This window comes from Pristiophorus japonicus, chromosome 15 (genome assembly GCF_044704955.1).
Source record: "Pristiophorus japonicus isolate sPriJap1 chromosome 15, sPriJap1.hap1, whole genome shotgun sequence".
Taxonomy (NCBI): domain Eukaryota; kingdom Metazoa; phylum Chordata; class Chondrichthyes; family Pristiophoridae; genus Pristiophorus; species Pristiophorus japonicus.
Window position 1 is genome coordinate 113,945,531 of NC_091991.1, and position 143,712 is coordinate 114,089,242.

Consider the following 143,712-nt stretch of genomic DNA (forward strand, 5'->3'; position numbering starts at 1 on the left):
ACGATGAGTTGCTAGTCCATGTGCTTGTTTGTTGGGCCAGAGTGAACTGAGCATACTCATACCAAACCATGTGATAAACCATGTGATAAATATATTATAGCAAAGGATCAGCATTGATTGGTCGGGGGAATATTAGTGAGGTGGAGGGGGAGAACAAAAGCTTATAATAGGTTTCAGATTCCAGAACAATCCTACTTAATCATATTACACCTCGCGGAATCAGTTGGTCTTTTATCTTTGTGCTTTGTGTACTACTGCAGAGTTAAGCAGCCGTGTTGTCCAGTAACTAAGATATTGGAAGGTTGGGCGTCTGAGTTTCCGTTTTAGTCTCTATTGATGTTTGTGTTGTGGCTTTTTTAGATAGTAAATTTGCTAGTTTGAATTGTGCGTGAGAGAAAGACAGGGACACAGACACCGAGGAGGAATAACTGGCACAGAGTGGAAGGGAGAAATGCCCTATCTCCTGCCAGATCAACCATAGTGTGGCAAAATGGTCTCTGAAAAGTTTTGCAGGCTGCACCATTCCATCTCTTGATCGAGGCAAATGGGAGAGAGCAAGAGCACGCAACAGTCAAAAGAAGAATACTACTTCCTGAAAATCACAAAAGCTAACCCAGGAGTTAGTTGGTTGATCACTTTACTTATTACTAGTTATTCAGATATTGATTTGTGGCACTGCTAAGATTAGCTAGAGCAGGGAACCAAGTTTATGCCCCAGCTTTGACCATTTTGAACTCTCTCCTCTTTATTTGGCAGTGTAGTTGGTGTTTTGCCATGTTTTCTAAATTGTGCCTCGTATTGGGTTATTTAAGACGGTGTATACTGGCCAAAACTCATCTTCCAGCTCTGCCAATGGAAGACAGATGCCAATAAGACTACCCCTCACCCCCAAACCAAGACCTGCAGTGACTATCAGGATCTATCTCAGCAGCGGGTGTCAGGCCAACCTTTTTTTAAGGGGAATGAGTTACTGAAGTTCACTTTATCCTCACGTTCTAAGTGCAAATGGGATGTGATGCGATATTAGGTGTGGAACAGTTTCATTCCTATAAAGTAACTGCGGACAAACTTTCCTGTTTCTGATTCAGATATTTTTATTTTTAAAGTGCATTGAATTTCCAAGCTAACATTGTGTAAGAAATGCATCGATTCCCTGATCTTGGTTGTTCCTTTCTAATGATAGCTCTACGTTTCTAGGTATTTTTTGTGATCCACTTCCATGCTGGACCCGTGGTGAACACCTTGCCCTCTGTTGTGGACCCCGACTCCTTGCTGAGCTGTGATTTGATGGATGGCCGTGATGCTTTCCTGACGCTGGCTAGGGACAAGCACCTGGAGTTCTCTTCATTGCGCCGTGCGAAGTGGTCCACCATGTGCATGCTGGTGGAGTTGCACAATCAAGGCCAGGACCGATTTGTCTACACATGCAACGAGTGCAAGCACCATGTGGAAACACGGTGGCACTGCACAGTCTGTGAGGTAGGACGGGCTAACTCCTTGAAAATAATTCATGTTCGGTGATCCTCTAAGTTAATCACTTGTGTCGTTTGATAAGAGCTCTTGGAGGGGGGTAAGTGTAGTTAGCAGGTGCATTAACCAGTTCCAGTCAGTGTGCAGCAGGAGTCCCTAGTCTTTGCTGGGTTGAGATCAGCTAACCCAGCACAGCAAGGCCCATTGAGAACAGGAGGGGAAAATTGACCAGGGTTCCTGCCACTGATCACTATTGAGTGGAAAGTGTGTGTTGGTGAGCAGATGGAGGCGGGAGACAGCTTGGCAGTACTGCCCCCAAGGTTCAATTAGTCTGCTGATGATCAGTGGCGAGGCACTGAGGGTGCCCTGAGCCTGTGATCCAGCAAGAATGAGCACCTTCTGGGAAGGAGGGCATAATAAGGGCCAGAAACCTTCCACCTACCCCATGCCTTAAAATGCATACGAATCTCTCTTAAATTCTATTCTATTCCGTGTAAGTTTATTTGTTTTTAATATTGATCTTTTCCTAGAACATCAAAATTATAAATGCTATGAAGTGGAATTGATGCATAATATGAAGAACATGATTAAGAAGGGATATACTTGCATTGGAGTCAGTTTAGAGAAGGTTCATGAGGTTGATTCCTGAGATGACGGGGCTGTCTTAAGACGAAAGGTTGAGCAGGTTGGGCCTGTACTCATTGGAGTTTAGAAGTTTGAGAGGTGATCTTATTGAAACATATAAGATTCTGAGGGGGCTTTACAGGGTAGAAGCAGAGAGGATGTTTCCCTTCGTGGGGGAATCTAGAACTAGGGGGCATAGTTTCAGAATAAGGGGTCGCCCATTTAAAACCGAGATGAGGAGCAATTTCTTCTCTCGGGGTCATAAATCTGTAGAATTCTCTATCCCAGAGAGCTGTGGAGCTGTGAATATATTTAAGGTGTTGATAGATACATTTTTGAATGATAAGGGAGTCAAGAGTTATGGGGAGTGGGCGGGGAAGTGGAGTTGAGGCCAAGATCAGATCAGCCATGATCTTATTGAATGGCAGAGCAGGATCAAGGGGCCAAATGGCCGACTCCTGCTCCTATTTCTTATGTTCTTATGTTCTAAAATACAGTGGTTCTCACTTCATTCTTCCCCCTCTTGTCCAGGACTACGACTTGTGTGTCAACTGCCACAACATCAAAGGCCATGAGCACAAAATGGTTAAATGGGGCTTGGGGCTAGATGACGAGAGCAGTAACCAACCAGATCCGCTTTCCAAGAGCCCGCAAGAGTCTCGTCGCCTCAGCATCCAACGTTGCATCCAGTCTTTGGTCCACGCCTGCCAGTGCCGCAATGCCAACTGCTCGTTGCCGTCCTGCCAGAAGATGAAGCGGGTCGTCCAGCACACCAAGGGCTGCAAACGCAAGACCAACGGAGGCTGTCCTGTCTGCAAGCAGCTTATTGCGCTCTGCTGTTACCATGCAAAACACTGCCAAGAGAACAAATGCCCTGTGCCATTCTGCCTCAACATCAAACATAAGCTACGCCAGCAGCAACTGCAACACCGGCTGCAGCAAGCGCAGATGCTCCGCAGAAGGATGGCCACCATGCAGCGCGGAAATGTGCCTCAGCAAAGTTTGCCTTCTCCTACCTCAGCTGCGCCTGTTACGCCCACTGGACAGCAGCAGCCAGGCACCCCTCAGACGCCGCAGCCTCAGCCCCCGCCTCAGACCCCACCATCCAACAACTTGCCAAGTGGCTTCCCCAATCCACCAAGGACTCAACCCCCCACTACTGTCTCGCAAGGAAAGCCCACGAACCAGGTCGCGCCGCTTCCCCAAGCCCCTCCTGCTCAGCCCCCGCCAGCTGCGGCGTTGGAGGTGGCCAGGCAGATTGAGCTCGAGGCCCAGCAGCAACAACAGCTTTACCAAATGGCAAACATGAACAATGGTCTAGGGATGGCACGGCAAAGCATGATGGCACAGCAGATCGGCCCCGTCAACCAGATGCCGGCCGTGGGTATGAAAGTCGCTCGGCCTTCAATGGGTCAGGTGATGCCTGGCATGCAGCCAGGGCAGTGGCCACAAGGAACGACACTATCACAGTCACAGCCTCTGCAGACTGGCATGCCGAGGAGTAGCATGCAGATGACATCGCCGCAGACATCGGCAGGGCAGAGGATGCCAGGTGTCCAGCAACCTCCGCGAAGCAACATCTCCCCGAATGCTCTCCAGGACCTCTTGCGGACATTGAAATCGCCCAGTTCCCCCCAGCAGCAGCAGCAGGTGCTCAATATTTTGAAGTCCAACCCACAACTCATGGCAGCATTCATAAAGCAACGAACAGCTAAGTACCAGGCTAACCAGCCCGGCATGCAGCCTCAACCCAGCATGCAACCTCAAGCCCAGCCCAGAATGCAGCAAGCAGGCATGCACGCTCAAGCAAGCATGCAGAATCCACTGCAGAACTTGAACCCCATGCAGGCAGGTGCCCAGCGGGCTACCTTGTCCCCACAGCAGCAAGGCTTAGGCGGCATGAACGCCCAAGGCCAAACCATGAACATGATGAATCCTGGGCACAACCCCAACTTGGCGAATATGAACCCGCAGTACAGGGAGCTGCTGATCAGGCGCCAGCAGCTCCTACAGCAGCAGCAGCAACAACAGGGCACTGGCATGGCTGGAGGAATGGCAGGTCACACTCCGTTCCAGCAACCACAAGGACCAGCTTACCCACAAGCCATGTCACAGCAACGCATGCAGCAGCACATGCCCATGCAAGGTGGGCCAATGAGACAGATCACCCAGATGGGGCAGATAAACCAGCTGAGTCAGCCAGGGATGGGAGCTGACGGGACTCCCACCATCCAACAGACGCTACAGCAGCGGATTCTGCAGCAGCAACAGATGAAGCAGCAAATGGGCTCGCCAGGCCAGCCCAACCCCATGAGCCCCCAGCAGCACATGCTCTCAGGACAGCCGCAGTCATCTCACCTTCAGAACCAACAGATCGCCACTTCCCTCAGCAACCAGGTGCGGTCTCCACAGCCGGTGCCCTCGCCGCGACCCCAGTCCCAGCCTCCACATTCCAGCCCTTCACCCAGGATACAGCCACAGCCTTCTCCCCACCACGTCTCTCCCCAGACCGGCTCCCCACACCCAGGACTAGCAGCACCCCAGGCTAACCCCATGGATCAGGGACACTTTAGCACCCCAGAACAGAGTGCAATGCTTCCACAACTGACTAATCCCAGCATTAGTGCTATACATAGTGCCACTGGTGACTTAGGACTGGGTGCTGACAGCTCTAGCCTAACGAGCTCCACTATTACATGTGACACACTAGAAAAGTTTGTGGAAGAAAACTTGTAGCATTTTGGGAGCAATTTTTCCTGAGACTTTTTGTACTGAAAATTTCAGCTGTCTGGGGACGAGCAATCCCTGGAAGGAACTGCAACTTCCTAAGACATTGAGGGGTGACTTGCTGTTAAAATACAAAGAATATATTTTTTGTTCCGACTGGTTGCACATTCTGGTCGTGTTTTGTTTTTTCCTTTTATTTTTGTTTCCTGTTTTCTTTTGTTGCTAATGACTCATCGCCTAATTTTTTTTAAATGGAAAAAAAAGCAAGTTCGTTATATTATTCATATTTTTTATTTTGTATTTTTCAGACTTTAAGCATTTTTTGTGTTTAAAAACTGGGAAAGAAAATTTCCTGAAAAATGCAACATATAATGTATACCAATAATTTTCTGACGTGTTCTGGGAAGGTTTTTCTATAGTGAAGTCTGTGCGGGCGTTTCAAGTATTAAATTTGTATAGATAGGAATAGACCATTGCACACATGTACTGGCAAATGCCAAACCTTGTCTTGCAGATGTAGAAATTGTTGCTTTGTTTCATGATAAACTGGTTTTAGTGAAACTAGGATGATCACTGATAGATTGTGCTGATTTTAATAGAAGAAATATCCTTTCCTTTCCTCCTTTATTCTCTGTGAAACTTGAAATGAGAAGAAAGCAATTATAGTGTAAATCATGCAAGTTATATAATTACTATAAATAAGGAAACAAAACTCTCAATCACTGTATAAACTGGTTAAAAACTCATTTCTTACTTATATACCATATTGTTAAATAAACTGTGTGCAACAGAAAACAGGTTTGTACTTCTTTAGTATTTGAAGAGGTGTTTTTAAAAATAAAAGGGAATATGTGTTTAAAGCCTCCCCAACTCTCCCTTGTTAGAGATGTTGGTGAGTCCCATCAAAACTGTAGGGCTCCAAAATTCAGTTTTCCAGAATTGAAAGAGCTTACTTGTTAAAAATGGTGTTTCAAAATGGAAACTAGTGCAGGCCAGATTCTGAGACTGTGTGTGTTTGTTAAGCCACTACCGTCTGCTGATTGCCCATTCGCTAACCCCCCCCCCCCCCCCCCGACACACAAACAGTTCCCTTCCCTCCCTCCTGTCAGACACAGTACCAGCAGAAAGTGAGAGCAGCGGCCAGAGAACTGCACCCATGATTGGGAGAGTCAGTCCCTGCTGCTGAGCTCTCTCTCCACACACAGTTTTCAGTCAGCCATCTTGCTTTCCTTCTGATGTTTTTAATTTTTTTAAGAAAACAGAAAATTAAATTCTGGAATGCTGCAGTTTTTATATAGTGTATAAAGTTTCAGAAACTTGATTCCTATGCAGCCTCAATCTACTCTCGCCAACTGTGTAACTTATGTGTACTTCAGCTAAGTGTATAGAATGATGGTTGCTGACAGCCGTTTACTGCCTTCGTTGGATCAGCTGGTTATTTCTTGAACTTTGTTGAAGGTTAATCTGAGCTGCCTGCATGCAGGTGTTGGTGTATATGTTTCTGAATTGTACAAAATTGATGAAGTACTCAACTGTGAAAAGTTCAAATGTTCAAACCTGGTGCCCTGACATTGGCGCATTAGATTGCAGACAGTTGGTGTGTGTTTGTTATTTTGGTTATTTTTGCTTTAAGTATGTATTTCTGTTTTGTTTAATTTTGTGTAGCAATGATACTGTGTACACTTAAAAGGAGTGGACAGTACTTGCCTTCTGTGGGATCCTTGCACGCTTATTTTTTTTTTCTTTAAAGAGTTGCAAGAACCCGTTCATCTGACCTACTTAGCCTACAGTTAAAATCGCAAAATAAAATCTGCATTATTGTAAAGTGTATAAAATGCTGCAGCAATTGTGTATTTGTTTCTTCTCCCTCCCGGCCAGCTCAACTTCTGTGACAGTTTCTCTTCTTGAAAAGTTGTTTGTGATCTCTGGTGTCTGTTTAATGGGCATCATTCTCCATTCCCCAGTTCCTTCACCTGAAATGATTTGCCCATATTTCCCTTTACCCTTTTAATTCCTGTTATTTCTTTTTTTGTTCTCTCGTGTATCAATTCTCTGCACATACTTATTTTAGAATGAACATGAAAAAGAATTGCATGTGCTTGGTTAAGTTGAACTCTGCAGAGAGTATCATAGAATCATAGAAATATTACCACACAGAAAGAGGCAATTTGGCCCATTGTGTCTGTGCCGCAGCAACAACAGGCCAGGTGCCCTGTCTGGAGCTGCTGGTTGATGCTGCAGATGTGGTGGTTTCCATGCTTTGCGTAGAATGAGCATGTTAAATCTGATTTTAGATGAATATAAGGAGACTGATGAAAGCGGTTCAGGACTGGCATACCAAAGGTGGCAATTTTTGTCTTCCATTAAACTGGCTGTAACTATTGGCGAATCTTAAGGGATCTGTCTGTATCTTAGAACTAGTTCCAGTCAGTTTTCCCTGAATAATAATCTGCTTCCATTCTTCACCACCGGGAGCTGGATTAAGCCCAGATTGATGGAATAATAGTCTGTCCCAGTAGACTCTCCATAGGAACTAATTGTGAAGTTATTCTAATGAAAAAAGGACATGAGGAAAGGTCATCAGAATTCAGAAGAATGAGGTGTGATCTTATTGAAACGTATAAGATTATGAAGGGGCTTTATGCAGAGAGAATGTTTCCACTGATAGGGGAGACTAGAACTAGGGGATATAATCTTAGAATAAGGGGCCACCCATTTAAAACTGAGATGAGGAGGAATTTCTTCTGAGGGTTATAAATCTGGAAGCCGTGACATTGAATAAATTTAAGACAGAGATGGATAGCTCCTTAACCGATAAGGGGTTATGGGGAGCGGGCAGGGAAGTGGACCTGAGTCCATGATCGGATCAGCCATGATCGTCTTAAATGGCAGAGCAGGCGCAAAGGGCCGTATTACCTATTCCTGCTCCTATTTCTTACGTTCTTAAAGAAAGACTTTCACAACCTTGGGATGTCCCAAAGCACTTTACAGCCAACCAGTTACTTTTGAAGTGTAGTCACTGTTGTAAATGTAGCGATGTAAAGTAGTACAGCAGCAAATCCAGAGTGCAGAACTGGCCATAACTCGTAATTTGGCTTTGAATATTCAGAAAGGTGACAAGGAGGCTGATGTGGAATGGGGCTGTCTAATACTGCTGCAGTGGAAGAAGCCCCAAGATTGAAGGCATGTTGTTGGGACAGTAAAGAGGGTGCTCTGACTGCAGCTGCTGTGGTACCCTTGGATACAAAGCAACTTCCCATCACTGTGACCCCTCGCCTTGATGCGTGTACTCTGACAAAGCTGACAGGTGGGAGGAGGCTTGTGTGGGACATATACACCAGCATGGACCAAATGGCCTGTTTCTGTGCTGTAATGACTATGTTGTGCTGTAAAGACTATATAAAAGCTGTTCCAACCAGTGGGTGGTCAGGAAGGCAGGTATGTTGAAGTGTGAGTATGCAGCCTTCCCTGTAAGTGCCTTGCCAGAATGGCTATTCATGAGAGACTCTGAACATCGAATATCGACTGAAGGAGTCCATCATTTGGAACACTCATCTGTCCTCGCCTAACATCCCCCTTCTGCCCTGGCCCCCGGCCAAGTTTTCTCCACAGCCAATGCGATTGGTTTATAAGCTTGTCGAGATTTTATACAGCATAGCTTTGCCACTTTTATTTCACCTGTGTAAAAACTCCAAGGCAACATAAAAATGGCGAGGCGATAAACACAGCCACTTGCAGATGAACCTCCGCCTCTGGATTGTGGAATAGTATAGAAACAAAACAATATTGCAGTAGTTGGATGGAGAAGGGGGAGGGATATTCAGATAGCTGCACATTCTGCAACCAGGCTGACCGATGTAATCCATTCACATGTACCGGATTAGAAAGCCGAGTTCAAATTCCACCAGGGCAAGGTGTGAAATTCAATTTAGTAAAAATGATCATGAAAGCTGCTGGATTGTGAAAAGACAACTGGTTTGCAAGTGTCCTTCAGGAACCTGCCACCCCTGCCTGATTTGACCTACATGTGACAACCTATCCCACACTGCACAGTTGACACCTAATGCCCTAAACAGAGTGTCGCCAGCATCCCAAGAACAAGTATTACATATATAAATGTGTAAATGTTTCACTGTGTAGTTCAGGGTGCGTCACATACACATTGTAGTGTATTTTACTCCATCTTGTATGGTTAAATAGCGGTTTCTCTCGCCTGATTTTCAGGGTGCAGTTGCTCCCTAGTGCGAGGGGTGTGATTGTTTTATGACCCAGTATTTCCATGTTTTGTGACTTTTTTAATCCCCATAATTTTTTTTAATTCTCCAGCTCCGGTCATAACTTCAGAGTAGGGCATTAAGAGTCAGATCTCCGCATGTAATCAGAACTTTAAAAACTGGCACAAGATTTCTTGTTTTTAACTGGAGAACACTTGCTGCGGCCGAGTCCTTATGCTTAGGACAGTGTGTTCTGAGCGTCGTCCCTTTCCTTGGCAGGGAACTTCAAGCTTCGACAGTCTACTCAGCTTGAGTGCAAATCAAGTGCAAATCTTCGTGTGGTTAACAAAGCTACAGCCCCCATCACCATTAATTCTATCGAAGCCCCTTTTAAAGGGGGGGGATGATATTCTATTGTATTGTACCACAATCTCACATAAAGGGACAAATCACCAACAACTTGGATGTGACGCAGATAAAATGTCGCAAGGCTCTTCACAGGAGTATAGTCAAAAATTGGATGTGCATCACCTTGTTGCAAAGAGTCATGTTAGTTGGGGACAGCTCTGTTACAGGCATTGTATGAGGAAGCCCTGGTGTGAGCACGTCTGGAAACACGGCATCATTTCCAATTCATATAATTAAAGTGGAACCAGGGCAGCTGGATGCAAAACATTGGATCCTAAGGTGCCTCAAACCAACATTGCTGAGGCAAATAATGAAGGAGGGAGTGTACACATCTGAGATGGTGCAACAATTCAATGAAATATACTTACAACTATGCAAACTGTAATTATGAAGACAGATTCCCAATAGCTTAAGTAGCTCTGCTACACTCGGGACTCGCTGCCTGTGACCACTGTGGCCCTGCAATGGCCCTTCTGAAGACTTAGTGAAAGGCTGACACTGCCGAGATGTGGATCCTAACTGTGTCAGCTCCTCATGCAGTCTTGGAATGTCAATGTTTAGAAGAGGTCATTTGTCAGCAAGAACTCCAGTACAATCGGGTCCTTTCCAGACCTAGGTGTCACTAAGTATTGGAGTGCTTACCACTGGAAGCCGAGACACTCCTTGGTGAGACGAGAACTGGAAAGTGAGTCTGATGGAGATGTGCAAATAACCTCTAACTTAAAATGCCTGTGTTAAATGTATTTGCTCAATATGTCTTTCAGATGAGACGTACCGAGGCCCCGTCTGCCCCCTCAGGTGGACGCAAAAGATCCCACGGCACTATTTCGAAGAAGAGCAGGAGTCAGCCATTCGGCCCTTCGAGCCTGCACCACCATTCAATAAGATCATGGCTGATCATTCCCTCAGTACCTCTTTTCCGCTTTCGCTCCATACTCCTTGATCCCTTTAGCCGTAAGGGCCATATCTAACTCCCTCTTGAATATATCTAATGAACTGGCATCAACAACTCTCTGCAGCAGGGAATTCCATAGGTTAACAACTCTCTGGGTGAAGAAGTTTCTCCTCATCTCAGTCCTAAATGGCATATCCCTTATCCTAAGACTGTGTCCCCTGGTTCTGGACTTCCCCAACATTGGGAACATTCTTCCCGTATCTAACCTGTTCAGTCCCGTCAGAATCTTATGTTTCTATGAGATCCCCTCTCATCCTTCTAAACTCCAGTGTATAAAGGCCCAGATGATCCAGTCTCTCCTTATATGTCAGTCCAGCCATCCCTGGAATCAGTCTGGTGAACCTTCGCTGCACTCCCTCAATAGCAAGAACGTCCTTCCTCAGATTAGGAGACCAAAACTGAACACAAATATTCCAGGTGGGGCCTCACCAAGGCCCTGTACAACTGCAGTAAGCCTTCCCTGCTCCTATACTCAAATCCCCTTGCTATGAAGGCCAACATACCATTTGCCATCTTCACCGCCTGCTGTACCTGCATGCCAACTTTCAAGGATTGATGAACCATGACACCCAGGTCTCGCTGCACCTCCCCTTTTCTTAATCTGCTGCCATTCAGATAATCTGCCTTCGTGTTTTTGCCCCCAAAGTGGATAACCTCACATTTATCCACATTATACTGCATCTGCCATGTATTTGTCCACTCACCTAACCTGTCCCAAGTCACCCTGCAGTCTCTTAGCATCCTCCTCACAGCTCATACCGCCATCCAGTTTAGTTTCATCTGCAAACTTGGAGATATTACACTCAATTCCATTTAAATCATTAATAAATATTGTAAAGAGCTGGGGTCCCAGCACCGAGCCCTGCGGCACCCCACTAGTCACTGCCTGCCATTCTGAAAAGGACCCGTTTATCCCGACTCTCTGCTTCCTGTCTGCCAACCAGTTCTCTATCCACGTCAGTACATTACCCCCAGTACCATGTGCTTTGATTTTGCACACCAATCTCTTGTGTGGGACCTTGTCAAAAGTCTTTTGAAAGTCCAAATACACCACATCCACTGATTCTCCCTTGTCCACTCTACTAGTTACATCCTCAAAAAATTCCAGAAGATTTGTCAAGCATGTATCCCCTTTCATAAATCTATGCTGATTTGGACCAATCCTATCACTGCTTTCCAAATGCGCTGCTATTTCATCCGTAATGATTGATTCCAACATTTTCTCCACTACTGATGTCAGGCTAACTGGTCTATAATTACCCGTTTTCTCTCTCCCTCTTTTTAAAAAGTGGTGTTACATTAGCAACTCTCCAGTCCATAGGAACTGATCCAGAGTCGATAGACTGCTGGAAAATTATCACCAATGCATTCACTATTTCTAGGGCCACTTCCTTAAGTACTCTGGGATGTAGCCTATCAGGCCCTGGGGATTTATTGGCTTTCAATCCCGTCATATTCCCTAACACAATTTCCCACCTAATAAAGATATCCTTCAGTTCTTCCTTCTCACTAGACCCTCGGTCCCCTAGTACATCTGGAAGGTTATTTGTGTCTTCCTTTGTGAAGACAGAAACAAAGTAACTTGTTCAATTGGTCTGCCATTTCTTTGTTCCTCATTATAAATTCACCCGAATCCGACTGCAAGGGACCTATGTTTGTCTTCACTAACCTTTTTCTCTCCACATATCTATAGAAGCTTTTGCAGTCAGTTTTCATGTTTCTGGCAAGCTTCCTCTTGTACTCTATTTTCCCCTTCTTAATTAAACCCTTTGTCCTCCTCTGCTGAATTCTAAATTTCTCCCAGTCCTCAGGCTTGCTGCTTTTTCTGGCTAATTTGAATGCTTCTTCCTTGGATTTAACACTATCCTTAATTTCCCGTTAGCCACGGTTGAGCCACCTTCCCCGTTTTATTTTTACTCCAGACCGGGATGTACAATTGATGAAGTTCATCCATATGATCTTTAAAGGTTTGCCATTGCCAATTCACCGTCAACCTTTAAGTATCATTTGCCAGTCTAATCTAGCCAATTCGCGCCTCATATCGTCAAAGTTACCTTTCCTTAAATTCAGGACCCTAGTTTCTGAATTAACTTTGTCACTTTCCATCTTAATAAAGAATTCTACCATATTATGGTCATTCTTCCCCAAGGGGCCTCGCACAACAAGATTGCTAATTAATCCCTTCTCATTACACATCACCCAGTCTAGGATGGCCAGCTCTCTGGTTGGTTCCTCGACATATTGGTCTAGAAAACCATCCCTAATACACTCCATGAAATCCTCCTCCACCGCATTGCTACCAGTTAGGTTAGCCCAATCAATATGTAGATTAAAGTTGCCCATGATAACTGCTGTACCTCTATTGCAAACATCCCTTATTTCTTGTTTGATGCTGTCCCCAACCTCACTACTACTATTTGGTGGCCTGAACACAACTCCCACTAGCGTTTTCTGCCCTTTGGTATTCCGCAGCTCCACCCATACCGATTCCACATCATCCAAGCTAATGTCCTTCCTTACTATTGCATTCATTTCCTCTTTAACCAACAACGCCACCCTGCCTCCTTTTCCTTTCTGTCTATCCTTCCTAAATGCTGAATACCCTTGGATGTTGAGTTCCCAGCCTTGATCACCCTGGAGCCATGTCTCTGTGATATCAATCACATCGTATCCGTTAACTGCTATCTGTGCAGTTAATTCGTCCACCTTATTCTGAATACTCCTCGCTTTGAGGCACAGAGCCTTCAGGCTTGTCTTTTTAACACACTTTCACCCTTTTAGAATTTTGCTGTAAAGTGGCCCTTTTTGTTTTTTGCCTTGGGTTTCTCTGCCCTCCACTTTTACTTTGCTCCTTTCTATCTTTTGCTTCTGTCTCCATTTTGTTTCCCTCTGTCTCCCTGCATAAGTTCCCATCCCCCTGCCATATTAGTTTAACTCCTCCCAAACAGCACTAGCAAACACTCCCCCTAGGACATTGGTTCCGGTCCTGCCTAGGTGCAGACCGTCCGGTTTGTACTGGTCCCACCTCCCCCAGAACCGGTTCCAATGCCCCAGGAATTTGAATCCCTCCCTGCTGCACCACTGCTCAAGCCACGTATTCATCTGAGCTATCCTGTGATTCCTACTCTAACTAGCACGTGGCACTGGTAGCAATCCTGAGATTACTACTTTTGAGGTCCTACTTTTTAATTTAACTCCTCGCTCCCTAAATTCGTCTCGGGTAAAAAACGGGATGAGGTCCTATGTCATTGGTACCTATATGTACCACGACAACTGGCTGTTCACCCTCCCTTTTTAAAATGTCCTGCACCCGCTCCGAGACATCCTTGACCCTTGCACCAGGGAGGCAACATACCATCCTGGAGTCTCGGTTGTGGCCACAGAAACGCCTATCTATTCCCCTTACAATTGAATCCCCTATCACTATCACTCTCCCACTCTTTTTCCTGCCCTCCTGTGCAGCAGATGCCATGAACTTGGCTGCTGCTGCTCTCCCCTGATGAGTCATCCCCTTCAACAGTACCCAAAGTGGTGTATCTGTTTTGCAGGGGGATGACCGCAGGGGACCCCTGCCCTACCTTCCTTACACTGCTCTTCCTGTTGGTCTTCCATTCCCTATCTGGCTGTGTACCCTTTTCCTGCAGTAAGACCAACTCGCTAAACGTGCTATTCACATCATTCTCAGCATCGTGGATGCTCCAGAGTGAGTCCACCCTCAGCTCCAGTGCCGTAATGCGGTCTGTTAGGATCTGCAGGCGGGTACACTTCCCGCACACGTAGTTGTCAGGGACACCAGAAGCGTCCCTAACTTCCCACATAGTACAGGAGGAGCATAACACGTGTCCGAGCTGTCCTGCCATTGACTTAACCCTTAGATAAACTTAATTTGGCAACAACAGTGCTAAAGGTTACTGACTGATAAAGAAAAGAAAAAGAAAAACTACTTACCAATCACTTACCCCCTTGGCTGTGACGTCACCTTTCGATTTCTTTCTACTTCTTTGCCTCCCTGCTGCAGTTGCACCAGCTGGCCTTTATAGGCCTCCCGGCTCTCTGCCCCCGGAACTCCCGCCTCTCCGACAGGTTATCTTTCTCAAAGTCATAAATTTGGAACGTGCGACTATAAATCGCTTTATTTAAAAAAGGAAATTCTGGCAACCACATGATCTGACTTTGGCGAACTCTACTCAATCATTGGACAAACCATAGAAGTGCAAGTTATTTCTTTAATATGAATAAGTTATTCCCACGATTACATTTTTCCTCTTATGATTTCCTACAGTGGTTAAAGCAGTTTCTCAGTCAACAATTAAATGTTCCACTCCCTCAGTCGCTCAATGCTGGAGTCTTGACATCTCCCAGACAGGAGAGCTGAAGTTAGCCTCAACTATTGGTTTAATCTGTCACTTGGATTTCTCAGCAAATGTCAGGAAAGCCTGGGGTCGTGTCTCTAATTAGCTCACTCGAACTTCGGATTGAACTAGACCATGGAGAATATTGGTTGAAGGTTCTGGACAAGTCATGTAATGGATGAGTTCTGTAAATGCCTAAGCAATATATGTAGAATATGAGTGAAATGTAAGATTCATTCATCGATGCCTTAAAGTAACCCTTTTTTTTTTACCGTCAACAGTACTTAACCTTTCAAAAAATTGTGTACTTGGGATCAGGCTATTAATTCATAAATCGTCATGCTTCAATCCTTTTAAGCTGGCAGGTTATCTTAAAGTCATAAATTTGGAACATGTGACTATAAATCGCTTTATTTAAAAAAGGAAATTCTGGCAACCACATGATCTGACTTTGGCGAACTCTACTCAATCATTGGACAAACCATAGAAGTTTACGGCAAAGAAAGAGGCCATTCAGCCCATCATGTTCAGGCCAAACAAAAACCGAGCTATCCAGCCTATTTTCATTTTCCAGTTCTTGGTCCGTAGCCCTGCAGGTTACACTTGAAGTGCATATCCAAGCACATTTAAATGCAATGCGGGTTTCTGTCTCTACCATCCTTTCAGGCAGAAAATTTCAGACCTCCACCACCCTCTGGGTGAAAAAGTTTCTCCTTCACTTCTTTCTAATCCTTCTACTAATTACGTTAAAATCTATGCCCTCTGGAAATAGGTCCTTGCTATCCACTCTCTCGGCCCCTCATAATTCTATACACCTCAATCAAGTCTCCCCTCAGCCTCCTCTGTTCCAAAGAAAACCACCCCAGCCAATCCAATCTTTCCTCAAAGCTAAAATTCTTCATCCTGGCAACATCCTGAGAAATATCCTCTGTACCCTCTCTAGTGCAATCACATTTTTCCTGTAATGTGGTGACCAAAACTCTTAGCTGTGGGCTAACTCGTGCTTTTTAGACAGTTCTAGCATATCCTCCCTGCCCTGTATGCCTTCTCAACCACCTAGTGGGTATGGTAGGATAGTGGTTATATTACTGGGTCTGGCCTAATGATCCAGAGACAGGAATTCAAATCCCACCACAGCAGTTGGAGAATTTAAATTCAGTTGAATAAATCTGGAATAGAAAGTTACAGGATTGTTGTAAAACTCATCTGATTCACTAATGTCATTTAGGGAAGGAAATTTTACCTGGTCTGACCTATATGTGACTCCAGACCCACAGCAATGTGGTTGACTGCCCTCTGAAATGGCCTAGCAAGCCACTCTGTTGTACCATGGAAACCACATGGATTGCAGGGGTTCACCAGCACCTTCTCCAGGGCAATAAATGCTGGCCTTATTACACCCACATCCCGTGAGCGAATAAAAATAAATATCCCTTCAGGGATCCTTCTGTTCCTCGCCATTTCTCTGTATCCTACCCCAAATGAATTACTTCACATTTCTCCGGATTGAATTCCATTTGCCACTTTTCTGCCCAACTGACCAGTCCATCGATATCTTCCTGCAGTCTACAGCTTTCTTCCTCACTATCAACCACACGGCCAATTTTTGTATCATTTGCAAACTTCTTAATTATGCCCCCTACATTGAAGTCTAAATCATTGATATATATCTTTATCCCTGCAGAACCCCACTGGAAACAACTTTCCAGTTACAAAAACACCCATCAACCATTACCCTTTGCTTCCTGTCACTGAGCTAATTTTGGATCCAACTTGCCACTTTCCCTTGGATCCGATCGGCTTTTACTTTTCTGACCAGTCTGCCATGTGGGATCGCGACAAAAGCCTTGCTAAGATCCATATACAGTACATCAAACTTGCTATCCTCATCGATCCTCCTTGTTACCTTAACAAATTCAATCAAGTTATTCAAATATTTCTGAGTACATGGATTGTAATCAAAGCCCTCGTCTGGGAATTTCCAGTCTGATTTCTTCACACTGAAGCCTTCTAAGTCCTGATTTGCTCAGGATCATTTGCCAAAATACCTCAGCAAATATAACCTGCCTCAATGATGGAGGTTTAATGTTATCCTGTATCTGATTCCTCAAACAAAAAAAAGTGGCTATTCATGGTCTGAGTGCTCGTACTGTGAAGGGATATCACAGAGAATCTGTTTCTGTCTGCACTCACATACTCTAATGGGAGGTAGGGTCATTGGCTCAAACCAGGAAAGCTGATGTTAATGGTAACACCCATAACTTCTTCCTTGGCTAAGATTAGCTAACTCAGAGGAATTGAACCGAGGATTTTCCCAAGACATGGGGTGCTACCCTTAGCCACTGAGGGACTTTATACTATTCCAACAGTAGCTCGTGCTGTACCTCGCCTGGGAGTGTTTGATGAGACTGTATAGAGGGAGCTTTATTCCTTAGCTACCCTGTGCTGTACCTGCCCTGGTAGTGTTTGATGAGACAGTGTAGAGGGAGCTTTGCTCTGTATCTAACCCTGTGCTGTACCTGCACTGGGAGTGTTTGATGGGATAGTGTAAAGGGAGCTTTACTCTATCTAACCCCGTGCTGTACCTACATCTGTGAGTGTTTGATGGGACAGTGTAGAGGGAGCTTTACTCTGTATCTAACCTGTGCTGTACCTACCCTGGGAGTGTTTGATGGGATAGTGTTGTAAGGGGTTCTGGGGAGTGTTGTGCTATGGGTGTCTCTCTCTGGGCTTCTGCCCTCACAGCTTATGCCTGGCCTGTGAGGTACCCTGAGTGCTGCAAGAGCATTCCTGGAGAGACTGTGTCCACAGCTTATGAAGGGGGTTTTGAGACTCGTGCGTCCCCACAGCTTATGACTAGCCTGTGAGGCACCTGTAAGTGTCAAACACTCCTAACCCCTTTCTTCCCTAGCCTGTGGCACACAGTTGAGCATTTTCAAGGCGCTCCTGGCTTCCCTTAATCTGTTCTGACACAAGACTCACGATCAGGAGATGTAATACAACAGAACTGAGACGAGGCAATTCCAAGAGGAACTTTAAGCTTCCAATTTATTTGACAAGGTGTATCACAACAAACAGCAATACACCAACAAAACAATCCCCCTAAATCCCACTAAATGGACACAACGAAAACTTTTACACAAGTATTAGCAGTACATTGCCCAACCTCCCACCTTTCCTGACCTAACTGAGTTGGGAGTTCTGGGGACCAGAGGTCGTACTCACTACTGTGCCTTCTGCAGTCTGGTGGTTTGTTTCTTCGGTGTTTTCGGACACTGGTCTTCCTTCTGTGTCGAGAGGCTTGCTGGTTGCTGGATCACGAGAGCAGAACACACACACACACACACACACACACTGGGTCAGAACCCCCTTCTTATATCCAGATATCCAGTCCGCCTCGCGTGCTGAAATCGATCCTTCCCATTGGTGGGCTTTGTGATTTTGAAAAATGCAGCAGTGTTAGATTTCGCGGGTTTTTTCCACTGACCATTCAGATGTTAACCTACTCGAGGGTTGAGTAGGTGTTGATTGGGTTGGCAGGGTGTGGGCCTCCTGTAGCCATTGTGTAGGCCCTTGGTTTGTTTTGGGTTCCCTAGTTTTCTGAAGGTCTGCATAATTTCCCGATAATGGTGTAAACATGGGGAAGACAATAGCCCGGTATCGGTGATGAGTCAGCCCCACAGTATTCAAGCAAGTGCTCTCCCATTGGCGTGAAGCCCCTTGCTTTGGGCTAACTCTGTCCCACCATTGGCCCTCCGGTGTCCTCCCCCATCCAATCACTGCTCTGCCAAGGCCATATCGTCTCGGTCGCAACCCACGCCTGGATCTGGGTTCTCTGTTCCTTCCAGGACACTGGCCTTCTGTTTTATTGCAGCACCGGCAGATCCCACAGCTCTTTTTCTTCTGGGTAAAATGAGGGGGTTTTCGTCCTGCCCTACATAATCCCCCATCTGACACAGTCAGACACCACTCGAGTGTATCAAAGTTCAGGGTGGTGAGAAAACCCTAGGTCTCCCAAATTGCCCAACGTTCCCCAGTTTAACTCTAAACTGATCCCGTCGATATATATCGTAATTCCTTTTAACGCGGTGCAAAACACAGAATCCAACAGGTTACAATATACAACAGCAATATACATATAAGTACTTAAGGTTACAGCAGTAATTGTACATTGAGTCTCATTTCAGTCTTAACCGCAAACCAAACAAACCTGCCCTGCAAACTCCCCAGGGGCCATGTATGAAAACGCAGTCATCCCTGGAAATAACAAAACCACCTAAGTGTCGCGGTCAAGCTTTGTTTACACGCCTTGAGTGTTTAGCAACGGCTCTCCTGTCTGTAGTAGCCTGAGGAACTGCTTGCTTTTCCTTTTTCTCCTGAGCTTGCAGCTAGCAGATATGCTACAATCAGGAGTTGGCCGATTTACCAAGACATGTGATCCCACCCGGCTCCACGCAGGTATGTCTGCCTGTATCCCCAAATCCCACTATGCTGGGGGTTTAATCTGGGCAATCTCCCCTCCGAGAACTTCAGTTTTCTGCTCCATGGTGTAAAAATGTTTTTGAGACAAATCCACTGCCTGGAGGAGGGCTGTAAGTTTCTCAGGTAGTGGGGCAATGGGATAGCTAAAATGGGCGACATATTGTTGTAGGTGACTGAGGTTGTTTTGTACCATGAGGTGAATCGTGGAAGGTTCAGAGATGGTGTGATTCTGGTGTGTGCCACTTGAACATCTGCCCTGGGTTTAAAGCAAAAGTTGCTGTACGGTATTGGACACCACCTTCCCGGTCCGTGTTCATACCGTTGGGCACTTGTGGAGGCATGTGGTTAGGGGCCATTACCTCCATTGTGCAATTGATAGGCTCTGCCCCAGCAGTGCTGAACCCGCATTGTGGCCTTGCAAAAGCGTTCAAGTGCTGGGGGCACAGGATTACCTGTGCTCCCCTACTCCGACAACCCGAGAGGTCTGTACCTGTCACAGTGTGCTCCCACATTGTGACATAAGGTGGGCCCTCTTGGAATCGAACATGCACCCCTCCACGAATGATTCCCACATTCTCCACTCGGCACAGGGGTGCTGGTCGTGGGGATGCCCCCATCACGGGCATCCTGACCACCACACCCATGATGGTATGGTTTGACTTTCCACAGTCCACTGGTACCGGGTAAGCTTCCGACGCTACACGAAGTTGGCAAGGACTTAAAACATTATCATAAGGGTGCAGTGCTGCTAAGTGCTGGTTGCTGATCCAGGAGGGGACCTGTCCCTGTCTCAGATCCTCGAGGTTACTCCGTCCCTCTCCCAGCAACCAGGCCGCATAGAGTTCGCACACCTCATTTTGGGCGGCTTGATCGGAGGCGTTTCTATCCTCCCGAATCAAGGCGTTTACAGCCCTGGCTTGTGCCTCCAATTGAGAGATAATCTCCTGTAAGTGAACTGTCATTGCCACCTCTACGGTATTCTCGTCCCCCAGGATTCTGCGCAGCTGATTCTTTAACCCATTTATCTGGAAGGCCAGCTGCATGTTATCCAAACTGTTTATGGCAGACGCCCTGGTGTTAAACTCCGTGAAAATGTCGTTTAAAGTGCCAAGCCTCTGCCTGCCCGGTTCGGCCCTAACCCACTGTTTATACAAGTCTGTCACTTTGACATCCCGAAAGTCCAGTTCATAGAACTTCCGGAACATCTCCCGCAGCAGAGCCTGGTATAACTGCTCGGTTTCCCGGGGACACCACGTAGGTAGGCGGACTTCTGTCAGATTTAGCACCACTGATGCCACCGCGTAGTGTACCCCCTGATAAAGTAGTTTCTTGGTAGGGACCAACACTAAACCATTCCCCGGCCCCCTGGTTGTTGTCGGGCACCAGTGTGGGACGGTGGGCTTGGCCGTGGGTGGGGGTTTTCTTTTCCGAACTAAAAGTTTGGTGGTGTTTACTGGTACCCGGGGATTGGGGGTCACACATGCCTCCCCGCTGCAATCCCATACCACCCCCATCCCCGACATCCTGCCACCACCTATAGAAAGCAATGGAGACCCCCTCTGAACACACGCGAGTGGATCCCCACATACACAAATAAATTCCTTGGTCATACGCCCACCATTTCTCCCAGCACACCGTGACCCCGCCAGATGACCCCATGATGGTTCGGTAGGTATCATTATCCAGACGTTCCCAGTCCGAGTGTCGGTCTCCCACGTCCCTCTTGAGCTTTCTGAGCCACTACCACCGTCCCAGAGGTATGTCCCCTTGGCAAGTTAGGCATACCTTCCTGCCTTCTGTCACACTCACTCTGGAAGTGACCACAGTGATCTCCGGGCAGGGGATGGAGGCCTCTCCGTAGGTAAAGTCCTTATGGTTGGAGTACTTGGTGGAGTTCGATCCCAACCACCCAGGCCATCTCCTCTCGTGGGAGTAGGTGACCCGGCCATCCGCCGCCGGTGTCCCTTCTCCTGTGGTCACTGTCGGCGTTCTGCCCCCGGAGCATCCGAAAACCAGGGAGTCCTCGGTGTCCCCTCGGTGCCCGGTGCAGATCCTTAGCAATACCAGCATCACTAACGTCCAGTAGGGAGGTGTTGACATCTGAAAGGCAAGAAGAACATGGCCTTGTCTTGAGAGACCTCTCCAGGCTCGGCCCACGTAACATGTTCCAAACATAAAATGCTGTACCCAACCGTCACTGCCTTACCTAAACACATGTACACAATACAAAGTAACAAAACAGGAAGGGAAAATATATACACCGCCACCCGTCCCCAGGTGGCCAGGCTACATCCTTTCACTGTACAGGCGTCATCAACCACTCAGCTGACCGTACCCTGGGGACCAGGATGCCCTCCGCTGAGGGGCTCGTATAGTCCCCCTTAATGAGTCTTGTGCTGCCCTCCAAGGCCCCCCCGAGCCCCGGATAATCGGTGGGAGACCCTTGCTAGCGCAACAGAGCACTCTCCCTGTTGTCTTTCGCCTTCTCGGTCTGGGGCAGGGAGCTAAGTAAACAGGGGATCACGCGCCCTGGGCTGTGGCACTCCGTCACTCCTCCTTACTGTCGGTGCAGAGTCCCACATTATGGGCTGAAATGCTATCTCCTCCACCTCTTGGGCTAGCCCCAGCTGATCCACCATGGGAGGTTCAGCTTCCCCTTGGACCTTGCTAGTTGTAGAGCCTTTCTCCCCACTTCTGTTAGTGGGCTGGGAACCTCTACCCAGTGGTGGGATAGCCTTACTGGAGCAGTGAACCATCCCCAGCTGTAGAGTTTTGGGGCCCGCTGCCTCCTCCGGAGCCTCCAAATCCACCGGGGCCTGTTCTTTTCCCCCAGTGCCTGATTCCCTTCTCTTGCTCGTCCCCTCTGTTTTTTACCTCTTTTGGGGTCAAACAGTTTACACTGATTAATGTGATACCACTTCACCCGGCGAGGCAATTGAACCGCATAGACCATAGGGCTAGCCTTGTCGACTATGCTGCATGGTCCCATATACAGTGGTTCAAATACCCCGACCCGGGCGAAGCTTCTCACCATCACCTGGTCGCCCACCTCCCAATCATGGTGACTGCGGGGTTCCAGCAGCAGCCGATTGGCACGGTGCTGTTTACCCATGTTGTTGGCCGCCTGCCAGTGAATCTGTTGAAGCTGTTCGAACAGATTCCTGATGAAGTGATCCCGGTTTACCTCTCGAAACTGCCCTTTGGTGAGAACTGGCACCAACACATGCACTGGGGTTCTCATGATCCGGCCAGTCATCAGCTCATGGGGTGAGTACCCTGTGCTCTTTGACTGACTGGCCCGGATTCCCACGAGGACCAACGGTAAGACCTCCACCCACTTGTTCGGTGAGTCTCCCGTCTCCTTGCGCAGCCTTTCCTTTAGGGTCCAGTTCAGGCGTTCTACGGGGCCTGTGGACTGAGGGTTACATAAGAATTAGGAACTGGAGTAGGCCATCTAGCCCCTCGAGCCTGCTCCACCATTCAAAAAGATCATGGCTGATCTGGCCATGGACTCAGCTCCACTTACCCGCCCTCTCCCCGTAACCCTTAATTCCCTTATTGGTTAAAAATCTATCTATCTGTGATTTGAATACATTCAGTGAGCTAGCCTCAACTGCTTCCTTGGGCAGAGAATTCCACAGATTCACAACCCTCTGGGAGAAGAAATTCCTTCTCAACTCGGTTTTAAATTGGCTCCCCCGTATTTTGAGGCTGTGCCCCCTAGTTCTAGTCTCCCCGACCAGTGGAAACAACCTCTCTGCCTCTATCTTGTCTATCCCTTTCATTATTTTAAATGTTTCTATAAGATCACCCCTCATCCTTCTGAACTCCAACGAGTAAAGACCCAGTCTACTCAATCTATCATCATAAGGTAAGACCCTCATCTCCGGAATCAGCCTAGTGAATCGTCTCTGTACCCCCTCCAAAGCCAGTATATCCTTCCTTAAGTAAGGTGACCAAAACTGCACGCAGTACTCCAGGTGCGGCCTCACCAATACCCTGTACAGTTGCAGCAGGACCTCCCTGCTTTTGTACTCCATCCCTCTCGCAATGAAGGCCAACATTCCATTTGCCTTCCTGATTACCTGCTGCATCTACAAACTAACTTTTTGGGATTCATGCTCAAGGACCCCCAGGTCCCTCTGCACCGCAACATGTTGTAATTTCTCCCCATTCAAATAATATTCCCTTTTACTGTTTTTTTTTCCAAGGTGGATAACCTCACATTTTCCGACATTGTATTCCATCTGCCAAACCTTAGCACATTCGCTTAACCTATCTAAATCTCTTTGCAGCCTCTCTGTGTCCTCTACACAACCCGCTTTCCCACTAATATTTGTGTCATCTGCAAATTTTGTTACACTACACTCTGTCCCCTCTTCCAGGTCATCTATGTATATTGTAAACAGTTGTGGTCCCAGCACCGATCCCTGTGGCACACCACTAACCACCGATTTCCAACCCGAAAAGGACTCATTTATCCCGACTCTCTGCTTTCTGTTAGCCAGCCAATTCTCTATCCATGCTAATATATTTCCTCTGACTCCGCGTACCTTCATCTTCTGCAGTAACCTTTTGTGTGGCACCTTATCGAATGCCTTTTGGAAATCTAAATACACCACATCCATCGGTACACCTCTATCCACCATGCTCGTTATATCCTCAAAGAATTCCAGTAAATTAGTTAAACATGATTTCCCCTTCATGAATCCATGTTGCGTCTGCTTGATTGCACTATTCCTATCTAGATGTCCCGCTATTTCTTCCTTAATGATAGCTTCAAGCATTTTCCCCACTACAGATGTTAAACTAACCGGCCTATAGTTACCTTACCCCCAACACATCCCTAGGGACAGGGAGTTCCTGCACTGCCTTTCTTCTAGCCTCATCAATGGCCCTTTCTCCTGCCATTATCGTCAGGCCCAGGAATTTTACTTCTCCTAGACCTATCTGGGCTTTCTTGGAGTTAACTTTAAAATCCCCTTCCTTCAGTAAGACCAGCAGTTCGGCCAGCAGTGGACCGTGTTCCTCACTGCTGTCGGTGAACAACAACAGGTCGTTCACATACTGGACCAGCTGGTGTGGTTGGCTGAAGCCATTTAAGCAGTTCGCCATGCATTGGTGAAAGATGCTGGGACTATTATGAAAGCCCTGTGGGAGGCTCCATGTATACTGCTGTTTTCTGAAGGTGAAGGCAAACTTGTACCGGTCTTCCCTCCGTACAGGGATAGACCAGAACCCGTTGGATATGTCCAACACTGTGAACGTGGTTGCGGATGCAGGGATTTCCCCTATCAGATCCGCAACCGCCGCTACTGTGGGAACACAAGCTGGGATGTTTTTATTGAGCACCCTATAATCCACCGTAGCCCTCCAAGAATTGTCCGGTTTCCTAACCGGCCAAAGCGGGGAGTTGACATGGGTGGCTATGGGTCTCAAAACACCCTGCTCGACAAGCGAGCTTAAAGCTGTCTCCAAGTCTGCTTCTGTCTCTCGGGGAAAGCCATACTGCTTTTGTGGGCGGGACATGGGATCCCCATCTATTCTAACCTCCACTCCTGTGACTCTCCCACAATCGTGTTTATGGGTGGCAAATGCTGCAAGATTTGCTTGCACATAGGCCCGGTACTCTGCCGGGGTGTTACCGACCAGAACCTCCAGGTCGTAACCCCCTTTTGGCTCCACTGTACACAGAGTCCCTTTTCCCTGTTTCTTATCAATAACCATGACTTCTCCCTCTGCTCCCATGCCCACTGTGCCCCATAGACAGTGATTCCTCAAGTCTACTAGGATCTGGCGAGCGATGATGAAATCAGCCCCTAAGATCCCTTTTCCCACCTGCTCCCAGTTCATCAGGACGCACTTCCATTGTGTTTGAAGTGCTCCTAAACGATCTGCGAGCGGGACTGAGAAAACCCAGCCTTCTCATGTCCTGTGAACCCAACTAGTTGATACGGCACCCCATTTGATAGAGGTGAGGTTGCGGGGTCCTCCGAATGGCTAAGATCATGCGTAACTGACCTGACGGGAGTAACCACCATAACCCCAAGGTGGTTCTCCCTGGATCAGGAAGGTATATGCTTGCTTTTTTGGAAATAGGAGGTGGGTGGGGTGGCTTGACCCATCCACCTCCACGGAGGTGTGTGGGGGACCTGACCCATCCACCTCCATGGCACGAACCTGGTATTGCAGTACTTCCAGGAACGGTGCAGTGGCTCTAGGCCTTTTGGCTAAGAGCATTGGCGCAGAGTGATCCTTGATGTGTGCAAGGTGACCTCTGGCGTTTGTGATTTGACAAAGAATTGGAACGATTGGCTACGAATTTAAAAAAAAAAAGATAACGCGATCAACGTGCGCATCGCCACCACTCTACCCCCGAAACCCATTTTCACTTTTAAAAAGCCGGACCTTTGCCTGACAGTGCCGCTGCACTGTGGGAGAGCGCCAGCTGGTGTATTGAGAGGCTTTTTGTGGATCAAAATTTCTCGGAGCTTTTTGTGCAACATTTCAAAAATGGCAGCAAGATTCTGAAAACTTTTGCTGTGTAATAAAACTTTTTCCCCGTCTCTCATTAGTCGTGGCCAGTGGGAGTAAATCTCTGCTGCACAAGGGCCGTGCCTCCAGCCACAATCCACGCAAGGGAGTTCAGAAGAATGAGAGGTGATCTCATAGAAACGTTTAAAATTCTGACGGGTTTAGACAGATTAGATGCAGGAAGAATGTTCCCAATGTTGGGGAAGTCCAGAACCAGGGGACACAGTCTAAGGATAAGGGGTAAGCCATTTAGGACCGAGATGAGGAGAAACTTCTTCACCCAGAGAGTGGTGAACCTGTGGAATTCTCTACCACAGAAAGTTGTTGAGGCCAATTCACTAAATATATTCAAAAAGGAGTTCGATGTAGTCCTTACTACTAGGGGGATCAAGGGATATGGCGAGAAAGCAGGAATGGGGTATTGAAGTTGCATGTTCAGCCATGAACTCATTGAATGGTGGTGCAGGCTAGAAGGGCCGAATGGCCTACTCCTGCACCTATTTTCTATGTTTCTATAATGGGCTCAGTGTGGCAGGGAAATGGCTGCTCCAGATTGTCAAAGGCAGGGAGGCACACAGGAAGAGGCATCGCCGTCACCAATCAGTCCTTGGGCAGCGGGCAAGGGAGGCAGCAGCCATGGCTGCCCAACATGTAGAAGGGCCTGCAGATGTCCACAGACGTCAACGTGCAGAGGCTGAACAGCAGAGAGATAACGTGAGGAGGAGGTACGTTGACCTGATAGTGGGCGAGGAGCCATGCCAGCAGCAGCCTGCAGAGGCTCCGCAACATGATGAGGAAGAGGGAGAAGGCACTCAGCTAGCTGGCATGGGAGAGGCCCAGCACATACCTCTGCCAAGGAGGCCCTACAGCCCAAGGGTCTACTAACGTCAGTTCTCCTTCCAACAGGCCAGCAACGAGCAATGTGTGCAGAGGCTGAGATTCACGAAGGACACCGTGACCGAGCTCTGCAATGTCCTGCGGCCAGATTTGGAGCCTCACACAAGGCTGAGGACAGCGCTCAGCGATGGAGACCAAAGTAGCGATAGCTCTGAACCTTTACGCAACTGGCTCGTTCCAGTCTGCAAGTGCAGACATCACGAATATCTCCCAATTCTCCGCCCATTGCTCCATCCGGCAGGTCACCAATACGCTGTACAAGCAAAGAGTGCAATATATCTCCTTCCCCATGACCAGGAAGAAACAGGTGGAGTGCCAGATCGGATTTGTCCGGATTGCAGGGATCCCCAGAGTGCAGGGGGCCATCGACTGCACATACGTTGGCCTGAGGGTGACACAACACCATCCCGAACTGTTTATCAACAGAAAGTGGTACCACTCCCAGAACGTTCAGTTGGTGTGCGACCACTAGCGAAGGATGCCAGGTAGCCAAGCAGCAGCCATGAGTCCTTCATCTTGTGCCAGAGCAGTGTGCCACCCTCTTCACCGGCCTAAACCAGGATTGTGGGTGGCTGCTTGGGGATAAGGGTCCACTTGGCTGCTCACTCCACTTCGTAACCCCAGGACTGCGGCCGAGCATGTCTATAACGACGCTCATTCTGGCACTATCGGCATACTGAAACAAAGCTTCCGTTGCCTGGACCGTTCTGGTGGCGCATTGCAGTACTTGCTTGAATGGGTCTCCATCTCTGTGGTGGTCTGCTGCACGCTGCATATCCTGGCTGTCATGAGTGGACAGCAGCTGGAGGCCGAACCAACAGGACCACCGGAGGAGAAGGAGGAGGAGGACCAGGATGTGCGTCGCGAGCCACCCAAACCTGCACGGGAAGTCCAGACACGTCTGATTGCTGCTCGATTCCAATCATTTCATCCCCACATGACACTTCAACTTCTACTTTCCATGGCCAGCCCAATAAGTGCCTTGATACATCATTGGCCACCGTCATATTATACACCTGGCCAGATATAGGTGCAAAAAATAAAGATTTAATACATCATCAATATCACTCCAAACAACTAACAGAACAATAAACAGTGCAGAAAAGTAACATAAATACATCATTTGCCACCCTTGTGCATTTCCAAATAACCGCTCTTATGCGGGCCTATCATACTACTGCGCCTCACTGTCTCCTCTCTGGCTGCCTCATGGGTCTGGGAAGGCTGCTGTGGTTGTTGTGCCGGAGCTACAGATGTCCTTGTCGGATGCCCTCGACCAGCTTTGGGCCTGGAAGGGCCGGATGCAGATTGGTCAGCATCCTCCTGGGGAGGGTTCAGTCTGGCTTGGCTCAGGCGAGGCCATGCATGGAGGAACTGGCGGAGTGACAGATCTGGGGCCAGGAATGTTGTGAGCCAGAGGGAGCGCATCATCCCTATCCTGGCCCGAGGAGCCTGAATCACTCACCGGGGGCAGCACAATACCACCATCGCCACCAATCTGAGGGAGCTCAGGTCGGTGCTGTGGCACCACACCGGAAGGTCCCACATGGCTTGTGGTGGACCCAGCCACAAACGCAACACTGAGGTGTTGGGTGGCATCGAGCTGGAACTGCATGAGAGCTGCCACATTCTCAAAGTCACAGATATGACAGAACTTCGACACTCCTCGGCCTGTTGCACAGAGTGCATGTGAGCATTCTGAGCTTCCAGGGCTACGGCCAGCCTCTCCAAAGCAGCACCGATTCGCTCGTTCCCTCGCGCATGTGCTGCAATGGCAACTGCCACATTACCTAAAGGTTGCAGCCTCACATCTGGATCCTCCCGGTCTCTCTGGGAGTCCACCATCACCTGTACACTGGCAATGATGGGCTCCATGGAGTGCGCAGAGCTTTTTTTTCGAAAAATATACTTTATTCATATAAAATTTTCACAATACATTGGAAAATAGCTCAGTACCTTGCAGTCAGCAACTCCATACAATTCGTTTGGATGCTGACAGCAGTTCCATACAATGCACTAGTGCGCATTTCATTTCAAGGTACAGTTTAGTACAATCCATAAATCACGTTACACGTAGTACTGTGCAAATGAGGGTATTACATGGAGCAGATGAGAACAGGTTTACATTACATTCCAGGATATATTTCAATACCGATCACGAATCACGTTACATGTAGCACTATGCAGATGAATGCAGTACACGGAACGGATGGGGATATATTTACATTTCTTTACAAGTTATTAAACAGTGCAGAGACTTTCATTATACATGGCACAACACAGGTGTTTTTCAGTACATGTATACAAGCAGATTAACAAGTACAGCCCAAGGGGGGTCTGATCCATCCCCTGGGTTTACCGTGGTGGAAGGGCCTTAAACTGTGGCTCTTCCCCATCGTGCCTTTGCGGCGACTGCACCAATCTTTAGTGCGTCCCTCAGCACGTACTCCTGGACCTTGGATTGCGCCAGTCTGCAACACTCGGCCGTGGACATCTCCTAGCTCTGGAAGACCAGCAAGTTTCGGGAAGACCAAAGTGCTTCTGGACAAGGGGGGAAAGATCCAGCAGCAGATGATGTCTGTCTCGGTGTGTGTCCCTGGGAACAGTCCGCAGAGCACATAGTCCTGTGTTACGGAGCTGCTTGGGAAGAACCTCGACAGCAACCACTGCATCTCCTTCCAGACCTGCCTTGCAAAGGGGCAGTCCTAAAGGAGATGGATGACAGTCTCGTCCGCACCACAACTGACTTGGGGGCAGAGTGCCGTGTCTCTGAAACCCCGGCTGTGCATGAAGTATCTGGCGGGTAGGGCCCTTCTCACCGCCAACCAAGCTACATCTTGGTGCTTGTGTGAAAGCTCTGGTGATGAGACATTCTGCCAAATGAGTTCGACAGTCTCCTCGGGGAACCGTCCGACAGGATCCACCATCTCCTTCTTTTGTAGGGCATAGCATCCAGGACCTTACGTGCCGACCGCTGCTTTATGGCCTTGTGGTCAAAGGTGTTTTTCTTGAAAAAGTTTTCCACGAAGGACAGGTGCTGAGACATGGTCCAACTGCTCGGAGCGTTCCGCGGCAGCCTAGCCAGACCCATCCTTCGCAACATCCTGAGATAGAATCTCAGCACGTACTGACACTTGGTGCTTGCGTACCGGGAGTCGGTGCACAGCTTGGTGCAGCCGCACACAGAGGTGGCCGTCAGGATGAGGCCACGTTCGGAACGTTCTTTCCCCCCTTGTCCAGAGATTTGTACATCGTGTATCTGCGGACACGGTCCATTTTCGATCTCCAGATGAAATGGAAGACGGCTCGGGTGACTACCGTGGCACAGGAGCAGAGTATGGGCCAGACCTGCGCCACGTACAACAACACCGAGAGCACCTCACTCCTGATGACCAGGTTCTTTCCTGCAATGGAAAGTGAGCGCAGCTTCCACCATCCCAGTTTATGTTTGGCTTTAGTGATACGCTCTTCCCAGTTTTTGACGCACGCCCCGTCCGCTCCGAACCATATTTCCAACAGCTTCAGGTAATCTGACTTCACGGTGAAGGGAATAAAGGATCGGTCGGACCAGTTTCCAAAGAACATGGCCTCGCTTTTGCTGCAATTTACCTTTGCCCCCGAGGCCAGTTCAAACTGGTCGACTATGCGGGAAGTGGACTCCTTCACGCTCCTCACCACTTCCGACAGGCTCTCCCACACCCTTGTCGGTGCCCCAACTTCTGGGAATACACGGCCTCCATCCTTCTCTCATAAGCCGCAACATCGATGGGCTCATCTGAGTCCTCCGCAGCAGAACTCCGGTGCGGACTCACCCCCCGGAGAGATGGCACCTGAGGTTGCCTGGCCCCGTCACCATGCTGCAGCCCGCTAGGCTCCAGTGCAACACGCAGTGCAAACTCCTGTACTATCCGAATTAGATTGGACCGCGTGCTCCCAGTATCTGGGTTGGCGCATGTAGGTGAAAGCTGTGACCCGGTGTTGCCAGCAATGTCCTCCTCTTCCTCTTCCTCATTGGAGAGGTCCCCAAACGATGGAGTGAGATCCAGGGTGTTAGCAAAGCTCGAAAACTCCGTCTCCTCAGTGCTGTCAGTATGCTCATCTCACTGGCTCTCATCAAGGGCCTCCTCCAGGCCTAGCGACGGTCCTTCAGGAGGATCCTCTCCCTCGCCTGCCACTCGGCCTCTTACCTGCAAACATCAATGGGTGAAGGGCTGCTGTGAGGGGTGTTACGTCCTTACTATACAGTATAAATGCACACGAGGCCCATGCTTGAGAGAAGGTCAGTCTGTGACCTGCCCTTTATTCCTTAGCACTCAAGTGATGAAGGTGGGTGGAGCTTCCCCTTTTATACCTGAAGGTCCAGGTTAGGAGTGTCTCCCACCTAGTGGTCATTGTTCTCACGGTGTACAACTTAGGTCAGTTTATACATGGGTTACAATGCTGGTTGAATACATGACAAGGGGGAGGTAGGGGATTGACGCATGGAGCCTGCAAATAGCAGACTTTCAGAAGTAAACGCACAGTGTGCTCTGTCGCTTTCAGGGCGAGATAGCATTGAAGGCCTTCACTTACCCATGCTGCCCACATCGGCATCACCAGTACCGGAGGCCACAGGGGGGGGCGCATCTGCAAGCATAAATGGGAGAAGGGCTGCCGTGAGGGGGAAATGAAGCCTACAAGTAGCAGACTTTCAGAGGCAAAGACACAGTAGGTGCTGCAGCATTCAGGGAGAGATAGCTTTAAAAAAGGGCCTTCACTTACCCTCATCAGTATTGCCAGTGCCCTGGGCCACAGGGGAGGACCATGTCTGTTCACTATCGCCTCCACCCTTGCCTCCAAGGATGTGAGGATTTTTATCTCGGCCTTGGCACCACCAGTCCTCCTTTGCTAAATTCAATTAGGAGCAAGTTTGGCAAAACAAAGAATGGTTGGTTTGTAGCACCATGATGATGCATCAGAAATGAAAGCACGTGTGTGTCCCTGACATGCAGCTGTAAATGTGAGATGAGAGGGCCTCCATTGCGAACACACACACACACACACACACATTATATATATTATATATATAGAGGCCTCAGCAATGAAATGCTGTGTCAGTGACTAAAGAGTGAAGGTAGGAAATAAGAGAAGGATGAAGGAGCGGCTCGCAGATGGAAGGTCAGCCATTGGTGGAACAGGCACTCACTTTCATCAAACAAATTATGTCGTTCAGCCTTTTTCTATATTGGGCCACCGTCCTACTGTAGATGGAGGTCCCCGGCACCTCTCCGGCGATCTCCCTCCAGGCATTACTGAACACTTGGCGAGTCTGTCTCCCTACATCTGGGTACAGGGCTCACCTCCTTCCCTCCACACTCTGCATCAGGGTCTCCAGCTCAACGTCAGAAAATCGTGTTGTGCTTCTTCCCGCAGCAGCACCAGCCATCCTTGTCCACCACTCCTTCTCTCCTCAGGGCCTAGCTGCAAACAGGGCCAGGGAGCAGCGGCCTCACTGGCTACAAATCACCCCAAGGGTGAATTTCCCCGGCCCAAACAACCCATGCACACCACTGCAAACTATCAGTTTTGAAGGGCAATTAGCGCTGGAGGATTTTTTGTGGGGAGGAAAAAGCTGAATATGGATCCATTGGCCGCTGTAACCATAGCGGCGCTAATCGCAGGAAAAAGGCAGCAAGTCCGCCAGCGGCGTGCTGTCAGCGCTGAATTTCGGCCCCGGGGTGTTATAACTGAGTTTTGAACGAGCTGGAGTTTATGCAATGTGGACTATGGAAGGCCGGCCAGGACTGTTCCATTGTCAGAGGTGCCATCTTTCAGTTGAGAGATTAAACCAAGGCCCCATCTGCCCTCTCCGGTGATTGTTAAAGATCCCATGATACAATCTGAAGAGGGCTAAGGAGATCTCTCAGTGTCGCAACACCATCAAAAATAACATTACCTGTTCATTCCTGTCAATGTTGGTTGTGGTATCTTGCTGTGTGCACATTGGTTGCCATGTTTGCATTAAAAATAACAATGTCCTGACCAATATTTATCTTTCAGCCAGCATCACTAAGCCTTGCTTATTTGGTCATTATCTCATGGTGCTTTGTGGAACTTTGCTGTTTGCAAGTTGATTGCTGTGTTTCCTACGTTACGACAATGACTACATTCCAAAGTACTTAATCGGCTGTAAAGCATGTTGGGACGTCCTGAGGTTGTGAAAGGTGCTATATAAATGCAAGTTTGTCTTTATTCTGACAATTACTGCACTCCAAAAGGAATTCACTGCCTAAAAAGTAATTTCAAATGTTCCTAAGAGATGTGATAAAACAACTATTTAAGAACATGAGAATTAGGAGCAGGAATCACCCATATGGCCCCTCGAGCCTGCTCCGCCATTCAATAAGATCATAGCTGATCTTCTACCTCAACTCTACTTTACGGCCTTATCACCATATACCTTAATTCTCCTAGAATCCAAAAATCTATCAGTCTTAGCCTTGAATACACTCAATGACTCAGCATTCACAGGTTTTTGGGGTAGAGAGTTCTAAATATTCAGAACCCTCTGAGTGAAGAAATTCCTCCTCAGTCTTAAATGGCCGAACCCTTATCCTGAGACTGTGCCCCCTAATTAATTCTAGACTCTCCAGCCGGAGGGAACAACCTCTCAGCATCTATCCTGTCAATCCCGCTCACAATCTTAAATGTTTCAAAGAGATCACCTCTCATTCTTCTAAACTCCAGAGAGTATGGGCCCATTCTACTCAATCTCTCCTCATTGGACAACTCTCTCATCCCAGGGATCAATTGAGTGAACTTTTGTTACATCGCCTCTAAGACAAGCATGTCTTTTCTCCGATAAGGAGACCAAACTGTGCACAGTACTCCAGGTGCGGTCTCACCAAAGCCCTGTACAATTGCAGTAAGATATCCTTACTAAGAACATAAGAAATAGGAGCAGGAGTAGGCCATTTGGCCCCTCGAGCCTGCTCCGCTATTCAATAAGATCATGGCTGATCTGATCTTGGGCTCAACTCCACTTCCCCGCCCACTCCCCATAACCCTTCACTTCTCTATCATCCAAAAATCTGTCTATCTCTACCTTAAATATATTCAATGACCCAGCCTCCACAGCTCTCTGGGGTAGAGAATTCCAAAGATTCCCGACCCTCAGAGAGAAGAAATTCCTCCTCATCTCCGTTTTAAATGGGCGACTCCTTATTTTGAAACTATTGTGTTCCAAACACAGATGAGACTGCACACAGGGAGGTTAAAGTAACAATGACCTCAGTCTTTATTAAGACACTCCAGAGTGAGTAACAAGCCTTAGGGGCCGGCTTATATACAGTGCTCCCGAGGAATGCTGGGATCCCTTGGGACTTCAGGGGATGCACTCCCTGGTGGCGGAACATGGAAGTGCATGCTTTACAGATACACAACATCACTCCCCCCCCCAAAGTCAAAGTGAAAACTATTTACAAGGTGAGGTGGTCGGGAGCCCTTCTTTCCCTGGTGGACCGCCTTGGTACAAATGTCTGTTCTAGTGTGTTGGCTGTGCCCTCGCTGGGCTGGTGTGTTGTTGGCCCTGCAGGGCTGCTAGGTGAGCCTGGCCTTGCTGAGCTGTTGGGCGTGATGGGTTCGATTTCCTGGTCTGGGGTAGTGTCGTTGATCCTTTGGGTGTGAGTTGTGGGCTCGAAAAAGATGGTGTCTGCTGTGGGTTGTTCAGGGCAGTCTGTGAACCGCAGCCTCGTTTGGTCCAGGTGCTTTCTGCAAATTTGTCCATTGTCTAGTTTGACTACAAGCACCCTATTCCCTTCTTTAGCTGTCACCGTGCCCGCGATCCACTTGGGACCATGTCCATAGTTTAGCACATACACAGGGTGATTCAGATCGATTTCCCGTGACAGTGGCGCGACCATTGTTTACATTTTGTTGCTGCCGCCTGCTCTCTAACTGATCATGCAGGTTGGGGTGAACCAGCGAGAGTCTGGTTTTAAGTGTCCTTTTCATGAGTAGCTCAGCCGGGGGCACCCTTGTGAGCGAGTGAGGTCTCGTGCGGTAGCTGAGCAGTACTCGGGACAGATGGGTTTAGAGTGAGCCTTCTGTGACTCGTTTAAGGCTCTGTTTGATTGTTTGTACTGCCCGCTCTGCCTGCCCATTGGAGGCTCATTTGGGGCCGAGGTGACATGCTTGGTCCCATTGCGGATCATGAATTCTTTAAATTCGGCACTGGTGAAACATGGCCCGTTGTCACGGACCAGTATGTCAGGCAGGCTGTGGGTGGCAAACATGGCCCTCAGGCTTTCAATGGTGGCGGTGGCGGTGCTTCCCGACATTATTTCACATTCAATCCATTTTGAAAAAGCATCCACCATCACCAGGAACATTTTACCGAGAAACGGGCCCGCATAGTCGACATGGATCCTTGACCATGGTCTGGAGGGCCAGGACCACAAACTTAGTGGTGCCTCTCTGGGCGCGTTGCTCAACTGAGCACACACGCTGCATTGCCATACACAGGACTCTAAGTCAGAGTCGATACCAGGCCACCAAATGTGGGATCTGGCTATCGCTTTCATCATTACTATACCCGGGTGTGTGCTGTGGAGATCCGAGATGAACATCTCCCTGCCCTTTTTGGGTAGCACTACGCGGTTACCCCACAACAGGCAGTCTGCCTGAATGGACAGCTCGTCCTTTCGCCGCTGGAACGGCTTGATTAGCTCTTGCATTTCAACGGGGATGCTAGCCCAGCTCACATGCAGTACACAGTTTTTTACTAGGGACAGCAGAGGATTTTGGCTGGTCTAAGTCGTAATCTGGCGGGCCGTGACAGGTGATTTATCATTTTCAAACGCTTCCATGACCATCAACAAGTCTGCGGGCTGCGCCACCATCAACAAGTTTGCAGGCTGCGCCATTTCCACCCCCGTGGTGGGCAATGGTAGCCGACTGAGAGCACCTGCACAGTTCTCGGTGCCTGGCCTGTGGCGGATGGTATAGTTATATGCTGATAGCGCGAGTGCCCACCTTTGTATGCGGGCTGAGGCATTAGTATTTATCCCCTTGTTTTCAGTGAACAGGGATATGAGGGGCTTGTAATCGGTTTCCAGTTCAAATTTGAGGCCAAACAGGTACTAATGCATTTTCTTTACCCCGAACACACACGCTAATGCCTCTTTCTCAATCATGCTGTCGGCCCTCTCAGCCTTAGACAAGCTCCCGGAGGCATAGGCGACAGGTTGCAACTTCCCCGCAATGTTAGCGTGTTGTAATACACACCCAACTCTGTACGACGATGCATCACATGCTAGCACAAGTCTTTTACACGGGTTATCCAATACAAGCAGCTTGTTGGAGCATAAAACGTTTCTGGCTTTCTCAAAAGCAATTACTTGGTTTTTTCCCCATACCCAGTTCTCACCTTTACGCAATAACACATGTAGGGGCTCTAAGAGGGTGCTTAACCCCGATAGGACGTTACCAAAATAGTTGAGGAGTCCCAGGAATGACCGCAGCTCCATGACGTTCTGTGGCCTGGGCGCATTCCTGATAGCCTCGGTCTTGGCGTCTGTAGGCCGAATGCCGTCCGCCGCGATCTTTCTCCCCAAAAACTCCACTTCTGTTGCCATGAAGATGCATTTCGACCTCTTCAGCCGCAGCTCTATGCAATTCAGTCACTGGAGGACCTCCTCCAGGTTTTGTAGGTGCTCGACGGTGTCCCGACCCGTGACCAATATGTCGTCCTGAAAAACCACCGTGCGTGGTACCGACTTGAGTAGGCTCTCCATGTTTCTTTGGAAGATTGCTGCAGCCGACCGAATTCCAAACGGGCATCTGTTGTAAATGAACATTCCCTTATGCGTGTTGATGCAGGTGAGGCTCTTCGAAGACTCCTCCAGCTCCTGTGTCATGTAGGCCGAAGTCAGGTTGAGCTTGGTGAACATCTTGCCTCCTGCCAGTGTCGCAAATAGGTCGTCTGCCTTAGGTAGCGGGTATTGGTCCTGTAGCGAGAAACGATTAATAGTTACTTTATAATCGCCGCAAATCCTGACCGTTCCATCACTTTTGAGTACTGGAACAATCGGGCTGGCCCACTCGCTGAATTCCACTGGGGAGATGATGCCCTCGCGTTGCAGCTTGTCCAGCTCGATTTCCACTCTCTCCCTCATCATGTGAGGTACCGCTTGCGCCTTGTGGTGAATGGGTCGTGCCTCTGGGACCAAGTGGATCTGCACCTTCGCCCCGGAAAAGTTTCCAATGCCTGGCTCAAAAAGGGAAGGAAATTTGTTAAGGACCTTGGTACATGAGACCTCATCAACATGTGATAGCGCTCGGATGTCATCTCAGTTCCAGCGGATTTTGCCCAGCCAGTTCCTTCCAAGCAATGTGGGGCCATTGTCCGGGACAATCCAAAGTGGCAGTTTGTGCACCGTGTCCTCGTAGGTGACCTTGACCATGGCGTTGCCCAGGACAGTGATAAGCTCGTTGGTGTACGTTCTCAGTTTCATGTGGATGGGGCTCAGGACTGGTCTGAGGGCCTTGTTGCACCAAAGTCTTTAAAACATCTTTTTACTCATGATGGATTGGCTAGCGCCAGTGACCAGTTCCATGGCTAGGGGTAAGCCATTCAATTTTACATTTAGCATTATAAGTGGACATTTCGTCGAAAATTTGTGCACCCCGTGTACTTCAGCATCTGCCTCCTCTCTCTGAAGCTCGAAATTGCTTTGATCCACCATGGACCGATCTTCCTCTGCCACGTGGTGGTTAGCAGGTTTTGCAGAGCTTGCAGCTCATTTGCAAGCTCGTTGGAGGTGCCCCATTGTTCTACAGCTCTTGCAAACATACCCTTTGAAGCGGCATTAATAGGCTGAATAGAAGCCTTCACAACACCAACAAGGTGTGAATTACCTTGCATTCATCCTTTGTTGCAGACTCAGTCATCTGGGTCACCTGAGGCCTACTGGCAGTTGCAGACTCGTGGTTTCTGCCCTGTACATTTCTGCTCGCAAACACAGTTCCAGTTAATTTATGAACATTGCTAGCACTTGTGTGCTGAGAGATTTGTTTGGTGTTATCACTGGTGGACATAAACGCCAGTGCTATCACAATGGCCTTACTGAGGATCGGTGTCTCTACAGTCAAAAGTTTTCGTAGGAATGGTCTCGTGGCCAATGCCCAGTACAAAAAAGTCTCTGAGCATTTGCTCCAGGTAGCCATCAAACTCACATTGTCCTGCAAGTCGCCTTAGCTCGGCGACGTAGCTCGCCACTTCCTGACCTTCAGATTGCTGGCACATGTAGAACCGATACCTCGCCATCAGCACGCTCTCCCTTGGTTAAGATGTTCCCGAACCAGTGTACACAGCTCCTCATACGACTTATCTGTGGATTTCACCGGAGCCAGAAGATTCTTCATGAGTCTGTAGGTCGGTGCCCCGTAGACCGTGAGGAGGACCGCTCTCCTTTTTGCAGCGCTTCCTTCTCCGTCCAGCTAGTTGGATACAAAATACTGGTCTAGCCGTTCGACATAGGCTTCCCAGTCCTCACCCTCCGTGAACTTCTCTAGGATGCCCACAGTTTGCTGCCTCTTTGCGTTGGATTCATATACTCGTCGCCAGTTATTGTGTTCCTAGCACAGATGAGACTGCACACAGGGAGGTTAAAGTAACAGTGACCACAGTCTTTATTAAGACACTCCAGAGTGAGGAACAGGCCTTCGGGGCCGGCTTATATACAGTGCTCCCAAGGGATGCTGGGATCCCTTGGGACTTCAGGGGATGCGCTCCCTGGTGGCGGAACATGGGAGTGCATGCTTTACAGATACACAACAGAAACTATGCCCCCCAGTTCTAGATTCCCCACGAGGGGAAATATCCTCTCTGCCTAAACCCTGTCCAGTCCCCTCAGAATCTTATACATTTCAAAAAGATCACCTCCCATTCTTCTAAACTCCAATGAGTATAGGCCCAACCTGCTCAACCTTTCTTCATAAGTCAACCCCTTCATCTCAGGAATCAACCTCGTGAACTTTCTCGGAACTGCCTCCAATGCAAGTATATCTCTCCTTAAATAAGGAGACCAAAACAATGCAGTGCTCCAGGTGTGGCCTCACCAACAGTTGTAGCAAGACTTCCCTACTTTTATACTCCATCCCCCTTGCAATAAAGGCCAACATTCCATTTGCCTTCCTGATTACTTGCTGTACCTGCATGCTAACTTTTTGTGTTTCATGCACAAGGACACACTGGTTCCTCTGTAATGCAGCATTTTGTAATCTCTCTCCATTTAAATAATAATTAGCTTTTTTATTTAACCTATCAAAGTGGATAACCTCACATTTTTCCACATTATACTCCATCTGGAAAATTTTTGCTCACTCACTTCACCTATCTATATCACTTTGCAGATTATTTGTGACCTCTTCACAACTTGCTTTCCCATCTATCTTTGCATCATCAGCAATTTTGGCTACATTACACTCGGTCCCTTCATCCAAGTCATTAATATAGATTGAAAATAGTTGAGGCCCTGGCACTGATCCCTCTGGCACCTCACTAGTTACAGTTTGCCAACCTGAAAATTACCCATTTATCCCCGTTTTCTGTTAGCCAATCCTCTATCCATGCCAATATATTGCCCCAACCCCGTGAGCTCTTATCTTGTGCAGTAACCTTTTATGTGGCATCTTATCAAATGCCTTCTGGAAATCCAAATACACAACATCTACTGGTCCCCCTTTATACACCCTGCTTGTTACATCCTCAAAGAACTCAAGCAAATTTGTCAAACATGATTTCCCTTTCATAAAACCATGCTGACTCTGCTTGATTGTATAATGATTTTCTAAATGTCCTGCTACTTCCTTAATAGTGGACTCCAACATTTTCCCAATGACACATGTTAAGCTAACTGGTCTATAGTTTCCTGCTTTCTGTCTCCCTCCATTCTTAAATAGGGGCGTTACATTTGCGGTTTTGCAATCCGCTGGGACCTCCCCAGGATCCAGGGAATTTTGGTAGATTACAACCAATGCATCCACTATCCCTGCCGCTACTTATATGAACATAAGAACATAAGAAATAGGAACAGGAGTAGGCCATAAGGCCCCTCAAGCTTGCTCCGCCATTCAATAAGATCATGGCTGATCTGATCATGGACTCAGCTCCACTTCCCTGCCTGCTCCCCATAACCCCTTATCGATTAAAAACCGTCTATTTCTGTCATAAATTTATTCAATGTCCCAGCTTCCACAGCTCTCTGAGGCAGCAAATTCCACAGATTCACAACCCTCTGAGAGAAGAAATGTCTCCTCATCTCTGTTTTAAATGGACGGCCCCTTATTCTAAGATCATGCCCTCTAGTTCGAGTCTCCCCCATCAGTGGAAACATCCTCTCTGCAACCACCCTGTCAAGCCCCCTCATAATCTTATACGTCTCGATAAGATTGTTATGTCTCAAATAAAGCAATGTTACTGAGTACTGTAGACATGAGTAAGTGTGACCTTAGTCTCTTTATTATAACTCCAGAGTGTTGGTACAGCATGGGAGGCCTGCTTATATACAGTACTCCCAAGGGTGCTGGGATCCCTTGGGACTCCAACAGATGCACCCACTGGTGGCGGTAGAAGGTTGGTTACATAGTGTTGCATACATAACATCACTCCCTCCCAAAATCAGTAGTATACTTATTTACAGGGTGAGACCATCTGGGGCGTTCCGCTCCCTAGCCGATTGTCTCGGTACAAATGCAGGTGTGGGTGAGTTGGTTGGGCCTTCGCTGGGCTGCTGCGCAGCTAGCCTTGCTGGGCTGCTAGGGATGATGAGTTCAGCTTCGTGGTCAACCATGATGTCGGTTGCCACTAGTATGTGTGTCGGAGGGTCGAAGGTGGTGGTGTCCTCTTCGGGTTGCTCTTGGCAATCTGTGAATCGCAGTTTGATTTGGGCCACATGCTTTCTGCAAGTTAGTCCATTTGCGAGTTTGACCTGAAACACCCTACTCCCTCTTTGGCTATGACAGTGCCAACAAGCCATTTGCGACCATGTCCATAGTTGAGTACAAATACAGGGTCATTGACTTCAATATTGCGTGAAAAATGTACGTGATCATGGTACATGCTTTGTTGATACCGCCTGCCCTCGACATGATCATGGAGATCAAGGTGGACTAGAGAGAGCCTTGTTTTGAGCGCCCTTTTCATGAGCAGCTCGGTTGGGGGAACCCCGGTGAGCGAATGGGATCTGGTGCGGTAGCTGAGCAGGACTCGGGATAGGTGGATCTGCAGGGAGCCTTCCGACACGCATTTCAAGCTTTGCTTGATGGTTTGGACTGCTCTTTCTGCCTGGCTGTTGGATGCGAGCTTGAACGGGGCAGATGTGACGTGCTTGATCCCATTGTGGGTCATGAATTCCTTGAATTCAGCGCTGGTGAAACACGGCCCATTGTCGCTGACAAGCATATCGGGCAGGCTGTGTGTGGCAAATATGGCTTGTAGGTTTTCGATGGTGGCATTGGACCTGCTTATAGACATTATCACACACTTAATCCATTTTGAATAAGCATCCACAACAACCAAGAACATTTTGCCTAGGAATGGGCCAGCGAAATCAACGTGGATCCTAGACCACGGTTTGGAGGGCAATGACCACAAACTTAGCGGTGTCTCTCTGGGTGTATTGCTCAGTTGAGAGCAAGTGTTGCATTGGCGCACACAAGATTCCAAATCTGAGTCGATGCCGGGCCACCACACATGGGATCTGGCTATAGCTGTCATCATTACTATGCCTGGGTGGGTGCTGTGTAGGTCGCGTATGAAAGTTTCCCTGCCTTTCTTGGGCAAAACCACGCGATTACCCCACAAAAGACAGTCCGCCTGTATGGACATTTCGTCTTTACGCTGCTGGAACGGCTTGATCTCTTCATGCATCTCCGCTGGGACGCTGGACCAGCTCCCATGGAGGACACAGTTTTTTTACAAGGGACAGTAAAGGATCCTGGCTGGTCCAGGTCCTGATCTGGCGGGCCCAGGTCCTGATCTGGCGGGCCATAACGGGTGACTTTTGGTTTTCAAATGCATCCATCACCAAGGGCAAGTCTGCAGGCTGTGCCATTTCCACCCCGGTGGTGGGCAATGGTAGCCAACTGAGAGCATCAGCGCAGCTCTCTGTGCCTGGCCTGTGGCGAATTACATAGTTATATGCAGACAGCATGAGCGCCCATCTTTGGATGCGAGCAGAGGCATTGGTATTGATACCTTTGCTCTCTGAGAATAGCGATATGAGCGGCTTATGGCCAGTTTCTAACTCGAACTTAAGCCCAAACAGATACTGATGCATTTTTTTTACCCCGTATATGCATGCCAGAGCTTCTTTTTCAATCATGCTGTAGGCCCTTTTGGCCTTGGATAAGCTCCTGGATGCATAAGCAACCGGTTGCAATGTTCCCAATTTGTTTGCTTGTTGTAACACACACCTGACCCCGTACGAAAATGCATCACAAGCTAGCACTAAACGTTTATATGGATCATACAGAACAAGCAGTTTGTTGGAACATAACAGATTTTGGGCTTTCTCAAAAGCTGTTTCTTGTGATTTCCCCCATACCCAGTCATCTCCCTTGCGTAGCAACATGTGTAGAGGTTCTAGCAAGGTGCTTAACCTGGGTAGGAGATTAGCAAAATAATTGAGGAATCCCAGTAACGACCGCAGCTCCGTCACATTCTGTGGTCTCGGTGCATTCTTGATGGCCTCCGTCTTGGCGTTGGTGGGTCTGATGCCGTGTACCGCGACTCTTCTCCCTAAGAACTCGACCTCTGGCGCCAGGAAAACACATTTTGAGCGTTTCAACCTGAGCCCTACACAATCTAGCCGACTTAGAACTTCTTCCAGGTTCTTCAAGTGTTCGATGGTGTCCCGACCTTCACTCAGGATTCAAAGGCCCTCAATGGCTTTCAGCACAAGATAAAAGCAAATGGTAGCACATACTTGGTGTTCTCAATTGCCCCAACTGTGATCAATATGTCATCCTGGAAAACCACGGTGCGCGAAACCGACTTTAGCAGACTCTCCATGTTCCTTTGAAAAATAGCCGCGACCAGTCGAATCCCAAACGGGCATCTATTGTAGATGAGACCTTTGTGCGTGTTGATGCACGTGAGGCCTTTCAAAAATTCCGCCAGCTCCTGCGTCACATAGGCCGAGGTCAGGTCCAACTTAGTTAACAACTTTCCTCCTGCCAGCATCGCAAATAGTTCGTCTGCCTTGGGTAACGTGTACTGGTCCTGCAGCAAAAAACAGTTAATCGTTACTTTATAATCCCCACAAATTCTGACCGTGCCATTGCCCTTGAGAACCAGAACAATCGGACTGGTTCACTCATTGAACTCCACCGGCGTGATGATGCCCTCTCGTTGCAGCCTGTCCAACTCGATCTCCACATTCTCTCGCATCATGTATGGCACCGCACGTGCCTTGTGGTGGATGGGTTGTGTACCAGGAATCAAGTGGATCTGCACCTTCGCCCCCCCCCCCGCCCCCCCCGAGAAACTTCCAATGCCTGGCTCAAACAACAACAGAAACTTGCTCAGAACCTGGGCACATGAGGCGTCGTCGACGGACCGAAAGCACTCGGATGTCATCCCAGTTCCAGCTGATTTTTCCCAGCCAGCTTCTGCTGAACAGTGTGGGGTCATCTCCTGGTACAATCCATAGTGGTAGTTCGTGCACTGCTCCATCATAGGAGACTTTTACTGCTGCACTGCCAATTACAGGGATCAGCTCTTTAGTGTAAGTTCTCAGTTTGGTGTGAATGGGGCTAAGCTTGGGCCTGTGTGCCTTGTTGCACCACAACCTGTCGAAGGCCTTTTTGCTCATGATGGACTGACTCGCACCCGTGTCCAATTCCATGGATACTGGAATTCCATTCAGTTCAACTTTTAACATGATCGATGGACATTTCGTGGTGAAGGTGTGTACCCCGTAACTTCTGCCTCCTTGGTTTGAGTCTCTAGTTCAGTTTGATCCACCATGGATCGGTCTTCCTCTGCAACGTGGTGGTTTGCAGGGTTTGCAGCTCATTCTCTGGAGGTGTCCCATTGTTCCACAGTCTTTGCACGCATCATGTTTGAAGCGGCATTGATGGGCTCGATGATCACCTCCGCAGCGCCAACAAGGTGTTAATTGCCTCGCATTAACGCTCGATGGCGGACTCTGAGTCATCTGAGGTCGTGCAACTGCAGGCGTGTACATTCTACCATATGCATTACTTTGTGTACAGTACTTGCCGAAACATCTTTATGCTGTGAAATTTGTTTGGTGTTATCTCTGGTGGACATAAATGCCTGGGCTATCGTTATGGCTTTGCTCAGGTTCGGTGTTTCAACAGTCAATAGTTTGCGAAGGATAACCTCATGGCCAATGCCAAGCACAAAAAAGTCCCTTAGCATTTGCTCCAGGAATCCATCGAATTCGCAATGTCCTGCAAGGCGCCTTAGTTCGGCGATGTAGCTCGCAACTTCCTGGCCTTCAGACTGTTGACATGTATAAAATTGATACCTTGCCATCAGACGCTCTCCTTCTGATTTAGGTGCTCCCGGACCAGAATACAATTTGGTTGTTGATTTCACTGGAGCAAGAAGATTCTTCATGAGGCCATAGGTTGTTGCCCCGCAGACGATGAGGAGGATTGCCCTTCATTTGGCAGTGTTCACACTCCCTTCCAGCTCGTTGGCTACGAAGTATTGATTGAGTTGTTCCACGAAGATCTCCCAATCGTCCCCTTCTAAGAATTTCTCGAGGATGCTCACAGTTCACTGCATTTTCACATGATGGTTCGTTATTTCGTCGCCAGTTGTTATGTCTCAAATAAAGCAATGTAACTGAGTACTGTAGACCTTAGTCTCTTTATTCTAACTCCAAAGTGTTGGTACAGCATGGGAGACCTGCTTATATACAGTGCTCCCAAGGCATGCTGGGATCCCTTGGGACTACAACAGGTGTGCCCTATGGTGGTGGTAGAAGGCTGGTTACATAGTGTTGCATACATAACAAAGATCACCTCTCATTCACCTGAATTCCAATGAGTAGAGGCCCAACCTACGCAACCTTTCCTCATAAGTCAACCCACTCATCCCCGGAATCAACCTAGTGAACCTTTTCTGAACTGCCTCCAAAGCAAGTATATCCTTTTGTAAATATGGAAACCAAAACTGCACGCAGTATTCCAGGTGTGGCCTCACCAATACCTTATAGAGCTGTAGTAAGACTTCCCTGCTTTTATACTCCATCCCCTTTGCAATAAAGGCCAAGATACCATTGGCCTTCGTTTAAGACCCTAGGATGCAGACCATCAGGTCCAGGGGATTTATCCACCTTTAGTCCCATTAGTTTGCCTAGTACTTTTTCTCTTGTGATAGTGATTAGTTTAAGTTCCCCCCTCCCTATAGCCCCTTGATTATCTATTATTAATGGGTGCTTTTAGTGTTTTCTACCATGAAGACCGATACAAAATATTTGTTCCAAATCTCTGCCATTTCCCTGTTCCCTATTATTTATTCCCCAGTATCATCCTCTAACGTTTACTTTAGCTACTATCTTCCTTTTTATATATCTGTAGAAGCTCTTACTGTCTTACTATTTCTTGCTAATTTACTCTCATAATCTATCTTCTCTCTCTCATTATTAATTTTTAGTCGTCCTTTGCTGGTGTCTAAAAAATTCCCAATCCTCTGGCCTACCACTAATCTTTGTAACATTATATGCCTTTATTTTCAATTTGATACCATCCTTAACTTCCTTAGTTAGCCACGGATGGTTCGTCCTTCTCTTAGAGGCTTACTCTTGTACTCCAACCCACTTGCAACAAAAATTACAGAGAGGTGAAAGAACTATAGAGTAGTGACAATGGGGAACTTTAATTATCCTAATATAGACTGGGATAGTAAAAGTGTAAAGGACAGAGAGGGGGAATAATTTCTGAAGTGTGTTAAGGAGAATTTTCTTGATCAGTACGTTTCCGGCCCAACAATTGCTGGATCTGGTTCTGGGGACGAGGTGGGTCAAGTATGAGGAACATTTAGGGAGATTAGCTATGGAAAAGGACAGGAAGCATTCTAGAGTAAAAATACTTCATTGAAGAAAGGCAAATTTCAGTGGGTTGAGAACGGATCTGGCCCAGGTTAATTGAAATCAAAGATTAGCAGGCAAAACTGTAATTGAACAATGGGATGCGTTTAAAGAGGAGATAGTTCGGGTACAGTCGAAATACATTCCCACGAGCGGGAAAGGTCAGAGCTCCCTGGATGATGAAGGAGATAGGGAGTAAGATGAAACAGAAAAAGAGCAGATATGACAGATGTCAGGTTGAGAATACAAATGAGAATCAGGCTGAATATAGAAAGTTCAGAGGGGAAAAAGAAAATAAAAAAGACAAAGAGAGAGTATGAGAATAGAATGGCAGCTAACATAAAAGGGAATTCAGAAGTCTTCTATGGGCACATACTTAATAAACGGGTACTAAGAAATGGGGTGGGGCTGATTAGGGACCAGAAAGATCTACGCATGGAGGCCGAGGGCATGGCTGAGGTCCTAAATTAGTACTTTGCATCTGTCTTCACCAAGGAAGAAGATGTTGCTAACGACATAGGGGAAAAAGGAGGTAGTGGAGATACTGAATGAGATAAAAATTGATAAAGAGGTACTAGAAAGGCTGTATTTAAAGCTGATAAGTCTCCAGGACCGGATGGAATGCACCCTAGGATGCTGACGGAGGTTAAGGCGGACATCGCGGAGGTACAAATGATCTTTCAATTCTCCTTGGATATGGAGGTGGTGACAGAGGATTGGAGAATTGCGAATGTTACATTGTTCAAAAAAGGGTGCAGGATAAACTCAGCAACTACAGGCCAGTCAGTTTAAACTCGGTAGTAGGGAAGCTTTTAAAAATGATAATCAGGGACAAAGTTAACAATCACTTGGACAAAAGTGAATTAATTAAGCAAACACTGGTAGGGGATCCTGCATGCTGTTTAACGTCGTGATCAGCTGTGCGAGGTTAGGACAGGGATAGCTTGGAGCGTGGTGGTTGAAAATGGCAGCGCTGGCATCAAACCAGCATTGCACATTAAATTACATCATAATCTGCTTGTTCTGCATGCAGCTGACGGTCGTTAGGTATGCGTGTGGAGACCTTTTTTCCCAAATAGCATCCGGCACACTGCGCGTCGGAAGTGTTCCCGTGCATCTCGGATGCCATTTTGGAGCATTGGGCGGCCGTGCAGTACCTAAAATCGGGTGCTACAGCACTTAATTTCTTCCCCATAGACTCAGAGAGAATCAGATTCAGGTCATTAAAATTATTAAGGGTATAGGATTTACATAGCATCTCAAGTCCCACTCCAGAGACTTGAGCACATAATCTGGGCTGACACTTCAGTGCAGTACTGAGGGAGTGCTGCATTGTTGGAGGTTCCATCTTTCAGATGAGATGTTAAACTGAGGCATGATCTAATATGTCCTTACTATACAGTACAAATGCACACGAGGCCCATACTAGAGAGAAGGTCACTCTGTGACCAGTAACCTTTATTTGCCAGCACTGAAGTGATGAAGGTGGGTGGAGCTTCCCCTTTTATACCTGAAAGTCCAGGTTAGGAATGTCTCCCACAAGTTCACCACCTAGTGGTCAGTGTTCTCAAGATGTACAACTTGGGTCAGCTTATACATGGGTTACAATGACAGTTGAATACATGACATGATCTACCTGCTCAGGTGTATGTAAAAGATCCTATGGCACCAAGTCTTGGCCAATATTTATCCCTCAACCAACATTAAAACACAGATTATCTGGTCATTATCACATTGCTGCTTGTTGTGCGCAAATTGGCTGCCACAATTCCTACATAACGACAGTGACTACACTTTAAAAATGAAACTTAATTGGCTATAAACCACTTTGGGACTACCTGAGGTTATGAAAGGCACAATAGAAATTCAAGACTTTTTTAACATAGAAAAAAGCCTCAAGCACTTGAGGTTTAAGAAAAAATTGAACTCTAAAGAAGATATTAGGAAGGGTGACCAAAATCTTGGCTGAAAAGGTGGGGTTTAGAGAGAGTTTTAAAAAGAAATAGGAATTGGAGTTTCTGGGGAGGTAATTCCAGAACGTGGGGCCTAGGCGGCCTGTGATACAACCACTAATAGTACGGTGAAGGGGGAAAAATTTAGAGAAACAGGCAGTTTAGACAGTGTTACTTAAAGGGATCATGAACTACTTGCAGGTTAGCTGCTGGATTATTTCTTCTGATTGCTGGTGCAATTGTATGTGTTCTTTGAGCTTTCCTATACTTAACTAAAATTTGAATAGTCTACAGGGAGTGGTCTGGCTGGTGCTGAAGTACTTTTTTGTTCATTTATAAGCTTGTACTGAAACAAGTTGCTTCCAGATATGGGTGGCCTGGTAGTCCTTCCTCTTGGAATAGAGCATGATTGGGAGAATGAAGAGAGACCACGCAAGATAAACTGCTAGAAGAACGAGAAGGAAGAGGTGGAGAAGGGTTCTCAGCGGAGGCCATAGCCGCCAAGGGTTATTAGGAAGCAATTCTTTTACCTCAGCTTCAGCGAGGATTAATGCTTGAGATGTCTTCGCTTCACTAAGGAAGTTGTGACTGTCAACTGCTACAGCCACACCTGCAACCTCAAAGCACATTGCCTATGGCTGTGACTGTGGCTCTTTTATCCGTCTGGCTCATTCCAGGCTGCTGCTGAAGATATAAGCCACATCTTGCAGTTTGCAGTACACTGCTGTATAAGGAGGTCACTGAGGCTCACTATACAGTCAGTGGGTGTCAGTTCAATCGGTGGGGCCGAGGTACAGCAGAGATGTGACAAATGACCGGGGCGGAGGAACGGAGAGAGATCGGGGCACATGAGCGACGTGATTGGGGCCCATTGAGGCGAGAGTTCGGGGCCCAGAAGAGGCGAGGGCCCAGGGGCAGCACCGGCCAGTCCACACTGTGATATGTGTGCACACTAGGTCCATGCAGCAGAACTGGTCTCCAGTCGTCTTGGTAAATCCTTGCCACTGGACCAAGACCTAGCTCTGTCAAGCCCGTGTGGTGGCTGGTGTGCAACGGCCAACACGTTAAAAAAATCCATACACAGGCATCTTCCACCTTTCAATATGTAGTTCAGGATTTGGAATATCAGGTCCTCATCGAAACACCTGTGAACTCATCCCTTTTTGGTGTGGAAGCAAGTCATCCTTGATAAGAGGGACTGCCTAAGAAGACGAAGAATTAAGCAAAGCCAGCACGGATTTATTAAAGGCAAATCGTGTTTAACCAACTTGATCAAGGTTTTTGATGAGGTAACGGAGAGGGTTGATGAGTTCAATGTGGTTGATGTGGTGTACATAGATTTCCAAAAGGCGTTTGATAAAGTGCCACATAATAGCCTTGCCAGCAAAGTTGAAGCCCATGGAATAAAAGGGACAGTGGCAGCACGTATACCGAATTGGCGAAGTGACAGGAAACAGAGAGTAGTGGTGAACGGTTGATTTTCGTATACGGACCACTGCTTTTCTTGATATATATTAATGACTTAGACTTGGGTGTACAGGGTACAATTTTAAAATTTGCAGCCAACATAAAACTTGGAAGTATAGTGTATATTGAGGAGGGTAGTGATAGACTTCAGGAAGACATAGACTGGCAGGTGAAATGGGCGGACACGTGGCAGATGAAATTTAATGCTGAAAAGTGCGAAGTGATATATCTTGGTGGGAAGAACGAGGAGAGGCAATATAAACTAAAGGGTACAATCCTAAAGGGGTGCATGAACAGAGAGATCTGGGATATATGTGCACTAGTCATTGAAGGTGGCAGGGCAGGTTGAGAAAGCGGTTAAAAAAATCATATGGGATACTGGGCTTCATAAATAGAGTCATAGAGTATAAAAGCATGGACGTTATTATGAACCTCTGCTCGGAACTCCTACACGGCAGGCGAGCCAAAGGTGGGCAGAGGAAAGATTTCAAGGACACCCTCAAAGCCTCCCTGATAAAGTGCAACATCCCCATCGACACCTGGGAGTCCCTGGCCAAAGACTGCCCTAAGTGGAGGAAGAGCATCCGGGAGGGCACTGAGCATCTCGAGTCTCATCGCAGAGAGCATGGAGAAACCAAGCGCAGACAGCGGAAGGAGCGTGCAGCAAACCAGACTCCCCACCCACCCTTTCCTTCAACCACTGTCTGTCCCACCTGTGACAGAGACTGTAATTCCTGTATTGGACTGTACAGTCGCCAGAGAACTCACTTTTAGAGTGGAAGCAAGTCTTCCTCGATTTCGAGGGACTGCCTATGATGATGATTATGAAACACTAGTATGGCCTCAACTGGAGTACTGTGTCCAATTTTGGGCACCACACTTTAGGAAGGATGTGAAGGCCTTAGAGGGTGCAGAAGAGATTTACGAGAATGATTCCAGGAATGAGAGACTTCAGTTACGTGGGTAGATTGCAGAAGCTGGGGTTATTCTCCTTAGAGCAGAGAAGGTTGAGAGGAGATTTGATAAAAGTACAGGTACTTAAAATCATGAGGGGTCTAGACAGAGTAGATAGAGAGAAACTGTTCCTATTGGTGGAAGAGTCGAGAACCAGAGGACAGATTTAAGGTGATTAGCAAAAGAACCAAAGGCGACATGAGGAAAAACTTTTTTACGCAGCGAGTGGTTAGGATCTGGAATGCACGGCCTGAAAGAGTGGTGGAGGCAGATTCAATCGTGGCTTTCAAAAGGGAATTAGACAAGTACCTGAAGGAAAAAAATTTGCAGGGCTACGGGGAAAGGGAGGGGGAGTGGGACTGGCTGAAGTGCTCTTGCAGAGAGTCGGCACGGGCTCAATGGGCTGAATGGCCTCCTTCTGTGCTGTAACCTTTCTATAATTCTATAAAGGCCAACTTGCCATTTGCCTTTCTAATTGCTTGATGTACCTGCATGCTAACTTTGTGTTTCCTGTACGAGGACACCCAAATCTCTGAACACCAACATTTAATAGTTTCTCACAATTTAAAAAAATATTCTGTTTTTCTATTCTTCCTAACAAAGTTAATAACCTCATATTTCCCCACATTATACTCCATCTGCCACTTTATTGCCCACTTACTTAACCTGTCTATATCCTTCCTCAAAGCTTCCTTTCTCACAGAGCTTTGTATCATCAGCAAACGTGGCTACATTACACTTGGTCCCTTCATCCAAGTCACTAATATAGACTGTGAATAGCTGAGGCCCCAGCACTGATCCTTGCGGCACCCCACTAGTCACAGCCTGACAACCGGAAAATTAGCTGTTTATCCCTACTCTCTGTTTTCTGTCCGTTAACCAATCCTCTTTTCCGCGGGGAGCTTATCAACTGTGAGGTGGAGCATGACAGCGAGGAAGATTGAGAAGAGGGTTGGGGCAATAACACAGCCCTGCTTGACCCCGGTCCGGACATGAATTTGGTCTGCGATGGATCCGTTGGTAAGGATCACAGCCTGCATGTCATCGTGGAGCAGGCGAGGATGGTGAGCAGGTGAGGATGGTGACGTACTTTTGGGGGCATCCGAAATGGAGGAGGACGTTCCATAGACCCTCGCGGTTGACAGTGTCAAAGGCCTTTGTAAGGTCGAAGAAGGCCATCTATAAGGGCTGGCGCTGTTCCCTGCATTTTTCCTGCAGCTGTCGCGCTGCAAAAATCATGTCCATTGTGCCCCGGAGGGTCGAAATCCGCACTGCGACTCCGGGAGGAGCTCCTCGGCCACGGGGAGAAGATGGTTGAGGAGGACTCTAGCGACGACTTTCCCAGTGGCTGATAGCAGGGAGATTCCTCTGTAGTTGCCGCAGTCGGACTTGTCCCCTTTTTAAAAGATAGTCACGATCACTGCATCTCTAAGATCTCCCGGCATGCTCTCTTCCCTCCAGATGAGAGAGATGAGGTCATGTATTCACGCCAGGAGTGCCTTTCCGCCATACTTCAGTGCTTCAGCAGGGATTCCATCCGCTCCCATAGCCTTGTTGTTTTTTTAGCTGTCTTAATGCTGTAGCTAGTTACTGGTTTTCTAACCTTTAACCACCTCAGTTCAAGTTTATGTTTTGTAGAGTTGAGCAGTTTGGTCAAATCTCATTGAAACTGTCTTTTAAAGATAGTTTGACTGCTCCCCCTATTAAAGCAAATTAAATGGGATGATTTGTATTCTATTTTTTTGATGATGTAGTTTTGCTGTGAGTTTACCCCTCAGTGACCTTCACTGTGTACCATGGGTGCGCAGCCAGGCCAATCTGCAGATACACAGCTGTTTTTCTTTAGGTAAATTAAACCTTAAGGAATTAAAAAAAAATATATATATTAAAATGAAAGGTAATTAGTTATAAAATGAGGGCTAAGGGCCTTCAATTAGTCCTCTCTATATATTTGTCTTTAAAATCATTTAGGGCTCTTGCCGCGCTCTACGCCGATTAAATTAACTTTTTCTCTCAGTGAGAATGAGGGAAGATGATTTTTTCCCTCTCTCTGGGTTCCAGTTGCAATCAGGCGTTGAGCGGGCAGCCCGAACGGCGACACCACCCTGGGAGGCCCCCACCCGCCCCTGACGTCACAGGCGCGACTGTCATGGCGCAGAGCGGAGTGACCCGCGGGAGCGCACTCCTCACCGCGCTGCACCGGGCCGCCCGCTCCTCCACCGCGCTGCACCGGGCCGCCCGCTCCTCCACCGCGCTGCACCGGGCCGCCCGCTCCCCCACCGCGCTTTGGGCCACCCGCTCCCCCACCGCGCGGGACCCGCAGGCTGCCAGCCGAGGGCTGTGGAGCAGTGCAGGACCGGGTGAGAGGGGTCAAGGGAAAGTGAGGGTACAGGAGCGGAGGGGCGTCATGGAGGGGTGAGAGAATACCGGGTTGGGTGTTATTGGGCACAGGAGAGTATGAGGGTGAGAGGGGGCACGGGAGGGTGAGAGTATGAGGTGGCATGGGAGGCTGAGGGTATGAGGGGGCACGGGAGGCTGAGGGTATGAGGGTGCACGGGAGGGTGAGAGGGTACGGGAGGGTGAGAGTACGAGGGCGAGGGGGCATGGGAGGGTGAGTGGCTGAGAGGGTACGGGAGGGGTGAGGGGGCACGGAAGGATGCGAGGGTACAAGGGCACGGGGGTTGATGGTAAGGGAGGGGTGAGAGAGCACTGGTGGGATGGTGAGAGGGATGGCAAGGCAGGGAGAGATGGCAAGGAGATGTTTGGAGAGCACAAGGATAGGGAGGGGGAAGAATGGAGAGCAATGAACATTGACAACTTTAATTATTAGAACTGAGTTTAGATGTAGTTGGAACCGATTGGATGAGAGGTGATTCGGATTAGCAGCAATGCAGCATTATTCCTTAATATAGGTCATTGTTGCATACAGCAGCCAAGATTGGGCAGCTAAGCGATCAGACTGGGGGAGGGGAGGGAAAATCAAAGTTAGAATTTGTTCCCTCTATAACAGAGGAACTTAATTGAGATTTCTCAGTCAATAGAAATTCCTTATTTTGCTGACATCTCATTGCTGGTCATTTTTGCAGGAAGAACGACTTTCAAGCTCCAATGTTCGATCTTTTTGAATCACCACCAGGGCCGTGTCCCGACCACTAGTTCTCTCACCTGGCGCCCTTACAGCACGCAGACAGTAGAGAATCAGGAGGAGGAGTCCTTACATAACATCATCACTGACTCCGAAAATGTGGAAGGTAGGTGGAGCAGGCGACATCTCCTCGGAGTTACAAAGCACGCATGCTTTCTTTCTGTGGTTTATAAAGTTATTTAATAGAATGATACTGTACAGAAAGAGGCCATTTGGCCCATCGTGCCTGTGCTGGCACTTTAAAAGAGCTATGCAATTAGTCCTGCTCTTTCCCCACATTTCAAATAAATACTCAATTCCCTTTTGAAAGTTACTATTGAATCTCCTGCGACCACCCTTGCAGGCATTCTAAATCAACATAACTCGCTGCATAAAATGTAATTCTCATTACCTGCCCCCAGCCAGGCTCTTTTTCAATTAGCATAAATCTGTGTCCTCTGGTTACTGACTCACCCTACAGTAGGAACAGTTCCTCCTTATTTACACTCATCAAAGCCCTTCATCATTTCCCCTTAACCTCCTCTGCTCCAAGGAGAACAATCCCAGCTTCTCCACGTGTAGTGGCTTCAAATCTGTTTGCTCCTTGATTTCTTTAATTACTGGCCTCTTTTTGCAGGAATCTTTTCCAAGTATGAGTTTCAGGCAGAGACGAAAAAGCTTCTGGATATTGTTGCACGATCCTTGTACTCTGAGAAGGAGGTAAGAAATGAAGAATCTCCCATAAGATTTTAAAAAGATTCAGTGACGAGCAGTGCCTGACTGGTTTTATCGCTGTACATTCAGATTGTCTCTGTTCTTGGGCCTGCTGTGTGTCTCAGTGCACTGCCTCAGTGTGAATGGTGTTTTATCCCGTTACTTGTTCTCTAATGTTTCCTAGGTATTTATTCGCGAGCTGATATCCAATGGAAGTGATGCCCTTGAGAAGCTCCGTCACAAACGGGTGTGCGATGCCCAGGACCAGGGGCCACTGGAACTTCACCTGCAGAGTGATACGGAGAAGGGAACCCTAACCATCCAGGTGGGGGCAGTCACTGCTTTCTCATACTTAAGTGATCCTTCAGTTGCACAGAGACTTGACCAGACTCCATCTGGAGTACTGTGTTCAGTTCTGGGTGCCACACCTCTGGAGAAATATATTGGTCTTCGAGTGAGTGCAGCTCAGATTCACCAAAATGATACCGGGGCTTAAAAAGTTAAATTAATGAGGAAAGGTTGTATAAACTTGGTTTGTATTCCCTTGAGTTGAGGTTTGATCTAATCGAGGTGTTTCAAATACTAAAAGGATTTGATATGGTAGATATGGAAAAACTATTTCCTCTGGTAGCGAATGGGACTGCTGTATTCGGATCTTTCCCAATGGGTTCTGTCTAACACAATTACTAATACAGAGAAATGCAATTCTGACACCGAGCTCCTGGTGTTAACAGTACCGTTAATGTACCTCCTCTCCTTACAGGACACTGGCATAGGGATGACCAAGGAAGAACTCATTCAGAATCTGGGAACCATTGCACATTCTGGATCTAAGGTAGGAAAATCCTGGAGTCGGTTAATTTTTCTCTCTCTCCCACAAACCATGACCCATCTACCTCCTCCTCTCCCCATTTCTCTTGAAAGTAGTTGTTGACTGGGTATTGTTCCACAGGCGCTGGCCAGCCTCTGTAACCTCTCCCAAGTGGCCACTTGCGAGCCAGCTATTCAATCACTCTCGGGGGTCATCACTGTCTGGCCTGGTCCTGCTTTCACTGATGGCACCTAGGTGCGTGTGCACAGGATAGTGACTGGGAGCAGGAATGCAGGGTGCCTTCTCCCAACCATCCTGGCCCAGGACATTAAAGGCAGTGCAGCACCTCTCCCTGCTGAGAACTGTATGAACAGAGCCCAGCGATTGAACCTGAGGCCTTTCTGGTCATGACTTAAGTTTTTGAACATCAGATTGTACAGAAGCTACAATCAACCATCTAATAGGTTGGGAGGGAGTTTATCTGCTTCTGGTCCTGCTTTACATTGGAATTGAATTAATTATGCTTCATTTTATATTCAATATCCAAAAGAACAAGAGGGAGAGATGAGGCATATTTTGTGAGCTGGAATGCAGTGCCTGAAAGGGTGGTGGAAGCAGATTCAAAGACTTTCAAAAGAGAATTGGATAAATACTTGAAAAGGAGAAATTTGCAGGGCTATGGGCAAAGAACAGGGGAGTGGGACTCATTGAATAGATCCAGCACAGGCACGATGGGCTGAGTGGTCTCCTGTACTGCGTCATTCTAGAAACCATTGAAAATGTGAGCAATGTGCTTGACGGCTTGATTCTGGATGTGAAATTTCGAATATATCTGGTCAATTTCCTCCTTGGCAAGTAAGCCATTTTTTAAAATTAAAAGTTCTCTTTCCTTTCTCGTTGAGCCTAGGCTTTCCTGGAGGCCTTGCAGAACCAGGCGGAGGCCGGCACTGGGATCATCGGGCAGTTTGGGGTTGGATTCTACTCTGTGTTCATGGTGGCTGATAAAGTGGAGGTGTACACACAGGCCATGGAAACGGGCAGCGGTGCATACAGATGGGCTTCTGACGGGTGAGACTGCCCTCCTGTCACCGCGCTTTATACAGTGGGCACCGTCTCCAGCTGGGGTGGGGGGATGTGGGCATTGTTGGCAAGGGCCCATTTATTGCCCATCCCTAATTGCCCTTGAGAAGGTGGTGGGTGAGCCGCCGCCTTGAACCGCTGCAGTATTTGTGGCGAAGGTGCTCCCACAGTGCTGTTAGGGAGGGAGTTCAAGGGGGCGATTCGGAGGGGGGGGGCGGCGGCGAGAGGGCGGTCGGAGGGGGGGCAGTGAGGGGACGGTCGGAGGGGGGGCAGTGAGGGGACGGTCGGAGGGGGGGCAGCGCGGGGACGGGTCGGAGGGGACGGGTCGGAGGGGGCAGCGAGGGGACTGGTCCGAGGGGGCGGGTCGGAGGAGGCAGCGAGGGGACGGTTGGACGGGTCGGAGGGGACGGTTGGACGGGTCGGAGGGGGCAGCGAGGGGACGGGTCGGAGGGGGCAGCGAGGGGACGGTCGGAGGGGGCAGCGAGGGGACGGGTCGGAGGGGGCAGCGAGGAGACGGGTCCGAGGGGACGGGTCGGAGAGGACAGCGAGGGGAGGCCCAGATGTTCTGAAAGCAGTGGTTATGCAGTGTTGCTGTGCTCCTGATTCTGGCCTCTGTACCTCCAGCTCTGGGATGTTTGAAATTGCTGAAGCCACTGGGGTGATACCAGGGACTAAGATCGTGATTCACCTGAAGGAAGATTGCAAGGAGTTTGCAAATGAAGATCGGGTTAAAGGTGAGAGGTGACGACAATACCAGAACTCGGTGAAACCCAAAGCTGCTGCTTTCAGAGTCAGACGATGCCATTCCTGGCCCATGGTTTTGCCTTGTCTCTTCCTGTTGGTTTGGCGGGCAGCACTTGGCTAATATGCGCACGTGGCCATACTTTGTGAGTAAATGTAGACAGAGCATGTCAGGCTGTGAGAAGGTTAAGAGGTGATCACATCGAGTTTTCAAGATGATGAGAGGTTTTGATAAGAGAAAATCTATTCCCTCTGATGATTGGGCAATAACCAGAGGTCATAGATTCAAGATCATTGGCAAAAGATCTACAGGCGAGATGAGAATTTTTTTCCCTGGATTGTCTGGATGCGGAACACTCTCCCTGAAAAGGTGGTGGGAGCTGATTCTATCAATAATTATAAAATGGAGTTGGACGGTACTCGAGGGTGAGAAACTTACAGGGTTACGGACAAAACTCGGGGATGTGTGACTAAGCACGACTGTTCGGCACCCCGGGCCAAATGGCCTCTTTCTGAGCTGTAAGTTTCAATGATATTCTGTCATAGGGGCATCGCAGCTGAGTGTGATCCTGTCACTGCCCAATGTCTGGCCAGGTGGAGTATCCAAAGAAGAGTGGGGAAATGTTTGGGAGTGTGGTTGCGGATTTGGTACCGATCATGAGTATCCTGCCTATATTGTAATGATAGCATGCAATCTGTGTTGGAGCTGTGAACAGGTTTAACTCCGCACTGTCTCGGTGTCGGAGCTGGTGAAAGGGTTTAACTCCGCACTGTCTCGGTGTCGGAGCTGGTGAAGGGGTTTAACTCCGCACTGTCTCGGTGTCGGAGCTGGTGAAAGGGTTTAACTCCGCACTGTCTCGGTGTCGGAGCTGGTGAAGGGGTTTAACTCCGCTCGGTGTCGGAGCTGGTGAAGGGGTTTAACTCCGCACTGTCTCGGTGTCGGAGCTGGTGAAGGGGTTTAACTCCGCTCGGTGTCGGAGCTGGTGAAGGGGTTTAACTCCGCACTGTCTCGGTGTCGGAGCTGGTGAAGGGGTTTAACTCCGCACTGTCTCGTTGTCGGAGCTGGTGAAGAGGTTTAACTCCGCTCGGTGTCGGAGCTGGTGAAGGGGTTTAACTCTGCACTGTCTCGTTGTCGGAGCTGGTGAAGAGGTTTAACTCCGCTCGGTGTCGGAGCTGGTGAAGGGGTTTAACTCCGCACTGTCTCGGTGTCGGAGCTGGTGAAGGGGTTTAACTCTGCACTGTCTCGTTGTCGGAGCTGGTGAAGAGGTTTAACTCCGCTCGGTGTCGGAGCTGGTGAAGGGGTTTAACTCTGCACTGTCTCGTTGTCGGAGCTGGTGAAGAGGTTTAACTCCGCTCGGTGTCGGAGCTGGTGAAGGGGTTTAACTCCGCTCGGTGTCGGAGCTGGTGAAGGGGTTTAACTCTGCACTGTCTCGGTGTCGGAGCTGGTGAGCAAGTTTAACACTGCACTCTATTTATATTGCAGAGGTAGTGAACAAGTACAGCAACTTTGTCAGTTTCCCGATCTACCTGAATGGGCGCCGACTGAACACACTGCAGGTGGGTGGATGAAGTAGCCTCTTCAGCCAAGTGGTAATTGGAATAGAAACCAGACTAAGTTGCTTCAAACACGATGAGGATTTTGTAAAGCAGACTTGGGCTGATGTGCTGGGGAGTGAGTTACATGGTGGCAGTAACCATGATTAGTTTCAGCTGAAACCATTATCTGCAATGGGAATGGGTGATAAAGTAGCTGATGGGTTGGCATCATTGAGTAATTGATGGCGGGGTTAATTTTGGAGGAAGGGGGTGGATGCTGAGTGGATGCCCCAGGCATCAGTGTCAGGGCTAGGGTGGGAAGCTTGATGGAACGGGATTGTGATGTGGAATTTATTGCCGGCTGGGTCAACTTGCCTGACAGATTTAGCCATTGAGACGGAGCAGTGAAGTAATTTAACGCGGAGTTTCTTTCTGTTTCAGGCTCTGTGGATGATGGATCCGAAAGAGATCAGCGAGTGGCAGCACGAGGAATTCTACCGCTATGTTGCAAAGGCTTATGACAAACCGCGTTACACGCTCCATTACCGGACCGACGCCCCGCTCAACATTCGCAGCATCTTCTACGTGCCAGACATGGTGAGTGTGGCTGGTCAGGGCCAGATCAGATCAATTCCACTTCTAAACGGGCCAGTAGTTCCCTCCCCTGGATGGAAAATGCCTCTCGCAGTCTGCAACCCTTCACTTCTGTTAGTTTTCTTTTCATTTAACGACAGTACAGAGCTGGTTAGCCAAGAAACAACTCTGCACCTCCCAGTCTCTTGGAAACATATAGGGAAAGAAAGGCCTTGCATTTACATAGCGCCTTTCATGACGTCCCAATGCGCTTTATTTACCCCAATGAAGTACTTTTGGAGTGTAGTCACTATTGTAATTATGGAAACACTGCATCCAATGTACGCACAGCAAGCTCCCACAAACAGCAATGAGACAATGACCAGATTATCTGTTTTAGTGATGTTGATTGAGGGATAAATATTGGGCAGGATGCTGGGGCTAATGCTCCTGTTCTTCCTCAAAATAGTGTCATGTGGGTGAGGGTCGGGGGGGGGGGGCGGTGGGTGAGGGTCGGGGGGGGGGGCGGTGGGTGAGGGTCGGTGGGGGGGGGGCGGTGGGTGAGGGTCGGGGGGGGGTGGTGGGTGAGGGTCGGGGGGGTGGTGGGTGAGGGTCGGGGGGGCGGTGGGTGAGGGTTGGAGGGTGTGGGGGGAGGGGTAGGGGTGGGTGGGGGGTGTGCAGGTTGGGGGGTGGGGGGGGCGGTGGGTGAGGGTCGGGGGGGGGCGGTGGGTGAGGGTTCGAGGGTGTGGGGGTAGGGGTGGGTGGGGGGTGTGCAGGTTGAGGGGTGGGGGGGGCAGGGGGTGAGGGTTGGGGGGGGGCGCAGTGTGAACCTTCTACTCTTTGCTGAGTTTTTTTTCCCTTTGGCTGTGCAGAAGCCGAGTATGTTTGACGTGAGCAGAGAGATGGGGTCTAATGTGGTGTTGTACAGCCGGAAAGTGTTGATCCAAACTAAAGCCAGTGACATCTTGCCCAAGTGGCTCCGATTTCTACGTGGTGAGTGTCTGGCTTCAGATTCCTCGTCAACCCATTGCCAGGGTTGTTGCATTCCGAGCTTCTAGTACTGTTCCTCGAATACACCTGTCGGGCCAACAGCTCAGTAATGCTTGTCCCCATCCTCCCTTTCCCCATCATTGCGTTTTCTCCCTGTGTCCCCATGAGGCTGGGCCTCAAATGTCAGATCTTGTGTTGGCCTTTGGAGAGCAGGCTATTGTACGATGGGAGGAATCACAGCAGAGCGTCCAGACAGGTAGACATTTCATTGGATCAACTTTGGGTTCCAGGGGCCTTTCCCCGTCCCCGGGGCCCCTCACTGGGGCCTTTCCCCCTGAGCCGGGACCCCACACTGGGGTCTTTCCCCGTCCCCGGGGCCCCTCACTGGGGTCTTTCCCCTTGAGCTGGGGCCTTACCCCCTGAGCCGGGGCCCCACACTGGGGCCTTTCCCCGTCCCTGGGGCCCCACACTGGGGCCTTTCCCCGTCCCTGGGGCCCCTCACTGGGGCCTTTCCCCGTCCCCGGAGCCCCTCACTGGGGCCTTTCCCCCTGAGCCGGGACCTCTCACTGGGGTCTTTCCCCGTCCCCGGGGCCCCACACTGGGGCCTTTCCCCGTCCCCGGGGCCCCTCATAACATAAGAAATAGGAGCAGGATTAGGCCATACGGCCCCTCGAGCCTGCTCTGCCATTTAATAAGATCATGGCTGATTCGATCACGGACTTGGGTCCACTTCCCCATCTGCTCCCCATAACCCCCTATTCCCTTATCAGTTAAGAAACTGTCTATTTCTGTCTTAAATTTATTCAGTGACCCAGCTGCCACAGCTCTCTGAAGCAGTGAATTCCACAGATTCACAACCCTCTGAGAGAAGAAATTTCTCCTCATCTCAGTTTTAAATGGGTGGCTCCTTAGTCTAAGATTATGTCCCCTAGTTCTAGTCTCCCCCATCAGTGGAAACATCCTCTCTGCATCTACCTTGTCAAGCCCCCTCATAATCTTATACGTTTCGATAAGATCACCTCTCATTCTTCTGAATTCTAATGAGTAGAGGCCCAACCTACTCAACCTTTCCTCATAAGTCAACCCCCTCATCCCCAGAATCAACCTAGTGAACCTTCTCTGAACTGCCTCCAAAGCAAGCATATCCTTTCTTAAATATGGAAACCAAAACTGCACGCAATATTCCAGGTGTGGCCTCACCAATACCCTCTATAGCTGTAGTAAGACTTCCCTACTTTTATACTCTATCCCCTTTGCAATAAAGACCAAGGTACCATTGGCCTTTCTGATCACTTGCTGTATCTGCATATTAAACTTTTGTGTTTCATGCACAAGTACCTCCAGGTCTCGCTGTACTGCAGCACTTTGCAATCTTCATTTAAATAATAACTTGCTCTTTGATTTTTTAATCTGCCAAAGTGCATGACCTCACACTTTCCAACATTATACTCCATCTGCCAAATTTCTGCCCACTCACTTAGCCTGTCTATGTCCTTTTGCAGATTTTTTTATGTCCACCTCACACATTGCTTTTCCTCCCATCTTTGTATCATCAGCAAACTTGGCTACGTTACACTCAGTCCCTTCCTCCAAATCACTGGGGCCTTTTCCCCCTGTCCCCGGCCCCCCTCTGGGGCCTTTCCCGTCCTGGAACCTCTCGATAAGATTTTAGTTGTGTTTTGGGAAGAGTCACAGGGCCGCTCGCGATTACTTTCCTTCCTTCTGATGATTCCACTGGGCGGATTTAGCTTCTCTCCTAGTTTATTTTGTTTAACAATCCTGTCCCCAGCCTGTGGTATCAAACCAGCGGATGGAAAGTATCGAGTGTTTTGCAGTGCCCTAAATCCCCACTGCCTGCATGGTACCGACTGCAGGGATTAAACTTTCATTCCACTCTGTGCTGTCCGATGATCAGTGATATTAAATGTGTCTTTCATACAACTTCCTCCATTTGTTTTGTGCTCGGTGCAGGTGTTGTTGACAGTGAGGATATTCCGCTGAACCTCAGCAGGGAGCTGCTTCAGGAGAGTGCCCTCATCAGGTACATCGCATTAGAGAGTTAGACCGAACCTAGAGCGAGAACACAGCGCTGAGAGACAGAAATCCCGAACTCTTCGATTCGATTCCAGCCTGTAACTCACTCCCGGGTATCTGGTATTCTATATATAAACTCCCCGAACCCCCCGATTAGATTCCAGCCTGTAACTCCCGGGTATCTGGTATTCTATATATAAACTCCCCGAACCCCCCGATTAGATTCCAGCCTGTAACTGACTCCCGGGTGTCTGGTATTCTATATATAGGGACCAGGACAGGGTACGGTAGCATAGTAGTTATGTTACTGGACTAATGATCCAGAGACGTGAGTTCAAACCGCACCACTGAAGCTATCACTGTTTCCAGTCAGGTATTCAGTGTCCTACAACACTCAAAAAAGATTAATTTTCCTGGCCCCTCTCTTTTTGCTGACACATCAAGCAGTGAAAATAGTTTTTCCAATTGACCTTATCAAAGCCCTTCATAATTTTTAACACTTTGATTGATCCTTTTGTTCCAATTGAAAAGAACCGTTGTTTTTCTACTTTCATAAAACATTTCATCCGTGGCATCAACTGCACTGTCTCCACTGTCTGGATATCCTGCCCAAAGTAGGATTCCTCAAACTGGACACAATATTCTAACTGTGGCCTAATCAATGATATGTACAGCCTGAGCATAACCTCTTTGGTTTGCTACTCCCCGTCTCGCTATTTATAAAACATACGATCCAATATGCTTTTTAAAAATAGAAACAATCCATCAACCTATCTTCCTATTTTTAAGGATCTATGTACCTCCGAACAGAAAACACATATTTACAGCTATATTTGTTTTCAAGCAACGATGGGGGGGAGCTCTTTAAATAGAGAGCCCCCCCCCCCTCTAACTGATAGTGCTACTCTCTAAGGATGAACATTCTGTATTCAAATCTTCTCATGATCAAGAGAATAAGATAATGATAGGGAACGAGCTGGATAGCTCTTGGTCGGTCGGCGCGGACACAATGGGCCGAAATGGCCTCCTTCCGTGCTGTAAATTCCTATGATTCTATGACAGCATAGTGATTGTTACTAGAATAGCAACCCAGAGGCCTGGACTAATAATTCAAAATTTAAATTCAGTTGATTAAATAAATCTGGAATAAAAAGCTAGTATCACTACCGTATTGTCGTAAAAACCCAAAGATCTTCTCACTAACTGCTAGGGACTTGTACCAAAATCAGGAGAGCTGTCCCACAGACTAGTCAAGCAACAGCCTGACATAGTCATACAGAATCATAGCTTTCAGCCCATGTCCTAGACTCCTCTATTACCATCCCTAGGTATGCTCTTTCCCAGTGACAGGACAGACCCATCTGGCACAGTGGTATACAGTTGGGAGGGAGTGGCCCTGGGAGTCCTCATTGATTCTGAACCCCATGAGGTCTCGTGGCTTCAGGTCAACTATGGGCAAGGAAAACTCCTGCTGATTACCACCAACCGCCCTCCCTCAGCTGATCAATCAGCACGCCTCCATGTTGTACACCACTTGGAAGAAGCACTGAGGGTAGCAAGGGCACAGAATGTACTCTGGATTGGGGACTTCAATATCCACCTCCAAGACTGGCTCAGTAATGCTGGCCGAGTTCTGAAGGACATAGCTGCAAGACTGGACCTGCAGCAGCTGGTGAGAGAACCAACACAAAGGAAAAACATACTTTACCTCGTCCTCACCAATCTACCTATCGCAGATGCATATGTCCATGACCGCATTGGTAGCAGTGATTGTGGAGACAAAGTCCCATCTTCACACTGAGGACACCATCCATCGTGTTGTGTGGCACTACCACCGGGCTAAATGGGATAGATTCAGAACAGATCTAGCAGCTCAAAACTGGGCATTCATGAGACGCTGTGGGACATCAGCAGCAGCAGAATTATATTCCACCACGTATCAGATCAAAGCTCTGCAGTCCTGCCACATCCAGTTGTGAATGGTGGTAAACCATTAAACTGACAGGAGACCCCATGATGGCGCAGTCCAGCTCGTGAGTGCAAAAGACAAGGCTGAAACATTTGCAACCATCTTCAGCCAGACGTGCCGAGTGGATGATCCATCTCGGCCTCATCCTGAGGTCTCCACCATCAAAGATGCCAGTTTTTAGCCAATTTGATTCACTTCACGTGATATCAAAAAATGGCTGAGCTCACTGGATACAGCAAAGGCTACGAGCCCCGACAATACCCTGGCTATCGTGTTGAAGACTTGTGCTCCAGAACTAGCTGCGCTTCTAACCAAGCTGTTCCAGTACAGCTACAACACTGGCATCTAACCGATAATGTGGAAAACTGCCCAAGTATGTCCTGTCCATAAAAAGCAGAACAAATCCAATCCTGCCAATTACCGCCCCATCAGTCCACTCTCAATCATCAGCTCAGTGATGGAAGGTGTAGTCGACAGTGCTATCAAGTGGCACTTACTTAGCAATAACCAGCTCATTGATGCGCAGTTTGGGTTCCACCAAGACCACTCGGCTTCAGGCCTCATTACAGTCTTGGTCCAAACATGGACAAAAGAGCTGAGTCCCAGAGGTGAGGTGAGAGTGACTGCCCTTGACATCAAGGCAGCATTTGACAGAGTGTGGCATCAAGGAGCCCGAGTAAAATTGAAGTCAATGGGAATCGGGGGAAACTTTCCACGGGCTGGAGTCATACCGAGCACAAAGGAAGGTGGTTGTTGGTCAATCATCCCAGCCCCAGGACATCGCTGCAGGAGTTCCTCGGGGCAGTGTCCTAGGCCCAACTATCTTCAGCTGCTTCATCAATGACCTTCCCTCCATCATAAGGCCAGAGTGGGGATGTTCGCTGATGATTGCACAGTGTTCAGTTCCATTCGCAACACCTCAGAAAATGAAACAGTCCATGCCCGCATGCAGCAAGATGTCATTGAGGATTGAGCTGATAAGTAGCAAGTAACATTCACGCCACACAAATGCCAGGCAATGACTACCTCCAAAAAGAGATAATCTAACCACTGCCCCATGACATTCAACGGCTTTACCATCCCCGAATCCCCCACCATCAAAATGCCCATTGATGAGAAACTTAACTGGACCAGCAACCCAAATACTGTGGCTACAAAAGTAGGTCAGAGGCTGGGTATTCTGTGGCGAGTGTCTCATCTCCTGACTCCCCAAAGCCTTTCCACCATCTACAAGGCACCAGTCAGGAGTGTGATGGAATACTCTCCACTTGCCTGGATGAGTGCAGCTCCAACAACACTCAAGAAGCTCGACACCATCCAGGACAAAGCAGCCGCTTGATTGGCCCCCCCATCCACCACCTTCAACATTCACTCCCTCCACCACCGGTGCACTGTTGCTGCAGTGTGTACCATCTACAAGATGCACTGCAGCAACTCGCCAAGGCTTCTTCGGCAGCACCTCCTAAACCCGTGACCTCTACCACCTAGAAGGACAAGGGTAGCAGGCGAATGGGAACACCATCACCTCCACGTTCCCCTCCAAGTCATGCACCATCTTGACTTGGAAATATATCGCCGTTCCTTCATTGTCGCTGGGTCAAAATCCTGGAACTCCCTAACAGCATTGTGGGAGCACCTTCAGCACATGGACTGCAGCGGTTCAAGAAGGTGACTCACCACCACCTTCTCGAGCAATTAGAGATGGGCAATAAATGCTGGCATGCTAGTGACACCCACATCCACGGAACGAATAAAAAAATATATAAACTCCCCGAACCCCTCCATTAGATCCCAGCCTGTAATTCATTCCCGGGTATTTGTTGTTCTAAATATAAGGTTATAACAATGCTACAGATACTGGCACTCCTTCAACCCCCTGTCTAAGTCATCATTCTTGTGAGTTGAGAGATCGGTTAGAGAAAGACATCGCAGCCAAACATCACCCTGTTCTCACCTGATATCCCCCATGCACTTTCCAGCAGAAAGGACTGAGTAGTGGTTACAATCAGTATAATTGTAGAACCTCACTGCTGCCCCCTGCTGGGATCAACTGCCTCATTACGGGCTGGAGGTCAGACTGAGGACTTTCCTTCACTGCCCAACACAGTACCCCACTGGTCTGCATTTGCCCGGGGAGGGACAACAGCTCACTGAACGTCCTGGGCCTCCAGCCTGCCTCACTCTGTATAACTCACGGCATGTGTTCCTGTCTGTGTCTGTATAACTCTCGGCATGTGTTCCTGTCTGTGTCTGTATAATCACGGGCGTGTGTTCCTGTCTGGGTCTGTATAACTCACGGCGTGCGTCTGGGTCTGTATAGCTCACGCCGTGTGCCTGTGTCTGTATAGCTCACGCCGTGTGCTCTGGGTCTGTATAACTCACGCCGTGTGCTCCTGTCTGCAGGAAGCTGAGAGATGTTCTGCAGCAAAGACTGATCAAATTCTTCCTGGACCAGGGAAAGAAAGAGCCTGAGAAGTTCATCAAGTTCTATGAGGATTATGGATTGTTCATGCGTGAGGGGATTGTGACGACGACTGAGCAGGATGTGAAGGTGTGCTGGTGTGGGAGTTCTAAATGGGGCTTTGCTGCGATTTTCAGCCTTCTGTCTCCGAACACCTCGCATCCGTGTGTACAGCTGATTTGGACTTGGCTGCAGGGGCTGAAATCTCAAAGTTTGCTGGTGATGTAGAATTATGGGGTTTGTCAAACAGTGAGAAGGGCTGTAAAAGTCTTCAGGAAAATGCACAGGTTCGTGGGATGGGCAGACAGATAGTTAAGTGTGAGAAAAAACGAAGGATGGAAGCAGACACTCAATGAGAACGTGCTGAAGGCTGTGGATGAGCAGAGGGACCTGGGGGTTCAAATACATAATTTCCTGAAAATGTGAGGTGGATAAAGGTGAAAGAGAGCTGAAAGGGTTTTGAGTTTTATAATGGGGTGTACAAAGTGTGAAAGTAAAGGGAGAGTTGTTGTGATCTGGAACGCGCTGCCTGAAAAGGAGGTGGGAGCAGATTCATTAATAACGTTCAAAAGGTATTTGATAAATACTTGAAACTGAGAAAGTTACAGGGCTGTGGGGAAAGAGCGGGGAGTGGGACTAATTGGATTGCTCTTTCAAAGAGTCGGCACAGACATGATGTGCCGAATGACGGCCTCCTGTGCTGTAAGATTCTATGAAATGATAAATTTGTACAAAACATTGGTGATGCCAGTTTTGGGCCCAATTCTAGAAAGGGCATTAATTCCACAGACAGAGTAGTAGCTTCACCAGGATGATACCAGGGATGTGAAACTAGTTCTGAGGAGAGACTTGAGATACTGCGACTGTCGCTACTGGAGCAGAGAAAGTTCGGAAGATTCAATTGGGATTTTTAAACCATGAAGAGTTTTGATAGAGTGAATAGGGAAAGGCTGGTTCGTCTGGTTAGTGAACAATTGAAACATCAGAGAGAATGAGGAGAGGGGTTGGGGAATTTCTTTACACATGGTTGTTGGAGCACAGAATGTTTTGCCCCAGGGAGTGGTTGAAGCAGAGACCATTGTATCTTTTAAGGGAAAATTGAATAAATAGTTGAAGCAGAGGAAGATGCAGGTCCATGGGAGGTGTGTGGGGCGGGGGGGGGCGGGCAGATTGGTTTTTGGATGCTCCAACATAACATAAGAACGTAAGAAATAGGAGCAGGAGTAGACCATTTGGCCTCTCGAGCATGCTCCGCCATTCAATAAGATCATGGCTGATCTGATCCAATCCTCTATCAATGCTAATATATTACCCCAACCCTGTGAGCTCTTGCCTTGTGCAGTAACCTTTTATGTGGCACCTTATCGAATGCCTTTTGGAAATCCAAATACATGACATCTACTGGTTCCCCTTTATCCACCCTGCTCGTTACATCCTCAAAGAACTCCAGCAAATTTGTCTAACATGATTTCCCTTTCACAAAACCACGCTGACTCTGCTTGACTATTTTCTAAATGTCTAAACTGTTTCCTTAGTAATGGACTCCAGCATTTTCCCAACGACAGATGTTAGGCTAACTGGTCTATAGTTTCCTGCTTTCTGTCTTTCTCCTTTTTTAAATAGGGGCGTTACATTTGCAGTTTTCCAATCTGCTGGAACCTCTCCAGAATCCTGGGAATTTTGGTAGATTGCAATCAATGCAGCCACTATCTCTGCAGATAATCAACACGATGGGCGGAATGGCTTCCAGCTGGAATACTGTCGGGGTCCAGAGTCTCCAGACCCTGTGCTCCAGCTGTCCTGGTACCTTGATCACGTATGAGCTTATAAAGAGCATGTTGACAGCTGAGCATGGTTGTGTCGGTGCTCCAGGTTCACACTCTGATGCCCCACAGACATCACGAGCAGGACCCGACCCAGCTCTGGGTACTGAGGCTGGTTCTACAGCCCAAGCTGCTGCTCTAGACCACGGAGCACCCTCCCGGACTCTGTTCTATGTGGTGCAGCCCAGCTGGTTTTGCCACGTTTAAACGACATTTGTGTTGTGTGTTTAGGAGGATATCGGAAAACTGCTGAGGTTCGAATCGTCTGCACTGCCGGCGGGTCAGGTGACCAGTCTGGCCGAGTACGGCAGCCGCATGAAAGCGGGGAGTCGAAATATTTATTACCTGTGTGCGCCGAACCGCCACCTTGCACAACACTCGCCGTACTTCGAGGCCATGAAGAAGAAGGAAATGGAGGTGAGGCGGAGGGAGGGAACTTCCAATGTGCGGTTTGCTAGCCGGTACTTTGCCGTACTCCCCAGCTCTGTCTGAAGGCGGAAACATTGTGCATATGTGTTACATTTCCTTGCTTGCTATCAGGTGAGTTTTCATTGGCACTGTTAAGCTGCACTGATGGCACACGTCATAAATCAACCAGAATACCTGTGCTCACATCCAGCAGAGTGACTCATCGTTGCAGCCCCTCCTCGTACCTGAGGCCCGTACTCTGTCCTCACCCAGCGGCCTCTGTTAGTCCTGCAGCAAGTGAGGGCCTCTACACAACAAGCAGAAGTGTGGACCCTGCCTGATTTTCCATATGCCCCCCTAACCAATCCCGTGCCCCGAGAGGTTTAGGCCTATTGTGGCAATCCAGGAATTGACGGGATTTCCCCGGTCTATATGACTCGCAGCCTCCCCGGTCTATATGACTCGCAGCCTCCCCGGTCTATATGACTCGCAGCCTCCCCGGTCTATATGACTCGCAGCCTCCCCGCAGTCAAGCCAGCTGCATTTGGCGTTGCGACCCTGTGCTTCCAGCGCATCCTGTGCTCCGCGAGGGCAGGTTTTAAACTAACCCTGCGGTGTCTCTCTGCTTGTAGGTTCTCTTTTGCTACGACCAGTTTGATGAGCTGACCCTGCTGCACATGCGGGAGTTTGACAAGAAGAAGCTGATTTCTGTGGAGACGGACATTGTGGTGGATCATTATAAGGAGGAGAAGTACGAGGACAACAGGCCGGGTACGGTGCCCTGCAGGAGGAGTCGGACCTGGCGGCTTCAGACTGGCTGACACCCGCACTTGGCACTTGTCTGAAGGCCAACTAGTGATTACTGTCCTGGGGGAGTTTTCAGTTTGTTGGTCTGTGTCTGTCTCTCTCTCACTCTCTGTCTGTGTCTCTCACTCTGTCTGTGTCTCTCACTCTGTCTGTGTCTCTCACTCTCTCTCACTCTGTGTCTGTCTCTCTCTCACTCTGTGTCTGTGTGTGTCTCTAACACAGTCTGTGTGTGTGTGTGTGTGTGTCATATTCACTCTGCCTATGTGTATATCTGTCACACTCTGGGCTAGAAATTCCATTTTTGGTCATAGCGGTATTTTTCCGCCTAACATTCAGGCAAAAATGCGCCCAGCGGTAAAAATCGGCATTGCACGAGGATTCGTGGCGCAAACCGCAAATTTTCTGCAACTTTTCTCCGAGGCCAATACCGCTGCGAGTTGGGCCGTGGGGGGTAAATACCTTTTTTTAAAAAGTCACAAAACATTCACAAGACACTTAACTATCGAATTGCTGCAAAAGAATTAAAAAATAAATACTTTGGCCTCAATTTTGCCCAAGCATTTTTTGGCGTATTGCCAGAGTTATGCCCATTTTTCTAGGCCACAACTGCTCTAAAAAATAAATGTGCCAAATTTCCTTGCTTTATTTTTTTTAATTGGCACCGTGCAGCCTGTCCTGCAGCCTTGGGGGGTGGGGCCTAATGTATGCACCAAAAAAATGATGTTGCCCCTTCTGCGCATGCTCGGGGGAAGAAAAGGCCGTTTTTGACGCGATTCCTATGGGCGCGCATGAGTAGTACAGCTCCTGGTCTGCAATCGGCCATTTTTAAAGAGCCAGTTGTGTGAGAACTTTTAAATATCATTGGAAAAATTTGAGCTATAATACAAGATGCAGCACGGCGCAAGGATCAAGAATTTCTTACAGGATGAAGTGGAGGCACTAGTTACTGTGGTTGAGAACAGATGGTATGAGCTGGACACCAGCACAGGTCACATAAAAGTTTTGCCCAAAGAAATGAAGAAACGCTGGAACCAAGTTGCAGAAGATTACTGCGCAGTGGTGACCACCATGAGATCTGGCCAGTGTAACAAGAAGTGGCAGGACCTTGGTCAAGTAGTTAGTGTAAGTAATATTTTCATTTTTCAGTGGAATTGCTTTTGTAAATGTGACCATCTGTATATGTCCCACCCAGCAGAAAGACACCCTCTCTAAAAAGTTATATTTTCACCTTTGCAGAGGAAAGTGGCACACACTAAACGAGAAAGAACTCTGAACAGGAGGGGGCCAGGCAAATCTGCACCCACTGACACCCTTGGAAGAGAGGGTCGCTGCTTTGATGGGTCCTGCCTGGAGAAAAGCAACCACCACTGCACAAGCTGGGCCCACGCTCGAGGGAGAGGGTAAGTCCTATAAATTCCAGTCTAGCTTTGCTAAATGTCAAGTACTGCGCGGGCTAGCCATGCTTCGGTTCCTGGGGATGTCTCCGTCAGCTACGCTTCGGTTGATGCAATGTGCTATCATTCATCGTGGTCCTTCAAATCAGCCTGCTGCCTGCACTGTGTGAGCCTACTCATGTCACCCACCCTGCCCCCTCCTCTGCTGCTAACCATTTGTCTGTTCTATTATATTTTGTAGAATTTGAGGCTAACCCTGACGATGCAGAAGAAGATGAGGACGAGCTTGAAGAGGAGAATATCTTTCAATCCCACCTTCCAGACCAAGAGCATGGGGAGGAGGGGCAGGCGATGGATAGGTTGTGGGGAGGTCATTGGATATATTCAAGAGGGAGTTAGATATGGCCCTTACGGCTAAAGGGATCAAGGGGTATGGAGAGAAAACAGGAAAGGGGTACATGATCTTATCGAATGATGTGCAGGCTCGAAGGGACGAATGGCCTACTCCTGCACCTATTTTCTATGTTTCTATGTACTCACTTTGGAGGAGGTGCAGGTGCCACCCACTGAGGTGTCAGCCCCTTCCCCGAGTGGTTTGAGTGTTGGTGGGACATTCTCACTGTCCGAGGCTGGGGATTCCAGTTGGATGCAGCGAGGCACACCCAGGGCCCCACCGTCCCAGGCTGCAGGTCCCACTGGGATGCGGCAAGATACACCCAGGGCCCCATCGTCCCAGGCTGCAGGTCCCACTGGGATGCAGCAAGGTACACCCAGGGCCCCACCGTCCCAGGCTACTGGCCCCAGTGGGATGCTGCGAGCCACACCCAAGGTGAGGAGGGGAAGGAGAGCTCGACTGCGTTCTCCTGAAGTGCAGGATCTAACAGATGTGGTTCACAAGATGGCAATGAGTGCGGAGAGTATTGACCTTACCCGATCACTCCTGGACACCCATCAGTGGGGTGAGTGATGAGGTATCGGGACTGTCGAGAGAAGTAACAACACTCTCACGAGAAATGGGAATGCTGCCAGGACACATGAGGGAGGGAATGTCGCAGGTAGCTCATACACTGTCGATCAACATGAGGGAGGGCATGTCACAGGTAGGTGAGGCACTGTCAGCGAGCATGAGGGAGGGAATGTTGGAGTTAGCTGCTGCAATAAGGGAATATGCCACACCCCACGCCCATTGACAGAATCAGCTGCTGCTCCCACTCCAACCCCCAGACCAACCTCTGAAGAGGCCCAAGCCAGGCTTTCCACATTACCGGCTGCTCTCCCCCACCATGCCCATCAAGAAGTGCGCATTACCCAAGATGTTCGAAAGAATAAGCTTGGTACCAACCTGAGAAACGCTGCACCACCGTCTGTAGGCAGGGTGGTAGAATCACCAAGACCAAGCGCAGCGGACGGTCTTGGAATAAGGTGGAGGAGAGATGGGTGCAGCCTTTCTTTGTTGTTGTTGCTGTTCTCAAATTAAAAGATTTTTGTAAGTTATGTAAATTCACAAGTTCAAAAGTTTGTAAGTGATCTTAAATGAAAACTTTAAAGTTTGATACAAGAATATTTTTATTTAAGTTAAGTACAAACAAATGTTAAACTTTTGAATAAAATATATTTTAAATTATAACTGAATCATTTCCATTATTTGTTCGATTATTAACACAACTTTTTGAAGTAAACTAGAATCATTTCCATCATTGGTTCCATTAACACAACACAACATTACGGAACAGCTCCAAACAGTAAACATGGTCCATTTGGAATAGTTGCCGCTGAGCCTTCAGGCAGCAAAGCGTTCACTGATGAGCTGCTGGCGCAAGGCTTGAACAATTGTTAAAGGGGCACGACGGCCCACCCTCCTTCACCATCGTGCTCCGGGTTCAGGTAGTTGCATGGCTTCCTCGTCGTCCTCATCATCATCTGCATCTTCCTCCTCATCATCAACCACTCTCACCTCAGGTGGGTCTTCTACTACCAGCTGCTGCTGCCTCATGATGGCTAAGTTATACAGCATGCAGCACACAACAGTGAACTGACCGACAATCTCAGGGGAGTATTGCAAGTAGCCTCCGGAATGGTCCAGGCATCGGAAATGCTGTTTCAAGATGCCAATGGTCCTCTCTATTATGCTGCGCGTCACAATGTGCGACACGTTGTATTCCTGGTCAGCTTCCGTCTGGGTTATGCGTAGGGGAGTCATGAGCCAGGTGGCGAGGCCATACCCTTTATCTCCCAGTAGCCAGCTCTGCCCTTCTGGCTGTTGCTGAAACATGGCAGATACAGCGCTCTAGCGTAGGATGAACGCATCATGGGTGCTCCCAGGTGTCTTGCATCAACTGACATGGTGCGATGCATGTCGTCACACACGAGCTGCACATTCACGGAGTGGAAACTTTTTCTGTTCCTGTACATCTCAGAATCCTCCACAGGTGCTCGCAAGGCGATGTGGGTACAATCAATGCAGCCCCGAACCTTTGGGAAGCCAGCAATCCTGGAGAAGCCCACAGCCCTGTCACACATTGCCTAGGCAGTCATGGGGAACTTTATGTAGTCATTCCTCCGGCCATATAGTGCAGCAATCACCTGCCGAATGCAGACTTGCTGTATGTTGAGAAATGGCGCACACATCCTCAGTTGTAGCTTGGAACGATCCGGATGCGTAGAATGAAAGTGCAGCTGTAACTTCACTTCAACAGACAAAGCAGTCCTCCTGACGCTTCTAGGTTGTAGCTCTGCTTTTACTAACTCACTGATTTCAGTTACAACAACTTTGCGGAAACGTAACCTTCTGACACCATCTGCATCACTCAGGTGCAGGTACGAATGCCTGTCTCGATATACCCGACATAGATAAGGCCTCCTGCCCATCACCCTACGGGCTCTGAGGTTCCTCATGTGATGACGTCAAATCAATTATTTCCTCTACAGCACCATCATGCAAAAGGCTTGCACAAGGTATGGCATTGTCAGTATTGCCCAAAGCTTAAATTTTACCTTTGCAAGAAGCTCAAAACGGCAGGCAAGCAGGACAAGGTTCTTTGTTCTCTCTCCCCACAAGGTCTGTATGGACCACACCCAGGTCTGAGCAGGCAGTGATCGGGGACCCAACTGCCCGGGCTATATTTGCTGCATAGTGCAGGCTTCTGATGTCTTCCACAGTCCCCCAACCACCCGGGCTGGATTTGATAGGTAGTGGCCGGCTTCTGATGCCTTCCGTATGCATTCCACAGCAGCCCCCCCCCCCCCCGGGCTTCTTTTGCCAGCCGAGCCCCTGTGTCCGGACGCGGGACCGATTCTGCCGCCCGACACTCCGACCCTCAAGCCCTGTTTGCTGACGTTCGGTGGTGGTGTGTCAGTTGGAAAAAAATGAAAACTTACAGAATTCCATCAAACTCCCATTTACTGTGTTATAAGATGAAAAAATTTAATCTTTATTATGCATATTTAAGTGTTCTTGACTCCTTCCAAAACGTTGCTGAAAAACAATGGCGTCTTTTTGCGCCGGTTTTTCAAGGTGCGCTTTTTCTTAACTCACCAGAAGGCTTTTTGGGAGTGGTCACACACGCCAACCTAGGAGACACACTTTTTTTTTGGCAAACTTACATAATTGACAAAAACTGGCACAGACATCAGGTTACGCAAAAAAACTATCATTAAAAAAATCGTAACTAACTGAGTTATGCTGGCACACATTACCAAAGAATCTTAAATTTTTTAACTTACCAAAAAATCACTGGGGAAAATTGAGCTCTTAAACTTACCATTTTTGCAGGTCTTCATACCCAGCGCTGTTCCAAGGGCCGCAACGCAGCTTTTTCCCGGGTGTTTTTTTTTGTCCTACAGGTGCGTTGCGAGCCATATTTTAGGCAAAAGCACTTTTTCAAGTCTTGCATGCCAAAAACGGTGAACTATTGCCGAAAAACTGGGTGCAAGTGAATTTCCAGCCCTGTGTCTGTGTGTGTCTCACTCCTGCATGCGCCTGTGTTCTCACCCCACCCCCAGGAGCAGGCAGTCTCTGCCTCAGCTGCGAATGGTGCTTGAAGAGAACGGGAGTGACTTTTTTTTAAAAAGGAGAAAAGTACAGAAACCTAGAACATTTCTTTCATTATTGTATCTCAGTAACTGTCACTGCGACTGATTCCACTGATGCTGGGATTGCTTCTCTCTTCACAGCGACTGACCGTCTGTCCGAGTCGGATGCTGAGGGGCTTGTGGCATGGATGAAGAATGCACTTGGAGAACGAGTGGCCAATATTAAGGTAATAAAACTATGACTCAATCCCTGTGTGTCAGCTCAGCAGTGCCGAGGGATTGAGTGCATTCACTCCACTGTTGCTTCTGAAGTCACCAGACAAGAGGATGTAACCTTAAATTAGAGCCAGTCCGTTCAGGAGAGAAGTTTGGAAACTCTTCTTCACACAAAGGATGGCGGAAGTGTGAAATCTCTCCCACAAGACGCAGTAGATGCTAGTTCAATTAGTAATTTTAAATCTGAGATTGGTAAGATTTTTGCTAGACAAGGGTATTAAGATGTAATGTCTTTAGATGCTCTGATAATGACTCCAAGAGGCAATGTGTTGTACTTGAACTGTAGTGACCTTAAACCTTTATTTGTTAACTCCAGATTGAGGATCACACATGGTGGTTTGCCTTTTATACTAGGCCTGGCACACCTGAACAGGTAGCTTACAAATCTCCCACTGCAGTGCCCTCTAGTGGTACATCATATGTAATGGTACCAGTAGTAAATATGTAGGATACATGACATCACTCTCCCCCAAGTTCTTAGTGCAAATTGCCTTCCTGCATTGACTGTGCTCTGGGCTTAACTCTATCTGGTTGACCCATGGAGGGTCGTTTCCATCTTGGGTGAGTGGGTGATGTTTTGTTGGCAGTAGGGGTGCTGGCGGTTTCTGTTTATGCATCCATGACCACTCCATTCTCTCTCTTTTCCCCCCCCCCCCCACCACCTACTGATTGTGCCGGGGGCTCATTACATTCATGTACATTCAAGTCCAAAAAGAAAGATTTGCATTTACCTCATCACATTTGTGGTACCGTTGTGAGGCAAGTACCTTTAACTGGTGAGGTACATACTTGATATACTTTTGGAGTGGGTGCTGGAGTTAGAACCGGTGTGTGAGGACAAACTGGTGCCAGTGAGTCATATTTCTTTTACACATTCGCTGAAGGTGGCCCTTTGTGCTGCAGCCTTTACACACATAGTCTTTAAAGCGGCACTGGTGAGCCCTGTGATTCCCTCCGCGACACCAGCATGCAGCTACTCGGTTAGACCCCCTCGGCGGACTCTGAGTTAAGGGACTCGGGGGCCTGTTCTCTCTCCCCTGTAAAGATTCACATTCTACAGCCCAACCTCTAAAAGGCGCCATTCTGTGTACAGTACTTGCCGGGTTTGAGTCCTGAGGATGAGTCATCTGCCTAGAGCCGCAAGTCGAGGTCATGAATGCTTGGCTCACAGAGATGGCCTTCTGCAGTGTGACTGTGGTATCCACAGATATTAGCTTATGAAGAAGGCCCTCATGGCTGATTCCAATAATAAAGATATCCTGCAGCACTTCGGTGAGGTGGTTGCCGAAGTCACACGGTGCCGCCAGCCTCCTGAGGTCTGCAGTGTATTTCACGATTTCCTGGTCTTCGGCCGTCGGTGTAAAACCGGTGTCTGGCTGTGAAAGATGCTCTCTTTGGGGCTTGACTTCTTGGATCAGCGTTGCAAGCTCCTCATACGTCGTGGTCGTTGTCGTCGCTGGCGCCAGCAAGTCCCTGACGAGGCCATTGACAGTGGGCCCACAACTGGTTAGCAGGATAGCTCTGCGCTCATCAACCAGTGTGGCCGGATTGTCGCCTGCCAGGTCATTTGCTGTACAAAAATAGTCGAGCCTCTCCACATAGGCGTCCCAATCATCACCATCGGTGAACTGCTGCAACGTACCAAAGTTAGCCATTTTCGAGTGAAGGTCCATAATCTCGTCTCCAATTGCTATGTCTTTAGATGCTCTGATAATGACTCCACGAGGCAATGTGTTGTACTTGAACTGTAATGACCGTAGTCCTTTATTTGTAACTCCAGAGTGAGTTTATCCTCGGCTTGGCACACCTGTACAGGTAACTTACAAGTCTCCCACTGCAGTGCCCTCTGGTGGTACTTGTGTAATGGTACCAGCAGTAAACATGTAGGATACATGACAAGAGATATGGAGCCAAGACGGGTGGATGAAGTTAGGATACAGATCAGCCATGATATCATAAGAACATAAGAAATAGGAGCAGGAGTAGGCCATGCGGCCCCTCGAGCCTGCTCCGTCATTTAATGCGATCATGGACTGAGGTCCACTTCCCTGCCTGCTCCCCATAATCCCTTAATCCCTTAATTAAGAAACTGTCTATCTCTGTCTTAAATCCATTCAATGTCCCAGCTTCCACAGCTCTCTGAGGCAGTGAATTCCACAGATTTACAACCCTCTGAGAGAAGTTCCTCCTCATCTCAGTTTTAAATGGACGGCCCCTTATTCTAAGGTTATGCCCTCTAGTTCTAGTCTCCCCCATCAGTGGAAACATCCTCTCTGCATCCACCTTGTCAAGCCCCCTCATAATCTTATACGTTTTGAAAAGATCGCCTCTCATTCTTCTAAATATGGAGGTTAAAATCACCCATGATTATTGCTGTTCCCTTTTTACAAGCCCCCACTTTTCTTGGTTTATACTCCGACCAACAGAGTTGCTACTGTTAGGGGGCCTATAGACTACACCCACCAGTGACTTTTTCCCCTTATTATTCCTTATCTCCACCCAAACTGTTTCAACATCCTGATCATTGAATGTCGAAACAGGCCCATGAGGCTGAATGGCCTCCTGCTTTTCCTCTGTTCAAACCATTGCAATTGTTCCAAAATCTGTTGTTCTGTAAAAGCGTAGTTTCTTGTCCAAGCCGTGTTCTTGTATCATTCCTGACTGTGTCCGTATTCTGGCAGCTCTCAGTATTCCTCTCAACCAACTCATCTCTGCTGATGCTTTCTTTTGCTCATCAACTTTTCTCATGGTCCAATACTCTGATCCGTGTAATAATATGTCGCTTCATAAACTCTCTCGCTTTTACTGAAATATTTTTGGCCTTCCACATCCTGCTTAATCTTTGGAGGGATATGATCGGGGCCCAGGGGAGGCGCGAGGCTGGGGCCCAGGGGCAGCACGGGCCAGTCCACACTGCGATATGTGTGCGCACTAGGTCCGTGCAGCAGAGCTGGTCTCCAGTTGTCTTGGGTAATCCTTGCCTCTGGACCAAGACCTAGCTCTGTCAAGCCCGTGTGGTGGCTGGTGTGCAACGGTCACCACATGTTAAAAAAATGCACACACAGGCATCTTCCACCCTTCAGGATGTAGTTCAGGTCCTTCATTGAAACACCTGTGAACTCATCCTTTTTTTGGTGTGGAAGCAAGTCATCCTTGTTTCGAGGGACTGCCTATGATGATGATGATGATGATGAATCTTCCAAACGCAGCAGTGACTGTGTAGGAAATGTGGCAGCTAATGCACAGCAAGCTTCCATAAACAAGCTTCCGACGTGATAATGATACTCTGTTTTATTATACTCTGTTTTAGTATACGGTATTCACTGCTCACGATGTGGTCTGCTCTACATTGGGGAGATCAAATGCAGATTGGGTGACCGCTTTGCAGAACACTGCCGTTCAGTCCGTAAGCGTGACCCTGAGCTTTCGGTCGCCTGTCACTTTAATTCTCCGCTCCATCCTCAGCCTCCTACACTGTTTCAATGAAGCTCAAGGAACAGCGCCTCATCTTTTGTTTAGGCACTTTACAGCTTCTGGACTCAACATCGCGTTCAACAATTTCAGACCATAATCTTCACCCATATTATTTTCCCTTTCGTCCCTTTTTTTTTAAACAACACTCCCCTTTTTCTTGCTCTTTCCCAGGGCAGGTGATGATTCCGCCATTCACTCCCTCTCTAGACTCATCTTTTGTTTCCTAACTTGTCCCATTACCATCTCAATTCGGCCCATCATCCCTTTTGTGTCTCAATCTCTCCTGCCTTCCACCCTATCACAGACCTTCCCTTTGCTCTTTCCTCCCGTCCCCCTTTCACCGCCCCTGCACTTCCTGAAGAATCTGTTACATTTTGAACATTCGCCAGTTCTGACGAAGGATCAGAGACCCGAAATGTTAACTCTGTTTCTCTCCACAGATTGCTGCCTGACCCGCTGAGATTTCCAGCATTGTCTGTTTTTACTCTGTTTTAATGTTGGTTTAGGGATAAATAATGGCCAGGACCTTGGGGAGAACTCCCTGTTCTTCTTTGAAATAGTCCCATGGGATCTTTTACATCCACCTGGGGGCCTCTGTTTAACGTCTCATCCGATAGACGGCAGCACTCCCTCAGTACTGTACTGGAGTGTCAGCCTGGATTTTGTGCTCATGTTTCTGGACTGGGACTTGAACCCACAAACTTCCTACACTAGAAAAGCACCACATCACCACCTCCCCTTCTACCGTTCCTGCAGGTCTGGTGAACATCGGCCAGCGCGGACCCACAGGAAAATAGCACTGGGAATAATACAAAACAATTGGCTGACATCCTATATTTAAAGCTTATCTGTTACAGATTATGTCATGTATTTCAAATGGGTTACGTGACCACATCTTCTGTTTTTGGTGATGCTGTTTGAGGGGGAATGTTGGTCGGGACTCCAAGGAGAACCCCCTGCTCTTCAATTAGTGCGGTGCGAGCGGAACATTCAGTGTGGGGGTTCGGTTTCTTGTCTCACGTTAGATTGTGTCCCCAAACAAATTCAGATTTGCTTTCTCCCCCCGCCCCCCGTGTTGAACCAGCTCACGCCGCGCTTGGACACTCACCCCGCCATGATCACCTTGCTGGAGATGGGCGCAGCGCGGCACTTCCTGCGGACACAGCAGCTTGCCAAGTCCAGTGAGGAGCGAGCGCAGATCCTGCAGCCGACGCTGGAAATCAACGGCAGGTAAGTTGCGGCCCATGATGGTCCGGGCTGCGTCACGTGGGAGGGGAATTGGTGCCTTCACAAGGGAGTCCTGAGTGTCCCCCCCTCTCTCGCTCTCCGTGTCCCCCCCTCTCTCTCGCTCTCCGTGTCCCCCCCTCTCTCGCTCTCCGTGTCCCCCCCTCTCTCGCTCTCCGTGTCCCCCACTCTCTCGCTCTCCGTGTCCCCCCCTCTCTCGCTCTCCGTGTCCCCCCCTCTCTCGCTCTCCGTGTCCCCCCCTCTCTCGCTCTCCGTGTCCCCCCCTCTCTCGCTCTCCGTGTCCCCCCCTCTCTCGCTCTCCGTGTCCCCCCCTCTCTCGCTCTCCGTGTCCCCCCTCTCTCGCTCTCCGTGTCCCCCCCTCTCTCGCTCTCCGTGTCCCCCCCTCTCTCGCTCTCCGTGTCCCCCCCTCTCTCGCTCTCCGTGTCCCCCCCTCTCTCGCTCTCCGTGTCCCCCCCTCTCTCGCTCTCCGTGTCCCCCCCTCTCTCGCTCTCCGTGTCCCCCCCTCTCTCGCTCTCCGTGTCCCCCCCTCTCTCGCTCTCCGTGTCCCCCCCTCTCTCGCTCTCCGTGTCCCCCCCTCTCTCGCTCTCCGTGTCCCCCCCTCTCTCGCTCTCCGTGTCCCCCCCTCTCTCGCTCTCCGTGTCCCCCCCTCTCTCGCTCTCCGTGTCCCCCCCTCTCTCGCTCTCCGTGTCCCCCCCTCTCTCGCTCTCCGTGTCCCCCCCTCTCTCGCTCTCCGTGTCCCCCCCTCTCTCGCTCTCCGTGTCCCCCCCTCTCTCGCTCTCCGTGTCCCCCCCTCTCTCGCTCTCCGTGTCCCCCCCTCTCTCGCTCTCCGTGTCCCCCCCTCTCTCGCTCTCCGTGTCCCCCCCTCTCTCGCTCTCCGTGTCCCCCCCTCTCTCGCTCTCCGTGTCCCCCCCTCTCTCGCTCTCCGTGTCCCCCCCTCTCTCGCTCTCCGTGTCCCCCCCTCTCTCGCTCTCCGTGTCCCCCCCTCTCTCGCTCTCCGTGTCCCCCCCTCTCTCGCTCTCCGTGTCCCCCCCTCTCTCGCTCTCCGTGTCCCCCCCTCTCTCGCTCTCCGTGTCCCCCCCTCTCTCGCTCTCCGTGTCCCCCCCTCTCTCGCTCTCCGTGTCCCCCCCTCTCTCGCTCTCCGTGTCCCCCCCTCTCTCGCTCTCCGTGTCCCCCCCTCTCTCGCTCTCCGTGTCCCCCCCTCTCTCGCTCTCCGTGTCCCCCCCTCTCTCGCTCTCCGTGTCCCCCCCTCTCTCGCTCTCCGTGTCCCCCCCTCTCTCGCTCTCCGTGTCCCCCCCTCTCTCGCTCTCCGTGTCCCCCCCTCTCTCGCTCTCCGTGTCCCCCCCTCTCTCGCTCTCCGTGTCCCCCCCTCTCTCGCTCTCCGTGTCCCCCCCTCTCTCGCTCTCCGTGTCCCCCCCTCTCTCGCTCTCCGTGTCCCCCCCTCTCTCGCTCTCCGTGTCCCCCCCTCTCTCGCTCTCCGTGTCCCCCCCTCTCTCGCTCTCCGTGTCCCCCCCTCTCTCGCTCTCCGTGTCCCCCCCTCTCTCGCTCTCCGTGTCCCCCCCTCTCTCGCTCTCCGTGTCCCCCCCTCTCTCGCTCTCCGTGTCCCCCCCTCTCTCGCTCTCCGTGTCCCCCCCTCTCTCGCTCTCCGTGTCCCCCCCTCTCTCGCTCTCCGTGTCCCCCCCTCTCTCGCTCTCCGTGTCCCCCCCTCTCTCGCTCTCCGTGTCCCCCCCTCTCTCGCTCTCCGTGTCCCCCCCTCTCTCGCTCTCCGTGTCCCCCCCTCTCTCGCTCTCCGTGTCCCCCCCTCTCTCGCTCTCCGTGTCCCCCCCTCTCTCGCTCTCCGTGTCCCCCCCTCTCTCGCTCTCCGTGTCCCCCCCTCTCTCGCTCTCCGTGTCCCCCCCTCTCTCGCTCTCCGTGTCCCCCCCTCTCTCGCTCTCCGTGTCCCCCCCTCTCTCGCTCTCCGTGTCCCCCCCTCTCTCGCTCTCCGTGTCCCCCCCTCTCTCGCTCTCCGTGTCCCCCCCTCTCTCGCTCTCCGTGTCCCCCCCTCTCTCGCTCTCCGTGTCCCCCCCTCTCTCGCTCTCCGTGTCCCCCCCTCTCTCGCTCTCCGTGTCCCCCCCTCTCTCGCTCTCCGTGTCCCCCCCTCTCTCGCTCTCCGTGTCCCCCCCTCTCTCGCTCTCCGTGTCCCCCCCTCTCTCGCTCTCCGTGTCCCCCCCTCTCTCGCTCTCCGTGTCCCCCCCTCTCTCGCTCTCCGTGTCCCCCCCTCTCTCGCTCTCCGTGTCCCCCCCTCTCTCGCTCTCCGTGTCCCCCCCTCTCTCGCTCTCCGTGTCCCCCCCTCTCTCGCTCTCCGTGTCCCCCCCTCTCTCGCTCTCCGTGTCCCCCCCTCTCTCGCTCTCCGTGTCCCCCCCTCTCTCGCTCTCCGTGTCCCCCCCTCTCTCGCTCTCCGTGTCCCCCCCTCTCTCGCTCTCCGTGTCCCCCCCTCTCTCGCTCTCCGTGTCCCCCCCTCTCTCGCTCTCCGTGTCCCCCCCTCTCTCGCTCTCCGTGTCCCCCCCTCTCTCGCTCTCCGTGTCCCCCCCTCTCTCGCTCTCCGTGTCCCCCCCTCTCTCGCTCTCCGTGTCCCCCCCTCTCTCGCTCTCCGTGTCCCCCCCTCTCTCGCTCTCCGTGTCCCCCCCTCTCTCGCTCTCCGTGTCCCCCCCTCTCTCGCTCTCCGTGTCCCCCCCTCTCTCGCTCTCCGTGTCCCCCCCTCTCTCGCTCTCCGTGTCCCCCCCTCTCTCGCTCTCCGTGTCCCCCCCTCTCTCGCTCTCCGTGTCCCCCCCTCTCTCGCTCTCCGTGTCCCCCCCTCTCTCGCTCTCCGTGTCCCCCCCTCTCTCGCTCTCCGTGTCCCCCCCTCTCTCGCTCTCCGTGTCCCCCCCTCTCTCGCTCTCCGTGTCCCCCCCTCTCTCGCTCTCCGTGTCCCCCCCTCTCTCGCTCTCCGTGTCCCCCCCTCTCTCGCTCTCCGTGTCCCCCCCTCTCTCGCTCTCCGTGTCCCCCCCTCTCTCGCTCTCCGTGTCCCCCCCTCTCTCGCTCTCCGTGTCCCCCCCTCTCTCGCTCTCCGTGTCCCCCCCTCTCTCGCTCTCCGTGTCCCCCCCTCTCTCGCTCTCCGTGTCCCCCCCTCTCTCGCTCTCCGTGTCCCCCCCTCTCTCGCTCTCCGTGTCCCCCCCTCTCTCGCTCTCCGTGTCCCCCCCTCTCTCGCTCTCCGTGTCCCCCCCTCTCTCGCTCTCCGTGTCCCCCCCTCTCTCGCTCTCCGTGTCCCCCCCTCTCTCGCTCTCCGTGTCCCCCCCTCTCTCGCTCTCCGTGTCCCCCCCTCTCTCGCTCTCCGTGTCCCCCCCTCTCTCGCTCTCCGTGTCCCCCCCTCTCTCGCTCTCCGTGTCCCCCCCTCTCTCGCTCTCCGTGTCCCCCCCTCTCTCGCTCTCCGTGTCCCCCCCTCTCTCGCTCTCCGTGTCCCCCCCTCTCTCGCTCTCCGTGTCCCCCCCTCTCTCGCTCTCCGTGTCCCCCCCTCTCTCGCTCTCCGTGTCCCCCCCTCTCTCGCTCTCCGTGTCCCCCCCTCTCTCGCTCTCCGTGTCCCCCCCTCTCTCGCTCTCCGTGTCCCCCCCTCTCTCGCTCTCCGTGTCCCCCCCTCTCTCGCTCTCCGTGTCCCCCCCTCTCTCGCTCTCCGTGTCCCCCCCTCTCTCGCTCTCCGTGTCCCCCCCTCTCTCGCTCTCCGTGTCCCCCCCTCTCTCGCTCTCCGTGTCCCCCCCTCTCTCGCTCTCCGTGTCCCCCCCTCTCTCGCTCTCCGTGTCCCCCCCTCTCTCGCTCTCCGTGTCCCCCCCTCTCTCGCTCTCCGTGTCCCCCCCTCTCTCGCTCTCCGTGTCCCCCCCTCTCTCGCTCTCCGTGTCCCCCCCTCTCTCGCTCTCCGTGTCCCCCCCTCTCTCGCTCTCCGTGTCCCCCCCTCTCTCGCTCTCCGTGTCCCCCCCTCTCTCGCTCTCCGTGTCCCCCCCTCTCTCGCTCTCCGTGTCCCCCCCTCTCTCGCTCTCCGTGTCCCCCCCTCTCTCGCTCTCCGTGTCCCCCCCTCTCTCGCTCTCCGTGTCCCCCCCTCTCTCGCTCTCCGTGTCCCCCCCTCTCTCGCTCTCCGTGTCCCCCCCTCTCTCGCTCTCCGTGTCCCCCCCTCTCTCGCTCTCCGTGTCCCCCCCTCTCTCGCTCTCCGTGTCCCCCCCTCTCTCGCTCTCCGTGTCCCCCCCTCTCTCGCTCTCCGTGTCCCCCCCTCTCTCGCTCTCCGTGTCCCCCCCTCTCTCGCTCTCCGTGTCCCCCCCTCTCTCGCTCTCCGTGTCCCCCCCTCTCTCGCTCTCCGTGTCCCCCCCTCTCTCGCTCTCCGTGTCCCCCCCTCTCCGCTCTCCGTGTCCCCCCCTCTCTCGCTCTCCGTGTCCCCCCCTCTCTCGCTCTCCGTGTCCCCCCCTCTCTCGCTCTCCGTGTCCCCCCCTCTCTCGCTCTCCGTGTCCCCCCCTCTCTCGCTCTCCGTGTCCCCCCCTCTCTCGCTCTCCGTGTCCCCCCCTCTCTCGCTCTCCGTGTCCCCCCCTCTCTCGCTCTCCGTGTCCCCCCCTCTCTCGCTCTCCGTGTCCCCCCCTCTCTCGCTCTCCGTGTCCCCCCCTCTCTCGCTCTCCGTGTCCCCCCCTCTCTCGCTCTCCGTGTCCCCCCCTCTCTCGCTCTCCGTGTCCCCCCCTCTCTCGCTCTCCGTGTCCCCCCCTCTCTCGCTCTCCGTGTCCCCCCCTCTCTCGCTCTCCGTGTCCCCCCCTCTCTCGCTCTCCGTGTCCCCCCCTCTCTCGCTCTCCGTGTCCCCCCCTCTCTCGCTCTCCGTGTCCCCCCCTCTCTCGCTCTCCGTGTCCCCCCCTCTCTCGCTCTCCGTGTCCCCCCCTCTCTCGCTCTCCGTGTCCCCCCCTCTCTCGCTCTCCGTGTCCCCCCCTCTCTCGCTCTCCGTGTCCCCCCCTCTCTCGCTCTCCGTGTCCCCCCCTCTCTCGCTCTCCGTGTCCCCCCCTCTCTCGCTCTCCGTGTCCCCCCCTCTCTCGCTCTCCGTGTCCCCCCCTCTCTCGCTCTCCGTGTCCCCCCCTCTCTCGCTCTCCGTGTCCCCCCCTCTCTCGCTCTCCGTGTCCCCCCCTCTCTCGCTCTCCGTGTCCCCCCCTCTCTCGCTCTCCGTGTCCCCCCCTCTCTCGCTCTCCGTGTCCCCCCCTCTCTCGCTCTCCGTGTCCCCCCCTCTCTCGCTCTCCGTGTCCCCCCCTCTCTCGCTCTCCGTGTCCCCCCCTCTCTCGCTCTCCGTGTCCCCCCCTCTCTCGCTCTCCGTGTCCCCCCCTCTCTCGCTCTCCGTGTCCCCCCCTCTCTCGCTCTCCGTGTCCCCCCCTCTCTCGCTCTCCGTGTCCCCCCCTCTCTCGCTCTCCGTGTCCCCCCCTCTCTCGCTCTCCGTGTCCCCCCCTCTCTCGCTCTCCGTGTCCCCCCCTCTCTCGCTCTCCGTGTCCCCCCCTCTCTCGCTCTCCGTGTCCCCCCCTCTCTCGCTCTCCGTGTCCCCCCCTCTCTCGCTCTCCGTGTCCCCCCCTCTCTCGCTCTCCGTGTCCCCCCCTCTCTCGCTCTCCGTGTCCCCCCCTCTCTCGCTCTCCGTGTCCCCCCCTCTCTCGCTCTCCGTGTCCCCCCCTCTCTCGCTCTCCGTGTCCCCCCCTCTCTCGCTCTCCGTGTCCCCCCTCTCTCGCTCTCCGTGTCCCCCCCTCTCTCGCTCTCCGTGTCCCCCCCTCTCTCGCTCTCCGTGTCCCCCCCTCTCTCGCTCTCCGTGTCCCCCCCTCTCTCGCTCTCCGTGTCCCCCCCTCTCTCGCTCTCCGTGTCCCCCCCTCTCTCGCTCTCCGTGTCCCCCCCTCTCTCGCTCTCCGTGTCCCCCCCTCTCTCGCTCTCCGTGTCCCCCCCTCTCTCGCTCTCCGTGTCCCCCCCTCTCTCGCTCTCCGTGTCCCCCCCTCTCTCGCTCTCCGTGTCCCCCCCTCTCTCGCTCTCCGTGTCCCCCCTCTCTCGCTCTCCGTGTCCCCCCCTCTCTCGCTCTCCGTGTCCCCCCTCTCTCGCTCTCCGTGTCCCCCCCCTCTCTCGCTCTCCGTGTCCCCCCCTCTCTCGCTCTCCGTGTCCCCCCCTCTCTCGCTCTCCGTGTCCCCCCCTCTCTCGCTCTCCGTGTCCCCCCTCTCTCGCTCTCCGTGTCCCCCCCTCTCTCGCTCTCCGTGTCCCCCCCTCTCTCGCTCTCCGTGTCCCCCCCTCTCTCGCTCTCCGTGTCCCCCCCTCTCTCGCTCTCCGTGTCCCCCCCTCTCTCGCTCTCCGTGTCCCCCCCTCTCTCGCTCTCCGTGTCCCCCCCTCTCTCGCTCTCCGTGTCCCCCCCTCTCTCGCTCTCCGTGTCCCCCCCTCTCTCGCTCTCCCGTGTCCCCCCCTCTCTCGCTCTCCGTGTCCCCCCCTCTCTCGCTCTCCGTGTCCCCCCCTCTCTCGCTCTCCGTGTCCCCCCCTCTCTCGCTCTCCGTGTCCCCCCCTCTCTCGCTCTCCGTGTCCCCCCCTCTCTCGCTCTCCGTGTCCCCCCTCTCTCGCTCTCCGTGTCCCCCCCTCTCTCGCTCTCCGTGTCCCCCCCTCTCTCGCTCTCCGTGTCCCCCCCTCTCTCGCTCTCCGTGTCCCCCCCTCTCTCGCTCTCCGTGTCCCCCCCTCTCTCGCTCTCCGTGTCCCCCCCTCTCTCGCTCTCCGTGTCCCCCCCTCTCTCGCTCTCCGTGTCCCCCCTCTCTCGCTCTCCGTGTCCCCCCCTCTCTCGCTCTCCGTGTCCCCCCCTCCCTCGCTCTCCGTGTCCCTCGCTCTCCGTGTCCCCCCTCCCTCGCTCTCCGTGTCCCCCCCTCCCTCGCTCTCCGTGTCCCCCCCTCTCTCGCTCTCCGTGTCCCCCCCTCTCTCGCTCTCCGTGTCCCCCCCTCTCTCGCTCTCCGTGGTCCCCCCTCTCTCGCTCTCCGTGTCCCCCCTCTCGCTCTCCGTGTCCCCCCTCTCTCGCTCTCCGTGTCCCCCCTCTCTCGCTCTCCGTGTCCCCCCTCTCTCGCTCTCCGTGTCCCCCCCTCTCTGCTCTTCCCCCCCTCGCTCTTCCCCCCCCTCGCTCTTCCCCCCCCTCGCTCTTCCCCCCCCTCGCTCTTCCCCCCCCTCGCTCTTTCCCCCCCCTCGCTCTTCCCCCCCCTCGCTCTTCCCCCCCCCCCTCGCTCGCTTCCCCCCCCTCTCTCGCTTCCCCCCCCCTCTCTCGCTTCCCCCCCCTCTCTCGCTTCCCCCCCCTCTCTCGCTTCCCCCCCTCTCTCGCTTCCCCCCCTCTCTCGCTTCCCCCCCCTCTCTCGCTTCCCCCCCCTCTCTCGCTTCCCCCCCTCTCTCTCGCTTCCCCCCCTCTCTCGCTTCCCCCCCCCTCTCTCGCTTCCCCCCCCCTCTCTCGCTTCCCCCCCCTCTCTCGCTTCCCCCCCCTCTCTCGCTTCCCCCCCCCTCTCTCGCTTCCCCCCCCCCTCTCTCGCTTCCCCCCCCCTCTCTCGCTTCCCCCCCCCTCGTTCTCCCCCCCATCTCGCTCTCTTCCCCCCCCCCCATCTCGCTCTCTTCCCCCCCCCCCCATCTCGCTCTCTTCCCCCCCCCATCTCGCTCTCTTCCCCCCCATCTCGCTCTTCCCCCCCCCCATCTCGCTCTCTTCTCCCCCCCCATCTCGCTCTCTTCCCCCCCCATCTCGCTCTTCCCCCCCCCCCCATCTCGCTCTCTTCCCCCCCATCTCGCTCTCTTCCCCCCCCCCCCATCTCGCTCTCTTCCCCCCCCCCCATCTCGCTCTCTTCCCCCCCCCCCATCTCGCTCTCTTCCCCCCCCCCCATCTCGCTCTCTTCCCCCCCCCCCATCTCGCTCTCTTCCCCCCCCCCCATCTCGCTCTCTTCCCCCCCCCCCATCTCGCTCTCTTCCCCCCCCCCCATCCCGCTCTCTTTCCCCCCCCCCCATCTCGCTCTCTTCCCCCCCCCCCCATCTCGCTCTCTTCCCCCCCCCCATCCCGCTCTCTTTCCCCCCCCCCATCTCGCTCTCTTCCCCCCCCCCCATCTCGCTCTCTTCCCCCCCCCATCTCGCTCTCTTCCCCCCCATCTCGCTCTCTTCCCCCCCCATCTCGCTCTTCCCCCCCCCATCTCGCTCTCTTCTCCCCCCCCATCTCGCTCTCTTCCCCCCCCATCTCGCTCTTCCCCCCCCCCCATCTCGCTCTCTTCCCCCCCATCTCGCTCTCTTCCCCCCCCCCCCCCATCTCGCTCTCTTCCCCCCCCCCCCCCCATCTCGCTCTCTTCCCCCCCCCCCCATCTCGCTCTCTTCCCCCCCCCCATCCCGCTCTCTTTCCCCCCCCCCCATCTCGCTCTCTTCCCCCCCCCCCCATCTCGCTCTCTTCCCCCCCCCCATCTCGCTCTCTTCCCCCCCCCCCTCGCGCTCTCTTCCCCCCCCCCCCATCTCGCTCTCTTTCCCCCCCCCCCCCCATCTCGCTCTCTTTCAACCCCCCCATCTCGCTCTCTTGCCCCCCCCCCATCTCGCTCTCTTCCCCCCCCCATCTCGCTCTCTTCCCCCCCCCCCCATCTCGCTCTCTTCCCCCCCCCCCCATCTCGCTCTCTTCCCCCCCCCCCTCGCGCTCTCTTCCCCCCCCCCCATCTCGCTCTCTTTCCCCCCCCCCCATCTCGCTCTCTTTCAACCCCCCCATCTCGCTCTCTTCCCCCCCCCCATCTCGCTCTCTTCCCCCCCCCCCATCTCGCTCTCTTCCCCCCCCCCCATCTCGCTCTCTTCCCCCCCCCCCATCTCGCTCTTCCCCCCCCCCCATCTCGCTCTTCCCCCCCACCCCCTCGCTCTTCCCCCCCCCCCCCCCCCCGCACCCTCGCTCTTTCCCCCCTCTCCCGCTCTCTCTCCCGCTCTCTCTCCCGCTCTCCCTCCCGCCCTCCCCCTCCCCCTCCCTCTCCTCCCGCTCCCCCTCCCTCTCCTCCCGCTCTCTCTCCCTCTTTCTCTCCCGCACTCTACCTTGCTCTGTCCCTGGCACAGTGAAGAATGCATCAAGCTGCATAGTTTACAGATCGTAGAATCATAGAAATTTACAGAACAGATGGAGGCCATTGTGCCCAGCACATCTGTGCCAGCTGACAAAGTGCTATCCAGCCTAATCCCACTTTCCAGCTCTTGGTTCGTAGCCTTGTAGTTACGGCACTTCAAGTTCACATCCAAGTACTTTTTTCAATGCTATGGAGGTTTCTGCCTCTGCCACCCTTTCAGGCAGTGATTTAAAACCCCCACCACCCTCCGGGTGAAAATATTTCTCCTCAAATCCTCTCTAAACCTTCTACCAATTACTTTAAACCTTTGCCCCCTGGTTATTGACCCCTCTGCTAAAGGAAATAGGTCCATTTTATCCACTCTATCTAGGCCCCTCATAATTTTATACACCTCAATTAGGTCTCTCCTCAGCCTCCTCTGTTCCAAAGAAAACAACCCCAGCCTATCCAATCTTTCCTCATAGCTAAAATTCCCCAGTCCAGGCAACATCCTCGTAAATCTCCTCTGTACCTTCTCTAGTGCCATCACATCTTTCTTGTAATGCGGTGACCAGAACTGCACGCAGTACTCTAGCTGTGGTCTAACCAGTGTTTTATACAGTTCAAGCATAACCTCCCTGCTCTTGTATTCTATGCCTCAGCTAATAAAGGCAAGTATTCCATATGCCTTCTTAACTATCTTAACTAGCTGTTCTGCTACATTCAGGGCTCTGTGGACCTGCACTCCAAGTTTCCTCTGTTCCTCTACACTTCTCAGTGTCCTACCATTTATTGAGTATTCCCTTGCCTTGTTAGCCCTCTCCAAATGCATTACCTCACACTTTTCCAGATTAAATTCCATTTGCCACTGTTCTGCCCACCTGTCCAGTTGATTGATATCTTCCTGCAGTCTGCAGCTTTCTTCTTCATTATCAACCACACGGCCAATTTTTGTATCATCTGCAAACTTCTTAATCATACTCTAACATTCAAGTCCAAGTCATTGATACCCAGCACTGAGCCCTGTGGAACCCCACTGGATACAACCTTCCAGTCACAAAAACACCCATTGACCATTACCCTTTGCTTCCTGCCTCTAAGCCAATTTTGGATCCAACTTGCCACTTTGCCCTGGATCCCATGGGCTTTTACTTTCATGACCAGACTGCCATGTGGAACCTTATCAAAAGCTTTGCTAAAGTCCATATACGCACTGCCCTCATCAACCCTCCTGGTTACCTCCTCAAAAAATTCAATCAAGTTAGTCAGACACAACCTTCCCTTAACAAATCCATGCTGACCTTGATTAAGCCGTGTCTTCACAACTGAAGATTTATCCTGTTCCTCACAATTTTTTCCAATAATTTTCCCACCACTGAGGTTCGGCTGACTGGCCTGTAATTACTCGGTCTATCCCTTTCTCCCTTTTTAAACAAAGGTACAACATTAGCAGTCCTCCAGGCCTCTGGCACCGCACCTGTAGCCAGAGAAGATTGGAAAATGATGGTCAGAGCCTCTGCTATTTCCTCTCTTACTTCTCTTAACAGCCTGGGATACATTTCATTCGGGCCTGGGGATTTATCCACTTTCAAAGCTACTAAATCCCTTAATACTTCCTCTCTCTCTATGTTTATCTCATCTAATATTTCCCACTCCTCTTCCCTGCTTGCAGTGTCTGCATTGCCCCTCCTTTGTGAAAACAGACGCAAGGTATTCATGAAGAACCATACCCACTTCTTCCGCCTCCACACACAGATTACCTTTATAGTCTCTTTAGTTATCCTCTTGCTCTTAATGTATTTATAAAACATCTTTGGGTTTTCCTTGACTTTACTTGCCAATATTTTTTTATGCCTTCTCTTTGCTTTCCTAATTTCCTTTTTAATTTCACCCCTGCACTTTCTATCATCATCATCATAGGCAGTCCCTCGAAGCGAGAATGACTTGCTTCCACGCCGAAAAGTGATGAGTTCACAGGTGTTTCAATGAAGGACCTGATATTCCAGGTCCAGAATTACATGTTGAAGGGTGGAAGATGCCTGTGCGTGGATTTTTTTAACGTGTGGTGGCCGTTGCACACCAGCCACCACACGGGCTTGACAGAGCTCGGCCTTGGTCCAGTGGCAAGGGTTACCCAAGATGACCGGAGACCAGCTCTACTGCATGAGGGTTTCTGTGGTATTAAGCCCTCAGTATCGGTCATAAGCCTCCCTTTTTTTTCTTTATCCTACCCTGTACGCCCCTTGACATCCAGGGGGCTCTAGATTTGTTAGTCCCACCCTTTTTCTTTAAGGGAACCTACTTGCTCCGAACTTGCTCATGGTTATTTAGGAATTGCAGAGACCTCATTCATTTATTGACCTGTATCCTGTACTGTTTCAGTCACACCCTGATTAAGAAGCTGAATGAATTACGAGACAGGAATCCGGAGCTGGCTCAATTGCTGCTCGACCAGGTGAGTGAGTGTCTTCAGTACCAATTCCCAACCCCCCTGTGCCCAGTCATGGTGCTGATGATCAGCTGGCAGTGCTGACGGGCATCAAACAGCAGGGTATGAACTATCCTAGAGCTGCACATCCTGATGAGTGGGTTTGGGGATTCTGTGAAAGAAAGACTTACATTTCTATAGCACTTTTCACAACTTCAGGACGTCCCAAAGTGCTTTACAGCCAATTAAGTACTTTTGAGTGTAGTGTAATCACTGTTGTAATGTAGGAAAAGCGGCAGCCAATTAGCGCACAGCAAGCTCCCACAAACAGCAATGTCATAATGACCAGATAATCTGTTTTAGATATTGGTCAGGACACTGGGGAGAGGTCCCCTGCTCTTCTTCAAAATAGTGCTATGGGATATTTTACATCCACCTGAGAGGGCTGACGGGACATCTCATCTGAAAAATGGCATCTCCGACAGTGCAGCGCTCCCTCAGTACTGCCCCTCCGACAGTGCTGCACTCCCTCAGCACTGCCCCTCCGACAGTGCGGCGCACTCCCTCAGCACTGCCCCTCCAACAGTGTGGCGCTCCCTCAGCACTGCCCCTCCGACTATACAGCGTTCCCTCAGTACTGCCCCTCTCTGGAGTGGGCCTTGAACCCACAACCTTCTGACTCCGAGGTGATGATACTAATAAGGCTGATGCCAGAAAGAGAAATTGAGGAATCAAGCTAATCTGTTCCTTCCCAGAACGGGCAGCATCATGACTCCCTCTAGTCCCTGGAAGATCCATCAGTACAGTGTGTGGAACCTCTCTGACATTACATGATTCTTAAATTCATATCGATAGAGCCCCTATCTTTGTATACAGATTGGAATTTGTAGAAGAAATTTGTCTGTTGTTCGTCTTTTGCCTGTTTTCTTGCCTCCAGAAAATGCCCCTCGCTTTAGGAGGGAGGTCGGGGCATGTCACATTACGACTGTGTTTGAAAGCAGCAGATTAGTGCAACTCCCGATAATGTCGTCAGTCTGAATGGTGACAAAATGTCTCATTGTGGTACAGCGTTTTAGTGTTGTGGCTGCTGCAGTGCCGGCCCTCCGCCACATGGTGGTGACAGTGAGCTGAGTAGAGTAGCAATGCAGTGCCTCTGCTGGCCAGGGTCGGGACTGCAGTGACTAAAAGCACCAGGTAGAAAATGACCAGATAATTGGATTGGCAGATGCTGTTTACCTTGAGATACCAGACTTGCCCTTTCTGTAGCAAAGCACAGCTGCGAGGAGGAGAGTCAAAGCCATTCGGTAGGACAGTGAGGGGAGAGGGGCAAGGGCATTTGGGGGGGGGGGGGGGGGGGGGGGGATGGGGCATTTGGGGGGAACTCAGTTTGATTTATCCTCCCTGTGCAGCAGCACTCAGCATTGGGTCAGAAGCTCCATGAGTGAAGGGTTTCGCTGTGACCCTGCTTCCCACATTACAACAGTGACTACACTTCGAAAGGTAGCAGTGTGCGGCAGTCCGGCCCGGAAATCGTCGCGGTCCCGGCCTGCAAGACCATCAGCAGGCCGGGGCCATTGGAGGGAGCAGCGTGTGGCGGCATACCACTGCAGGGAGCAGCGCGTGCTGCTGCAGGAGGGTGACAGCTGATTCAGTGCGGGCAGGTACAGCAGGAGCGGCGAGATTGGGGCGAAGGAGCGGCAAGAGTTTGTAGAGGGATGTGATCAGGGCCCAGGAGAGGCAAGAGTTCGGGGCCCAGAAGAGGTGAGGGCCCAGGGGCAGCACGGGCCAGCCCACACTGTGATATGTGAGCACACTCGGTCCGTGCAGCAAAGCAGGTCTTCAGTCGCCTTGGTTAACCCTTACCACTGGACCAAGACCTAGCTCTGTCAAGCCCATGTGGTGGCTGGTGTGCAACGGTCACCCCACGTTACAAAAATCCATGCACAGGCATCTTCCACCCTTCAGGATGTAGTTCGGGCCCTGGAATATCATTGAAACACCTGTGAACTCATCCGTTTTCGGCTTGGAAGCAAGTCATCCTCGCTTCGAGGGACTGCCTATGATGACACTTCAAAAGTACTTCGTTGGCTGTAAAGCACTTTGGGACGTCCGGTGGTCATGAAAGGCACTATATAAATGCAAGTTTTTCTTTTTCCCCTCACACTCAGTGGCACAGTACATCATTGTTTCAATGAAGTATATTACCTCTTACAAAAGCTAGATACTGCAGGGAATTCAGGGCCAGATCTCCTGGACTTACAGCGCAGAAGAAGGGCCATTCGGCCCATCGTGCCTGTGCAGTCTTTTTGAAAGAACAGCGTGCTTAGGCCCAACTCCCCACTTTTTGTCCGTAACCCTGTAAGTTCCTCATTCCCCAGCACCTGTCCAACTCCCTGGTAAAATTATTGATGCGTTCAGCTTCGGAGTTTTTTAATCTATTTTTTCACACCTCCCAGGAGATCAAATGGTGTTGGGTGGGGTGGGGCGTGTATATATTGTGATGCACAAGGTGTGGGACAGGCTGGATGGACGAGAGGGGCTTTAGCTGCCTGTCACTGTTCGGATATTCCTGCATTGCTTTTCATTTTATTGTATCATTCTCTATCGCCCCCTGCCCCCCGGCACACATGTCCTTACCCAGGAGAGCCCCCCCCCCCCCGGGTCCCTCCTGTGTTTGCTTTTGCCAACCTCAGCCTAGCTCGGCTGGGCCGTGTGGGTAGTTTCGAGATGAGCCCCTCCATGGGGAGAACAGTCATCGGCGGCTTTACCCAGTGCCGTATAATCGCGGTGGGGAGAAGATTAAACAGGTGCGATTGCTTGGGGTTTGATCTAACGGAAACCGTGTGCTGTTCCTTTTCAGATTTACGATAACGCCATGATCGCCGCGGGTCTGAACGATGACCCCCGACCTATGGTCGGCCGATTGAACGAGCTTTTGACCAAAGCGCTGGAAGACCACTAGTGCCCGGGGAAGAGGGCCTCGCGTCCCGGGCCAGCGCATGTGGAGTCCCGGAGACAGTCGCGAAGGATCCAACATTCAGTCCCCCGCTGGACCTGCGTTTGACATTGTGGCTCTGTGCCAGGACTTGCCTCTCAATTTCCAAATGTTATAAATTGAGATAAAAATGTTTGCAAGTAAAATGTTTTCAAGTGGTACCGTTGTTCAGTCTGAGGGAGTTTCTGATGTTCTCTGTCGACGACCTGTGTCTCTGGGCCCTGTTAGATGGGAGTTTTAGTGCAGGGGAGAGATTGTCTCTTGTATTGTACTATTTTCTGTATGTCTCTGAAGTCCTGGCAGAAAAATAATCGATTACCAAACAATGCCAGGATATAGGATCAGCATAGGAGTCACGCGCCTCTGGTTTACTGTCTGGTTGCCTGTGTGCAGACAAGAACCTCCGAGATAGAAGTGGGGTGGGGTGGGAGGTGAGACGTACGGGAGGGGAAGCATTGTTTAAAAATAAAACATGTTGGCTGCTCTTGGTGTTGGGACCCGGAAGCTGCTGTGTAGGTGGGGAAGGTGTTGATTTGTCGCTGGGTGTTGAAAGTAGTTTGCCTATTTATGGAGCTGTGCCTGGTACAGAATGCAAGGCTGCTGTTTCACTCTGAGGTTTAAAGAGAAATCACTGAATTTTAAAGTGGGATCTTGGTGTTTTTCAGAATTTTTTGGCACTCGTACAAAGATTGTGAATTATATTATTTGCTGAGAATACTGGTGGCAGCACAGTCTTTTAGAAGAAATCGTCTGGAATGTTCTCCTCATTGGGGTTCGATTTCACAGATACCAGGCCCTCCCCTGCACCCAGGGAGGGTGAGGCTGGAGCTTCCAATCTGGGCGCGATCATCTGACACTGCACAGGCTGGGGGTCAAAACTGGGACCTTCTGAGTCTGTGAGAGGCTCGTGCTGCAGACTGTGAAGATTATGGACAGATAATACCCATTTATATGTTGATAATGTATTGGGGGCAGTGACTGTGTTTGCATTGCTGGTTTATGGAGCAGGATTTTAACAAGCCCTGTTGGTGTAACAGTTGTCAATTAATAAGTTCCCACTGGCTGTGAAACATTGAAATATTAATGAGACTCGGGTGCGGGAGATTTTGTCATGGCAATCGAAACACTGCATTAATGAGTTTCCCAACCCCGAGAAAGAGGGTAGGACAGGAGCCAAGCTGACAAATGGCCACAGCAGTTGGGTGACACATTGGAGTGCCGGTCAGCCTGTTCCTCCTGTTCTGGCTTTTCTATTTACAGTTTGCCCCCCTCCCTCTTCTCTTTAAAGCCGTTGGCTGCTCCTTGCTGGGTTGCAGTTCCGTGGGCACCGGCTGCCCTCCAGCGTCATGCCCGGACGGTGGAATATTTGACCATGGAGGGCATGTCAGAGCCCGACCCTGTCCCCACCCGATGTCACCTCCAGTGCTCCCTGCACCTGATGGTCCCATCCTGTGAACTTTTACCCTTTACAGTTTGGTGGACTTTTGTCTAAGGTATCTCTCCCCGGACCCGCACACTTTTCGGCATCCCCTTCACTGAATTAAAATTCTCAAACTGCTGTGGTGGTATTTGAACCCACGTTCTCTGGATTACAGCAGCTGTGGGGATGCAGAGTGCCGCTTCCTCTACCCTGTCCTTCAGTCCCAATAACAAGAGCAGCTCTTATTGTGCCAGTGTGACATTTTCCCATGTCCTACACCGCTTTCCTGAGTTTGAATTAGTTCTGAATTTGCATTACAATAGAATCCCAAACACAGGACAGCCGGAGGAGAGTTTATCATGGGATCAGCAGGCTGACCTGGATTTGAATCCAGCTCCCTGGAGGGAAAGGCTGGTGCATGGACCACTGTCACTCGTTCTCCTCAATGACCTCTGTTACACACTGTCATTATTAACAACCTCTGTCCTCACTGATTCTAAATGTAATCCTGCTCCTACCACACACTCATGCTGTGTTTTTTGATGGTATTTGCCAGCTTGGCTGCCCTTGTTGGGAGACTGATTTGTATCACTCCTGACCTTTCTAATGCTGTGTCAAGCCTGTTCATTTCTTGGGCCTGTGTACTCTGATCCGGTCCAGTTTATGTGTGTTATAAATCAGACTCCTCTCCATTCCAACATGCGCAGATCAATTACACAGTGGCGGCATCGATCCCCTATATCAGTACTGCCCTGGAGGTTCTTGCTGTCATACACAACTTGGAGAGGGCTTTGAATCCGGGTCCCTCCGTCCTCTCTGTGGCCCACACTTACCTCAGTAAAAACAAAAAGAGTTGAAATTATCCACTTGGTAAGTATTCACATCAATGACTATTTGCCAGCTGTTTTTAGATTTAACTGATAATTGGTGACTGGGAAGGAATAATCATTTTGACGGAAACATTTTGTGATCTTTCTTACTGAGAAAGACCAAGTGAGACGGTGGCATTTGAGAGATGGCAGAGTCTGCTTGGCTGGGTGACAGCCCTCCTCCCCCACCTCTAATACATGGTTGAGGTGAACGTGCGCACAGCGAGGAGATACCTGGGTTACTAACGCCTTGGGCAAGAGGAGAACAATGGCGGTTCTAAACAGATTGAGCCACCTCTTCATTGTCGGAGTTTCCCCGCAGTCATTCCTGATCAGTGGGCGGCTGCAGAAGCTGGGCCCATCTCTCTTTCAGAGGCCTGGGGCCAGGCACGTGCAATAGTGTCAGCCGTGGCTCAGTGGGTAGCACGCTCACCTCTCTGCAGTGGGACTTGAACCCACAACCTGCTGAGACTTGAGCGCAAAATCCAGGCCAACACTCCTAGTGGAGTGCTGCGCTGTCCAAAGTGCTGTCTTTCGGAAGAGACGTTAAACCGAGGCCCTCTCTGCCCCCTCGGGTGGATGTAAAAGATCCCATGGCACCATTGCAAAGAGCAGGGGAGTTGTCCCCAGTATCCTGGACAATAATCCCTCAACCAAAATCACATTATTTGGTCATCACCACATTGCTGTGTACAAATTAGCTGCTGCATGTCCTCCATTACAACAGTGACTACACTTCAAACTTAATGGGCTGTAAAACACTTCGGGACATCCTGAGTTTGTTCAAGGAGCGTTCTTTCTACTTTGTTGCTGCAAGCAGGAGCCACTCGGTCACACAGAACACCTGACTGCCCCAGCACCCTATCAATCAGCAGCTGGCCAGCCCCACCTTCAGGTTCAAAGACAGCACCTCCAACAATGCAGTACTTCTGACAGTGTCAAGCCTAGATTTTGTGCTATCAGAGGGCAGTTAAGAGTCAACCACATTGGCCCAGACAGGTAAGGACAGCAGGTAACCAGATGGGTTTTTAACAACAGCTTCACGATCACTTTTACTGATTCCAGCGTTTTAATTTCCAGATTCCAGTGCAATTCTCAAACTGCCATCGATGATTTGAACTCCTGTTCTCTGCATTATTAGTCCAGTAACACAACCACTACGGTACGGTACAGTACGGTATCGTGCCTCACTAAGACAGGCAGATGAATGGTGACATCTCAAGTAACCAGATCTGACACTCAGCAGCAGTGTGGAAAACGTGACACAACTCAATCCCTTTGTCAGGTTGCTTCCAGGCCACAGCAGAGGAACACTCGTCACAGATCGCTTGGGTCTGTGATGCACCCCTGTTTTGCTAGGCACCAGTTGGCCTGTTGAGCCCTGCTTGTGAACTCTTTAAAATAAAAGGTCAGCAGGAGAGTGGGGTGGAATCTCATGCATCGGGGGAAATCGCTGCTTTAGGACCTGGGTGAATGAAGTGCACAGCGAGTGACTGATGGTGGCCCTCGGCAATGTTTCAGCACTCTGAAGCTAAGGTGGTGTGAGACAGGTAGACTGCAAGATTCGGAGAGTGGGAGTTGCAAAAGAGTCTATAATCAGGGTAAACGGCTTTTTGATTGCAAACATGATCAGGGGGCACCTAATGGTACGTGTCCTCCCTGAAACCAGGACATCGTGGAATGAGTGGGCGATGAACTTCTGAAAAAGGGAGGGAAAGCAGCCAAAAGTCACGTTGGAAGCAATGACACAGACAGAAGTAGCTTTGAGGTCTGGAGAGTTAGACATGAGATTAGAAAACAAGATCTGAAGGGAGGTAACCTGCAGCTTACCGTCTGCTACGCTCTAGGCAGGTTGAGAGAAAGATCAGGAAGGGGCTGGTGCAACAGGGAACGGTTCACGTAAGTGATTTGAGGTAGTAATAAACACTGTAGACTTGGACCCCAAGCCAAAGGGGGAAAATATTAGGATAAGTGACAAAAGCTTGATCAAAAGGTGGGTGTTAAAGGAGAGGTGGAGGGGTTTAGGGAGCAAATCCCAGAACACGTGGTCTAGATGGCTGAAGACATGGCCACCAAAGGTGGGGTGGATACACAACAGACCAGAGTAAGAGGGATGGAGAGTGCAGAGGAAGTTGTAGGGCTGGAGATTAGAGAGATAGGCCATTGGAGGGATTTAAACACAAATACAAGAATTGGGAGGCGTTGGGATTAAATAGATAAACTGGAATCTAATGGAAGGGTTGAGGTGCTTTATATATAAAATACTGTTCAGGCACAAGAATTCATTTTAAGAGTGGAAGCAAGTCTTCCTCGATTCCGAGGAACTGGAGATTTATAAAGGCATGCCAGAGACCGAATTACAGGAAGTGATCTAATTTAATGGATATTTAGGAATGACTTCGCAGAAGCAATGGGCCAGTGGGAATATCTGGTTCTATCCCTGGCACCAGGATGGCAGAGATCATTTTCATGCAACCTTATCTCCACTCTGGCTGTGATCAGACCGGATCAAACCCAGGTTTGGGTGGCTCAGTACCCTACTGAAGAGATTTACTGAGTCATATAGGGCCCAATGTCCTGCTGCATTGCAAACAACCTTTATCTTCCTACAATCGGCACTACCTGCTTGGTACACAAACAGGAATTTTAATGTATGTACAAGTTAATGTTCCATAACATTTGATGGGCGATACACTAGCCCGTGGGGGAAAATATAAAGTTCCCAGGCCTGGCAGCTCTGTTGGAACACATGCACAAATGAGGGGGTTTATCTTGTCACTTCTCCCCTAGAGGTGCTGACCCTCACTCGGGTGTTCAATTCTTCAGACTGCAGCAGCCCTTTGGTACTCTTCCCAAGTGGCTATTCATGTTTGAGCCTAGCTGGTGAGGTTCAAGGGGTCAGTGATCACAGGCAGACCTGGTGTTTTTAAACCAAGGCTGCCAATCAGTTAACTTCCTTTGATTAATAACCTCATTTCAGATTAATTTGTGTGGTAGGAATGTTACATTCATTACATCAACGTTGCCATGAGATACACTCGTTGACCTCCTGAGCCCATCACCGAGTGACATTAACTTCCCAGTCCAGTCAACATTAGCCAGGTCTCCGTTAGCTATTTGATTGCATTCCTGCAGTTATTGATGCTCCAAACGCTGTGTACACTCATACATACCTTTCAATATTTAAGAACATGGACCCACATTAATTTTTGATACCCCTTAGAGGGCAGGGGAGATGAAGGTCACAATGTTTTGCAGAATTTGGATTGAGTATGCAACTGGGGAAATGAGAAATTTAATTTAATAGACAAAATGCAAAGTACAACATATTGGGTGATAAGTAGCAACACAGATACACAATGGAGTTAGCACAAGGAGACTTTGACAGGAACCTGGGAGTGGCAAGAGTGTTTATCTCAGACTAATCTCTAAACTACACCACAGGTGTTGGTCACCAGACTGAAATTGGGGTAGTGTGCATTGGACAGGAGAGCAGAACAGGAATGATCAAGTGTAAAGTTATGAGGGAGAGAGAACTAGACAGCTCAAGCTTATTTCCAAGGTTAGGCAGGCTATAGGACTAGTGGATATAAATTCAAAACAGATCCTAGTTAAAAAAATATTCAAAGTGTGAAAGACATTTGTTATAATCCAACAGGCAATGTAATGGAGTCAACCACATTTGGGGAATTCAAATTACAAATTGATGTTTGATATGAGCATTTGCTCAAAACATCTCGTTAATGCTCCATCTGGAAGCAAGTTCAAACATCATGATAACTGATTGGTCAGTTTAGAAGTTACTTAACCCAGAGCTCACTCACTATTTTGTGTGCGCGCGCGCTTGTGGGGGGGGGGGGGGGGGGGGGGAGAAGAGAAGGAAAGAGAAGAGGGTTGTAAGGGAAGGGGAGACAGGAGGGGGAAAAGGGGGAATATTTTACAGTAGCACCAACATTCTAATTAAGGATCATGGATTGATAACTGATTACCCTGCATTTCTACAAGAACTGTTGCTGATTGAGCCTCTGTATAGATTTTCTGGCAATAGGCCAAATGACCTCCTTTGGTGCTGTAATCATTCTATGATTATAACTCCGTGCATTATTCCTTAAAACAATGGAACTCATTCCAGTAAATAGATTACAATACATTTTTCCCCACTGACTTTCACTGTTATAGTATTTTTCTGATTGAGGATTGGTTAATGTCCTCCAGAATTTGAAAGTGCCAAAATTGAATCATAGAAAGTCATGAACAAATTTAATGATTACAGTACAACATAGCACACTCGGGTGGCTGGCTAACAGGCAGACATTGGTATCAGGACAGAGATTCAAGGGATGCATACTATACAAGCACAAGCCAGATCCCATAGGTCTTCATACCAGTCTGTTTATACCTTATTGAATTAATCTGGCAGCTAATTAGGTAATAAAAGTGGGCTAAGTGGCATGCAATATTCCTTGGTGATTGGGTTCCAGTGCAGTTGGCATGCAAGACTGCTAATTAGACTGGTGTGCAATTAAACCCTTCTTTGGCAAGACTGTTGCGACAGTCTAAAACGTACATTGCCCCAACAAAAGGAGCAGAGTTCCACAGCGACCTAATTTCACCATGGCAAGCAGCTCAACTAAGGGCGGCTTGCATTGAAAGGTGGGAAACATTGGGAGAGGAGTTTTACTCTATGTTGAGGAACTGCACTCAGGTTTTGTAGGAGAAAGGTGGTTCGAGTTTCATTCCTGAAGTTATTAAAAGCTGCCAGCTTATGAATTCAGCTGGTCAGAAGAATTGGTACTGTACAATCTTTTTCATAGATTGCAGTCAGGTTCCTGCTTTAGTCCAGTGCCGAGCTAGATCCAGACAGGGGCACTAAAGCAGAGGGTGGATTCTATGGCCCTTTGAGCCCAATCTGCCATTCAATTAGATCATGCCCAATCTGCACCTCAACTCCATATCCCCAGTACTCTTACCCACAAAAATCTACTGATCAGTCTAGAAATTTTCAATTGACCCCCCCCCCCCTTTGGGGGAAAAGGAGTTCCAGATTTCCACTACCCTGTGAAGTGTTTTTCACTCAAACAGCAATAAAGGTCTACATATAATTTTAAACCTGAAATTAACTGCACAAATGGACTACACATGTAACAGCAGAGTGGGACACTGTGTCAGCTATCGAGACCACAGGGCAAGTTAAAGCTGATTTGTAGAACTGCACAACGCTACCATTTATTTTATTCAACCAAGTGGAAAGTTAGAGAAAGGTTTTGCTGAGCTATTCAGGACAAAAAGTGAAATGTGAATTCTAATCAAGATTTAGATCTTAAGTTACCAAGGCAAAAGTTGATCTATTACAGCTATTGTTTTATCAGTACTGCTTTTTGCTGGTAAATAGCTCACCTCTAATTACTTCAAAAAAAAACTGAATTACAATACAATCTTTTGACTTATGTAACTTTTGCATAACTCATGGAGCTGAACAATGCTTAGCTCATCTCAATCATACAAGCTCTGACTGGTCAGGATGAAGCATGACCGAACCCACACCCGAATTGCAACAAGTCATCTTCGTTTGCTTGTAACCTACAAGTATTTCCACATCAGACCCATGGGCTGCAAGCCAGTAAATGAATTATGCTAGCTTAAAAAAAAAAGCACAATGTCATCACAGAAGCAAGTGCTCAGGTTAAGTCAGTAATTAGATATACCAAGACAGTCACAGTTGTTAGTATTGAGGATCTGGAACACCAGGTTTTGACCAATCAAAATGCATAGGAAAAGTTGACAAAAAAATGGTAGGCAACTTCAGAATTTAGTTGAGGAATTTTTTTTATTTGGAAACATCAGAAATGCAAAACCCAACATTGGGTGCACACCTTTTACGAGTAGGCATACATTTTACTACCGGAAACATTTACATGTGCCTCAGGATGTTAAAAACACAAGTAGAACTCACTCCAATACCAGTACACAAAAGTAGGACTATGATCAGATCCAATCTTTAACCAATTATTACATCCAGGGAGATCTGAGCAAATACAATTACTGACAGTGCAATAATCTACTATATCATGGGGACTCCAGAAATCTTGATTCATTATAACAATGCATGAACATTTTAAATCTTTATAAATAAAATCCAGTGAAAAGAAATGAAATGTTACAATTCTAATTTAATCAGAGTGCTCCTCAACAGTAATATGGATTGGAAATTGCACGTGTGTTTAGGAACCACTGAACCCGGCTCTTAAACCAATACAATTCAATACCTAAATACACAGGACAGACAATCACTAACATACATTGCGCATTTACAAGAGATTGACTACCAAAGAGAGATGACTGTACACATTCTGGAGTTAAGACCATTAGAATGACAGAGCTAAATGCTATATTTGCAGGATTTATTTCGTGGAAAGGATCAGAGCAACAATCAGGCCATAAAGACCCAACACTTCAGCAAAAATGAGGATGAGGATCATCCCAACAAATAACCTTGGCTGCTGTGCAGTTCCTCGTACACCAGCATCACCTACTATGCCAATAGCAAAGCCAGCAGCAAGACCACTCAGACCCACGCTCAAACCAGCACCCAGCTGAAGGAAGCTCCTGTAACGTAAACATAAAAAAGTTAATCAAGTTTGCAACATTTGTATGATGAGAAAGCTCACCCTCTGCCAACACCAAAAGTGTGCTGCAGAATGCATAGCAAATATAGCCTCAGTTTCCTACTCTGAAACCCTCATCCTCTAACCTGCATATACACAAGTATTCAGTCTAGAAAAAACATATCCTTAAGACTTACAGCTTCCCAAGCAAGTACTTGTCCTCACAAAATTTTGGCAGCTAAGTCCACTCTAGATCAGAGACAGTAAAGAAAATATTTGACTGCAAATTGCACTAAATCAGAGAACCACAGGGAATTTGCTAATTTCTGCACTGAGAATAAAGACCATACCCAGAGGTGAGAGAACTGGTGACCTCCAAACTCAAGAGGCTCAATGCACAGGGGTAAATATACATTTAATACAAACCACACAAAGGACCATTACTGCAGCTCCAATCTGCAGGCACTCAATATGCTCAAGGCAACTCCAATGTCAAAGGGCCTTGTACAGGTATATTTCAATCAGCCTGCTGCTGGCTTGAAGGGAAGGGTGGTGAGGAAATGGGGTCTGACCTGTGTGAAGACTTCCTTTTAAATTCTGAATGTGGACAGTAGGGAACTCCAAGGCTGGGTGAGAATGAAATTGGACATGTAATGGAGCAAACAGACCAAGAGATGATCCTGGTTTTAATGAAGCGCATAATGGGGAAGATAATAATCTGGAACATAGCCCAGAATTCAGAGAAATGCAGGGCTCCCACTATTGGCCACTGAAATCTTCCCAGATAAACCTTGGATTCTGTACATAAGCTTTAGACTCCAGTTAGAGGCAAGGGTCAATATCTTTAATATATTCCTACTGCACTGCAGAGACTGACTGAAGACCACATGGCTGGAGGAAGTATCCAGTCAATGGGAGGATTCGCTGCCCAATAACACTTATCCATCTAGTTCAAATCTTCAGTTTCACTACAGCAGGTAATACTGTAGTCACCTCTGCTCCAGTGTAGCTGCCACTAGTGAGGTTACAGAGCCACAGTAGAGACAATTTGAAGTCAAAAATAGATACCTCAGGTTCTGAATGGATGAGAAATATAGCTCAACCACATTCTGTTTCAATTTAGAAAACATGCCTAAGTTTGAAACAAGGTGGAAGTAAAATGTGATCTTCAGTACAAACACATCAAGTCAAAAGCATACACAAGTCCCAACAGACTATACACAGCAGACACTTCAAAATGCTGAAGTACCACCACCAGAGCTGCCTCTGCAAGATCCTGCAAATCCATTGGAAGGATAGATGCACCAACATCAGTGCTCTCACTCAGGCCAACATCCCCAGCATCAAAGCATTGACCACAATCAGCTCTGTTGGGCGGGCCACATCGTCCACATGCCCGACGAGACTCCCAAAGCAAGCGCTCTACACAGAGCTGCGACAAGACAAGCCAGCCCCAGGTGGGCAGAGGAAATGCTTCAAGGACACCCTCAAAGCCTCCTTTGATAAAGTGTAACATCCTCACCAACTCCTGGGAACCCCTGGCCCACGACCGCCCAAAGTGGAGGAAGAGCATCCGGGAGGGCACTGAGCACAGAATCCAATTGCTGAGAACAAGCAGAAACCAAGCGCAGGCAGCGGAAGAAGCGTGCGTCAACCCAGGCTCTCCACCCACTCTTTTTCAAACACTCTCTGCCCCACCTGTGACAGACTAATTCCTGCATTGGACACCTCAGTCACCTGAGAACTTAGAGTGGAAGCAAGTCATCCTCGACTGAGGGACTGCCTATGATGTTGACATCAATTGAACCATATATGCTTGTCCGATAATACTCCATACAGGACAGGAAAAATTGTTGCAAATTTAAGTGAGGCTGCACAACTGGAATAACCAGCACGAGAAGTCCCAGTATACCCACACCCAAGTCAATTTGACAAGCTCAAGCCTCATCAAGCAACACTGTCCAATTGATCAAGATTCAGGCCACAAGTGCGCTTATGCAAGAGGAACAGCGCCATGCTATTCCACAATTCAGCAAACAGCGACAAAGCACTTAAAACTGCTAGTTTAATTTACACCTCACAATCACACATCTTTACATAGATAACAGTAAAGTATTTTAAGGATCACAGGGGTAACTAGCACCAACACATCTAACACCTCATGAATTATCTTAGTTTCTAGCATAGTGACAGTAGTGACAAGCTCAGAAGAGATGGCTCAGTATCCTACAAAAAGAACTCTTAGCAACAATCCTGGTCAGTGAACAATTTTCCAATGGTAAATTAGAGGTTTGAATTTAGTCTTACACTTAGCAACCAAGTGAGTTTGAATGCAGTGTGCCATTCACAAAAAAGGTACCAACTACAATGCACAACATTCATGCCCCCACCCATTGACAATCTTTGTTCTGTATATCCTCTTGCCTCCTACATACAGTACAGCATGAAGGAATCTAGATTAACTTAGAAGGGACTGAGTGCAAGTTTGCTGCTGATACAAAGATGGGAGGAAAAGCAATGTGTGAGGAGAACACAAGATCTGCAAAAGGACATAGACAGGCTAAGTGAGTGGGCAAAAATTTGGCAGATGGAGTATAATGTTGGAAAGTGTGAGGTCATGCACTTTAGCAGATAAAAAAATCAAAGAGCAAGTTATTATTTAAATAGAGAAAGATTACAAAGTGCCACAGTACAGCAGGACCTGGGTACTTGTGCATGAAACAAAAGGATAGGATGCAGGAACAGCAAGTGATCAGGAAGGCCAATGGAAGCTTGGCCTTTATTGCAAAGGGGAGAGCATAAAAGCAGGGAAGTCTTGCTACAGTTGTACAGGGTATTGGTGAGGTCACATCTGGAATACTGCGTGCAGTTTTGGTTTCCATATTTACAAAAGGATAAATTTGCTTTGGAGGCAGTTCAGAGAAGGTTCACTAGCTTGATTCTGGGGATGAGGGGGTTGACTTATGAGGAAAGGTTGAGCCTCTATTCATTGGAATTCAGAAGAATGGGAGGTGATCTTATCGAAACGTATAAGATTGTGAGGGGGCTTGACAAGGTGGATGCAGAGAGTATGTTTCCACTGAATGGGGGAGACTAGAACTAGGGGGCATAATCTTAGAAGAGGCTGCCCATTTAAAACTGAGATGAGGAGAAATTTCTTCGAGGGTTGTAAATCTGTGGAATTCACTGCCTCAAATCTGGATACTGGGACATTGAATAAAGACAGAAATAGATAGTTTCTTAAATAAAGGGATAAGGGGTTTATGGGGAGTGGGCAGGGAAGTGGAGCCGAGTCCATGATCAGATCAGCCATGATCTTATTGAATGGTGAAACAAGCTCGAAGGGCCATATGGCCTACTACTGTTCCTATTTCTTATGTTCTTAATGCCATGTCTTGTGGGCCAACTGTTCTCATTTCAAATCCCAATAATGCTATACCACCACCAAATAGCTTTTACCATAATTAAAGTCGTTTCAAAAAGGTTCCAAAAGCTAAACCTGTTCTGTCCATCCTATAACTGATCTTTAATTTCTCAGGTGGTTTTAGTGACCTGCAACAGCCTGTTGCACAATTGTTGATATTTATACATTAGATCCCAATGCAGTGTGGGGGCACCAATATCAGCTGCAGACTTTGTTGGAAGTAAAGGCAACCAAGCTTCTCGATGCTTTGACATGTAACTACGGCAAACAAGTCAGAGTAAGCCAGAATGCTCCATTGACCCTTTACAGTGCTGTCACTGGCTCAGACATCTTGCAAGTTTATTCTAGAAAAATCTTCAGCTCAACACCACCAATTGCTCCAATACCACTTGCTCATGTTACCTGAGACAATTGTACTTCATTCATTTGAAATTTCAATGTCATTTGCAAAAACTGAAATTTGTGAATGGCAAAATATTTAGAATTTTAACTCTGCATCGCTAGCACAGACTGGGCCAAATCCCCTCCATCCATGCTGTGCTATTCTATGATTCTATAATTTCATAGAATCAGGCTGTTCAGCACAAGCAGCCCACATTGGCATTTGCCCACCACACAAGTAATTAGAATCCCCTCCACAGTAATTAGAATCTTAGGTGCCCTATTCCCACATCCTTTAGGGACCACACTTGGGAATACTGTGCAGTTCTGGTCACCATATTATAAAAAAATAGCAGGGTACTGGAGAGGGTGCAGAGAAGATTTACAAGGATGATACCAGAAATGCAAGGTATACCCATCAGGAAAGGATGAACAGGCTGGGCCTGGTTTCTCTTGAAAAAAGCAGAGGGGTGAAGTAAAAGGTCTTTAAAATTAGGAAAGGTTGAGAGTGGCTAGAGGGGGAATGTTGTCATGTGTGGGGGTAGAGCATAACTAGGTCAGCAATATACAATAGCCACCAAAAAACCAAATAGGGAAATCAGAAGAACCTTCTTTACCCAGAGAACAGAGAGAATGTGGAACTCGCTACCACTGGCAGTGGTTGAAGCGAATAGTATAGATGCATTTAAGGGGAGGCTAGACAAGCATATGAGGGAGAAGGGAAGAGGGTTATGCTGATAGATTTAGGAGAAAAGACGAGGCGGTGACTAGAGTGGAGCATTATTGCCGGCATGGACTAGTTGGGCCAAATGGCCTGTTTCTGTGTCATATATCCTATGCAATGACCTATTATTGACATGGTCTCAGTTTCAATAATGCACTTTGGTAGTGCATTTCTCAATAAATCTTATATCCATGTCCTCTTGTTTGAGACTCCAACCATTGGAAACTGTATCTAATGTCCCCATCCCTTCATAACTACACACCTTGATCAGATCACACTACCTCCTCAGGAAGCACCCTGGTGAATCAGGATGTACTCTATTGCCATACCATCCCTCCTATTGCATGAAGCTCAAAACTACACAGTACTCCAACTGAGGTTTAAGATTTTATATAGATTCACCATTAAATTTAGATTTTTATATTCTGTCACTTGCCATAAAACCCAGTGAACAGAAGAGGCCCCAGAATCAGAATCCTGTGGGGCACCGTTACCCATTTCTGTCCAAAGAAACTGCCCTCAACACAATGTATAAATGCTACCCTGCCCTTAATTATATGCCCTTTAATCTTCTCCCAATAGTCTCCTGCATGGTACCTCGTCAAAAGTCCATGTACACCACATCCAGCACCTCAACAATTTATCACGGTTGTTGTCTGCTCCCAATCATTTTCTTGTCTAGATATTTAACAATTTCATCTTTTAATAATTCCAATACATTCCTTGCCACGGATGTTAAACTAACTGGCTTGTAGGTATCCACATTTGAGCTGCTGAAAGTTCACCATGCCTCCATTTCCTGGAGCAGCATACATCAGAGTACTCTGAGCATGTCAACCACTAGTTTCAGTAGTATGCAGGCCAGTGTCCCCAGGAAAAGGACTAGGGGCATCCCAATTAGTTCATCCCATCGAGGCATCAATCTTACTGTTGTGTGAATTCATTAACTTGTCTAATGCACCAAAATAACTTTCTTTAGCAAATAGTCTGCCACTGAACACACACAAGCTAAATAGATCAGTTGTATTAGCAGTTACTTCCTTCAAGGATGATTCTCTTGGACATTTTAAATAGATGAATTGAAAGAAAAATGTTACCACCTCCTGCACAGTACACCATAAAGCAAAAATCAGTTAAAAAGGTGACTTACTTGAATAGTGTTATCTTTTCTGTGAGCGAATTGGCAATTAGTACTGCCACCACCAATCCATAGATAGCAATGATACCTGCCATCACAACAGGAATGATGGATTTCATGATTAGCTCAGGCCTCATAACAGACATGGCAGCGATTCCTGTTCCACTCTTAGCTGTTCCATAAGCAGCTCCTAGAGCTAAAAAAAGGAGAAAGCACCAGAAAGTCAGAACACTGGAAATCAGCCAAAGAATACTCTTATAGAAGCAACTCCCAAGAACCTGCACTTTTCGTCTTTTACACTGTGCACAAAACTAGTTCAGACTCCCAGTTGTTCTGATTCGGACCGTCGTAAATGCAGAATTTGACAAATTGTTCGCTCGCTGTAAACTGCTAGGTAGCAAGTCAAGAGAAACAGAGTTTGTGAAATCCTCAGCTCCTGTAATGCAAGTAGGCGTACAGCTCCCACACCTTATAGTTCTGAAACAGGCAGAGTACGGCAACAGATGGCACTGCCAGCCGTGACATAAGAGGGGGGCTGATTTTATCAGCTCACTTAGTTGTTCGCTCCAAACTACCATCTGATTGTGTTTAACAGTAGGCTACTTATCTGTAACACACAAGACTGTTGAGTTGAATCACTGATTCAAAGGGAGAACCTGTCTGAAAGGCTGCTGACCAGACACTGGTTTCAAAAAGGTTAATACCAGTTTATTTCTCCCACTACAAATCCCTTTCCTTTACAGTCTAGGAATTTACAACAATTACTTACTCCAAGAGCACTGCATTTCTACAACTTAAAGCATGCCAACATCTATTCCCAAAAGGAATCCATAGGCAACAGATAACTACTGAACTCTGACTGCAAGGCTTCTTTGGCAGCATCTACCAAACGCATGACCTCTACCACCTAAAAGACACATGGGAGCACCATCACCTGCAGGTAGCCCTTCAAGTTAGACACTATCCAGACTTGGAAACATCACCATTCCTTCATTGTCACTGGGTCAAAATCCTGGAACACCCTCCCCAACTGTGGGAGCACCTTTACCACACAGACTGCAGTGGTTCAAGGCAGCAGCTCACCATCCCCTCAGGGGCAATAAATGCTGGCCTTGCCAGCAATGCCCACATCCTGTGAACAAACCAGTCTCTCTTTCTCCCCTCTCTCTCTCTCTCTCTCTCTCTCTTCCCCCCCCCCCCCCCCAGATTTATCAACTGTGGCCAGGACAGTCAGTGAATTTCAGCTGGCTGTAACAAGAGCAGCCCTAACACTACCTCAAGTATTGCTTCTTGCACACCTACTTGCCAACAGCGGTATGGCTGAAACTCTACCTTGGTCACATGGCATCATGCTGTCTGGGTGTAGGTAAAACTAGGGTATAGTTTAGTAGTTTGTCTGCTCTAAAATTTGACATGCGGATGTGGTATTCCTTTGAATGAGAAACCACAACTGTTTTGCGCTTGCAAAGATTACATAATACGCAACATTTGTATAAAGCAAGATACAATTTGATTACACAAACTTTAGCCACTGCTCAAGACCACAAACTACTTAAACCAGCACCATTATCACATTTAGTAATATGAAGCCCAATTGTTAATCTAAAAGGCGGCTGGCACAAAATCATTGCATAACTGCACACTGAGGAGCTAAAGTAGTCACATCTCTACACCCAGCTTCCTATACCACCACCATTACACCCAGCTTCCTGTAACCATTCCACTAGACAGTGCAACAGGCAACTGCCTTCAAATCTTGTGGGGAACTGGCCAGCTACAGAGATTGGGCCTGCGGGGGTGGGGGAGAAAGAGGAGCAGTTAGGCCAAGTGCTTTTTGATTAAAACATTCCCTATATAGAGAATTTATATTATGGCTAGCAATGGAAATTCATGTGATGTGTTTCCCACTAAACCTGGCCAGTAGGATCAACTGGACCAAGCACTGCCCATTTACCATCACTGTAAGGCAGCAAGTGATCCACTACAACAACTAGGCACCAGCAGCTGCAACATGGCTCAGTCCCAAGGGGAGAAGCACAGCATTACTAGAGTGTTTCTGTAACTGTTTGTAACCACAAAGATTTAGTATTAAGACTCAAATGAGAACAATGATTAAAGACAAAATGCACTTTTAGCCATCAATTTCTCCCCTCTCCCATCATTTTAAACCAACTTCAGCAAGGTTCTACCCAAGAACTGAAACAAGCTAAATTACACTATTTCAATCAGATTCAACTGTGCACCTTACTGCAATGGTTGGAAGTCTTTTGTGCAGGAATAGGGAATGACTAATTTCTCAAGAATTTCAAAAGCAATCGAGACTGCCGCTTCTGTAGGTGGCTAAAATGGCACCAACAGGGCTTGAAGCTGCCAAATCACATGTTTACTTACTAAGCAGCTAGGTCTGCATTAAATGCAACGGCAGCCCTTCAAATATTCAAGTAGCTAATAGCCCAAAGTAATTACATTCACAGATGGGACATCTTTTAGCACACCATTATTTCCACAAAATCTGCCCAGCAACACCAATCTCCCCCCAGCCAACCCTGCACACTACTGACAAGTGTCAGGCTAATAAACTGTAGGGCAACAAAAGCAAAGGCTGCTCACGCTTTTTAGGGTGAAGGGGGTGACCGTCACCAGATAGTAATCAAGTATAGGAATCCCCAGCAAATCACATCCATTGAGACAGATGCAGAGCCCCAGTCAAACCTGGGTCTTTACTGGTCTCTAGCTCAGGTAGACAGCAGAAAAGATCCATATTCAGATTTAGAATATTACACCAACAGGATTTTGAACTGAATTGAGTATGCAATGTTCCTTTGAGCATTACTGACACTAGCTTCTTGAAGGAATTGTTTTTTGCAACGTATTCATTGCTAGACTACTTCAGGTATGGGACTGGAGTGAGTTGGGAACCAGCTAGGGACAGCAGGTTCCATTCCATGAAGGACAGTGAACTGTTTTTTTTACAATAATCTAGCAACATTTGAGATCATTTTTTGCTGGTGTCAACTCACAAGTGACCAGATTTATTGAATTCAATTTCACAACCTGCCATGGCAAGATTTTAATTCTACTTCTGGGTTGGCAATCCAGTAGCATGATCAATTAAACTAGCATACCACAACGGTACAGTGGACTATGAATAGCTTGGTCACAAGATATTTGATAGCAAGCTACTGAACCAAAGCACAGTTCCCACTCTGGGTAACCCTGCAAGACTGGACTGAGAAATGTGATTTGCTGGTCAACTATTCCTCCTCATCCTGGACTTGTCTGCAGTCTTTGATACAGTTGACCATGCAATCACCCTCCAACACCACTCAACTGTACTCACCTGTACACTGATGACACCCAGCTCTACCTCACCACCAGTCTCTAAATGGCCAGACTGCTTGTCTGAGCAGAAATGTTCTCCAATTAAGCATTGGAAGACTGAAGCCATTGTTTTAGTCCCCGCCATGAAATCTATTCCCTAGCCACTGACTATCCCTCTCCCAAACTCCTGTCTGAGGCTGAACTACACCATTCCAAACCTTGGCATCATATTTGGCCCCGAAATGAGCTTCCGACCACATATCTGCAGCATAACCAAAACCGCCTATTTTCATCTTTGCCTCTGCTCATCAGCAGCTGAAACTCACATCCATGCCTTTGTTGCCTCTAGATTTGATTATTCCAATGCACTCATGGCTGGCCTCCCACATTCTACCCTACGCAAGCTTGGTCATCTAAAACTAAGCAGTCAGTGTCTTAACTCGCACCCAAATCCTGTTCACCCATTACCCCTACGCTCACTGACCTGCATTGGCTCCCAGTTAAGCAAAGACTCAATTTTAAAATTCTCATCCTAGTTTTCAAATCCCACCATGGCCTCACCCCTCCTCATCATCTCCAGCCCTTCACTCTCTGCTCCTCCCACCCCTGCCAGATATATCTGCGCTCCTCTAATTCGGCCCTCTTGAGCAACCCCGATTATAAAATCGCTTTATCATTGGTGGCTGTGCCTGGTTTCCTAGGCACCAAGCTTTGGAATTCACTGCCTGAACCTCTGCCTCTTTCATCCTTTAAGACATTCTATTAAACCTACCTCTGACCAAGCTTTTGGTCAATTGCCCTAACTTTTCCACGTGGTTGTCAGATTATTTGTTTGATAGCGCTCTTATGAAGTGGCATGAGACGTTTTATTATGTTAAAGGCGCTATATAAATACAAGTTGCTGCTGTTGGTCAACTGAATATACAAACAGGAATAAACGACAAATGGAAAATGAGAAACTAGGATTAGATTAAAACATTTCACATTTGTCTTTATCCAGAAAGAAACTGAATTGCCCATGAGGGGTGAAGACTTTCAAGAACAGCAGGACTATGAAAATAGGCCTATGGCTTTAGATATTCTTAAATACATGTCAAGTCACAGAATTCAAGTGATTCAATTAGAATGCAGCTTTAAGAAAGTTACTGAAAAGGAAATTGTCAAGATCTTTAGAACTGGTGTGTTACAGAAAGAAGAGAATCCCCTGGATAATCATTTTTGCCTAGCACTTTGTATATTCCTATAAATGTTAGTTGAAGGTCAATGAAACAAATGGAATGACAAGTCCAAGAAAATGGTACCCTTCTAGAGAAAGGATTGAGGGATATGGCAAGGAAGAAAGTTGGATGAGGCTGTAATCTGAGCCAATGGCCATTTTCAATCCTTAAGATTCTAATATTTGTTTCCCCATTCTACCTTCCTTGAATATAGATCTGGGGGAAGGAATAAGCTGCAATTATGCAGTAAATAAGCTTAAAATCCAGACATGTTAGCAACAGAGCCAATTCTTAAAACTGAATCTGATCAATATATTTCAGCATACATCATGCTAGTGTAGGTGGAATTCTCCACTTACAAATTTAGAAAGTATCAACCTGCTCCAGCAAGTCACATCCTAAAGATAAGTTTTACAACTAACTGGGAGATGCCGGTCAAAGCAGCTCAGGACAAGATTATTCTGCAAATTGTTTTTTTTTTTAAAAATGTCGTCCACTGCGTTTAAAACAAATTATGCAGTTGTTCAGATAAACTTGCACAGTCAATGTCTTTCCTTGAACAAAGGTCAGGAGACAATCAGGCTAGATGGTAACCAATACAAGATCTATTTTAAAAAAATCAGAACAATTGAAGAGTCACAAGAACCATGCCCTTAAGTGGTCTGGCAAATCATTTGCCTTGGCCAAGCTGACAATAATTAATATTTGAGTGTTACATTAAACATGAAGGTAACATCCAGAATGGACAACTTTTGTCTGAACTGTTCAAACCTTGTTTTAGGTACATGCTCTCCTGCATATACAAATGCCTTCACAAGTCAGCATGGCTATAGTTCTGAGCAAGAGTCTGTTCTTCTACAGATTCTCAGTATCTTCAGAATATGTTTGTTTTGTTTGACTGCAGCAGAATCTGCTGCATTTTGTTTCAGTACAGCAATATCTGTTTCTAGACATGAGCTATTTTAGACTGGATCAAGTGCACACATCTTTGATCACAATTTGGAAAATGTTGCATGTATTCCACATAGTTACCTGGAACCAACATGTTGGAATAAACTGGCAGCTGGCATGATGCGCCTTCTGTTCAATCAATCAAAAAGCAATATGCCCATTCTAAACATCATAGGAACACTGAACATCCCTAAATCAACAACTAGAAGAAACTGGTGGGCTAAAGCAGGTAGTGAGCACGACATGATCTAGTCACAGGCTGACATTTTATATGCTGTAACACACCGGTTTTAAACCTTGTACCAAAAACACCTATTCATGTGATTGTTGGCACTATAGTGGGTCTATTTTCCACATGCACATTCCTCCCCCTCCCACATTATTGGCCTAGAGAGTTAGCCAATCTTTCTCCACATCCCTGCCCTAGTGTGCACACATGCCCGAGGGAAATGGGAAAGGAGAACAGGTACTAAACTCACTGGGCCAGTAATGCAACCTGCGATCCTCCAGTCTGTAGTTTAGTGCAAAACAGGAGTGTTCATTCATCCATTGGAAAGATTGGAGGTTCAGTGATGTATAGATAGAGACCCAATTACTTTCACTTTCTGGGTGGTAATTTCCAGTCCTCTTGGATACTTTGAAGATTTCAAATGCACTTTAAAAACCACTAAGTAGTCTACATTAGAGTGCAGAATCTCACATTAGAACAGAGCAAAGCAAAATAGGTAAAGCAAGGCTTCCAGTCAAAACATTACTAAACTGCATATTGTAGCCCTAGAGTAGCAATATTTCACTGATGTAGACAGTGATGCAGACCAGACAAACCAGAGATAAAGGATAAGTAACTCCACAAACATTCTAGTGCATGCCAACTGAACTGCTTTTAAAAAAACAGCCTGTTAATGATATACACTCAGTTCACATCCAATACAACAGCTATTGACCAAATCAGTGTTAGCAGCAGTCTCACCCCATTTTAGATGTTTAACAGGCTCAAAGCAGATTACTAATTTAAATTTATAGAATAAATAGATTTGGAGGGATAGAAACTTGTATGTTTGTGAGAAGTTAGAGTGCTCACTTGAACATGACATTCTTGGGAATATTTTTACAGACCTGAGTAAACCCAGCCCTTTTTTATAGTGTCATTTAATCATTTAAGGAATTTACATTATTGCAACATAGTGGAAGATTTAAGCAAGTCAAACTGACAGCCTTTCCACAATTACAATAAAACCAACGATATAAAACAAAAAATGCTGGAAATACTCAGGTCAGATAGCATTATAATGGCACTTGCTCACTTCACTGCAAGATTCCAAACTGAATGCACCCTAGTATCTATTTGGGCAAACCAATTTCAGTTCCTGCTGTAGATTACTACCACCAATCAGAAACCACATCATTGCAGCATCAAGAAAATCTCAATTTCAAAAAGAGCTAAACAGAAAATGATTTTCTAATGACAGCAAATTAATTTACTCAATTATATTCTGCAGATATCCAAACCTGCCAATATGTTAAAACTAGATTATATCTGTTAACTTGGGCAATTAAAAAGATGTCTCACGACAAATAGAATTAAAGCTGGAAATTTTTTTAATTCAAGGTGGGGTTGTGACAAGTTCCAAATCCATTTCAAGTTAGCATAGTCCTAAAACATGTAATGTCAATTTGATGACATTAAAAATATGCAACAATGGCGTGCTATCGTCCTTTAAAATGGCTCCGATATTTAAAAATGCAGAATGTCACCGCAATACTAGAGAATTAGAAAGCGAAAAAATGTTGCAGTACACGTATATAGAAACTAGCACCCGCACCCTAGTCATATGATCGGCTCGGGACTGCCCGCTCCGGAAATTGCCGAGCCTTCCTCCCGATCAGCTATGCACCACGGAGATCCCATCACTGCCACAAAAGTGCCGGGCCGGAAAGGTACGAAGGCCGCCGAATCAGTCACGGAAAGAGCCGAACGCCGACGAGTCGGTCACGGAAAGAGCCGAACGTCGCCGAGTCGGTCACGAAAAGAGCCGAAGCGGCTTCGGAGGCGGCTCGAGCTGCAGGATCGTCCACCTACGCAGGCGAGAGCGTCCGCCGCAGGAAACACCATCGGCAGCAGCGCGTCCCAGGCAGAGATGAATAGACGAGATAGTATATATAAATAAATAAAAACACCTCGCGGCCATTTTATATATGTATCTAGAGGTGTGTATACATTAAAAAATAAAAAAGCCGCCGAGCCTGACTGGGTATTCACGTCGAATAGGCCGAACAGCAGCAGCGGCTGGCTTCCCACCTCACCTTCCCTTCCAACCCCTCCCGCCCAAAGTAGATGCCAGACTCACCGCTAAAAACCATGGCAGCCGAGGCACCCATCACCGCGAAGAAGGGCGAGTATTCGGGAGCTTCGGGGGTGGACATCTTGTCAGCTACTGGCGCGGGGACTAACACTAACTACCGTGAATTTATACAATGCGGGCGGCTTGTCTTTTTCCGTCCTTCTCTTTGCCCCCCCCCTTGTGGTTTTCTCTCTCGCCGATTGCCAAACACCGCCGCCCGTGACAGACACTCGGGAGAAGCTCCGCTCCTGCTCGACCCTAAATACAAACTACCGACAAAATGGCGCTGGGGGAGAAGCACGTGACCGCGCTCGCGGACCCTACCACCGCCGCCCCGCAAATAGGGGGATCTGACACTCCGCACACCAATTTATCCTAATCCTCTCTTTGAGTTACCACTCAGCGGTACGGTACTTTGCATCTGATGATTAGATTATACATAGCTATGCCAGCATTTCCCGTTTTTTTATGCGATTGATGCAATGGTTGTCAACCTCCTCCACTTTGAGCGATCTCCCCTCTTCTCGGCCGCTGTGTTGGTCGCCGCCGCTGCGGGCGGTCCTGTGAATCAGCTTCATTATTAAACAGGGAAAAAAAGGGCATTTAAATGATTGTATTTGCATTGCACTGGGCAATAAATGCAACATCACTCACCCTCTGGTCATTCAAATTCCCTTTCATCGTTTAGATATTGTCACAACGGTTTACATACCTTAAATGTGTGCAACATTTTTATTGTCTGCAGAAGACATCAAATGTGCAGGAACGTGACAGTTCATTCAATCTGCGGGATAGGTTTTGCACGATACGCTGACATCTACGTGTAGAGATGTAATCTCCATTTGAGGACATTCAGGGTATCTAAATCACAGAAGTGGCCGAGAGTGTGTTACAATGCCTGAAGGGCTGAGGACAGTTTTATTGTTGAAACTCAAGGTCATTTGTGTGACCCAAAGAGAGATAGCCTTCCCGCTAGCCTGATGACTATAGTAAATGTTTGTTTCGTTATATTGCTGGACTTGCATTTAGTTTAAAAACAACATATCTTAAGATGGCCTAGTGGTGTCGGTGAAGTTCCTATTCACAATTCAGGTGTAATCACCAAGTGGAGACGGTGTGCACCTTGATCTGGTTTGAGGGCAGTCCATGGTTGGGTCACCTTGGGTGCTCTTGTGTAACTTCTAGTGGCAAATTACACACCCAGCCTGGCATCGTTTACCATTCAGATCATGTGGGAAGATGCCGAATCACCTGCTCAGGCTCCTGACTCCAGGTATAAAAAACAGAAAATATACAGCGGCATCATTAGTATCTGTAAAGAGAAAAGACAGGTTAATGTTGCTGATCTTCATCATCACAACACAGACTGCAGCAATTCAAGGAGAAGACTCACCAGCACTTTCTAAGGGCAGCTAGAGATGGACAATCTTCTTCTTCTTAGGCAGGTCCCCGGAGCTGAGGATGACTTACTTCCACACTAAAATGCGTTCTAAGGTGACTGATGAGACCAAGACCAAGGGATCTACAGTCTCTGTCACAGGTGGGGCAGATGGTGGTTGGAGGGACGGCTTGTTGGGGTGTTTGATTTATCGTACACTCCTTCCACTGTTTGTACTTGGCTTCCAGGTGCTCCCGACGAAGAGACTCGAAGTGTTCGGTGCCTTCTCGGATGCTTCACCTCCTCTTTGAGCGGTCTAGGGCCAGTGATTCCCAAGAGTCGGTGGGGATGTTACATTTTTTCAAGGAGGCTTTGCAGGTGTCCATGAAGCATTTTCTCTGCCCTCCTGGGGCTCGCCTATCGTGACGTAGCTCGGAGTAGAGTGCTTGTCTCGGGAATCTAGTATCGGGCATGCAGACAATGTGGCCCACCCATCGAAGCTGATTGAGCTTGGTCAATGCTTCGATGCTGGGAATGTTGACCTGAGAGAGAACACTGACGTTGGTGCGCCTATCCTGCCAATGATTTTGTGGAGGCAGCATTGGTGGTACTTCTCCAGTGCTTTGAGGTGCCTACTGTACATAGTCCACGTCTCTGAAGCATAAAGGAGGGCGGGTATCACTACTGCTCTGGAGAGCATGAGCTTGGTGTCGGGTTTGAGATCCTGGTCTTCGAACACTCATTTCCTCAGGCGGCCAAAGGCTGCACTGGCACACTGAAGGCAGTGTTGGACTTCGTCATCGATGTCTGTCCTTGCTTATAGTAGGCTCCCAAGGTATGGGAAGTGGTCCACATTGTCCAAGGTCTCGTCATGGATCTTGATAATTGGGGAGCAGTACTGTGTGGCGGGGGCTGGTTGGTAGAGGATCTTTGTCTTACTGATGTTTCACCATCATAGGCAGTCCCTTGAAGCGAGGATGACTTGCTTCCACGCCAAAAAGGGATGAGTTCACAGGTGTTTCAATGAAGGACCTAATATTCCAGATCCTGAACTACATCGTGAAGGGTGGAAGATGCCTGTACATGGACTTTTTTAACGTATGGTGGCCGTTGCATACCAGCCACCACACGGGCTTGACAGAGCTATGTCCAGTGGCAAGGGTTACCCAAGACAGCTGGAGACCAGCTTTGCTGCACAGACCGAGCGTGCACACATATTGTAGTGTGGGCTGGTCCGTGCTACCCCTGGGCCCAACAGTGCAGCGCTCCCTCAGTACTCCACTGGGAGCCTCAGCCTGGATTATGTGCTCGAGTCTCTGGAGTGGGACTTTGAATCCACATCCTTCTGACACAGAGGTGAGAGTGCTGCCCACTGAGCCATGGCTGACACCTAAATTTGGAAAATAAGTTGGTGAAATTCACGGAAGGAGGAGTTGAGAGTGGGGCAGTAGAGACTGATTGAACAACCGTGGTGTAGAATGATAATAAGGGTGGATTTGCAATCAGCTGCTGCCAGAAGGTAGTAGCATTTGCAGGGTTGCACCTTGGGAAGTCATAAGCTGCAGTGCTATCTGTCTCCCTGTGAGCACCAACACATTATCAACAACAACTTACATTTATATAGCGCCTTTAACATAGTGAAACGTCCCAAGGCACTTCACAGGAGTATTGTCAAAAAACATTAAATGTGACACTGAGCCATATAAGGAGATGTTAGGCCAGTATGTCAGCCAGTAGCTTAGTTGGTAACAACCTCACCTCTGAGTCAGAATGGATTCAAGTCCCATTCCAGAAACGAGCACAGAAATTTAGGCTAACTCTCCAGTGCAGTGCTGAGGGAGTGCTGCACTGTCGGAAGTGCCGTCTTTCGGCTGCGACTTCAAACCGAGGCCCCGTTTACTCTCTCAGGTGGATGTAAAAGATCCCATGGCACTATTTTGAAGAAGAGCAGGGGAGTTATCCCCAGTGTTCAAGCCAATATTTATCGCTCAATCAACATCACAAAAGAAACATTATCTAGTCATTATCACATTGCTGTTTGTGGAGCCTTGCAGTGCACAAACTATCTGCCACATTTCCTACATTATAACAGTGACTACACTTCAAAAGGACTTCATTGGATGTAAAGCTCTTTGGGACGTCCGGTGCTCATGAAAGGTGCTATATAAATGCAAGACTTTTTTCTTTCTTTCAGATGACCAAAAGCTTAGTCAAAGAGCGTCTTATAGGAGGAAAGAGAAGTAGAGAGGCGGAGAGGTTTAGGGAGGGAGTTCCAAAGTTTAGTGTCTTGGCAGCTGAAGGCACGGTCACCAATGGGGAGCGATTAAAATCAGAGGTGTTCAGGAGGCCAGAATTGGTGGAGCGCAGAAATCTCGAGGATTGTAGGGCTGAAGGAGATTAGAGATAGCGAGGACCGAGGCCATGAAGGGATTTGAAAAATAGGTTGAGAATTTCAAAATCGAGGGGTAGCTTAACTGAGAGTCAATGTAGGTCAGCGAGCACAGGGGAAATGGGTGAGAGGGACTTGGTGCGAGTTAGGACATGGGCGGCAGAGATTTGAATGACCTCAAGTTTTTGGAGGGTAGAATGTGGGAGACTGGCCAGGCGAGCATTGGACTAGTCAAGTCTAGAGGTAATAAAGGCAAGAATGAGGGCTTCAGCAGAAACGGGCGATGTTAAGGCACTGGAAATGGGCGGTCTTAGTGATGGAGCGGATACGAGGTAGGAAGCCTAACTTGCGATCAAATATGACCAAGATTGCAAACAGACTTGGTCAGCCTCAGACAGTTGCTAGGGAGAAGGATAGAATTGGTATCATGGGAACAGAGTTTGTGGCGTGGACTGAAGACAATGGCTTCGGTCTTCCCGATATTTAATTAGAGGAAATTTCTGCTCATCCAGCGCTGGATGTCGAACAAGCACTCTGGCAGTATAGAGACCGTTGAGAGTTCAAGAGAGGTGGAGGAGAGGCAGAGCTGTGTATCATCAGCATACATGTGAAAACTCACACTGTGTTGTTGGATGATGTCACCGAGGGGCAGCATATAGATGAGAAATAGGAGGGAGGCCAAGGATAGGTCCTGGGGGGACATCAGAGGTGATGGTATGGGAGCAGGTAGAGAAGCCATTGCAGGTGATTCTATAGCCAAAGCTAGAAAGATAGGAATGTAACCAGGCAATGCAGCTGAATGACGGTGGACAGGCGTTGGAACAGAATTTTGTGGTTAACCGTGTCAAAGGCTACAGGCAGGTCGAAAGGACGAGGAGGGATAGTTTATCTTTGTCATTGTCAATTAGGATGTAATTTGAGATCTTAATAAAGAGAAGTTTCAGTATTGTGGCGGGGGCGGAAACCTGATTGGAGGGATTCAAGATAGTTACGGAGGGGATAGTGAGGCTACGTGAGATGACAATTGAGGGGTTGGCCGTGTATATGGGTAGGAGAGTTTATATGGAGGGAGAGATTGAGGGAGGGAAGGAGGGCAGTGAACTCAAAGGAGAGAGAACAAAATGAGTTGAGGTGGAGGTTGAAATCACCAAAGATGAGAAGTCGCTCGGTGCAGAGGCAGGAAAGCAGAGACAATATCTCAATGAGAAAACTGATGTGATACTTGGGTGGACGATACAGAAGAAGGATTTTAAAAGAGAGACGTCAGAGGTGGAGCATGGTGAGATGCTCAAAGGAGAAGTTACCAGAGGAGTAGGTTGAGGGACCATGATGTAAGGGACTTGAGGGGAGAGTTTTTTCTAAGGGTGGGTTACAGAAAGAAGTGGGGTTGGGAGGGGGAAGGAGAATATGAGTAGAGTGTGATATAAGGAAATAATCAGAGATTGCCATACGCCACCACCGCGGTGATTTGGGTGGGGCAAATGGTGGAAATTATAGCCAGGCAGGGAAGGTTAATTAAGGGGAAAGGTGTCATCACCCTGAATATTTGCAGGAGGGCAGAACTATTCTCCAGATAGCAATGCAGATAAGTACAAGATTTTACACATTTGAAGAAAAAAATGGGGGACAATAGTGAGTTTCGAACTAGCTAGAGGAGAAGCTGAAAGAGATCTGGGAATAAAAACACTCAACACTGACCATACCATGTCTGTCGTTGCAAAGAGACAATTGTCAAACAGTCGGTGGCATCAGTAAAGTATAGGGTCGATTCATGTCTTTAGGGTGCGCTGTGCCTGGGACGAGGCGGCTGCCCGTGCTTGTCCATTTGCATGACCCTCAAAGCCTCCCTGATAAAGTGCAACATCTCCACTGACACCTGGGTGTCCCTGGCCAAAGACCGCCCTAAGTGGAGGAAGTGCATCCGGGAGGGCGCTGAGCACCTCGAGTCTCATCGCCGAGAGCATGCAGAAACCAAGCGCAGACAACGGAAAGAGCATGCGGCAAACCTGTCCCACCCTCCCTTACCCTCAACGACTATCTGTCCCACTTGTGACAGAGTCTGTAATTCCAGTATTGGACTGTACAGTCATCTAAGGACTCATTTTTAGAGTGGAAGCAAGTCTTCCTCGATTCCGAGGGAATGCCTATGATGGTGATGATGATGAATACTCCAAGCTCAGGCTCAGGCCCACTCACACATGGGCCTTGCATCAGGGAGGAATTCAGTGCACAGCTGCAAACCTCATAACATAAATCTCCTATTTAATTTGTGTTTTGGATAAACCTGGGTGTTTTTGGGATCTCCTCAAAATCTCTCAGTAGCTCAGATATCATTGTAAAGTTTTCAAATGCTGCAGTAGTCCGTGCCTGATTGTGTAGCTTGCTGCTAAAACTTTGCCCTTACCATATGTTGTGTAAGACTATCCAGAATAAAGCAGTTCCCCTGCAATGAAGCAAGGGAACAATCATTTCAACAATAATTTCACATTTATATCTGCACTTTTTGAGGGGCGAGGATGAGGAGGAGGATGTTGGAATTTGTTGGGGTGTTGGACAGAAATGAATTCCTGCAATTTGGCCACTCTTGAGTGGTCACATCACAGATCAAAGGACTGAAGGAAAGTGAGTGTGTATTGCTGGGTGTCTATATTGTTGTGTTAGTGGGTGAAAATGAGTGTGTTTGTGTGCTTGTTTCTGCAATTCTGCTTGTGTGTATGTGCACATGTGAGTGTGTTGTGGAAGTTTGTGCATGCATGAGTATAAGCATGTGTATAGGTGTAAGCGCCTTGGGATGTTTTACCACATTAAAGACGCTATATAAATACAAGTGTAAATGTAAGTGTGTGCACGAAACTAGGTGTATGTGAGTGAATGCATGTATGAGTGTGTTTATGTATGTGTGAGAATGTGTATGTGAGCGCATGTCTAAATGCAAGTGTGAGTGTGCATTTGTGGATGTGCAAGAGTGTGTTTGTTCATTTGTGAGTGTATCTATGATTGAAAGTGTGTGCAAGTGTGTTTGTGCACCTATGAAAGTGTATTTATACATGTGTGAGCTGTGACTAGCAAATGGTGGGGTTTTGAAAGCACACTTCCTGATTTCAGACTCGCCGGTAATGGAGATAGTGCAGCAGATGTCTCCTTCCTGAAGTGCAATAGTGTGGTGAATGGGAGGCAAAGCAGAGGGCCCATAATAATTGCAAAAATAAAGGACACTTTTTTTTGAAGAGCTGATTATCCTGCCACTGCAGGAGGACACCTGGCAGTAAGGAGTTCACTTCATGGTCTTTATTGATGGCGACTGAGTTTGGCCCCAGCTTCCATTCAGGTGGCTGCCGTTGTAATCCTGGTTCAGATTGTTGCTTCACATGTTGCCCAGTTTCATAGATCACGATTCGAAAAGCGTGTTTCAGGCACAGTATTGAGACTCGGTTGAAATTAAGAACTCGGAGATGTTGTGGAATCAAGCCAGCCCTGCCCTGTTGCAATTTTAAAGCACAGTTTTAAAAGTGAAAGGACTCTGAAGGCTGAGAGCAGCAAATTGGTGTTACAGTGTCGTCGGATTGGGAACAATTTCCTCAGAGTTCTTGATATTGGTTTGAACTTCAGAAGGAAGCAATGGATAGGAGTTTCTCCACGGGAAGGGGCAGCAACCTTATGAGTGATCTAGGGACCTGCATGTCCTTTCTAAAGGCTGGTTCAATAATTACAGTAGGAGAGACTTGGGCTCAGGCAGATCAGCAATCATCATCATAGGCAGTCTCCCGGAATCGAGGAAGACTTGCTTCCACTCTTAAAATGAGTCCTTAGGTGGCTGAACAGTCCAATATGAGAACCACAGTCCTTGTCACAGGTGGGACAGATAGTCATTGAGGGTAAGGGAGGGTGGGACAGATTTGCCGCATGCAATATAGGGAACACGGCAACCAATTTGTGCACAGCTGGGACACACAAACAGCAATGAGATAAATGACCAGGTAATCTGTTTTGTTTAGTAATGTTGGTTGAGGGACAAATATTGGTCAGGATACTGGAGAGAACTCCCCTGCTCTTCTTCGAAAATTGCCATGGGATCTTTTATGTCCACCTGAGAGGGCAAGTTTAATGTCTCATCCAAAAGGCTGCACCTCTGACTCCCTCAGCACATCACTGAAGTATCAACCTAGATTATGTGCTCAAGATTCTGGAGTAGAGATTGAACCTTCTGACCCAGAGGCAAGAGTGCTACCCTCTGAGCCACGGCTGACACCCCGCTGACCACACACACAAAAGAAGAGGCAACCGGCCTGGTAGGTAAATATGGGCTAGATACAGTTTTTAAGAAATATGAACAATTTTTATTTGGGTCCATCGGTATATTGCTTCAGGTAACAAGAGAGCTTATTGGGAATTTAGCTGCTGAGGCCAATATGTCTGATTTACAGGTTATTCTATTTATTAAACTTAATGGGCAGAAAATGGTGTAGGCTGCAAATCAGGCTCGCTAACCTGATCACCCGAATTCCCAATACACAGACCCTATCCACACAGTTCCCCATTGGGATCTCCAGATTGTGAAATTTGGCCCCATGGGTGAGTGGACTTGGCTTCAGTCAGTCCCACTCAGGATCGGACCTTCGCTATTTGAAGGGAGAGAATTTAAAAGGGTATTAGGCCGAAACTACTGGCCTCGCCGGGTGCGTACGAAGTGTGAGGCCTCACAAAAGCCAGTTTTCGGGGCGCTATGTGTATGCACCAAAAACCGGCTTTTCCAATGTGTCAAGATTTCTCTAGACAGATCCTACACATCCCTGGGAGAAGGGCATCCGCGCAGGAGAGATTGGGCTATTTGCCCAACACTTGTCCAGCGAATGTCCTTCAAACTTTTACGCTTGGTAAAAGCAGGCGCAAAGCTTACTTTTACTAGCGTAACACTTTTAAAACATCTCAAAATTAAATCCTGTCCATTAAGGTATGTTTATTTTTAACCCTATTAAAACACATTAAACAAAATTCCAAACAATATTTTTTTTTCTAAAACATTTAATTACATTTAATTTCAATTAATTTTAAATATGTGAGGTGTTTTATTTATTTATTATGCTGTGTTTGGGTGTTTTAGGGGGTTATTCTTATTGATAGTAATGGGAACTCGTACAAACGGAGTTCCCATTTTTATCAATGAGAATACTGCATCGTGAGTGATTGGTGGTCCAGGCCCATGTGGCTCCAGCATGTACCTACGTAACTGAAAGTCATCTCCCCATGCACTGTGCAGCGAATCTAGGCCTCCAATCTGAATCCTATGTTCCGCTGGGACCACCAGGTACTTTTGTAGATTTTTTTCGGGTCGGAGGCGTTCGTACAAAGGAAGCGTCCGGCCATAATTTTTCCCCCAATGTCTTCACGTAAGAGTGTTTCGCACAGAATGGAAACATAGAAACATAGAAAATAGGTGCAGGAGTAGGCCATTCAGTCCTTCGAGCCTGCACCGCCATTCAATATGATAATGGCAATATAGGTTGCATCAAAACGCATCATTGTGTCACTAGCACGACGGCATTGGGTCAAAAATGACATGTGGCTATTCCTCCAAACATGAGAACTTACCTCCATCTTATCACATCGCCCAGGAATATCTCAAAGTTCTTCACATACAATGAGTTACCTTGAAGTGTAGTGACAGTTGTTATGTCAGCAAACGCAGCAGCCATTTTTCACACAGGAAGTTCTGACAAACAGGAAATTAGATGAATGGCCAGTTAGTCTGCTTTTGGTGGTGGTTGAGAGAGAAATGTTGGCCAGGACACAGAGAGCTTCCTATACTTCTTCAAATAGTGCCATTGGATCTTTAGTCCATATCTGAATCCCAGAATGGGAGATAAGGCCTTGGTTTAATATCTCATAATATAAGAACATAAGAAATAGGAACAGGAATAGGCCATACGGCCCCTCGAGCCTTCTCCGCCATTTAATACAATCATGGCTGATCCGATCATGGACTCAGGTTCACTTCCCTGCCCGCTCCCCATAACCCCTTATTCCCTTATCGGTTAAGAAACTGTCTATCTCTGTCTTAAATTTATTCAACCACCCAGTTTCCACAGCTCTCTGAGGCAGCAAATTCCACAGATTTACAACCCTCTGAGAGAAGAAGTTCCTCCTCATCTCAGTTTTAAATGGGCTGCACCTTATTCTAAGATTATGCCCTCTAGTTCTAATCTTCCCCATCAGTGGAAACATCCTCTCTGCATCCACCTTGTCAAGCCCCCTCATAATCTTATACGTTTCGATAAGATCACCTCTCATTCTTCTGAATTCCAATGAGTAGAGGCCCAACCTACTCAACCTTTCCTCATAAGCCAAACCCCTCATCTCCGGAATCAACCTAGTGAACCTTCCCTGAACTGCCTCCAAAGCAAGTATATCCTTTCTTAAATATGGAAACCAGTATTCCGGGTATGGCTCACCAATACCCTGTATAACTGTAGCAAGACTTCCCTGTTTTTATACTCCATCCCCTTTGCAATAAAGGCCAAGATTCCATTGGCCTTCCTGATCACTTGTTGTACCTGCATACTAACCTTTTGTGTTTCATGCACAAGTACCCCCAGGTCCCGCTGTACTGCAGCACTTTGCAATTTTTCTCCATTTAAATAATAACTTGCTCATCTTCAATAATGCAGCAATCCCCCTAGATTGGAGGGAAAGTATGCTGGGAAAGTTTTTGGGAAGGCCATAATAAGGGAATCAAGGGATATGGGGTTAGTGCAGGCAAGTGGAATTAAGGTAGAAGATCAGCCATGATCTAATTAAATGGCGGAGCAGGCTAGAGGGGCCGAATAACCTACTCCTGCTCCTATTTTTTATGACCCTTTTATTTGGCTGGGGAGGATGGTGTTATGCACTAATACTTTTATCACCACACCGATTCGCTCTTGAGATTCAAATGCACTAGATCAGTGGTTCTCAAACTTTTTTGGTTGTAGGATCCCTTTTCAAATGGATTAGTAATCACGGAACCCCCATTTAAATTATAATACCCATAATATGAAAGTGCAGCATGTGAAGAGTGTTTTAATAATGCTTTTAAGAAAACAGATATTTACTTCCAGATATCAGTGAGATGGGTGGGAGCTTCCCACACCAATTCTGGGCGCTCCACAGCAACAGACGGCCACTATTAGCCACTTAGTGCTGGGCAGTGTTTAAACCCATCAGCAGGCTGGCCAAGGTGAGTGAGGGCACTAGCATCCGTGCACAGGCTGGGATGCTGCTGGAAGTGTGACACCCCGCCGCACTGTCCCACTGCCATGTTCTGTAACAGCTGCACTGTGGGATTGCACACGTTTGAGTGAACACGTTCAGGCGCATGTCTGAAGGGCCGCACTGGCGCTCTGATCACATGTCGGGGGATGGCGTATTGTCGCGGTGCCAGGGAGAAGGATCGACTCGCGTGGCAGGGAACGCTCGTTGCAGAGTGACTGAGAGCTGTGGGGCCTCCGTGAGGAGGCGAGTCCAGCCATTGAGAATTGTTCATAAGAACTGAATCAGTGTTATAAAGAGGAGAGGTATTGAAATTACCTCCGGCCGTTCCAGTCGCAGACCCCCTGCAAAGTCTCTACGGACCCCCAGCGGTCCGTGGACCCCAGTTTGAGAAACACTGCATTAGTGAAGCCTAAAAATCAACCAGGGTCCATGCCCTTGGCCATTGGCTATGATTCCCTCCCATGGTCTAATAACTGTCCAGAATCAGTATGACCTCCTCCAGCCCTATGAGAACTCTTGCCTTCCTCCAACTCTGGCCTCTTGTGCATCCCCCACTTCCTTCACCCCACCAATGGTGGCCATCTCGTCCCTAAGCTTTAGAATCCCCTCTTCACCTCTCTTTCCCCCTTTAAGCGCTCCTTTAAACCTTTCTCTTTGACCAAGCTTTTGGCCACCTGTCCTCATATCTCATTCTTTGACCCAGTGTCAATATTTGTCTGATAACACTCCTGTGAAGCATGTTTCTACTGTAAAGGCAAGTTATATAACTGCAAATTGCTGTTGTCGAACGTCACTTTGGGGAAAGTATTGAAGTAAGTGTACTCCACCTTCTGGGGGTGGGGGGGGGGGGGGGGCGGGGGTGTGGGAGGAGAGAGGGAGAAATATAAAACTAAAAAGGAAATGTGTGCTTAACGGTTATGACAAATGTACTTTTGATAATAGGGTCGCTTTTAAAGGATGTACTGCTAGCTCTCTTTAATTGGGTTATTAATATTCCTATAAATATTGTATTGTTTTCTAGGAACTAATGGATTCATTATTTACATGAAGCTAAGTCTTATGGGTCTATGTGGAGAAGGCAGAGCCAGGGTCATGAGTCGATCACAAGCTGTCGCCCAGTTTCACAGACCACGATTCGATAAGCGTGTGACTGGCTCATGAGAGAGGCTGTCTATACCATACCTCTCACTCCACCCCTGCCTCCCAGAGATGTGATGCTTTTCCCAGTTCATTTTTATTTTCTGATTTTCTATTCCCTTTTCTCCCCCTTCCCCGCTCTGGAAACCTGGGGGTCGGTTCTGCAAAGGCCGGAAGCTCATGGGTATCTCATGTGTGAGCCCAGTCTGAACCGAAGGATGGATCTTTGGAATTCGCACAGCCTGCGCGGAGCTCCGTGTGCTGGGAGCGCACATGGGAAATTCGGGCGCTGTGTGCCGCTATTGTATGGTGGGCAGGATCACCAATCTGTAAACTCTGCGCCGTCTTCTCCTGCAGTCGTCAATTCATGTGGTGGCTGATGTGCAACGGCCACCACACATTAATAAAATCCATGCACAGGCATCTTCCACCTCTTCAATTGCAGTTCAGGACTGGAATATCGGTCCTTCATTGAAACATCTGTGAACTCATCTCTTTTGGTGTGGAAGCAAGTCATCCTCAATACGAGGAACTGCCTATGATGATGATTTGAGACCTTGCTTTATACTCACATTGACTTTTTCATTGACATTAGTTTTACATCCAATGAATAGAGCAACTGTTATTAACGAGGCCATTGTGGCAATCATTCTCCACACAGCAAGGTCCCACGAACAGTATTTAGATGAATGATCGGCAATTCTGTTTTTGTTTGGTGGTGTTTGGCTGACAAGAGACCAGGAGAACGCCTTGCTCTCTGACAGTAAATCTATAATGCCCCCTTTACTAAAGAGCTGGTACCTGCGCTGAACATCACATCCACTGCATCCAGTGTCTCCGACAATGCCACACTCCTTCAGTACTGCACTGGAGTCTCAATCACAGCAGGCACCTGAATCCTGGTGTAGGATTGTTTGTGTTCAAATCCCCCGCCCCCCCCATAGCCTCTCCTTTCCCTAGCTCTGTAACCTCCTCCAACCCCACCCTCTGCAATCTCTGCGCTCCTCCAATTCCGGCCTCTTGAGCATCCCTGATTGGCCGATGTGCCTTCACCTGTACAGGCCCGAAGCTCTGGAATTCCCTCCCTAAACCTCTCCTCCTTTAAGACGCTTCCTTAAAACCTATTTCTTTGACCAAGTATTTGGTCACCTGTCCTATTGGCTTCTTATGTGGCTGGGTGCCACAATCTGTTTGCTAACAAGAGCAGACATTGACGACGAGATTCAACACCACCTCTAGTGTGCCAGTGCAACCTTCGGCCACCTGAGGAAAAGAGTGTTTGAAGACCAGGTCCTCAAATCTGCCACCAAGCTCATGGTCTACAGTAATATCCGCCCTCCTGTATGGCTCAGCATGGCAGTGAGGAAGATTGAGAAGAGGGTTAAAGCGATGACGCAGCCCTATTTGACCCCGGTCCGGATGTGAATTGGGTCTGTAATGGATCCATTGGTAAGGATCATGGCCTGCTTGTCATCGTGGAGCAGGTGAAGGATGTTGACAAACTTTTGGGGGCATCCGAAACGGAGGAGGACGCTCCATAGACCCTCACGGTTGACAGTGTTAAAGGCCTTTGTAACATCGAAAAAGGCCATGTATAAAGGCTGTCGCTGCTCCCTGCATTTTTCCTGCAAAGATCATGTCCGTTGTGCCCCGTAGGGGACGAAATCCGCACTGTGATTCCAGGAGGAGCTCTTCGGCCAAAGGGAGAAGACGGTTGAGGAGAACTCTAGCTACAACTTTCCCAGTGGCTGATAGCAGGGAGATTCCCCTGTAGTTGCCGCAGTCAGACTTATCCTCTTTTTTAAAGGTGGTCACGATCACTGCATCTCTGAGATCTCCCGGCATGCTCTCCTCCCTCCAGATGAGAAAGATGAGGTCATGTATCCATGCCAACAGCGTCTCTCTGCCATACTTTAGCACCTCAGCAGGGATTCCATCTGCACCCATAGCCTTGTTAATCTTGAGCTGTTTTATGGCTTTGCCAACCTCGTGCAATGTTGGGGTTTCACTGAGGTGGTGGCGGGTCGCATGCTGCGGGATGGAGTCGAGAACACTCAAGTCAAAGGCAGAGTCTCGATTGAGGAGGTCTTCAAAATGTTCCTTCCAGCAGGCCCTGACAGTCTCAGTGTCCTTGATGAGCGTTTCCCCGTTCTTGGCCAGGAGTGGGGTGGGGCCTTGGGAGTTTAGACCATAGGTGGCCTTGACTGCAATGAAGAATCCTCACATATTGTGGCTGTTGGCCAGTTGTTGTATCTCCTGTGCTTGCTCCATCCACCACCTGTTCTATAGGTCCCGGGTTTTTTGTTGGACCTCAGCCTTGAGCCGCCTGTAACGTTGCTGCAGAGCTTCTTCGTGGCAACTGAGCCAAAGGTAGGCAGCGGAAATGTTACAAGGACACCCTCAAAACCTCCCTGATAAAGTGCGACATCACCACTGACAACTGGGAGTCCCTGGCCGAAGACTGCCCTAGGTGGAGACAGTAAATCCGGGAGGGCATTGAGCTCCTCGAATTTCAACGCCGAGAGCGTGAAGAGGTCAAGCCCAGGCAGCGGAAGGAGCGTGCGGCAAACCTGTCCCACCCACCCTTACCCGCAATGACTATCTGTTCCACCTGTGACAGGAACTGTGGCTCTCGTGTTGGACTGTTCAGCCACCTAAGGACCCATTTTTAGAATCTTCCTCGATTCCGAGGGACTGCCTATGATGATGATGCTAATGCTCCTGTGAAGCGCCTTGGAAAGATTTTGCAATAAGTAAAGAAGCTATATAAATACAAGTTGTTGTTGTAAGGCTGGAATCCACCACCGACTGATCCTGGGGCAAGTGAGCCGGCGCTGACAATAAATGTAATTTATTTAAAGCATTTCTCGCCACACACGGCCAGTTTCCTCGTTCAAGTTAGAATCAATGCAGAGATCAAGTGCCGCTGGAATTATCTCCAGTCTAATTGAGTGGCTGCTTTCCAGCCCCTGCACTTTGCTGTCCAGCTCTGTCAGTGTTGTGCAACCATTTGTCTTGAAGCCCGCTTGTTTTCTCCTCCTCTGCTCTGTCAATGGCTGCAGGCGGACTACAGTCAGGAAGGCCACAAGTTTGGGAGCTGGGGTATGAGGTTCACATCTCTCCCTCTTTCCCCCACGGGAGGGGGGGGGGGGGGATAATCACAGTGCCGGCCCACCATTGAACTGGGTTGTGAGCCTGGGCTCGGGCTCAGGCTGCCATGTGGTGTGTGTTGCGGGGGCTGCCGTGCCTTGTGTGATTCGGTGCATGTCACTGCAGCACTGCAGCGCTCTGCTCGAAACCTGCCCGAGCCTTCCCTCCTCCCAATGCCGACAGCAGATGACGCATTATGACTCAAAGATGCAGCAGGCGGGTTGCTAGAAACACACAGCAAGGCACGCTGGCCTCACCGGACTGCTGGAACCGCACCTGGGTCCTTAACCGCTGGCAGACCGCTGTATTTCCAGCAGTCCCTTTTTATTTCAGTTTGACAGCGTTTGCAGTTTTTTTTTTAATGTATTTTCTATTTATCTGCATTCTGATAGTGTGCTGGCAGTTTAAATGCCTTCCTTGGCTGACTGTCGCCAGTGTGTCACCACTGTGCCGTGATGTGGCACGCCTGTCCTATCCTGTCCTGATCTCTGTGATGTTCGCTCTTCCCATTCCCCTCGCTTTACAACCAATGACAGCACAGGATTATAGTGTGAGGGCCCAGCCTCCACACTTACTAATGCCAATTCCTGAACGAGTAATGGCGATCTAATGTATAATACCAATAATTCACGATGATCTGGGCATGTCAAACAGCCATCATTCAACCATTATGCTGTTATGAAGTGTGTTGCTTTATCTAGCTACCGAAAGGACTCCGAATGCACCGGCCCGATGCTTTCCCCGGGCCGAAATTTTAAATCCCGTTACAATGGTTTCCCGTTGGATCCGTGTGCGGATAATCGAGAGTTGCCTGTATTTTCCTATCTGTCTAGTGGGTCATTTTAGCCTAACTCCCCAACACGGAACTATTGGGATCAGATTTAACTTTCTGTTGCCTTCAATGGTGTAAAAATCAAGTTGCTGGTCCGATCACAATAGCTTCTATGGGGGAGGATTTTAACCCCCAAAACTGGTGGGATGGGGGTCAGGTGGGTGGTTAAAGTGTTAAACATGTGAATCCTGACCCCCAACCCACCCACTTCCGGGTTTAACAGGGGTGGGACAGGGGGCGCGCAGCCAACCCGCTCCCAGGAGGTGGATTGGCACTTTAAATATAATTACATTATATAGGATTACATACGACACAGAAACAGGACATTCAGCCCAACCAGTCCATTTATGCTCCACTCGAGCCTCCTCCCGTCTTTCCTCATCTAAATCTATCAGCATAACCCTCTATTCCCATCTCCCTCATATGCTTGTCTAACCGCCCCTTATCTGAACTATTCGCTTCAACCACTCCCCGAGTTCCACATTCCCACCACTCTTTGGGTAAAGACATTTCTTCTGAATTCCCTATTGGATTTCTTGGTGACTATCTTATATTGATGGCCTCTAGTTATGCTCTTCCCCACAAGTGGAAACATTCTCTCTGTATCTTTCATAATTTTAAAGACCCCTATTAGGTCACCCCTCAGCCTTTTTTTAAGAGAAAAGAGACCCAGCCTGTTCATCCTTTCCTGATATGTATACTCTCACATTTCTGGTATCATCCTGTAAATCTTCTCTGCACCCTGTCCAGTGCCTCTCTATCCTTTTATCAGCATCATCATCATCATCATCATAGGCAGTCCCTCGGAATCGAGGAAGACTTGCTTCCACTCTTAAAATGACCCCTTAGGTGGCTGAACAGTCCAATACGAGAACCACAGTCCCTGTAACAGGTGGGACAGATAGTTGTTGAGGGAAAGGGTGGGTGGGACAGGTTTGCCGCTCTTTCCGCTGCCTGCGCTTGATTTCTGCATGCTCTCAACGATGAGACTCAAGGTGCTCAGTGCCCTCCCGGATGCACTTCCTCCACTTAGGGCGATCTTTGGCCAGGGACTCCCAGGTGTCAGTGGGGATGTTGCACTTTTTCAGGGAGGCTTTGAGGGTGTCCTTGTAACATTTCCACTGCCCACCTTTGGCTCGTTTGCCATGAAGGAGACCAGAATTGTACGCAGTACTCTAAGTGTGGTCTAACCAAGCTTCGATACAGGTTTAGCATAACTTCCCTACTTTTCAATTCTATACCTCTAGAAATAAACCCGAGTGCTTGGTTTGTTTTTTTATGGCCTTGTTAACTTGTGTCACAACTTTTAGCAATTTGTGTATTTGTACTCCAAGATAGATCCCTTTGTTCCTCCAGCCCACCCAGACTCGCACCCTCCAAGTAATAAGTGACCTCCCTATTCTTCCTAGCAAAATGTAATACCTCACATTTCTTTGTGTTGAACTTCACTTGCCAATTATATACCCATTGTATGAGGCTGGAGTTTAATCTATGGTCGGACGGGTTTCCTGGGTCTCGGGATTCCCAGCAGCAGCAGCGAGGCAAGGATAGCCTCAGGGAGCAATCCTTGTGGGCCAGGAGGAGCAGGAGTGCCTCCCCCCCAGGGTCCGTGATCGAGAATCGGAAGCCCCCCCCAGGCTCAGGGCTCCCACATACCCAGGGCTGCAGCCTCTTCTCCAACGTTCCCCGCCCGACTGAAAGCCAGCCTGTCAATCCCTGGGTGGGGAACCTATCCGTGACGAGACATGCATGATGTGGAGTTAAAGGTCCACAGCGTGCGGGGAAATCCGGACTGCTGGGTTCTTCACACTCTATCGGCCGAACCCCCCACCTCCACTGTGTCAAAATCTTAACATTCTGTCTATTTACCTACCTGTCAATTTATCTATCTATGTTTATCTTATTTATCTGTCTGTTTATATCTATCTGCCTATCTTTCACTGGCAGTTTATCTATCAATGTCTGTTTATCATGCACCCATTCATCTACATCTATATATGTCCATCTATCAACAACAAGTTGCATTTATAGAGTGCCTTTAACATAGAAAAAAAGCCCCAAGATGCTTCACAGAGGTGCAAGGAAAAAAATGGACTCCGAGCCAAAGGAGATATTAGGAGGGGTGACCAAGGTGGGTTTTAAGCTGATTCTCAAAGGAGGAGAGAAAGGTGGAGAGGTTTAGGAAGGAATTTCAGAGCTTGGTGCTTAGATGGCTGATGGCATGGCTACCAATGGTGGGACGAAGGAGGGTGGATGCACAAGAGGCCAGAAATAAAGAAACAGCTCTGGGTGGTTGTAGGTTGAATGAGGTTACAGAAATAGGAAGGGGCGAGGCCACGAAGGGATTTAAACAGGATTTGAGAATTTTAAATTTGAAGTGTTGCCGGACTGGGAGCCAATGTAGGTCAGCGAGCACAAGGGCGATGGGTGGGTGAGACTTGGTGCAAGATAGGATACAGGCAGCAGAGTTTTAGATGAGCTGAAATTTAAGGAGGATGGGAGGCCGGCCAGGAGAGCATTAGAATAGTTGAGTCTGGAGGTGACAAAAGCACGTATAAAGGTTTTAGCAGCAGATGGGATGGGGTAAGGGTGGAGATGGACAATGTTACAGAGGCGGATGTCACTCTTTGACTGATTTGGCTGGTGTGGTGGTGGAAAAGGGCTGGGATTGCATTTCCCTATGGTGCAAGGTGCAATGTTATACATCAATACAATGAGGCTGAATCAAGACACGTTATAGTACTATACCTGGCACATACAGGGCCCCAGACTCGATTCTGGATCTGTGCTGAATTTCCTGATCTCTGCCAGGGTAGTGGTAAGGGTGTTACAGTCAGTCATTCAGTGCACCTGTGGTATGGAGAGGAATAATTAACAGGGATTCCTGCTCCTGATCCCAATTGACTTGCCAGTTAAGTACTTAGTTTTATCGCTGACTCATGTTCTGCAAATGTTTGGCTATGACATCCTGTCATCATCAATTGGTTGGAGTTTAGAAATGCTAATAGGATGTAGAGGATTACTGTCGCATTAATTATCTGAATACTGCTTTAAGGATTCAATGCCAAAGGATTCATGTGAAGTACACAATCACTGACTACTGACAAATCTGAGACTATAAGTGTATTGCATGTACCTGTGAGAATGCTCACAGGAGACTCCTCGGGGAAATCCCCTCCGTGCCTTTCAGTTCTGCGCGGAGGGGATTCCTGTACGGGCTGCTCTTGCACACTCTCCACCTTGCCATCCTCGTCTGCCTTCCGGACATGCCATGGCACACCATCTTGCCGTCCAGAGGAGGCGGGGGTCCCCAATGGAGTGCACGCTACGTGGGAGTCCTCCCTCTATTTATTGGGGACTTGGCCTGGAGGGTGGTGCACGGAGCAGTCCCGTGCAATAAGTTTTTAAGCCGGTTCACGGGCTCCGAGGCCGCCTGCAATTTCTGCGGTCTGGAAGAGTCCGTGTTCCATGTTTTTATCGAATGTGCGAGGTTGCAGCCCCTGTTCCATTATTTGAAGGGGCTGCTCCTTAAATTCTGGTTGCGCTTCAGTCCCACGCTCCTGATCTTTGGGTACCCTGTCCGGAGGGGAGTGGGCAGGTCGGAGGGCCTCCTCGTAAGACTGCTCCTGGGCACGGCCAAGGTGGCCATCAGCCGGTTCAGGCAGCGGGAGGTCGAAGGGGTCGTTCAGCCCGACTGCCTGCCTCTCTTCCGCAGTTACATCCGAGCCAGGGTGTACCCGGAGATGGAGCACACAGTGTCCACTGGCACGCTCGCGGTCTTCCGTGAGAGATGGGCGCCGGAGGGACTGGAGTGCATCATCACCCCCGGCAACCAAATTTTAATTTGATAATTTAAGTTTAAAGTTTAATTTGTTTAATTTACCGGTTTTAGTGCCCCCCCCCCCCCTTTTAGCCAGGGGGCACATGTATAATTTCTGTTTTTAGTGCCCTAAAACCCACCCCCCCCCCCCCCCGCAAAAAAAAGGGCACTGGAAAAAGAAATTATTTTGGAGTATGACCTCCCTTACAGGGGGCATTTGTTTAAAGTGCACAACTAAAATAGTTGGTAGAGCTGTTGCATTGGGAGTGGCTTAGATGGTCACGTGATGTTCACAAGATTCAATAAAACCCCAGCCAGTTGGGTTCAGGGGATCCACGATGGGGCAGGTGGTTGTGAGCCTGGTGGATGAACTGTAATGTGTAGTGTGATTGTTAAACCTTTGCTAATAAACCAACTTGTTCTTAATAGCAATGTGGTGCTATGAATTCTTAAGCAAAGAACCCATGAAGCAAATACATTACAATAAGAACCAACAATAAACAAGTTAAAATTGCCTCCCATTCTCCAATCGAGATCATTGTGGGGTGATGGGTACTAAGCAATGTACCACTCAGTTGTCATTTTAATAAGGACACCCTCACCCTGAGAAAAGGGGGTGTTGGTGTGCAAAATCCCAGGCCATCTCATTCAGCTGACCAGTCAGTTCCACAGAAGACTGCCTTAAGGCCTGACCCACATGCAATCTGTTCCATACACCGCTCGCTTCTGGGTTTTCCAGGCAAATGGGAGGCTTTTGCCACCCTCACCCCACCCCCGCCCCCCCTCCACCCCCCAGACAAGGAAGGCAGTGAACCCCCTGCCACTTAACTACCCCGCTGCATTGGCAGCGAGCTTGGAATAAGTATAGTGAGGAGGTGGCATAGATCGTAGGGGCAGGGCCATAGAGGGTGGGAGAAAAATACAAAATGGAGAAGGGGAAAAATGTATATTTATAAAGGTGCAGACTCGATGGGCTGAATGGCCTCTTTCTGTGCTGTACGATTCTATGATTGTATGAAACTGTCCCCATTGCTCAGTGGGTGTACCTGGTGTGGGACTGAGCACTGGATAGGCGACAGTCTGCAGGAGTATACCAGGTGAAACAGACAAGGCGGCTTTGAAACCACCATTAACTCCACAGCAGCTCATTGAGTAATTGCTTGGTTCAGTCTGTGCTGAGTTAGCTGAATCCAAGCAGAGCAGCATGGGGCACTACAGTTGGTCTCAGTGCCCTGGGATAAGGGGAGGAGACAAGTAGCCAGTGTTCACAGTCCTGATTGTTATTCAGTGAACCCGCTGGAAGGTGAACCGGTGTAGTTGATGTCTGTTGAGGACTTGGCTGATGGTAAAATGAAACTCACTATTGAGATTCACATATGGAGAATGGATCCATGGGTGAGATGGTAAAGGGCTGTGGCACCGGTTAAACTGTATACAATAGGAGGCGAAAACTAAAAGATCAGGAAACCAATTTGTTTTCCGATATGATGACCCAGGCTGAAGCCACCCCTCCTACATACCAGCGGCAGTTCAACAAACAACCTGCACCCGCCCCCCCCCCCCGGCTCTAGGTTAGTAAAAGTCACACAAGTTAAAGGGCACACGATTGCACAGCAAGAGGCAAAATGTCAAAATGAAGCCAAGTGCCACTGGCTGGGAAGTGTCACCTTGGGACGATCCAAAGGCCTTCAGACCTGCAACTGTTTTCCTCTTCTCTTCTCAATGTTCAGATGCACTCATGGGACAGTGAAATTGCATAAAGCTGCTTCCTCAGAGCGACGCAGCATAGGGGAAACTCCACACTGTGGTGTCTACAGTGTCTGCTGCAAACGGATGTGTTCAAGCTCAGAAATGCTGACTGTTTGATGATGCCGCAGGCTAGCTCTCCTAATGGCTCATCACCCTGTGTTGTACTGAACGATGTGGATCTTGGGTCAATCCTTAGTCTGTGCTGAGTTAGAAAGACTTGAATTTATATAGCGCCTTTCACAACCTCAGGATGTCCCAAAGCACTTTACAGCCAATCAAGTACTTTTTTTTTGGAAGTGTGGTCACTGTTGCAATATGGGAAACATGGCAGTGAATTTATGCACAGCAAGGTCCCACAAACAGCAAACAGATAATGACCAGATAATGGGGTGGAAGTTCGGTTTTCTGCCGCCTCTCTTAGCGCCCCGGAGGGGGTGGCAATAGCAGCGGAACGCAGTTGTGCCCGGGAGGCCAGCTTCCAGCACCCTGCCGGGACATTCGGTGTCAGTATTGACGGGGAGGGGGGGGGTGCGGATCAGTACCGCCTGGGAGAGTCGAGCCAGTGTACAACGCCCCTGGTTGCGACACCGGCTCGATATTTGGATCGCACCTGACCCGTAGCGCTCTATAGCACGCGCTGGTGGGAACACCTGTGAAAGCGGGCGTTCCAAGCTGTAGCGACTGCAGTGAGGTAAGTAATGCCGACCTCAGCTAAGTGTGATTGTTTAATTTAATATTATTTGCCGATTTATGTTGTGGTGGTGTGAGCTATGCATTGGGAACGTTTTTGGTGTATTTTTCAGGATTCCCCCCCCGGCCCCAGGTCTCTGCTATGGCGCTTCGAGGCCGGCTCTTTAGCTCGGGATTTTCCCTTGTTCAGCTGGCTAGCACCTAAAAGAAGTGTGCAACGCCTCCCTTAGCGTCCCGCTCCAAACTCCAGGCCCAGCTGATGAATTTTGCGACGTAAATTTACCGTTCAACCCAGAACAATGCCCCACCTGAGGCGCGACCAAATTTCCACCCCAATCTCTTTTAGTGATGTTAACTGAGGGACAATGCTCACGGTCTACAGGGATGTAGTGATACCCGCCCCTTCTGTATGGCTCAGAGACATGGACCATGCACAGTAGACACCTCAGATCGCTGGAGAAATACCACCAACGATGTTCTCCGTAAGATCCGACAAATCCCCTGAGAGGACAGACGCACCAACATTAGTGTCCTCGATCAGGCCAACATCTCCAGCATCGAAGCACTCACCACACTTGACCAGCTCCGTTGGATGGGCCACATTGTTCGCATGCCTGACACAAGATTCCCAAAGCAAGCGCTCTACTTGGAACTCCTACACGGCAAGTGAGCCCCAGGTGGGCAGAGGAAACATTTCAAGGACACCCTCAAAGCCTCCCTGATAAAATGCAACATCCTCACCGACACCTGGGAATCCCTGGCCAAAGACCGCCCTAAGTGAAGGAAGTGCATCCGGGAGGGCGCTGAGCATCTCGAGTCTCATTGCCGAGAGCATGAAGAAATCAAGCGCAGGCAGCGGAAGGAGCATGCGGCAAACTAGTCCCACCCACCCTTTCCCTCAATGACTGTCTGTCCCACCTGTGACAGACTGTAATTCCCGTATTGGACTGTTCAGTCACCTAAGAACTCACTTTTAGAGTGGAAGCCAGTCTTCCTCGATTTCGAGGGACTGCCTATGATGATGATGATGATTAAATATTGGCCAGGACACCAGGGAGAACTCCTCTGTGCATCTTCCAATAGTGGCTGTGTGATCTTTTATGGCCACCTGAGAGGGCAGATGGAGCTTTGGTTTAACGTTTCATCCGAAAGACGCCACTTCCGAAAATGCAGCATTCCTTCAGTACTGCACTGGAGTACATGTTCAAGTCTGTGGAGTGGGACTTGAACCCACAACCTTCTGACTCAGAAGGGAGAGAGAGTGCTCCCCACTGAGCCATGGCTGACACCATGATCTTAGCCAGGACAGCGCAGGGGTGGCCTCAAAGCATCCAAGCTAATGAGGGAAAATAAATTGGACCGCATTCTCCTTGTGATTGGAAGCCAGTGACCCTGATGTAAAACGCACGTGAGTGGATGTCTGGTGAGGATTGAGCTCGGATGTGATGCATTCCTGCCCCCATTGTTGATCAGCCTGACTAGGCGGGTGTCCATGGGATTGTACCCCAGTAGGGGGTGAGGACTGCAAAACGAAAACTGCTGGAGGCTCTCAGCAACATAACCTGAAAACTAAAGAATAATACTGGCCGTGTTTACAGGAGCTGAATATATTGCTTTCATTGTACACAGTCACAGTTTACAGTGTACAGCCCATAATGATGACATTACGCTATTCTGTAGCTTTCTGTAAACTTACAACCAACCCACTGTTAGTCTAGCTGTGGTATTAAGGCAAGAAAGAACTTGAATTTATACAGCACCTTTTACAACCTCAGGACGCCCCAAAGTGCTTCACCACCAATGAGTTACTTTTTGAAGTTTAGTCATTGTTGACGTGTAGGGAAACGCAGCAGTCAGCTCGCACACAGACAGGTACTGCAAATGACCAGATCATTTTAATGATGTTGATTGATTGATAAATATTTACCGGGACACCAGGAGAACTCCCCAGCTCTTCTTCAGATAGTGTTATGGATTGCATACATCCAGCGAGAGGGCAGACGAGTCCTCGGTTTGTGTATCATCTGAAAGGCAGCACTCCTTCGCTAGTGAGCTTTCAGTCTGGATTACATGCAGATGTGCCCAGACAGGGTTAGAAATCTCAAATGTATGACTCAGGTGAGAGTATCACCAACTGAGCCAAGTTGACACTTGAGAATCATACCAGCAAGTTACAATAACAATAACAATTTGTATTTATATAGCACCTTTAACGTAGTGAAACGTCCCAAGGCGCTTCACAGGAGTGTTATGCGATAAAAATTTGACACCGAACTGCGTAGGTAGAAGTTAACGCAGGTGACCAAAAGCTTGGTCAAAGAGGTAGGTTTTAAGGAGTGTCGTGAAGGAGGAAAGAGAGGTGGAGAGGCAGAGAGGTTAGCATCAAGATAAACTGCAGGGTAATAAATATCTACCCTAAAAACAAGTCAGTCAGTCCACGAAAATGACAAGTTGCAGGGTTTACTATTTTCCCCATGTTTTTGAGTAGTGAGACTGAGCTAAGAGGGATTTACTTGGACCGTTACACTGTCTGTTCACTTGCTGTCTGTGAAATAAAGCAGCTTAATGGTTTGTACCTGGCCTTGACTCACCAAGGACAGGTGCGAAAGACACAATATCCAGTTCCAATCACAAGGGGCTCCTATTATTATGCCCTGGGTTTCACTATTGTTGAGACACTGAGCAGTACGGGCACACCCCTAAACATAAAGTCCCTTTTGGAGTGACCAACACCGCTGTACCTACCACCAGGGGCGCTACCCAGTGCCCGAGCCTGCGGCCAACATCTTGCCGTAGGCAACTAGGCCCATACAGCAGTGGCTGGTCTCCAGTCGTCTTGGACCCCCTTGCCACTGGACCAAAACCTTGCTCAGCTAAACCCGTGTGGTAGCCGGTGTGCAACGACTACCCCACATTAAAAGAACTCACGCACAGGCATCTTCCACTCCTCTAAGATGAAGTTCAAGACCTGGAACGTCAGGACCCTCATGGACAACCCCAACAGCAACAGACCGTAACGCCGCATCACCATAGTTGCCCGGGACGCTTTGATCAGGCCATATGGTTCGCATGCCAGACACGAGACTCCCAAAACAAGCGCTCTACACGGCAAACAAGCCAAAGGTGGGCAGAGGAAACTTTACAAGGACACCCTCAAAGCCTCCCTGATAAAGTGCAACATCCCCACTGACACTTGGGAGTCCCTGGCCAAAGACCGCCCTAAGTGGAGGAAGTGCATCCGGGAGGGTGCTGAGCACCTCGAGTCTCAATGCCGAGAGCATGCAGAAAACAAGCGCAGGCAGCGGAAAGAGCGAGCGGCAAACCAGTCCCACCCACCCTTTCCCTCAACGACTATCTGTCCCACCTGTGACAGAGATTGTGGTCAGCCACCTAAGAACTCATATTAAGAATGGAAGCAAGTCTTCCTCGATTCCGAGGGACTGCCTATGATGATGATGATGACCTGAGAGAAAATCTAAGGCAGGCACGAACATATTGCCATGTTAAGTTACTGCTCATGTTCAAAGTGCCAACACAGACATGGGCCACTACAGAGCCATTAGTCTCAAATCAGTGATGGGTAAAATTGAGGGTAAGGGAAAGTGGGACAGATTTGCTGCACGCTCTTTCCGCTGCCTGCACTTGATTTCTGCATGCTCTCTATTATGTCTACAATTACCATCGAATAACTCCACGAGGCTTGTACTGTGAGTAAGAGCTTTGTGACTTCAGTCCATTTAATACTGGCCATGTTAAGACTGGTGGCTGCCTTTTATATGCCCCTGCACACCAAGGCAGGAAACCCCTGGGCCTCCAACAGCAGTGCCCTCAGGTGGTACATCGTACATAGTTACATAGTGAATACAAGAGTTTGCATACGTGACATCATTTCCCCCCAAAATCTTTGATGCGAGTTGATTACAGGTTAAGGCGAACCGGAGCCCTGGTTGACTGTCTCTGAGTGTCGCTTCTGACCTGGGTGAGTTGGTTGGGCCACTGCTGTCTTGCAGCGCGACTAGTTGGGCTGGACTGTTGGTGATAGTGGGATCATCCTCGTGGTTGGCAGCGAGGTCTGTTGTCGATTGGGCGTGTGTCGGTGGGTCGCTGAAGATGAAGTCCTCTTCCGGTGGTTCCTGGTTATCTGTGAATTGTAATTTGATTTGGTCCAAATGTTTTCTGCACATTTAACCGTTAAGCAGTTTGACAACAAACACTCTATTCCCCTCCTTGGCTAATACAGTGCCGGCAACCCATTTGGGGCCCTGACCGTAATTCAGCACAAACACAGGGTCATTTACTGTGATGTCGCGTGATACAGCCGCGCGATCATTGTACGTGTTTTGCTGTAACGCCTGGTTTCCACCTGATCAATGAAGTCAGAGTATACTAAGGAGAGCCTGGTTTTGAGTGCTTGTTTCATTAGTAATTCTGCAGGGGGAACCCCGATAAGTGAGTGGGGTCGTGTCCTGTAGCTGAGCAGTACCCGGGACAGGCAGGTTTGTATGGAGCCTTCCGTGACATGTTTCAAGCTCTGCTTTATGGTTTGGACTGCCTGCTCTGCTTGGCCGTTGGATGCGGGCTTGAACGGGGCAGGTCTGACATGCTTGATGCCATTACTGGTCATGAATTCATTGAATTCTGAGCTGGTGAAGCACGGACCATTGTCGCTGACAAGAATGTCGGGTAAGCCATGGGGGGCAAAGATAGCCCTGAGACTTTCAATGGTGGCTGCAGACGTGCTGGGTGCTATTATATCATATTCAATCCATTTAGAGTAGGCGTCCACAACAACCAGGAACATCTTTCCCAGAAAG

General features: G+C 48.9%; 3 protein-coding genes across 3 annotated transcripts in view; 2 read left to right on the forward strand and 1 right to left on the reverse strand.

Moving 5' to 3' along the window:
- The window catches only part of crebbpb (CREB binding protein b), a 123,278-nt gene extending 116,628 nt beyond the window's left edge, over nucleotides 1–6,650 (forward strand). Inside the window, exons 30-31 of the mRNA XM_070901740.1 lie at nucleotides 1,198–1,479; nucleotides 2,626–6,650. Of these exons, the coding sequence (XP_070757841.1) occupies nucleotides 1,198–1,479; nucleotides 2,626–4,830 (2,487 nt within the window). The 3' untranslated portion in view covers nucleotides 4,831–6,650. The remainder of the gene's footprint in view (nucleotides 1–1,197; nucleotides 1,480–2,625) is intronic.
- A 45,636-nt stretch (nucleotides 6,651–52,286) lies between these two features.
- On the forward strand, nucleotides 52,287–94,279 carry trap1 (TNF receptor-associated protein 1). The gene is made up of 18 exons (XM_070900836.1): nucleotides 52,287–52,502; nucleotides 53,229–53,393; nucleotides 53,904–53,986; nucleotides 54,165–54,305; nucleotides 54,744–54,815; nucleotides 55,699–55,859; nucleotides 56,496–56,605; nucleotides 58,096–58,169; nucleotides 58,590–58,745; nucleotides 59,594–59,714; nucleotides 61,683–61,752; nucleotides 66,118–66,265; nucleotides 68,230–68,415; nucleotides 69,039–69,177; nucleotides 74,781–74,866; nucleotides 79,474–79,619; nucleotides 91,073–91,145; nucleotides 93,979–94,279. Exons 1-18 carry the CDS (start codon nucleotides 52,292–52,294, stop codon nucleotides 94,078–94,080), a joined length of 2,244 nt encoding a protein of 747 aa, XP_070756937.1. The 5' UTR covers nucleotides 52,287–52,291; the 3' UTR covers nucleotides 94,081–94,279.
- A 7,931-nt stretch (nucleotides 94,280–102,210) lies between these two features.
- On the reverse strand, nucleotides 102,211–116,776 carry atp6v0cb (ATPase H+ transporting V0 subunit cb). The gene is made up of 3 exons (XM_070900837.1): nucleotides 116,512–116,776; nucleotides 108,687–108,870; nucleotides 102,211–103,008 (listed from the first exon to the last, which is right to left on the reverse strand). Exons 1-3 carry the CDS (start codon nucleotides 116,585–116,587, stop codon nucleotides 102,804–102,806), a joined length of 465 nt encoding a protein of 154 aa, XP_070756938.1. The 5' UTR covers nucleotides 116,588–116,776; the 3' UTR covers nucleotides 102,211–102,803.
- Between the last annotated feature and the right edge of the window lie 26,936 nt (nucleotides 116,777–143,712).

Coding starts and splice junctions, on each gene's coding strand:
- atp6v0cb (XM_070900837.1), bottom strand. CDS start 116,587: ATGTCCACCCCCGAAGCTCCCGAATACTCGCCCTTCTTCGCGGTGATG. Junction 108,871..116,511: donor GGCTGCCATGGTTTTTAGCG/GTGAGTCTGGCA, acceptor TCCTTTTTTTAG/CTCTAGGAGCTGCTTATGGA. Junction 103,009..108,686: donor GAAAAGATAACACTATTCAA/GTAAGTCACCTT, acceptor TTTACGTTACAG/GAGCTTCCTTCAGCTGGGTG.
- trap1 (XM_070900836.1), top strand. CDS start 52,292: ATGGCGCAGAGCGGAGTGACCCGCGGGAGCGCACTCCTCACCGCGCTG. Junction 52,503..53,228: donor GTGGAGCAGTGCAGGACCGG/GTGAGAGGGGTC, acceptor TCATTTTTGCAG/GAAGAACGACTTTCAAGCTC. Junction 61,753..66,117: donor CAGGAGAGTGCCCTCATCAG/GTACATCGCATT, acceptor TCCTGTCTGCAG/GAAGCTGAGAGATGTTCTGC.